The 112499-nt window shown below is 64.3% G+C and overlaps 11 protein-coding genes and 1 non-coding gene across 17 annotated transcripts; 5 read left to right on the forward strand and 7 right to left on the reverse strand.

The window, feature by feature from the left end:
- Positions 1-1112: 1112 nt before the first annotated feature.
- On the forward strand, positions 1113-3607 carry MRPL52 (mitochondrial ribosomal protein L52). The gene is made up of 5 exons (XM_054045034.1): positions 1113-1211; positions 1334-1409; positions 1847-1914; positions 2058-2122; positions 3433-3607. The coding sequence occupies exons 1-5, from the start codon at positions 1148-1150 to the stop codon at positions 3580-3582; spliced, it is 423 nt and encodes a 140-aa protein (XP_053901009.1). The 5' UTR covers positions 1113-1147; the 3' UTR covers positions 3583-3607.
- Positions 3608-6534: 2927 nt separating this feature from the next.
- Positions 6535-19113, reverse strand: MMP14 (matrix metallopeptidase 14). Its single transcript, XM_054045033.1, has 10 exons — positions 18941-19113; positions 15749-15897; positions 13372-13494; positions 12585-12892; positions 11613-11774; positions 11053-11213; positions 10549-10687; positions 10298-10448; positions 9846-9961; positions 6535-9287 (listed from the first exon to the last, which is right to left on the reverse strand). The coding sequence occupies exons 1-10, from the start codon at positions 19040-19042 to the stop codon at positions 8959-8961; spliced, it is 1740 nt and encodes a 579-aa protein (XP_053901008.1). The 5' UTR covers positions 19043-19113; the 3' UTR covers positions 6535-8958.
- A 7555-nt stretch (positions 19114-26668) lies between these two features.
- LRP10 (LDL receptor related protein 10) lies at positions 26669-41942 on the forward strand. 2 transcript variants are annotated; one of them, XM_054045631.1, is made up of 7 exons: positions 26669-27069; positions 28791-28820; positions 32870-33008; positions 33517-33701; positions 37566-38406; positions 38678-38807; positions 39056-41942. In XM_054045631.1, exons 1-7 carry the CDS (start codon positions 27021-27023, stop codon positions 39551-39553), a joined length of 1872 nt encoding a protein of 623 aa, XP_053901606.1. In that variant the 5' UTR covers positions 26669-27020; the 3' UTR covers positions 39554-41942. The 2 variants fall into 2 exon arrangements, with proteins under 2 accessions (XP_053901606.1, XP_053901607.1); XM_054045632.1 differs by having other exon boundaries at positions 37569-38406.
- Positions 41943-45064: 3122 nt separating this feature from the next.
- REM2 (RRAD and GEM like GTPase 2) lies at positions 45065-49815 on the forward strand. Its single transcript, XM_054045747.1, has 5 exons — positions 45065-45147; positions 46107-46372; positions 46582-46655; positions 47167-47374; positions 47965-49815. Exons 2-5 carry the CDS (start codon positions 46126-46128, stop codon positions 48225-48227), a joined length of 792 nt encoding a protein of 263 aa, XP_053901722.1. The 5' UTR covers positions 45065-45147; positions 46107-46125; the 3' UTR covers positions 48228-49815.
- A 1569-nt stretch (positions 49816-51384) lies between these two features.
- On the reverse strand, positions 51385-56649 carry RBM23 (RNA binding motif protein 23). Its single transcript, XM_054045384.1, is given in 15 exon segments — positions 51385-51473; positions 51846-51944; positions 52176-52368; positions 52808-52873; positions 53000-53086; positions 53088-53138; positions 53616-53768; positions 54191-54308; positions 54507-54560; positions 54869-55024; positions 55318-55362; positions 56039-56088; positions 56163-56210; positions 56368-56448; positions 56542-56649. Coding segments are annotated over 15 exon segments (1326 nt in total). The 5' UTR covers positions 56578-56649.
- A 1533-nt stretch (positions 56650-58182) lies between these two features.
- PRMT5 (protein arginine methyltransferase 5) lies at positions 58183-65646 on the reverse strand. 2 transcript variants are annotated; one of them, XM_054045490.1, is made up of 17 exons: positions 65514-65644; positions 64905-65023; positions 64554-64639; positions 64229-64363; positions 64044-64156; positions 63791-63840; positions 63536-63699; positions 62974-63135; positions 61799-61876; positions 61494-61552; positions 61159-61281; positions 59837-60012; positions 59591-59700; positions 59330-59423; positions 59017-59133; positions 58743-58807; positions 58183-58503 (listed from the first exon to the last, which is right to left on the reverse strand). In XM_054045490.1, exons 1-17 carry the CDS (start codon positions 65639-65641, stop codon positions 58351-58353), a joined length of 1932 nt encoding a protein of 643 aa, XP_053901465.1. In that variant the 5' UTR covers positions 65642-65644; the 3' UTR covers positions 58183-58350. The 2 variants fall into 2 exon arrangements, with proteins under 2 accessions (XP_053901465.1, XP_053901464.1); XM_054045489.1 differs by having other exon boundaries at positions 64044-64363; positions 65514-65646.
- Positions 65647-66234: 588 nt separating this feature from the next.
- On the forward strand, positions 66235-66307 carry TRNAR-ACG (transfer RNA arginine (anticodon ACG)). The gene has a single exon. It is a non-coding gene; the product is annotated as a tRNA-Arg (tRNA).
- A 1695-nt stretch (positions 66308-68002) lies between these two features.
- On the reverse strand, positions 68003-77493 carry HAUS4 (HAUS augmin like complex subunit 4). Its single transcript, XM_054045252.1, is given in 13 exon segments — positions 68003-68242; positions 68311-68379; positions 68629-68759; positions 68830-68918; positions 70673-70729; positions 71035-71131; positions 71220-71360; positions 72286-72386; positions 72389-72416; positions 72491-72514; positions 72516-72634; positions 72702-72740; positions 77382-77493. Coding segments are annotated over 13 exon segments (1191 nt in total). The 3' UTR covers positions 68003-68058.
- C12H14orf93 (chromosome 12 C14orf93 homolog) lies at positions 76847-83517 on the reverse strand. The gene is made up of 7 exons (XM_054046348.1): positions 83479-83517; positions 80203-80819; positions 79528-79785; positions 79383-79444; positions 79006-79109; positions 78244-78356; positions 76847-77927 (listed from the first exon to the last, which is right to left on the reverse strand). The coding sequence occupies exons 2-7, from the start codon at positions 80689-80691 to the stop codon at positions 77520-77522; spliced, it is 1434 nt and encodes a 477-aa protein (XP_053902323.1). The 5' UTR covers positions 80692-80819; positions 83479-83517; the 3' UTR covers positions 76847-77519.
- Positions 83518-86287: 2770 nt separating this feature from the next.
- PSMB5 (proteasome 20S subunit beta 5) lies at positions 86288-88717 on the reverse strand. The gene is made up of 3 exons (XM_054045536.1): positions 88489-88717; positions 87414-87720; positions 86288-86800 (listed from the first exon to the last, which is right to left on the reverse strand). Exons 1-3 carry the CDS (start codon positions 88690-88692, stop codon positions 86499-86501), a joined length of 813 nt encoding a protein of 270 aa, XP_053901511.1. The 5' UTR covers positions 88693-88717; the 3' UTR covers positions 86288-86498.
- Positions 88718-92878: 4161 nt separating this feature from the next.
- LOC128846279 (proteasome subunit beta type-11-like) lies at positions 92879-93685 on the forward strand. The gene has a single exon (XM_054045253.1). It carries the CDS (start codon positions 92879-92881, stop codon positions 93683-93685), a length of 807 nt encoding a protein of 268 aa, XP_053901228.1.
- Positions 93686-95501: 1816 nt separating this feature from the next.
- Positions 95502-107998, reverse strand: CDH24 (cadherin 24). 4 transcript variants are annotated; one of them, XM_054044870.1, is made up of 12 exons: positions 107978-107998; positions 105391-105669; positions 104493-104787; positions 104106-104225; positions 103081-103248; positions 102294-102475; positions 99873-100126; positions 98921-99057; positions 97792-97913; positions 97575-97689; positions 97079-97333; positions 95502-96828 (listed from the first exon to the last, which is right to left on the reverse strand). In XM_054044870.1, the coding sequence occupies exons 2-12, from the start codon at positions 105592-105594 to the stop codon at positions 96404-96406; spliced, it is 2277 nt and encodes a 758-aa protein (XP_053900845.1). In that variant the 5' UTR covers positions 105595-105669; positions 107978-107998; the 3' UTR covers positions 95502-96403. The 4 variants fall into 4 exon arrangements, 3 of the variants coding, with proteins under 3 accessions (XP_053900845.1, XP_053900846.1, XP_053900847.1); XM_054044871.1 differs by lacking the exon at positions 103081-103248; XM_054044872.1 differs by lacking the exon at positions 97079-97333.
- Between the last annotated feature and the right edge of the window lie 4501 nt (positions 107999-112499).

Genomic DNA, 112499 nt, shown 5'->3' on the forward strand with positions numbered 1-112499 from the left:
AGCTTTGGGGCCACCTGGCACAGGGGGCTGTGTCCCTGACCAGCTTAGCTAATAACCATTGCTGGACCCGGCCTCCAGGAACGTGGCTCTTTCTGTGTCAAACCCCCTTCTACTTCTGGCCTCAGCCCATCCTCTGGCAGTGAGTTCCACAGGTTAACAGGAAACCTGCCTGCTGGAAACCTGCTGCATGAGCCTTCGGGTTCAGGTGCCCCAGTCACTGTCTCCGCCCCCGGCAGGAGTTTACAGCCCTGCCGTGGCCCCGCACACTGGATCCACACGCCAGGACCCAGGCGTCCGGGTTCTGAGCCCAGGCTGAGACTGGCCAGAACTCACTTCATCTGGGGGGGAGGGGAGGGAGAGTCCGCCAATTGACTCTTCTGGGCTCCCGTGGAGACACTTTCAAGATGGCGTCAACAGCAGGGTCGGGAACGAGCCAATATGGCCGCGCCCAGTGGGCGCCTTCCCCAGAGCCGGTTCCAAGATGGCGATGCCCTTTAATTTCCTTTAGCAAGATGGCGACGGTCATAAATGCCTTTCTTCAGTGCCTGCTGGGATCATTTCCGGTCCCAACATGGCTACCCCTACAATTTCCTTCACCAATAAAATGACTGCGCCTATCACTGCCCTTAAAAAAATGTCTAAATCAAGATGGCTGAGCCCATTAAAACAAACTAGTTATCAAATTCCATCAAAGATGCTGGCGCCCTTAAATTCCTTCCCAAATATAGCGACATCATTTAGTTACGTAACCAAGATGGCGCCGCCCGTATTTTCCTCACCAATATGGCGGCTCACGGCCTTTGTCTATTCAAGATGGCGGCCGCCATGAATTCCATGCTCAATGTGGCTGATACACAACATTTGACCGGAAGATGGCGCCCTCCTGCGAGTTCGTGCCAAGATGGTCCGCAGACCTCCCTTTCCGTACAACGTGGCAGCTTCCTTAGCACGTGTATCCAATATGGCGGCGCCTATATTTCTTCAAATCAACATGGCGGCTCCCACTCCAAAATACGGGTCACGTCAGCAATATGGCAGGGGCTACGATTCCTATTCTAAACATGGCGCCCCCCACTGGGCGCTCCCATTTCCAACATGGCGGCGCCTGTATCCTCCCTGCCGTAAAAACTTTGTAAATTGCTCCCACATGGTCCCAACGCTACTTCCTGTCCCATTTCCCAAAATGGCAGCGCCCCTGGGCCTGAGGCTGGGTAGGGGAATGGGGGAGATCTAGCATTGGGGTCGGGGTCAGATCAAGGGAGTGGGGGGAGTTCCCAGGTTGGCAATTGGGGGGCGCCCCCCAAATCTCACTGATCCCCTCTTTCCCCCCCAGCGCCTCGCTTGGCCGCAGCCCCCCGGCACATTCACTGCGGAGCCGCCCGCCCGGCCGTGGGGCAATGGAGAGTCCAGTGAGTGGGGCTGTGGGCGGGGGTGAGGGGCACCGGCAGGGCTGGGGGGGGCAGGGGGCTGTGGGCGGGGGTGAGGGGCACCGGCAGGGCTGGGGGGGGCAGGGGGCTGTGGGTCGGGAGTGAGGGGCACCGGCAGGGCTGGGCTGGCAGGGGGCTGTGGGTCGGGATTGAGGGGCACCGGCAGGGCTGGGCTGGCAGGGGGCTGTGGGTCGGGATTGAGGGGCACCGGCAGGGCTGGGCTGGCAGGGGGCTGTGGGTCGGGATTGAGGGGCACCGGCAGGACTGGGGGGCAGGGTTGGGCTGGCAGGGGGCTGTGGGTCGGGATTGAGGGGCACCGGCAGGACTGGCGGGGCAGGGGGCTGCAGGTTGGGAGTGAGGAGCACCAGAAAGAGGAGGGGGCTCTGGGCTCGTTGTGACCCCCTTTCCCTTCACCCCAGGCAGGGACTTGCCCCCAGCTCGGCCGGCTACGGGCCCCTCCGGGACCTGCCTGACTGGTCCTTTGTAGGTGAGAATCTTCCTCTGTCAGTATCATGCGTGCTCGGACGCCTGGGCTCTCTCCTGCAGGTGGGAGGGGCGGGGGCTGGGAGCCCGGACTCCTGGGTTCCATGATGGGGCAATGGGGTTCACTGACTTCTCGGGTCTCCCCAGACGGGCGCCCCGCCCCCCCGTGGAAGGGCCAGACGCGTCGGCGACAGGAAGATGAGGCCTTTGCGGTGAGTGGGGGACTGGGGGGTTCCAGGGGCTGGGAGCCAGGACTCCTGGGTTCTCCCCAGCTCTGGGAGTGGGGGCTGGTGATTACCAGAGGGGTGCTGGGATCCCCCGCGTTGCTCTCGGGCTGGGGGGGGTTCCAGGGCTGGGAGCCAGGACTCAGACTCATAGACTTTAAGGTCAGAAGGGACCATTATGATCATCTGGTCCGACCCCCTGCATGCTGCAGGCCACAAAACCGTCCCTACCCTTTCCTTGACTCTGCTGATGAAGTCCCCAAATCCTGTGTCTTAGAGACTTCAATTGGCAGAGACCCTCCTGCTAGTGATCCCTGCCCCATGCTGCGGAGGAAGGTGAAAAACCTCCAGGGCCTCAGCCAATCTACCCTGGAGGAAAATTCCTTCCCGACCCCAAATATGGCGATCAGTAAGACCCCGAGCATATAGGCAAGAGTCTCCAGCCTGACCCTTGTTAGCCATTATACTGTTTACCTACCATTGCTTGGTGTTCCTCAGCTAATATGTTTTACCATTAAACCATTCCCTCCATAAACTTGTCTAACTTAATCTTAAAACCAGCCAGGTCCATCGCCCCCACCGTTTCCCTCGGAAGGCCGTTCCAATATTTCACCCCTCTGACGGTCAGAAACCTTCGTCTAATTTCAAGCCTAAACTTCCCCACTGCCAGTTTATATCCATTCATTCTCGTGTCCACATTAGTACTAAGCTGGAATAATTCCTCTCCCTCCCTGGAATTTATCCCTCTGATATATTTAAAGAGAGCAATTATATCCCCCCTCAACCTTCGTTTTGTCAGACTAAACAACCCGAGCTCCTCCAGTCTCCTTTCATACGACAGGTTTTCCATTCCTCTGATCATCCTAGTCGCCCTTCTCTGCACCCGTTCCAATTTAAGTTCATCTTTTTTAAACATGGGAGACCAGAACTGCACACAGTACTCCAAATGAGGTCTCACCAGCGCCTTATACAACGGAAGCAGCACCTCCTTATCCCTACTAGATATACCTCGCCCAATGCATCCCAAGACCGCATTGGCTTTTTTCACAGCTCTGGGAGTGGGGACTGGTGATTGGCACAGGGGCGCTGGGATCCCCGTGTTGCTCTCGGGCTGGGGGGGTTCCAGGGCCTTGGAGCCAGGACTCCTGGGTTCTCCCCAGCTCTGGGAGTGGAGGCTGGTGATTACCAGAGGGGCGCTGGGATCCCCCGCGTTGCCTTCGGGCCGGGGGGGTTCCAGGGCTGGGAGCCAGGACTCCTGGGTTCTCTGGGCCCCCCGCTCACTCCGTCTCTCTCCCCAGCGCCGCGTGGCCATGCTGGCCCAGGAGATGGAGCGAGGCCTGCAGCGCTGGCAGGTCCAGCAGCGCCAGCAGCAGGAGGCCAAGGACAGCAAGAGACAGACCCAGCTGCAGCCCAAGGGGGCCACCCTGCGTCGGCGCAGCCCACAATAAATTCTTGCGCCCCCAGCAACCACAACTGGCCAGGACGCCTGGTTTCTCTGCTGGCTCGGGGGGGGGGGGGGGGGGGGGGAGTGCAGGCTAGTGGTTAGAGCAGGGCAGCGGTGGCTGGGACCCTGGGTGGAAAGCCTGAGCTCATCAGGTAACAGCCTCGTCCTTACCCACCCCCGAGCCCACACGGCAGGATGTGAGTTCACAATCCGGAGGAAGCAAGAGAGACTTAAGAATCACATTCCTTCCTTCCGCCCCGCCCTGCCAGTGCCCCTCACTTCCGACCCACAGCCCCTGCCAGCCCTGCGCCCCACCCCGACCTGCCGGTGCCCCTCACTCCTGACCCGCAGCCCCTGCCAGCTCAGCCCTGCCCCCCGAGCCCTGCCGGTGCCCTTCACTCCTGACCCGCAGCCCCTGCCAGCCCAGCCCAGCCCTACCCCCCCCAGTCCTGCTGATGCCCCTCACTCCCGACCCCCCTGCCCCCCCCAGCCCTGCCGGTGCCCCTCACTCCTGAACTGCAGCCCCTGCCAGCCCAGCCCTGCCCCAGCCCCTCACTTCTGCCCGCAGCCCCTGCTAGTCCAGCCCTGCCGGTGCCCCTCACTTCCGACCCACAGCCCCTGCCAGCCCTGCGCCCCACCCCGACCTGCCGGTGTCCCTCACTCCTGACCCGCAGCCCCTGCCAGCTCAGCCCTGCCCCCCGAGCCCTGCCGGTGCCCTTCACTCCTGACCCGCAGCCCCTGCCAGCCCAGCCCAGCCCTGCCCCCCCCAGTCCTGCTGATGCCCCTCACTCCCGACCCCCCTGCCCCCCCCTGCCCCCCCCAGCCCTGCCGGTGCCCCTCACTCCTGAACTGCAGCCCCTGCCAGCCCAGCCCTGCCCCAGCCCCTCACTTCTGCCCGCAGCCCCTGCTAGTCCAGCCCTGCCGGTGCCTCTCACTCCCAACCCGCAGCCCCCTGCCAGCCCACCCCACCCCCCGCGCTGCCGGTGCCCCTCACTCCTGACGCGCAGCCCCCTGCCAGCCCAGCCCCCCCTGCCCCCCCAGCACTGCCGGTGCCCCTCACTCCTGACATGCAGCCCCCTGCTATTATTTCTTCTGAGTTGTTTCTGACAGAGGAACTTGGCGGTGGAAGTCGGGGCGCTGGCCTCCCCCCTCCCCCCCATTTCTCTGTTTCTCACAAGTGTTTCATCACAGGCGAGTTAGGAGGCTGTGACTGGGGCCAGCCGCAGTTTTGTGGCTGGGGGAGGGGTGGATTTCCCCCCCACCACCCTTTGGTCTCGAAGACTCCTGCTGTTTTGCAATCCAGGCACTTCTCTCCCCCCCTCTGCCCCCCCCAACAGCTGTAATTGGTTCCAGATGTGGAGCCACGACAGCGGCTGACTTCATCGCGTGGGCGCCGCGCCCGGCTCACGGGACTGAGGGAAGGCAGCCAGGGCTGGGGGGAGGGGAGACTTGAGTGCCTCCTGCTTGGACCCCTCCATTCCCAGCCATGGAGTCCCCACTGCTCCACCACCACCACCCCATCTCCCCGTTTGCGGTGTCCTCCGCCAGCGGGATGAGACGGGCCGGGATCTTCTCACTTTTCGTATCTGGCAGGAGATTGAAATAAGGGAAATCGCGGTTAGACCCACGTCATGGTGTCTGGGCCACAAGCCGTGGGTTTGGTGACTCAGCCCTCCACGGCTCTGCTGGTGCCCCTCACTCCTGACCCTCTGCTAGCCCAGCCCTGGGCTCCCCCAAGCCCTGTTGGTGCCTCTCACTCCCGACCCGCAGCCCCCTGTTAGCCCAGCCCTGAGCTCCCCCCAGCTGTACCGGTGCCCCTCACTCCCGACCCGCAGCCCCCCGTTAGCCGAGCCCTGAGCTCCCCCCATCCCTACCGGTGCCCCTCACTCACGACCCGCAGCCCCCTGTTAGCCCAGCCCTGAGCTCCCCCCACCCCTACCGGTGCCCCTCTATCTTCACCCTTTAGAAAACGCACTCAATTCATTTGCAAAAAAAAAAAAAAGAAAAATTTTTATTCATTTTGATTTTTCTTAAAAAAAACAAAGCATTCCTCAAAAATTGTCCCCGGTCCCCATTTTTGGCTAATTTTCTTCTCCAAACATGTCTATCAACAACATGAAGGAAAAAAACCCTTCCAATGAAACAAACAACTTGAAAACACGAGACCCTTGAAATGTTTCCAGCAGCCCCAGAGCCGGGTTTGTGTTACGCGGAGAGAGATCCTGGAAGGACGCACTGAGAATCCCCCAGTGTATCCAATTCTTCCTGAAGCTGGGGTTTGTTTGTTTCTAACAGTGAAAGAGGAGGAAAAACTGCAATGTCGTAATTCAGTGCCCAGGAAAATGCTGATGTAAGTCAAGGAAGATCATAACATAAAACCACAACTTTGTGTAGACATCCGGCTGTGTATGACACTTCCACAGGGTTTTCATTGCCAGTTGGGACAAAGTAATTATGAAATCTCTGGACAATCGAACCATCAAATCCCTCGTACTTTGTTTCTGCCCTTGACCTGGCTAGATCACACCAAAACCAGATGAATTTCTGGATAATTTGACTTACAATTTATTCAGATTAATTTTCCTCAAATCAAGAATAAAACTGGGCCTTTTCCTACCACGTTTGCAGTCCACATCCCCTGGGGAAATGACTTCTTTGTTATTAGGATTTTGCAATTAATAAGAAACGTCTCAAAGAAAATGCAGCACTCACTAAAGAGGAGCAGGAAGGCAGGAATCGTCCTTGCAAAATGGGTGTCTCTCTCGAGGAGCGAGGTCAGGATCTGAACCTCCCTGTTAATTTAGCAATTCAAACACGGCTTGTTTCTTAAATGCGCCCAGTGCTGCGTTTCATTGAAACACCCGTCTGGAAATAAGAGCCAGGAAAGGGCCCGCCGCTGGCGAGATAGGACGGATAGTGATTCTTCAAGCTAATAACTTCCCGGGCTGTTTTTAACAGTCAAAGCAGCGTTTTGGATGCAGCGAGTGGGGGTTAATTAGTTACTAATAATTCCAATTCCCTGCTGAAGATAGTTAAAATGTACTCAAGTAGCAGAGGGGTCGCTGTGTTGGTCTGGATCTGCTCTCAGGCTGGGGGGGTGGGCTATAGACTAACAGATGTATTGGAGCATAAGCTTTCGTGGGTGAAATGTCTGTTAGTCTATAAGGTGCCCCAGGACACTGTCGCTTTTTTAAATGTACTGTGGATTTTAATAACGGCTGTTAATGATTAGTAGCCAAATAATTGCTAATAAAAGCCTCTGCAAACTAGCTGCCGCTTTTATTCAATTTCCCTAGAGGCTAGAGGTTTAAAAATAGGGAAAATTGCTAATATACCACCCTGGAAAGTTCAAACAACCCCAATTCCTGGGATTTCAGTCAAGTTGCCCCAGGATCTTACTGTTATCTAAGCGTAAGCGCCACGCCGGCCAGACCAACAGAAGTTACCCACACGATTTATACAATTTCCCTGGAAATCGGTGGTGGATATTAAGAGCAAAATGATGATAAATCCGCAGAAAGAGGGATTTATTACAAACAGTAATATCTGCAGACGAAATCTGGGGGAGTTTTCATGGCATGTACATTCCCCGAGCGCTACCTGCTAAAACCCTTGGCCCCTTGACTCGAGCAAAATAATATTAATTAATTAACAATAATAATACATTGAAAAATACCGAGAGAGACAAAAAACAACCCTCCCCCCAAAAGCACTTTAATCCGCCAGTTTCAAAACACCTGGGTGAAAATCCCTCCAAAGCGGGTGTGGAGCGAAGCTGGCCCCTCGTCCCGGCCCGCGGGAATTGAGGGGCATCCCCCCCGTGCCCTGACACCACCCCTCCCCCGCTAACACACTGATATTAGTTAATTGCCTTTTGTTCTATAGAATAATTAAGGTTTTTTTATTACAAAAATTATACATTAAAACAAAAAAAAATCCCCCAATGAGACCTCCCCCACCAAAACTGGAGAGGAGGGGACCCCTAAACCTGACCCTTGCTCCACTGAACCAGCCCATTCACCCCCAAACTGGGCCCACAGTGCACCCCCTAACCAGCCCCCCCATCTGCCCCCTTCATCCCAAGCTGGATCCAGCCATGCTCCCTGCCCCCCTGACCATGCTCCCCCCACAGGGACCTGCTTTCCCCTAACCCTCTTTCCTAGGCAGATTCTGGGGGGGGGGCTGCTATTACTACCTGGGTGACCCCTACAGGGCTGTGGTCCCCTATCACTCAGGATGTGGGGGGGGGGGGGGCAAGATTCCCTGCCGTCCTGTTTGGGGGCTCTGCAGGAAAGTAAGGCCATGCCCCCGTCCGTTGGCTCTGCCCCCAAATGCATCATCCCACCCCATGAGCACCCTGCCTGTTTTCCCATCATCCCCTGCTCCTGCTGCTCTAGCCTTAGCCCTCTCCCTCATCTGCATAGCCCTGCCCATTAGAAAGCCCTTGTTTTGACCTCAGTATGACCTAGCTCTGCCCATTGGACTGCGTGGCAACTGTCATCTGCATAGCCCCACCCACTGGAATGCAGAGCCCCCTTATTTGTATAGCCCCGCCCACTGGAATGCAAAGCCCCCTCATCTATATAGCCCAGCCCACTGGAATGCAAAGCCCCTTATCTGCATAGACCCGGCCATTTAGTACTGAAGCCCTGCCCCCTTCAGCCAAATGCCATCCCCCTTTTAATAGCTCCACCCCCATGGTTCTTATGTCCCCTCCCCCTCTCTTTGGCTCCACCCCTGGGTTCCCAAGGCCCTGGCTAAAGTACCTGAGGGCCAACCAGGGGCCTCCGTTCCACAGATGGCCCTGCCCCCCCTTTGTACACAGACCAATGGGAGATTCAGCCCAGCCCAACCCAGCAAACGGGAAATAGAGCCAAGCTGATTGGCTAGCTCATGTGCCCAAGGCTGGGGGGAGGAGCCAGCATGACCTTTGGGGAGGCAGTCACCCTGCTGTCTCCCATTGGCTTCCCCTCTGGTGAGGGGAAAGTTGAGAGGTTGTAGAGGACGCTGATGGGCCTGAACTTTGATCTTTCCCCAGGAGGTCAAAGGACACATGGTTACACAAGGGGAGAGGGTCAGGGGTCACCCCGCAGGCTACTGAGCGCGCTCAGCACGCTTTGGGGGGCAGGAAGGAATGTCAGAAAGGGGGAGGGGCCAAGGGGAAGCCCCCACCCTTCACATATTGTCCAGCAGGGAAGGGGTGGAGCTTAAGGGGAGGAGCCAGAGAGAAGCCCCGCCTCTCACACCTTGTCCAGCAGGGAGCGCTGGCTGTGCAGCAGGGGGGCGGAGCCGGGGAGGAGCCAGGGGAATCCCTCCGCCCACACCTTGTCCAGCAGGGGGCGAAGCCGGGGAGGCGGGCGGGGCCGGGGAGCCCCACCCCTCACACCTTGTCCAGCAGGGAGCGCTGGCAGTGCAGCAGCCGCTTGGGGGTCCCGCGGCGTTTGAAGACCAGGATGGCGGCGCCCAGCGCCAGGGCGCAGAGCAGCAGCATGACAGGGAGCACCACAGCGGCCATGTCCACCGCCCCGCCCCCCGCTTCGTCCACCTCAATGACGATGACCTCGGTCTCCTCCCGCTCTTCGTCCTCGCGCCGGCCGCCCCTGCAGCCCATCCAGTCCCGCAGCGCCGACTTGGGGTAGCCCGGTTCCACCCGCAGCTGCTGGTTGTTGAACTTCCAGTAGCGGCCGCCCTTGTAGAAATAGGTGAAGGCTGCGTGGCCGGGGGGGGGCAGGGCGAAGAGACACGCGGATGGGAGGAGACAGACGGACACGGGGATAGACAGACGGGAGGAGACGGATGGACGGACACAGGGATAAGAGGACAGAGAGAGAGATGGAGAGAGACGGACAGACGGAGAAGAGAGGGCCGGACGGGCACAGGGCCAGACAGGGAGGAGACGGATGAACGGACAGATACACAGCCAGATAGGGTAAAAGAGAGACAGACACAGAGTCAGGCAAGGAGGAGATGGACCGATGGACACAGGACCAGACGGAGGAGGAGATGGACGAGGAGTAGCGGGAAGAGAGGAACAAAGCAGAAGCTAATTAGCCGCGTCCCTCAAAATCCCTCCCCCACCGCTGGCCAAGCCCTATTGACCCCCCTGCTGATGTCAGACCCAGCAGAGCCTGGGTGGGGACCCCACGGCCCACCACTCGCCTCCCCTCATCACCCCAGGTTCCCCCCGACACCTCCCCATTGATGTCCCAGCTAGGTGGGGCTCGGCTAAAGCGCTGCCCCCCTCTGTCCCCCATGTCCTCGCCGTACCTTCATCGCTGCCCATGAAGGCCCCACGGGGTGACTCGGGAATCCCCTCCCAGACGGCGACGTTCTTGGGGTACTCGGAATCCACCGAGCGGCTCTCCTCATTGAAACGGTAATATCTGTACGGGAGGGGACAATGAATGGGGGCTAAGAATGGGGGGATCCCAGCGGGGGTCTCTCTGGGGGGCGCTGACAGCACAGGGGGATGCCGAGGTGGGGGTTCCAGTGGGGGGATCTCTGGGGGGGTGCTGACAGCATAGGGACCCCAGGATGAGGAGTGGGGGGTCCCAAAGGGGGGCTATCTGGGGGTCGCTGACAACACAGGGGGACCCGGGTTGGGGAGTGGGGGTCCCAGAGGGTGATGCTCTGGGGGGCACTGACCACTCAGGGGGACCCCAGGGTGGGGAGTGGGGGGTCCCTATGAGGGGGTCGCACAGGGGACATCTCGCACTGACTTGTTGCCCCGGAAGAAGTAGGTTTTCCCGCTAGGCATCCAGAAGAGGGCGGCGTCGATGCGATCAGTGGGGAGCCCCCGGCCCAGCTCCCGGAGAGGTTTGGGGTACCCAGGCTGCAGGATGGCTTCATCGAACACCCAGTGCTTGTCACCTGCGGAGCATGAGAGCAGGGTCAGCCCCAGGGGGGAATGGCCCCATCCCCCCACCCCCCAACCAGCCTCCCCCCAGGAAAAGGCCCCGCATCCCGGTACCTTTGAAGAAGACAAATTTCCCATCTTTCCTCTCATAGGCCGTGCTGATTGACGCCGGGAGACCGACCCAGAACTGGCCAATGGGGAGTGGGTACCCATCCATGACCCGGTTATTCCGGACCCGCCAGAACCAGCGCTCCTGGGACCAGAGAAATTCACACAGTTCTGCCGGTGCCCCTTCCTCCCAACCCACAGCCCCCTGCCAGCCCAGCCCTGCCGCCCCCCCAGCTCTGCCAGTGCCCCTCAATCCCAACCCACAGACCCCTGCTAGCCCAGCCCTGGGATCCCCCCAAGCCATGCCAGTGCCCCTCACTCCCAACCCGCAGCCCCCTGCCCTGCCCCCCCAGCTCTGCCGGTGCACCTCACTCCCAACCCGCAGCCCCCTGCCAGCCCAGCTCTGCTGGTGCCCCTCTCTCCTGACCCACAGACCCCTGCTAGCCCAGCCCATGGCTCCCCAAGCCCTACTGGTGCCCCTCACTCCTGACCCGCAGCCCCTACACATACCTTGAAGACGAACATCTCCCCACGCAAGACAGCGATGGTGTCAAAGTTGCCGTCACAGATGTTGGGGCCGTAAGGGGGGTTGTTGGGCTCGTCAGGCACATGGGGCCTGGCTGTGGTGCGGGGCACCGGGGGGGCCTTGGTGGGGATCCCCGACTTGCTCCCTGGGCAAAGGGACACAAAGGGTTAATAGAGAGTGGAGGAGTCAGGGACTATGGGAGGGTCTGTGTGGGGGTCAGGTGTTGTGCCCCATACGCCCAGTGCTGGGGGCTGTGGGTGACCTGTTATTCAGCGTGAGGTTCAGGGGGTGAAGTTATGGGCTGCTGGCTGGGATTGGGATGGAGGTAGAATCAGCATGAAGGGCGAGGGGGTGTCACACCCAAGGGAGTTAAAGGTTAGGGTCAGGGGTGAGGATGGGGTCACACCCCAAAAGAAGAGCAGGGTCCCCCGCACTGTGAAGCCACGGGTGCCCTGTTGGTGGGTTAGGAGCTGGGTGGTCCCGCGCTCCTGCATGCTGCGCCAATGGGAAGGGTTTGCAGTGTGGGGGCAGGGGGTGGTCGCACCATAGAGCTGCTGGATGCCGCGCAGGTCATCGTCCGGCAGCACAAAGTTCTCGGTGTCCATCCACTGGTAGAAGGGCGCCATGATGGCCGAGGGGTCGTTCGAATGCTCCAGCCCCAGCGCGTGGCCCAGCTCGTGCACGGCCACCAGGAAGATGTCGTTTCCTGTGGGAGCGGGAGCATCAGTGTGTGGCATGGCCTGATGAGGATGTCACCACGGCCATCCGGGAACGGGGTCTTCACCATATCCACTAGGGAACGGGGACGTCACCACATTTGCCCCAGAACGGGGTGTCACCGTATCCACCCAGGAATGGGGACACCACCATGTCTGCCCGGTACCAGACATCACCATGGCCGACTGGGAATGGGGACACCACAGGAACAGGGACACCTCTGTGTCAGGGACGCCACCACGTCTGCACAGGTGAGATTATTCCCCCCCGCTTGGAAATGGGACATGGGAGGGACTGGCCCAATCCAGCCCCAGAGCAGGGGACTGTCTGGCTCAGGAGGGTGGGGAATGGGACACGGGGCCTTTCTCCTCTAGGAGGCGCCGACTCTCATCCAGCCCCGGGGGGACTGGCTGGCTCAGGAGGGTGGGGAATGGGACACGGGGCCTGTCCCTTCCAGGGGACGCCGGCTCCCATGCGGCCCCAGAGGAAGGATTCGGGGGGTTCCCACGGATGTGGAAAGGGGAAGTCACACCATAGTCAGCCCATAGTCAATGAGTTGGGGGAGGGGACTTTCCCAGCATCTCCTTCCCTGCCCTGCCCCCCTCCCTAGCCTCCCTGCATCCCCGAAGAGAAAGTCCTGGGCCCTCCCCACCATTGATTCCCCCTCCCCCTTCTTGCCATGCTCCCAGCCCCCCACGACCTCTCCCCCGATACCCCATCTGCCCCCCTGCCTACCCCGAGCCCCCTATGCCCTCTCCCTTACCCCCGAGCCCTCCACCCGCTCCCAACCCCCACTCACCATTGAGGTCATCGTTGCGGACGGTCCAGGGCTCGGCCAAGTCGAAGTGGGTGTCGCCGCCAATGTGGGGGCCGGGAAAGTAGGCGTGGGCTAGGAAGCCCCCCTCCCCGTCGAAGGGGGTGCTGTCGCCGTGGAAGCCCTCGGCGAAGAAGATCATGATGTCGGCCTGCGGCGCCCGGCCCTGGCGCACGTGGGCGTAGGGCACCTCACGGAAGCGCAGCGGCGTGGCCGCCCCCCACACCCCAAAGGCCCGGCGGATGGCCTCGAATGTGGCCACCTCACCCACCTTGGGCGTATAGTTCTGGATGCTGGTGGTGGGAGGGGGGATACAGCCTGGGTCAGACCTGCATGGCTCCCCCCCCATTGCTGCCCCCTGGTCACTGCATGGCCCCCCACATCCCGTCACTGTCCCATGCCCCTCACTGCCCCATGGCCCCCATCACTGTTCCACAGTGTCCCCCCGTCATGGTCTCATGGCCACCAACCTCCTGTCACTGCCCCCCAGCCACCACACTGCCCCCTCATCCCTGTCACGGCCCCCAGACCCATGGCTACCCCACTGCCCCACCACAGCCCACGGCTCCCTCACAGACCCATGGGCTCCCCATCACTACCCCACAGACTCTCCCCCACTTGGCCCCTTTGTCCCCAGCCCACCTGCCGCAGCCCTCCAGAGCCCACCCAGTTCCCCATGGCCCACTCAGCCCCATGGCCCCCCAACTCTCTGCACCTTCACATCCACCGCCAGCCCCTTACAGCCCCTCACACACTCTTCCTGGCCTCTCACCAGAACGTAATCTCGTTGTGCTGCCATTTCAGGCCCTGGATTGCATAGCGCCGGCGCCGCACATTGGCCTTGATCTCGGCCCCGAACTTATCTGGGACGCCACAGCGGGGCCGCTGCATGGCCCTGAGGGAGGGGAGTGGAAGGGTGAGCCTGGAGGGGCAATTTCGTTAGAACTTGTCCCCTGGGGGCAGAGTCTCCCAGCACTTGGGGCAGTTTTTTGTGTGCATGAGGGTTGAGATCCCGTCTCCTCAGTGTCATGTGGCCTGAAGTTCCATAGGCTCATCACACCCAAGGGACCATTGCACAGACCCTGACCGAGATCAGGGCCCTCTTGGTGCTGGGTGCTCCACAGAGCCCAGGTCACTAGTAGAGCTGGGAATAGAACCCAGGCATCCTGCCCCTTCCCCCGTAATATCACAGCTTTGTAGCCCTGTCGTTACCTCCAGAACGGAGCAAAGATCCGACTCCTGGGCCATTTCAACCCTTCCCAAATCCCGCTACAGTTCCTGGCTTCATACCTGCCCTGGGGCTCGGATTGGGGCACCAGTTTGGAAAAATCCCATGATTCTCAGTGGTGGGAATTTCCAAAGGGGCCGTTCCCATTGGCGCCCAACCCCCACTGACCCTTAATGGAGATAGAACCCAACGTCCATTGGTGCCCAAGCCCCACTGGCCCCTAATGGTGCTAGAACCCAACGTCCATTGGGGCCCAACCCCCATTGATACTTAATGGGGCTAGAATCCAATGTCCATTGGCTCCCAACCCCCATTGACCCTTAATGGTGCTAGCAGGGCCAGCTCCAGGCACCAGCTTCTCAAGCAGGTGCTTGGGGCGGCAGTTCCGGACAGGGGCGGCAGGTCCAGGTATTCGGCGGCAATTCAATGGACGGTCCCTCACTCCACCTGGGAGTGAAGAACTTCCGGCCGAATTGCCGCTGCAGATCTCGATCGCGGCTTTTTTTAGATCGCAATCGTGGCTTTTTTTGTTTGTTTGTTTTGGCTGCTTGGGGTGGCCAAAACCCTGGAGCCAGCCCTGGGTGCTAGACCACAACCTCCATTGGCACCCAACCCCCATTCACACCTAATGGTGCTAGACTGCAACGTCCATTGGCACCCAACGTCCATTGGCACCCAACCCCCATTGACACCTAATGGTGCTAGACCGCAACGTCCATTGGCACCCAACCCCCATTAACCCTTAATGGGGATAAAACCCAACGTCCATTGGCACCCAACCCCCATTGACACCTAATGGTGCTAGACCGCAACGTCCATTGGCACCCAACCCCCATTAACCCTTAATGGGGATAAAACCCAACGTCCATTGGCACCCAACCCCCATTGACACCTAATGGTGCTAGACCGCAACGTCCATTGGTGCCCAACCCCCATTGACACCTAATGGTGCTAGAACCCAATAGCCATTGGCGCCCAACCCCATTGACCCTTAATGGGGATAGAACCCAACATCCATTGGTGCCCAACCCTGATTGGCCCCTAATGGTGCTAGAACCCAACGTCCATTGGTGCCCAACCCTGATTGGCCCCTAATGGTGCTAGAACCCAACGTCCATTGGCACCTAACCCCCATTGACGGCTAATGGGGCTAGAACCCAACACCCATTGGTGCCCAACCCCCATTGAACCTTAATGGGGATAGAACCCAATGCCCATTGGCACCTAATGGGGTTAGAATGCAATGTCCATTGGTGCCCAACCCCCATTGACCATTAATGGGGCTAGAATCCAATGTCCATTGGTGCCCAACCCCCATTGACTCTTAATGGGGATAGAACCCAACGCCCATTGGCACACAACTCCCATTGACCCTTAATGGGGATAGAACCCAACGTCCATTGGCACCCAACCCCCATTGACACCTAATGGTGCTAGATCGCAAAGTCCATTGGCGCCCAACCCCCATTAACCCTTAATGGGAATAAAACCCAACGTCCATTGGCACCCAACGTCCATTGATCATTAATGGGGATAGAACCCAATGTCCATTGGTGCCCAACCCCCATTGACACCTAATGGTGCTAGAACCCAATGACCATTGGCGCCCAACCCCCATTGACCCTTAATGGGGATAAAACCCAATGTCCATTGGTGCCCAACCCTGATTGGCCCCTAATGGTGCTAGAACCCAATGTCCATTGGCACCTAACCCCCAATGACCCTTACTGGGGATAGAACCCAACGTCCATTGGTGCCCAACCCTGATTGGCCCCTAATGGTGCTAGAACCCAATGTCCATTGGCACCCAACCCCCATTGACCCCTAATGGGGATAGAACCCGTCTCATAGCACTAGAACTCAAAGCTCGGTAGGCTCAATGGGGGTGGTTCTCCTGGGGCTTGGTCGTGGGATGACTCACCTCATGGTGTCGGCGTCAGCGGTCCCAGTGATCTGCAGACCGTAGAAGCTCTGCATGGCGCTGATGGCAGCCGAGAGTGACTGGGGTGAGCGCTGGGTATGGGTCCGCAAGTCGCCGGGGGGGAGGTACCCATACTGCTGCAGCCAGGCCTGGGGAGGGAGAGAGTCAAGGTGGGCCCACAGACCCCCACAACACCGACCAGCCATCCCCCTCCCCCTTAGCAGTCCCCCATGCCCAGCTCACACACACCTGCCCTCCATCCCCCATAAATACCCACCTCTGCCCTCCTTACCCCGCATGCCCCCAACTCCCACAATGACCCCATCTGCCCAACACCAACCACCACACATACCCCTCACCGATCACTCCCTCACCCCCACCCCACCCCTATAGTGACCCCTAAACCCCATCCCCCACACATGTCCCACAACACCCACCCCCATCCCAGACATTGTCTCCCTATAGCCCACCCCACCACAGCCTGAATCCATGCAAAAGCTCACCCACCCATCCCTGGCATCATGTACTCTGTGACCCAAGGCTGGGTTAGCAGGGGGCTGCGGGTCTGGAGTGAGGGGCCCAGGGCTGGGCTAGCAGGGGCTGCAGGTCAGGAGTGAGGGGCACCGGCAGTGCTGGCGGGGGGAGGGTGGTCTTGTTGAATAAGGGCTGTTAGAGGCAGGAAGTGGGGGGACCCTTAACCCAGTGTGCTCTGGATTGTGCCTACTGAATCTATTCCTCACCCATGCTCCCGGTGGCCGGCACCCCCTCATTCCGGTTCACCTCCCAGAGCCCTCCAGTTGATTTATCCTCTGGCTTCATTTCTTCCCTCCCCCGCCCCAGCTCTAAATACAGCCCATACACCTCCCCTGCTTCCGCTCTCCCACCCCCAGGGGCTAAATTTTCTCTTCCAAGCGAGACACAAACAAGTGTCTCCCACTCGCTGGCAGGCAGATCCCACCTGCTCGACACGCGGTTATCCCTAGCCCGGTTCGTTCATTCTTCCCAGCCCAAACCCCCAGCGCTCGAGTTCCAGGTTCCGAGTCACCCAGTTCCCCTGTCGGGATTTTTACCCTGCCCTTGTCTCAGTTCAACTCTTTTCCATTGGGGGGCCTGGGGCTGCGAGCTGTCCCTGCACTCGTTTATTCCGGGCCTGCTTCGTTTGTTCTTCCGACCGAAAGGTGGAAGGGAAAAGGCTGACTGGTCCCCTTCGCTCCTGACCGGTCCACGGTATTTGTTGCTTCTTCCTGCCTTTCCCTGCACTGCTCCGTTGGGCAGCTGGCTCCTCCACTCTCCTGCAGGCGTGTGGTGGGCACCGGTGTCCAGCGCCTAAGTGCTACCCTTGGCCCCTATCCTGAGCTATCCCAGCTCCTCGCTCACTTCTGCAGGCTCTCTCCCAAGCCTGGGGCAGGAAAGGCGGCGCGCTGGCCCGGTCCCCCCTTCCCCACATTCCCTCTCCCTTCGCCACACAAGCAGGCCTTTGTGGCTGGGGGATTTGGTGGTGAGTTCCCCCCCCCCCTCACGGGGAATCCCAGCCAGCTCCCCCCCACCCCCTGGAGCATGGAAGAGAAGGAAGGAGACGGACTTGGCTCGGACGAGCGAGAGGGCAGAACGAGCAGAGAGTTCGGTGGAAGCCAAGAAAACGCTGGCCACAGAAACAGGGTGGGAGGCCAGGGCTTTGGTGAGGTCCTTCAAGGAATGATTGTGTAATTGGACAGCCTTCGGATTGGGAACGAGAGAGAGTGTGTGAGTGCGTGTGTGTGGGGGGGGATGTATAGATAGAGTGGATGGGGATAGATAGATTAGATTGAGTGGATGGGGCTGGAGAAAGAAAGAAAGAAAGAAAGAAAGAAAGAAAGAAAGAAAGAAAGAAAGAAAGAAAGAAAGAAAGAAAGAAAGAAAGAACCTGGCAGCCAAAGGAAGAACATGCCAGTTTCTTGGGTGACGTCCAGGTATTTCGGAGCGGCTCCAGATGTGACTCACGCGGCAGCCCAGCGAATGGAGGAATGAAAACACGGAGGGAGTGGAGTGAGAGAACGGGGAAGTGGGGGACCCAGGTAGGGGAAGGGAGCTGTGAGAGAGGAGGACCAGGGAAACACCATCAGTGAAATGAGAGAATGAGAAAGTGGCTCAATAAATAAGTACAAGGGGAAGAAGAGAAGGAATGGGTAGAAGGAGAAAATCCCCAAAGAAAGGAGTGGAAGTAAGGGAATGAGAAAGTCTGGTGAAGAGATGAGTGGGCGGGAAGTGGTTTGTGGAGTTACATTTCAGGGCTGGCCCCGTAGGGAGAAGAAAGGATGGCGGAAAAGCCCAGATCAAGGAGTTCAGGAAGGAGAAAAGGAGAAAACCCCCAGATGGAGAAGTAGGAAGGAAGGAAGGGGAAAGAGAGGTGTGAAAGAAGATTGGTTGGGGGTCACCCCGTAGAGAAGCGTTGTCCCTGTGAGGGAGAGGGGAGGAAGGCTAGGAAAAGAGTTTAATACTGTAAACAAATGGAAGCGGGCGGGTGGGAGACAAAGGAAAGGAGGGAATGGGATAATCTGGCAAGTGGAGGAATGGAAATAAAAAACCAGGCTTGGAGACGAACTGCGGGGTTTGCTCCAGGCGCGGGCCGTGAGGAAGGGACGAAGGAGCCACCGGGAAGAGGGAGGGAGGAAAGCCGTGGAGTGTCTGGCTGAGGAAGGGGTCAGGGCGAAAGGAAGGAGCGCGAAAGCCGCCCAAGGGAGGGATAGACGACGTGCGGCGAAGGGCAGAGGGGCGAGGAAATGGAGCCCAGCGAAGGAATGTGAAAGTTTTTGGCAGGCGAAGTTTGGCGTGGGGGAGGAGGCGAAGCGGGCTGGGAGCGAGGGAAGGGGGAAGCGGGCAAAGGAGGAGTGCGAAGGGAGCGTCCTGCGGAAAACACCAGCCCGGGGCTGAAAGGAGAGGCAGGGAGAGGCGGCTGGTCCCGCGCTGGAGGGGAGGCATAGGCACCTGGGCAGAGGGAGCTGGGGGACTTGGGCCCCCCAGGAAAGAGGGGCCGGGGCGGGGGGAACAGGGGTGTGAAAAGCGGGACTCTTGGCTTTTGGAGCGGGGGGCAGTGGGGTATATAAGACGAAGCCCCAGGTAGCGGGGTCCCCGGGACCGAGCTGTGGGCTCGCCCCGGGAGGCAGCGGGGTGACTGCGGCGAGGACAGACCCAACGGCCGGGAGCGGGACTCACCTCGGGGCTGAAGTTGGGGTCCCCGGCGGCGCCCCGGAGCAGGGCGATCAGCACCAGGGTGGCGGAGAGCAGGGAGGGCGCCAGGCTCGGCGAGGGGCTCATCTTCTTTCCTTCCCTCCCTCCGCGGCGACTGGCCCCTTCCCTCGCCTCGCCTCCCCGCCGGACTGAGGACGTGGGCAGCGCCTGGCCCCACTTAGAGCCGGGGACGGGGGCGGGGGCTGGGCCGGGCCAGGCCGAGGGGAAGCGGGGAGCGAACCGACGGCCCGTGGAGCCACCTAGAGGAGAGACGAGGGGAAGGGACAGGGGGAGAGATCTAGAGAGCTCGACCCAGGGGTGTCTGGGGGTGGATCTCGGGGTGTCTGGGGGGATAGATCAGGGGGTGTCTGGGGGTGGATCCCGGGGTGTCTCGGGGGATATATCAGGGGTGTCTTTGGGGATAGATCAGGGAGTATCTGGGGGGTGGATCTCGGGGTGTCTGGGGGTGGATCCGGGATGTCTCGGCGGATAGATCAGAGGGTGTCTCGGGGGTGGATCCGGGGTGTCGATGGATGGATCTGGGGGTGGATCCCGGGGTGTCTGGGGGTGGATCCCGGGGTGTCTCGGGGGATATATCAGGGGTGTCTTTGGGGATAGATCAGGGAGTATCTGGGGGGTGGATCTCGGGGTGTCTGGGGGTGGATCCGGGATGTCTCGGCGGATAGATCAGAGGGTGTCTCGGGGGTGGATCCGGGGTGTCGATGGATGGATCTGGGGGTGGATCCCGGGGTGTCTGGGGGTGGATCCCGGGGTGTCTGGGGGGATAGATCAGGAGTGTCTGGGGGTGGATCCGGGGTGTCGGTGGATGGATCTGGGGGTGGATCCCGGGGTGTCTGGGGGTGGATCCCGGGGTGTCTGGGGGGATAGATCAGGAGTGTCTGGGGGTGGATCCGGGGTGTCGGTGGATGGATCTGGGGGTGGATCCCGGGGTGTCTGGGGGTGGATCCCGGGGTGTCTGGGGGGATAGATCAAGAGTGTCTGGGGGTGGATCCGGGGTGTCGGTGGATGGATCTGGGGGTGGATCCCGGGGTGTCTGGGGGTGGATCCGGGATGTCTCGGCGGATAGATCAGAGGGTGTCTCGGGGGTGGATCCGGGGTGTCGGTGGATGGATCTGGGGGTGGATCCCGGGGTGTCTGGGGGTGGATCCCGGGTGTCTGGGGGTGGATCCGGGATGTCTCGGCGGATAGATCAGAGGGTGTCTCGGGGGTGGATCCGGGGTGTCGGTGGATGGATCTGGGGGTGGATCCCGGGGTGTCTGGGGGTGGATCCCGGGGTGTCTGGGGGTGGATCTCGGGGTGTCTGGGGGGATAGATCAGGGGTGTCTGGGGGTGGATCCGGGGTGTCGGTGGATGGATCTGGGGGTGGATCCCGGGGTGTCTGGGGGTGGATCCGGGATGTCTCGGCGGATAGATCAGAGGGTGTCTCGGGGGTGGATCCGGGGTGTCTGGGGGTGGATCTCGGGGTGTCTTTGGGGATAGATCAGGGAGTATCTGGGGGGTGGATCTCGGGGTGTCTGGGGGTGGATCCGGGATGTCTCGGCGGATAGATCAGAGGGTGTCTCGGGGGTGGATCCGGGGTGTCTGGGGGTGGATCTGGGGGTGGATCCCGGGGTGTCTGGGGGTGGATCCCGGGTGTCTGGGGGGAGAGCTCACGGAGGAGCCAGGCAGACAAAGGTGGTGGCTGAAGAGAGGCAGACTGAGGGGGCTGGTGCAGGCGGGGGGTGGGGTGGGGGCTATGGGGCAGGATGTGGGTCTCTCTCATCAGCACATTTCCCACCACTGGTTTGTTCCTCTGGGTCTTTGATCCTTTGGCTGCTGAATCAGCCACCTCTCATTTCGCTAAGGGAGGCCTCGACCGCAGCTGGGGTCAGACAGGAACCCAGGAGTCCTGGCTCCCAGCCCCCCTCACCTCCAAACCACTAGACCCAGCTGCACTACCACAGCCAGCGACAGAACCCAGGAGTCCTGGCTCCCAGCCCCCGCTCTAACCACTAGCCCTCACTACCCTCCCAGTCCTGTCTGGCTCCCAACGCCTCCCTCCCCCCCCCCAATCAAGTCAGGGACCTTGGCTGTTTTATTTAGCAGCATGAAAGGACAGACGGGGCGGGGGGGTTGAATAAGAGCCAGTGGGGGTGGGGAATGGCGATCGCGTGGAGGGAGGGGGGGCAACCCACCCTCGTGCCCCCATCTCCCCCTTCTGCCACTAGGTGGCGCCAGAGGCTATAGGATGGAAATGGAGGGAAGTTGGTTCTTAAAGGGCCCGTACCGCAATTCTGGGACCCCCCCCCCCAAAAAAAACAGGGATCTTAAAGGGCCATTACCACAATTCTAGGACCCTCCAATAAAAACCCCAGGGCTCTTAAAGGGCTGGGTACCATAAGTCTGGGACCCCCCCTAAAAAAACAGGGCTCTTAAAGGGTCGCTACCACAGTTCTGGGACCCCCCCAAAACCAGGATCTTAAAGGGCCATTACCACAATTCTAGGACCCCCCAATAAAAAACCCAGGACTCTTAAAGGGCCGGTACCACAGTTCTGGGACCCCGAATACCAGGGCTCTTAAAGGGCTGGTGTGACAAACTGGGACTGTTCTTGCTGGGGTGTGGGAATGCTGACAGGGGAGTGTGACTAGGATGGTCTGCATCGGAGGATGGGAGTCGGCCCGAGGGAACATACCTGAGCTTGTAACATGAGAACCCAGGAGGGGGTTGGAGGTCAGGTGACTCCGGGGCCCGGGAAACTGAACAAAGGCTGGGGGAGGGGTCGCTGAAAGCAGAGTGCTGGAAGCAGGCTGGAGAGATGGCTGAGAGGCAGAGATGGCTCTGACCCCCCAAGGGGGGTGGGCTGGCATGCCCTGGGACCCCAAGCTGGACCTAACTGAGGGGGGCCCTGTTGTCTGTGCCTGCAAGACCTGTCTTGGACTGTATTCCTGTCATCCAAATAAACCTTCTGCTTTACTGGCTGGCTGAGAGTCATGGTGAATCGCAGGAAGCCGGGGGTGCAGGGCCCTGAGTCCCCCAATACTCCGTGACAACTGGTGGCAGAGGTGGGATCTACTGCACCCCGTGGACGGCGCTTCCTGCAGTAAGTGACTGGGGAGCAGTAAAACGAAGGGGGATTGACGGGGACCAGGCCGGCTGAAGAGTGGGAGAGAGACGATTACCCCTGGGAGTGTGTGACCAGCGAGAAGGACTTTTGCAGTAACAGGGTCCTCCGGGGGGATCGCAGCGAGTGGTCCCAGGGGCGGAGGAGTCTGCAGCTCGACCCTGGCAGAGAGGCGGTGACCTCGAGAAGGGCTGGCACACTAGGAGTCCCCCTGGGAACTGTGGGGAGCTGTGAGCACACAGGCCGGTGAGTGGCCAGCAGGAAGATGTATGCCAAGCGGCTTAAGAGTGACCTGGTGGAGCTGTGCAAGCAGAGGCGGCTGCGCATTGGGAGGCTCACCAAAGAACAGCTCATTGCCCAGCTGGAGGCGGAAGATCGCGCGAATGAACTGATCCCTGTGTCTCAGGGAAGCAGCCTGGCAAATGCAGCGCAGGCACCAGTGTCTGTCCCAGCTGGGAGTGGTCAGCCGGCTGCTGAGGGCTTCCCGAGACCCCTCCTTCCTATGCCTAGGGGAAGGGTGGGGAGGAGCCCAGCAAATACCGAAGGCGCCGTGACCCCCCCCGGCCAGCAGGGGATCCCCCCGGCGAAGCCCGCCGGCCAGCAGAGGATCCTCCCGGCGACGTTCGGCATCCGTGGAGCGGAATTGGCTGGAATGGGAGAAAGAGCTAAAACTGAGAGAGCTGGAGGATCGTGAACAACAGAGACAGCATGAACGGGAGGAGAAAGAGAGACAGAGACAGCATGAACGGGAGGAGAATGAGAGACAGAGACAGCATGAAGAGAGACAGAGACAGGAGAATGAGAGACAGCGTCAGCATGACCTGGAACTGGCGAGATTGAAGGGCAGCGAACCCCCGGCTGCGGTGAGTGAGGGGGGACCCGGGACTGCACGGAGCTTTGATAAGTGCATCATGGCCCCATACAAGGAGGGGGAGGACATGGATGACTTCCTGGAGGCCTTTGAGACGGCCTGCGAGCTGCACCGGATTGATCCCGCGGACAGACTCCGGGTCCTTACCCCCTTACTGGACCCCAAAGCCGTGGCATTGTACCGCCAACTGGGAGAGGCAGAGAAAGGGGACTACGAACTATTCAAAAAGGCCCTGCTACGTGAGTTTGGGCTGACTCCTGAGATGTACCGGGAAAGGTTCCGGAGTCAAGATAAAACCCCTGAGATCTCATATCTGCAACTAGCCGTCAGCATGGAAAGATACGCCAGCAAGTGGGCTGGTGGGGCCCACACGAAGGAGGACCTGATTAAACTGCTGGTACTGGAGCAACTGTATGAGCGGTGCCCCTCCGACCTGAGGCTGTGGTTGGTGGACAGAAAGCCAGAGAACCCGCGACACGCCGGGCAGCTGGCTGATGAGTTTGTAAAGAGCCAGTCAGGGGGTGGCAGGGAGGAGCCCCAAAGGAACAGGCCCGCCGCGATGCAGAGAGAGAGTCACCCTGGGACCTCCCAAAGGGGGAATATGGGGAATCCCCTCCCACGGGGAATGCCCAGCGTCAGGGACAACCGACCGGCTCGAGGGGACCCACAGGACATGAGCTGCTATTACTGCGGACGAAGAGGCCACGTTCGGGCCCAGTGCCCCAAGCTCAAGGACAGACTGAGCAGACCGAACCCGCATAGGGTTAACTTGGTAGAGGCCCAGACGGACGAGGGGCAGGCTTCTCACGCCAGAGGGGCTGGCAGCTTATCAACTGCTCAAGAGAGAGAAGGGCCCCAGGCCAGCTCCTCTAGGGGGCTGGATGCCCCAGACTCAGGGTTTTTGGTTTATACGGTGGGCGCGGGGCTGTCCCTCCGGAGAGAGTACCTTGTTCCCCTGGAGGTGGATGGGAGGAAGGTCAATGGATACTGGGATACGGGCGCAGAGGTGACGCTGGCCCGGCCCGAGGTGGTGGCCCCAGATCAGGTGGTGCCCAACTCCTACCTGACCCTGACGGGGGTGGGCGGAACACCAGTCAAAGTGCCCGTGGCAAGGGTACACCTGAAGTGGGGGGCCAAGGAGGGCCCCAAGGATGTGGGGGTACACCCGTATTTGCCCACTGAGGTATTGATGGGGGGGGACCTGGAGAACTGGCCAAGCAACCCCCAAAAGGCACTGGTTGTGACCCGCAGTCAGAGCCGGCGAGGGGCCCTGCGCCCTGGCCTTGGGGGGGGTGCCTTGCCTGAGGCACAGGACCCTAACCTGGTGGGGAGGGAACGCCCAGGGACACGGCTCAGGGAGGCTGCAGCTTCAGACCCAGCGGGCGAGAAAGAGCAGGTGGCCATCCCTGTCCCAGCTGCTGAGTTCCAGGCCGAGTTGCAGAGAGATCCCTCCTTGCGGAAGATAAGGGACCTGGCCGACCTCAATGCGGTACAGACCATGGGACGAGGTGGCCGGAAAAGGTTCCTGTGGGAGAAAGGGTTCCTGTACCGAGAATGGGCTCCCCCAGGGAAAATGGAGTCAGGGGGGATCAGGAGGCAGCTGGTGGTACCCCAGAAGTATCGCCGCCAGCTGCTGTACCGGGCCCATGACATTCCCCTCTCAGGGCACCAGGGAACCTGGCGTACCCAGCAGAGGCTGCTACGGAGCTTTTACTGGCCTGGGGTCTTTGTTACTGTCCGACAGTACTGCGGATCCTGTGACCCCTGTCAGAGGGGGAGGAAGGCCTGGGACAAGGGGAAAACAGCTTTAGGACCCTTGCCCAGCAATAAGGATCCTTTCCAGAGGGTGGCCAAGGTTAAAAGGGCGGCTCTAAACCAAGAGAGCCCAAAGCACAGACCTCCAGACTGGAGCGCTGGGAGAAGACCACAGCCCAGTTGGAGCCCCAGAGGTATGGGGGTGGGAAAAGGGCACAGGCCGCATAAACCTTCCCACATGCGAACTGCGAGTGCCATCAAGCACCCCGACCTAAGGGGGGGCGTGAAACTGGAGGGGCCTGGTGTAATTCCCACCAAGGAACTGGAGGGATGCGGGGGCATCCATGGGAACGGGGGTAGGTTCGAACTTCCCCAGGTCACTGGCTAAAGTGACCCCGCTCAGTTCGGTCTCGAAGGGGGGAGAGATGTGACGAACTGGGACTGTTCTTGCTGGGGTGTGGGAATGCTGACAGGGGAGTGTGACTAGGATGGTCTGCATCGGAGGATGGGAGTCTGCCCCAGGGAACATACCTGAGCTTGTAACATGAGAACCCAGGAGGGGATTGGAGGTCAGGTGACTCCAGGGCCCGGGAAACTGAACAAAGGCTGTGGGAGGGGTCGCTGAAAGCAGAGTGCTGGAAGCAGGCTGGAGAGATGGCTGGGAGGCAGGGATGGCTCTGACCCCCCAAAGGGGGGTGGGCTGGCATGCCCTGGGACCCCAAGCTGGACCTAACTGAGGGGGGCCCTGTTGTCTGTGCCTGCAAGACCTGTCTTGGACTGTATTCCTGTCATCCAAATAAACCTTCTGCTTTACTGGCTGGCTGAGAGTCATGGTGAATCGCAGGAAGCCGGGGGTGCAGGGCCCTGAGTCCCCCAATACTCCGTGACAGCTGGTACCACAATTCTGGGACCTCCCCAAAACCAGGGATCTTAAAGGGCCATTACCACAATTCTAGGACCCCCCCCCGAAAAAAACCAGGGCTCTTAAAGGGACGGTACCACAGTTCTGGGACCCCCCAAAACCAAGGATCTTAAAGGGCCATTACCACAATTCTAGGACCCCTCCAATAAAAAACCCAGGGCTCTTAAAGGGCCAGTACTACAGTTCTGGGACCCCCAATACCAGGGCTCTTAAAGGGCCGGTACCACAATTCTGGGACCCCCCCCCAAATATCAGGGCTCTTAAAGGGCCATTACCACAATTCTAGGACCCCCCCCCCCGAAAAAAAAACAGGGCTCTTAAAGGGACGGTACCACAGTTCTGGGACCCCCCCCCAAATATCAGGGCTCTTAAAGGGCCGGTACCACAATTCTGGGACCCCCCCCCCAAATATCAGGGCTCTTAAAGGGCCGGTACCACAATTCTGGGACACCCCCCCCAATGCCAGGGTTCTGAAAGGGCCGGTACCGCAATTCCTGCCCCCTTTCCCACACACACACAGTCCCCACGCAATGTTAGTTATAACATTTCCAGCCACTGTTCAGGTGGCCACTAGGGGGCGCAGAGCAAGGAGCTGGGAGTCCGTGTAAACAGGAAATTGAGCAAACTGGCAGCACCGCAATTCCGAGACCCCCGCCCAATAAGGCTCCTAAAGGCGCAGGAGCGCCCCGCCAAAGAGGGGGTCCCGGGCACAGAGACCTTCGCCCAGGGGCACCTCCCGCCTGAACCCCAAGGGGGGGAGGGGCGAGTTAAAGGGCCCGGAGCCAGGGGCGTCATTGGCTCTAGGGGAAGGGGGGCAACTCCCCCCCCCCGACCTATAGGCTCCACACACACACCCGGCAGCGATATACTCTCCTAGCGACCGATAGAGATGTGCCCCCCTCCCTGCCCCGGAATGAGGGCCTCTGGGCGAGGGCACGGAAGGGTTAAAGGGAGGTGCCCGAAGGGGGGGGGGGGGAGAGAGAGAGAACAGGGGGTCACGTGACCCGGAAAGTTGCAAGCCCGGAAGCGAAGGAAGGAAACAAAGTTACCAGCGAAGGAGACGCGCGAGGGGCGGGGGGGGGGGGAGGTTCTAGGCTCGGGAGCGAAACAGACCGGGGGGGTTCTAGGCTCGGGAGCGAAACAGACCGGGGTGGGCGGAAGGAGGGAAGGAACCAGCCCGGCTGTGGGAGGGGGTGAAGGACCCCCCCCCCCACGAATCCCTGCCCCCCCCCCCAGGGCGGAAGTCGGGGGATCGGGGCCCTCCAGAGCCGGGCGGGGGGAACTCGGGGGGGGCGCGATATGTGCGGGTGCTAGGGGGGGAGGGGAATCAGCCCAACAACCCTCCCCCACCTCCGGGGGCAAAACAAGATAACCGGGACGTCCCACCCTGAAAATGTCCCCCCTCGGGGCCGCCTGTATCCTGCTGCTTGGACTCGTCTGGGGTAAGAGATGCCGGTGCCCGTCACTCAACCCTGCCAGCCCGGCCGTGTCCCCCCCCCCACAGCCCGGCCGGTGCCCCTCACTCCCGATCCTCAACCCTGCCAGCCCGGCCCTGTCCCCCCCCAGCCCGGCCGGTGCCCCTCACTCCCGATCCTCAACCCTGCCAGCCCGGCCCTGTCCCCCCCAGCCCGGCCGGTGCCCCTCACTCCCGATCCTCAACCCTGCCAGCCCGGCCCTGTCCCCCCCAGCCCGGCCGGTGCCCCTCACTCCCGATCCTCAACCCTGCCAGCCCGGCCCTGTCCCGCCCCCAGCCCGGCCGGTGCCCCTCACTCCCGATCCTCAACCCTGCCAGCCCGGCCCTGTCCCCCCCCCAGCCCGGCCGGTGCCCCTCACTCCCGATCCTCAACCCTGCCAGCCCGGCCCTGTCCCCCCCAGCCCGGCCGGTGCCCCTCACTCCCGATCCTCAACCCTGCCAGCCCGGCCCTGTCTCCCCCCCCAGCCCGGCCGGTGCCCCTCACTCCCGATCCTCAACCCTGCCAGCCCGGCCCTGTCCCGCCCCCAGCCCGGCCGGTGCCCCTCACTCCCGATCCTCAACCCTGCCAGCCCGGCCCTGTCCCCCCCCCAGCCCGGCCGGTGCCCCTCACTCCCGATCCTCAACCCTGCCAGCCCGGCCCTGTCCCCCCCAGCCCGGCCGGTGCCCCTCACTCCCGATCCTCAACCCTGCCAGCCCGGCCCTGTCCCCCCCAGCCCGGCTGGTGCCCCTCACTCCCGACCCGCAGCCCCTGCCAGCCCGGCCCTGTCCCCCCCCCAGCCCGGCCGGTGCCCCTCACTCCCGATCCTCAACCCTGCCAGCCCGGCCCTGTCCCCCCCAGCTCTGCCGGTGCCCCTCACTCCCGATCCTCAACCCCGCCTACCCGGCCCTGTCTCCCCCCCCAGCCCGGCCGGTGCCCCTCACTCCCGATCCTCAACCCTGCCAGCCCGGCCCTGTCCCCCCCCAGCCCGGCCGGTGCCCCTCACTCCCGATCCTTAACCCTGCCAGCCCGGCCCTGTCCCCCCCAGCTCTGCCGGTGCCCCTCACTCCCGATCCTCAACCCTGCCAGCCCGGCCCTGTCCCCCGCCAGCCCGGCCGGTGCCCCTCACTCCCGATCCTCAACCCCGCCTGCCCGGCCCTGTCTCCCCCCCCCAGCCCGGCCGGTGCCCCTCACTCCCGATCCTTAACCCTGCCAGCCCGGCCCTGTCCCCCCCAGCTCTGCCGGTGCCCCTCACTCCCGATCCTCAACCCTGCCAGCCCGGCCCTGTCCCCCCCCAGCCCGGCCGGTGCCCCTCACTCCCGACCCGCAGCCCCCCCCCCCCCGGCCCTGTCCCCCCCCCAGCCCGGCCGGTGCCCCTCACTCCTGATCCTCAACCCTGCCAGCCCGGCCCTGTCCCGCCGCCAGCCCGGCCGGTGCCCCTCACTCCTGATCCTCAACCCTGCCAGCCCGGCCCTGTCCCCCCCCAGCCCGGCCGGTGCCCCTCACTCACGATCCTTAACCCTGCCAGCCCGGCCCTGTCTCCCCCCCCAGCCCGGCCGGTGCCCCTCACTCCCGATCCCCAACCCTGCCAGCCCGGCCCAGTCCCGCCCCCAGCCCGGCCGGTGCCCCTCACTCCCGATCCTCAACCCTGCCAGCCCGGCCCTGTCCCCCCCCCACTTTTTCTTCTTATCCCAGTTTATTTTCCCCCCTAGAAGCTGCTTCCTACACGGAGAGAGACTTGGGTGAGTGGGGGGGGGCGAGTGTGAGAGGAGGGTTCTCTGGGGTGGAGAGAGTGGGACTGGGCTGCGGGGCCTGGGTGGGGGAGGGGGGAAGGACAGCGATTTGGGGGCTTGTGCGGGGAGGGGGAAGGGCTGGGATTGGGGTGCAAGGGGCTGGAGGAGAGGGGGAAGAGCAGGGATTGCACTGCAGGGGCTGGTGGAGAGGGGGAAGGGCTGGGATTTGGGGTGCAAGGGGCTGGAGGAGAGGGGGAAGGGCAGGGATTGGGATGCAGGGGCTGGTGGAGAGGGGGAAGGGCAGGGATTGGGATGCAGGGGCTGGTGGAGAGGGGGAAGGGCAGGGATTGGGATGCAGGGGCTGGTGGAGAGGGGGAAGGGCAGGGATTGGGATGCAGGGGCTGGTGGAGAGGGGGAAGGGCAGGGATTGCACTGCAGGGGCTGGTGGAGAGGGGGAAGGGCAGGGATTGGGATGCAGGGGCTGGTGGAGAGGGGGAAGGGCTGGGATTTGGGGTGCATGGGGCTGGTGGGAGAGGGGGAAAGTCAGGGATTGCACTGCAGGGGCTGGTGGAGAGGGGGAAGGGCAGGGATTGGGATGCAGGGGCTGGTGGAGAGGGGGAAGGGCAGGGATTGGGATGCAGGGGCTGGTGGGAGAGGGGGAAGGGCAGGGATTGCACTGCAGGGGCTGGTGGAGAGGGGGAAGGGCTGGGATTGGGATGCAGGGGCTGGTGGAGAGGGGGAAGGGCAGGGATTGGGATGCAGGGGCTGGTGGGAGAGGGGGAAGGGCAGGGATTGGGATGCAGGGGCTGGTGGAGAGGGGGAAGGGTGGGGATTGGGATGCAGGGGCTGGTGGAGAGGGGGAAGGGCAGGGATTGGGATGCAGGGGCTGGTGGGAGAGGGGGAAGGGCAGGGATTGCACTGCAGGGGCTGGTGGAGAGGGGGAAGGGCTGGGATTTGGGGTGCATGGGGCTGGTGGGAGAGGGGGAAAGTCAGGGATTGCACTGCAGGGGCTGGTGGAGAGGGGGAAGGGCAGGGATTGGGATGCAGGGGCTGGTGGAGAGGGGGAAGGGCAGGGATTGGGATGCAGGGGCTGGTGGGAGAGGGGGAAGGGCAGGGATTGCACTGCAGGGGCTGGTGGAGAGGGGGAAGGGCTGGGATTGGGATGCAGGGGCTGGTGGGAGAGGGGGAAGGGCAGGGATTGGGATGCAGGGGCTGGTGGAGAGGGGGAAGGGCAGGGATTGGGATGCAGGGGCTGGTGGGAGAGGGGGAAGGGCAGGGATTGGGATGCAGGGGCTGGTGGAGAGGGGGAAGGGTGGGGATTGGGATGCAGGGGCTGGTGGAGAGGGGGAAGGGCAGGGATTGGGATGCAGGGGCTGGTGGGAGAGGGGGAAGGGCAGGGATTGCACTGCAGGGGCTGGTGGAGAGGGGGAAGGGCAGGTATTGGGATGCAGGGGCTGGTGGAGAGGGGGAAGGGCTGGGATTTGGGGTGCATGGGGCTGGTGGGAGAGGGGGAAAGTCAGGGATTGCACTGCAGGGGCTGGTGGAGAGGGGGAAGGGCAGGGATTGGGATGCAGGGGCTGGTGGAGAGGGGGAAGGGCAGGGATTGGGATGCAGGGGCTGGTGGGAGAGGGGGAAGGGCAGGGATTGCACTGCAGGGGCTGGTAGAGAGGGGGAAGGGCTGGGATTGGGATGCAGGGGCTGGTGGGAGAGGGGGAAGGGCAGGGATTGGGATGCAGGGGCTGGTGGAGAGGGGGAAGGGCAGGGATTGGGATGCAGGGGCTGGTGGGAGAGGGGGAAGGGCAGGGATTGGGATGCAGGGGCTGGTGGAGAGGGGGAAGGGTGGGGATTGGGATGCAGGGGCTGGTGGAGAGGGGGAAGGGCAGGGATTGGGATGCAGGGGCTGGTGGGAGAGGGGGAAGGGCAGGGATTGCACTGCAGGGGCTGGTGGAGAGGGGGAAGGGCAGGTATTGGGATGCAGGGGCTGGTGGAGAGGGGGAAGGGCTGGGATTGGGATGCAGGGGCTGGTGGAGAGGGGGAAGGGCAGGGATTGGGATGCAGGTTCTGGTGGGAGAGGGGGAAGGGCAGGGATTGCACTGCAGGGGCTGGTGGAGAGGGGGAAGGGCAGGGATTGCACTGCAGGGGCTGGTGGAGAGGGGGAAGGGCAGGGATTGCACTGCAGGGGCTGGTGGAGAGGGGGAAGGGCTGGGATTGGGATGCAGGGGCTGGTGGGAGAGGGGGAAGGGCAGGGATTGGGATGCAGGGGCTGGTGGAGAGGGGGAAGGGCAGGGATTGGGATGCAGGGGCTGGTGGAGAGGGGGAAGGGCAGGTATTGGGATGCAGGGGCTGGTGGAGAGGGGGAAGGGCTGGGATTGGGATGCAGGGGCTGGTGGAGAGGGGGAAGGGCAGGGATTGGGATGCAGGTTCTGGTGGGAGAGGGGGAAGGGCAGGGATTGCACTGCAGGGGCTGGTGGAGAGGGGGAAGGGCAGGGATTGCACTGCAGGGGCTGGTGGAGAGGGGGAAGGGCAGGGATTGCACTGCAGGGGCTGGTGGAGAGGGGGAAGGGCTGGGATTGGGATGCAGGGGCTGGTGGGAGAGGGGGAAGGGCAGGGATTGGGATGCAGGGGCTGGTGGAGAGGGGGAAGGGCAGGGATTGGGATGCAGGGGCTGGTGGGAGAGGGGGAAGGGCAGGGATTGGGATGCAGGGGCTGGTGGAGAGGGGGAAGGGTGGGGATTGGGATGCAGGGGCTGGTGGAGAGGGGGAAGGGCAGGTATTGGGATGCAGGGGCTGGTGGAGAGGGGGAAGGGCGGGGATTGGGATGCAGGGGCTGGTGGAGAGGGGGAAGGGCAGGGATTGGGATGCAGGGGCTGGTGGAGAGGGGGAAGGGCAGGGATTGGGATGCAGGGGCTGGTGGAGAGGGGGAAGGGCAGGTATTGGGATGCAGGGGCTGGTGGAGAGGGGGAAGGGTGGGGATTGGGATGCAGGGGCTGGTGGAGAGGGGGAAGGGCAGGTATTGGGATGCAGGGGCTGGTGGAGAGGGGGAAGGGCAGGGATTGGGATGCAGGGGCTGGTGGAGAGGGGGAAGGGCTGGGATTTGGGGTGCATGGGGCTGGTGGGAGAGGGGGAAGGTCAGGGATTGCACTGCAGGGGCTGGTGGGAGAGGGGGAAGGGCAGGGATTGGGATGCAGGGGCTGGTGGAGAGGGGGAAGGGCAGGGATTGCACTGCAGGGGCTGGTGGGACAGGGGGAAGGGCAGGGATTGGGATGCAGGGGCTGGTGGAGAGGGGGAAGGGCTGGGATTGCGATGCAGGGGCTGGTGGAGAGGGGGAAGGGCTGGGATTTGGGGTGCATGGGGCTGGTGGGAGAGGGGGAAGGGCAGGGATTGGGGTGCAGGGGGCTGTTGGAGAGGGGGAAGGGCAGGAATTGGGGTGCAGGGGGCTGGTGGGAGAAGGGGAAGGTCAGGGATTGCACTGCAGGGGCTGGTGGGAGAGGGGGAAGGGCTGGGATTGGGATGCAGGGGCTGGTGGAGAGGGGGAAGGGCAGGTATTGGGATGCAGGGGCTGGTGGGAGAGGGGGAAGGGCTGGGATTGGGATGCAGGGGCTGGTGGAGAGGGGGAAGGGCAGGGATTTGGGGTGCATGGGGCTGGTGGGAGAGGGGGAAGGGCAGGGATTGCACTGCAGGGGCTGGTGGGAGAGGGGGAAGGGCAGGGATTGGGATGCAGGGGCTGGTGGAGAGGGGGAAGGGCAGGGATTGCACTGCAGGGGCTGGTGGAGAGGGGGAAGGGCAGGGATTGGGATGCAGGGGCTGGTGGAGAGGGGGAAGGGCTGGGATTTGGGGTGCATGGGGCTGGTGGGAGAGGGGGAAGGTCAGGGATTGCACTGCAGGGGCTGGTGGGAGAGGGGGAAGGGCAGGTATTGGGGTGCAGGGGGCTGGTGGGAGAAGGGTGGGGATTTGGGCTCGCTGGGTGGGGTAGCACTGTGATTGGGGGGCTGGATGTAGGGGAGGGGGACACGGACGGGGTCCATCGCTGACCTCTGCATCCCCCCCACTCCTCCCCAGCCACCTGCCGTGCACCCCTGGAGGTGCGGGGGGAGAGCCAGGGGGTGATCCGCAGCTTCCCCCCCCGGCATGGCCGCATCCTGCCTGGCAAGTGCACCTGGGTCATCCTGGGGGGCCCGGAGGATGTGGTGACCATCAGGTGAGAGACCCCATGTAGCCCTCTGCCCCCCACCTCCTGCCCCCTCCCTCCCTCAGCCCTCACCTCAGCCCTCCCCCGACCACCCCCCTCTGCCAACGCCTACTGCCCCCTCCCCCAGTCCCTCAGCCCTCCCTCGACCAGCCCCCTCTGCCCCCCGCCTCCTGCCCCCACCCCCCACCCCTTCAGTCCTCCCCTGACCACCCCCTCTTCCCCCATCTCCTGCCTCCTCCCCCATTCCCTCAGTGCTCTCCTCACTCGCCGAGCCACTGCATTCTGCCCCATCCTGTCCACATCCTGCCCCGCCCCAGAGAAGAGCAAAAACAGTAATTAACCCAATTAACCTCCCTCCCCTCCCCGGCCTTGGGTCTGGAAGGGAGCTGGCAGCCCCTGCAGGGAAAGGCCCCAGTCCCCACCCCCCTGAGCCAGCCAGTCCCCGCCGTGGGGCCAGATGGGAGCCAAACCCTAGAGGGGAGAGGCCCCGTGCCCATCCCCCGTCTCCTCTCTGCAGGTTCGAGCGGTTCCAGTTGGCGTGTGGGGAGGCGAAACTCTACATTTGGGCTCACTCCTACCCCCACCAGGCCCTCTGCGGCTCCCGGCTCCCCGCCCCCCTGGAGTACAGGGGCACCAATGTCACCCTGAGCTACGGGCGCAGCTGGACGGTGGCAGAAGGATTCCAGCTCCGCTACGAGAGAGGTGGGGGCCTGGCTGGAAAACGGGGTGGGGGTTGCACCTGAGAGGGGGTGGATAACTGATCAGTCTGTCTCTCCACCCTAATGTGCCCCTTCCAGTCATCCATACGCGACCCGACCCAACCATCCATCCATCCCCACCCGACGTGACCCAATCATCCATCCATCCCCACACAATTGGACCCAACCATCCATCCATTCCCACACAACCCGACCCAACCATCCATCCATCCCCACCCGACGTGACCCAACCATCCATCCATCCCCACACAATTGGACCCAACCATCCATCCTCACCCAACCCAATCATCCATCCATTCCCACATGACCTGACCCAGCCCTCCATCTCCACCCAACCCAACCATCCATCCATCCATCCCCACATAACCAACCCAACCATTCATTCCCACCCGACGTGACCCATCCATCCATCCCCGTACAATCCCACCATCTATTCCCACACGACACGACCCAACCATCCATCACAACCCGACTTGACTCAACCATCCATCCCCACCTGCCCGACCCAACCATCCATCCTCATTGGACGCAATCCAACCATCCATCCATCCCCACCCGCCTGACCGAACTCACCCGACCCAACCATCCATCCTCACACAACCCAACCATCCATCCATCCCCACACAACAGAACACAACACAACCAACCATCCATCCATCCCCACCCAACCCAACCCAACCCAACCCAACCATTCATTCATTCCCACCCACCCCAGCCCAACCATCCATCCCCACCTGCCCAACCCAACCATCCATCCATCCCTACACGACTTGACCATCCATCCATCCGTCCCCACACAACCTGACCATCCATCCATCCCCACTGGCCCCGACCCAACCATCCGTCCATCCCCACACGACCAAACCATCCATCCATCCCCACACGACCCGACCCAACCATCCATCCGCACCCAACTATCCATCCGTCCATCCAGCTACATGCAACGCAACCATCTGTCCATCCTCACGCAATCCAACCATCCATCCATCCCCACCCAACATGACCCAACCATCCATCCCCACCTGCCTGACCCAACCATCCATCCCCACCCGACGCGACCCAAGCATCCATCCATCCCCACCTGCCCGACCCAAGCATCCATCCATCCCCACCTGCCCGACCCAAGCATCCATCCATCCCCACCTGACATGACCCAACCATCCATCCCCACCCAACCCAACCATCCATCCATCCTCACACAACCTGACCCAACCCTCCATCTCCAGCCAATCCAATCCAACCCAACCCAACCATCCATCCCCACCTGACATGACCCAACGATCCATCCCCACCCAACCCAACCATCCATCCCCACCCAACCATCCATCCATCCCCACATGACCTGACCCTACCCTCCATCTCCACCAAACCCAACCATCCATCCATCCCCACACGACCTGACCCAACCCTCCATCTCCACCCAACCCAACCCAACCATCCATCCCCACCTGACACGGCCCAACCATCCATCCATCCCCAAACAACCAAACCCAACCATCCATCCATCCCCACACGACCTGACAATCTATCCATCCCCAGCTGCCCGACCCAACCATCCATCCATCCCCACACAAGCCAACCATCCATCCCCACCCAACACGACCCAACCATCCATTCTCATATGACCTGACACAACCATCCATCCCCACACTATCTAACCATCCATCCCCACCTGACACGGCCCAACCATCCATCCATTCCCACACAACCCAACCATCCATCCATCCCCACCCACCCGACCGAACCATTCATCCCCATCCGAGGTGACCCAACCATCCATCCATCCCCACACAACCCAACCATCCATCCATTCCCACACGACACGACCCAACCATCCATCACAACCCGACGTGACTCAACCATCCATCCCCACCTGCCCGACCCAACCATCCATCCGCACCCAATGCAACCCAACCATCCATCCCCACTGGCCGCAATCCAACCAACCATCCATCCCCACCCGCCCGACCCAACCATCCATCCCCACACTACCCAACCATCCATCCCCACCTGACACGGTCCAACCATCCATCCATCCCCACCCGCCCGACCGAACCATTCATCCCCACCCAACATGACCCAACCATCCATCCATCCCCACACAACCAACCCAACCATCCATCCATCCCCACCCGCCCGACCGAACCATTCATCCCCACCCGACGTGACCCATCCATCCATCCCCATACAATCGCACCATCTATTCTCACACGACACGACCCAACCATCCATCACAACCCAACATGACTCAACCATCCATCCCCACCTGCCTGACCCAACCATCCATCCTCATTGGACGCAATCCAACCATCCATCCATCCCCACCTGCCCAACCCAACCATCTATCCATTCCCACACAACCTAACCCAACCATCCATCCATCCCCACACAACCTAACCCAACCATCCATCCATCCCCACATGACCTGACAATCCATCCATCCCCACACGACCTGACCATCCATTCATCCCCACTGGCTCCGACCCAACCATCCATCTGCACCCAACGCGACCCAACCATCCATCCCCATTGGACGCAATCCAACCATCCATCCATTCCCACCCGCCCAACCCAACCATGCATCCATTCCCACACAACCCAACCCAACCAACCATCCATCCATCCCCACACGACCTGACAATCCATCCATCCCCACTGGCGCCGACCCAACCAGCCATCCATCCCCACCTGCCCAACCCAACCATCCATCCATCTCCACACAAGCCAACCATCCATTCATCCCCACCCAACATGACCCAACCATCCATCCCCTTCCAACGCGACCCATCCATCCATCCCCACCCAACACGACCCAACCATCCATCCCCACCTGCCCGACCCAACCATCCTTCCTCACCCGATGCGATCCAACCATCCATCCATCCCCACCCGACCCGACCAAACCATTCATCCCCACACAACCCGATCCAACCACCCATCAATCCCCTCACAACCCAACCACCCAACCATCCCCACACAACCCAACCATCCATCCATCCCCACACAACCCAACCATCCCCACACAACCATCCATCATCATCATCCGCCCGACCCAACCATCCATCCGCACCCGACCCAACCAAATAATCAATCCTCACATAACCCAACCAAATCATCAATATTCACACAACCATCCATCCCCACACAACCCAACCATCCATCCATCCCCACACAACCATCCACCCCACACAGCCCAACCCAACCCAGCCCGATCCAACCATCCATCCCCACCCGACCCGATCCAACCATCCATCCCCACACAACCCAACCATCCATCCATCCCCACACAACCCACCCATCCGTCCATCCATCCCCATATGACCCAACCATCCTGTGATGTTATTGACATTAACTATGACCATATAGATCATTGTTGCAACCAAGGTCCTATGGTTGCACCAAAACTTGTACAAAGGAGATCTATGGAAAGGTGATGATTTGCTGGTTTTGATTGTGCTGTCTACATGTGTGTATCAGTTTTGCATTTGAAGTCATGAATATTGTCTCTGTACTTGTATCTCAATGTGTTTTGATTCTAAGTAGTCTCAGTGAAGCATTTCGTCAAGTTTCTTGAGAAAGGACTATTCTCAGTAAGTGCCCAATCAAGAAACACTTAACTGACAATGGACTTTGGGAGATGCCAATCCACATCTGAGCTTTCCTGGGAACATTCAAACTAACATGTAAACAATGGCGTCAGCCTGCAAAAATCTGAATCATTCATGGACATGTGACTTGCCCAGGTGGCTACAAACTCCATCTTGTTGCTGTGATTTTGCACAGAAGAACAAAGAGAGAGAATATGAAAGGCCTGTCCCTGTCTCACTCTCTCTCTCTCTCATCCCAGCAGGTCCCCTCCTCTCTGCCTCACCTCCATCTTGTAACCTGACCCTGGATGATTTCTATGGGGTCTTCTCTCCGCCTGCCTGGCCTGGAGGCCCTGCTGGAGCCCTCATCCGGTGCCGCTGGGCTCTGGACCCCCATGACAGTCGCCCCCTCACTGTGCTCTTCACCACGCTGGACCTGGCTCCGAACGACTCCCTAGAGGTGTACGAGGGCCACCCAGACCTGTTGGCTGAGCCGCGGCTGCTGCGGCGCGTAGATGCGGCCAGCAACGGGCAGCCAGTGGTGGTGGAGTCGCCCTCCAGCCGGGCGTGGGTGGCCTGGCAGGGCCTGGGGGGCCGTGGCTTCAACGCCACCTATCACGTGCGTGGGTTCTGCGTGCCCTGGCAGCGGCCTTGCGGCCGGGGGGACGAGGCCCGGTGCTACGGGGAGGCGGAGCGCTGCGATGGCATCTGGCACTGCCCAGACGGGGCGGACGAGGAGCACTGCCCAGGCTGCCCAGAAGGGAGCTACCCCTGCCGGGGTGGCGCCGGCGGCCCCTGCTACGCACCCGCTGACCGGTGCAACTACCAGACACTGTGCCCGGACGGGGCGGACGAGCGGGCCTGCTGGCACTGCCAGCCCGGCAACTTCCGGTGCGGGGACGGGCGCTGCGTCTACGAGGCCTGGCGCTGCGACGGGCAGCCTGACTGTGCCGACGCCTCCGACGAGGTCTCCTGCCCTTACACCCTGCCCCGCAAGGTGGTGGCAGCCGCGGCCATCGGCAGCCTGGTCTGCGGCCTCCTGCTGGTCATCGCGCTGGGCTGCACCTGCCGGCTCTACGCCGTGCGCAGCCGGGAGTACAGGTGGGGGCGGGGCTCTGGGGGGGGGCAGGGCTATGAGATGGGAGGGGCTCTGGGTTGGGGGTACGGCTCTGGACAACAGACAAGGCTGTAGGGGCAGGGCGCGGCGCTATGGGATGGGGTGGATTGGGGTGGAGCTATCAGGTGGATGGGGCGGGGCTATGGGGAGAGGCGGGATCAGGGGCAGATGAACCCGGAGTTGGGGGTTGTGGGGAAGGGGGGCAGGGGGGGAAGCCCAGCTGTCGCCATCTCATGGTCTCCCCCACCCCCACAGCCTCTTCGCCCCCCTGTCCCGCAGCGATGCCCAGCTGGTCCGGCAGGAGGCGCCCCCGTCCTATGGGCAGCTCATCGCACAGGGGCTGGTCCCACCCCTCGAGGACTTCCCCACCGAAAGCCCCGGGCAGGTGAGACGCATCCACCCTGCCCCCCATTCAGCCCCCCCACTGCAGCCACCACAACCCTATCTCCACAAAGAGAGACCCCACTCCAGCCCCACACCCTGAGCCCCCGTGACCCAGCTCCCACTGAGCGACCCACCACTCCTAGGCTTCCACACCCCCTCCCCACAGCCCCCCCACACAGAGCCTGGATCCGCAAGCATGGGGGGGCTCCCTCCCTCTGGTGCTGACCCCCCACCCCTCTCTCGTTGCAGACGTCGCTGCTGGGGAATCTACGCTCTCTGCTCCATCTGCTCCAGCACGAGCCGGTCGGGGGGCGCCGGGCGCGCCGCCCCCCCCGCCCCCTGCGCCGCCTGCTGCGCCGCCTACGCCGCTGGGGGTTGCTGCCCCGCTCCACCCCAGCCGCCCGCCCCCCTGCCGCCCCCCCTGCCCAGCCCCTGCCAGACGCTGCCAGCCAGGAGGAAGGGGGGGCAGCTGGTGGGCCCGATGAGGCCCCGCCCCTGCCGCAGAAAGTCCCACCCTCTGGGCCAGAGCCCCCCACAGCCCCGCCCCCCACAGGCCCCCAGCGGCTGCCCAGGGGGATGATGGGGGCCCTCCGCGGGTGCCTCTTCCCCTCCCCCGAGGGCTGTGGGGAGCCCCCGAGCCTCCCACCCTCCCCCGAGGGGGAGGACGACGTTCTGCTACTGCCCCTCGCTGAGTCCCGGCCCTCCCCCCCTGCTGAGGCCCTGGATGACGACCCCCTCCTCACCTGAGCACCCCCCGCCAGGCCCCATTGCCTTTAAGAACCCAGCAGCCAATGGGGAGAGTGGTTAAGCCACCCCTGCCCCCAGCAGGGGTCAACTGGGGTGGCAATATCTGTGAGGGTCTCAAAAACTCGCCCGCAAAGGATGGTGCCATTGCACATTGCCCTTAAGGACTTAACGCTAACTGAGCAGAGAGAAAAAATTTGCCTGCCAGTTAAAAAAGCTCTTCAAGGGAAGTGCTTTGTCAGACATTGCCTTTAAGAACCTGGTGGCTAATCGGAGAGCAGGGCAGCGCGGCTGGTTGAACCAATCACTCCCACCCCCCCAGAGGCCAGTTCTGGCTGCATCTGACCAGAAGGAAAAATATTTGTGTGGCAGTCAAAAAAGGCTCTTAAAAGGGATGTGTCCTTTAGAAATGTTTGTATGGCTGTTCTAAATAACATCTTAAAGGTGCTGGAGCCCTATTAGAGGAGGAAAGAAATGGCAGTTAAAAAGACTCTTAAAGGCGACGGCTCAGCTGGCAATAATTTTCCTCTTCTATGAGTTGAAATTTTCTATCATCAATTATTTTTTCATATCTGGGTTAGAAAAATGAACCTTCGCACATTTCTTTTTGCAGTACCTGTTAAATGAATCTTTACGGTAAGCAAACTTTTTTGTGTGGAGGTTAAAAAAAAGGTCTTTTAAAGGCAATGGGCAAAAACAGCAACATTTTACTCCCTGTTGGCTAAAATGTGGTTCTGATTGAAACAAAAAAAAAAGAAATCGACAGAAAATGAATATGTGAGTTTATGTGGCTGGGATTCTCCGTGCAAAATATTTGCATGGCTGTCAAAAAAGAAAACTCTTAAAGGTAATGATCATTTAACCTCCTCTAGAGATTGTTTTAAATGATTGGTTTTTTTAAATATGACTTAGAAGAGACAATGTGCGTCTGTATTCCACTGACAAATCGAACAGTGATTCTGAATGTCAAAAGATATATGTGGCAGTTAAATATATATATATATATATATATATATATTCTTAAAGGCAATGACTAAATCTGAAAGATTGTCGGCCATTTTTGATAGATTTTTTTAATATATGTGTCATTTTTGTAAAGAAGGTGAGAAATAAGATTAAAAGAAATGTGTGTGTCTATGGATGGGGGAAATGAACATGTGAGTCTTGGCACCAAATATTTGTATTGTAAACTGATTTTTAAAGGCAATGGCAAAAGCGTTTAACCAGATACTGTGAGAGGTTTTTTTTGTTTCTTTTTTTTTTTTTTTTTTTTTTTTTTGTGGTTATATTTTTAAATGCAAAATCGGAAGCTGAGTTTTCACAAGTTCCACAGCTAGGAAAGTTGGACTTGATTCTCAACCCAGACTCTTTGTGTTGCTGTTTTTTTTTTTTTTTTTTTTAAATAAGCTTCTTAATGGCAAAGTTTGGATCAGAAAAAAAGACACCAACTTTTCGCAGTGAAGTTTTATTTGGTTTGCTTGTTCGCTTGTTTGTTTTGTACAATTATATTTGAAAGAGAGGAACTAGGGAGAAAATCAAGTTGCAAATCTATGCCCCAGAAAATTGAGGTGGGGGATGTCAGTGGAAAGCATTTGCCTGGCCATTGACAAATAAAAACAAGTGGGTTTATCTGTACCCAAAATAAATCAACATCAGCCATGACTCACTATACAGCTTACTTGCGAAATACAACGGTGAGACTGAAAATGTAACCAGCCTTGTAGAGAACTTTTTAAAAGAGAAAATAGACGATAACTTGGTGCATCAGCGTATGCAACAGAAGAGACGCAGTGCAAAAATTTGTGTGGCAGACAAAAAAAAAAAACTCTTAAGGGTAATAGCCAGGTGGGGAAAATTTAACCAAGTTTTTCTGAAGAACTTGTTTTATTTCAAAATGAGAAATAGCTGGAAAATAAGATTAAAAATCTACATAGCTGCAAAATTAGAATCCCAGCTGTAAAACATTTACGAGGCATCAAAAAATCAAATATTCAAGGCAATGGCCAAAATGGAAAATTGTTACCAGCTCGTTCGTCCATGATTTTGTAAAAAGAGAGAGACAACAAATTTGAGCATCAGCCTATGTAAAAAATAAGATGAGAATTCACACTGCATAATATTTGTGTGGCAGTCAAAAAATACAAGGTTCTTAAAGACAATGGCCAGGTGGAAAATTGGAGCCATCTCTTGTGTAGCAATTTCTCTCAGTATGACGGAACCGGCAGGTTTTCCAGGCTGGTGGTTTGATTGCAGGTCGAGGTTTGTGATTATTTTGGTATATTTGCCGTGGGGGCTCGAGGCCAATCAGATTTCTTGTTAGAATGTTGCCTATTATTGTCTGTTCAAATTATTGCTAAGAATTCAAGAAAAAATACATTTAAGAAGAAAACATTGTGATGCTTTTTCCTCCCCCTCTGAGCAGAGTAACAGGCCTTTAGTGAGCAAGAACCCGCCAGGTGGAGTGAGAGCGTAAGAGCCTTCTACTGCTGCTAACTAGGAGAGTAGAGAAACAGCGGCCACTTCAACTGTGGGGGCTCTGCGTTCAGCTCCTACTCCTACATGCACCTATCTATCCCATTACAGCATCCAGCTATCTATCTATCCCCATCCACCCTATCTATCCCTGTACACCCCATCTATCTATCTATCTATCTATCTATCTATCTATCTATCTATCCCCATCCACCCCCTCTATCTATCTATCTATCCATCTATCCCTGTACACCCCCTCTATCTATCTATCTATCTATCTATCCCCATCCACCGGTCTATCTATCTATCTATCTATCTATCTATCTATCTATCTATCCCCATCCACCCCCTCTATCTATCTATCTATCTATCTATCCCCATCCACCCCCTCTATCTATCTATCTATCTATCTATCTATCCCCATCCACCCCCTCTATCTATCTATCTATCTATCTATCTATCTATCTATCTATCTATCTATCCCCATCCACCCCCTCTATCTATCTATCTATCACCATCCACCCCCTCTATCGATCCCTGTACACCCCTCTATCTATCTATCTATCCCCGTCCACCCCCCTCTCTATCTATCCCCATACACCCCCTCTATCTATCTATCTATCTATCTATCTATCCCCATCCACCTCCTCTATCTATCTATCCATCTATCCCTGTACACCCCCTCTATCTATCTATCCCCATCCACCCCCTCTATCTATCTATCTATCTATCCCTGTACACCCATCTATCTATCTATCTATCTATCTATCTATCCATCTATCCCCATCCACCCCCTCTATCTATCTATCCCCATCCACCCCCTCTATCTATCTATCTATCTATCTATCTATGCATGCACACCAAAGATAGACAGATAGATAGATAGAAGGGGTGTATGGGGATAGATAGATAGAGGGAGAGTTCCTGGGGATGGATAGATAGACAGAGGGGTGGATGGGGATAGATAGATAGATAGATAGATAGAGGGGGTGTACGGGGATAGATAGAGGGGGTGTACGGGGATAGATAGAGGGGATGGATGGGGATTGATAGATAGAGGGGGTGGATGGAGAGATAGATAGAGGGGGTGTACAGGGATAGATAGATGTGGTGGATGGGGATAGATAGATAGATAGAGGGGGTGGATGGGGATAGATAGATAGATAGAGGGGGTGGATGGGGATAGATAGATAGAGGGGGTGGATGGGGATAGATAGATAGATAGAGGGGGTGGATGGGGATAGATAGATAGATAGAGGGGGTGTCTGGGGATAGATAGATAGATAGATGGGGTGGATGGGGATAGATAGAGAGGGGGGTGTACAGGGATCGATAGAGGGGGTGGATGGGGATCGATAGATAGAGGGGGTGGATGGGGAGCGATAGATGTGGTGGATGGGAATAGATAGATAGAGGGGGTGGATGGGGATAGATAGATAGATAGATAGATAGAGGGGGTGTATGGGGATAGATAGATAGATAGAGGGGGTGGATGGGGATAGATAGATAGATAGAGGGGGTGGATGGGGATAGATAGATAGAGGGGGTGTATGGGGATAGATAGAGAGGGGGGTGGACGGGGATAGATAGATAGATAGAGGGGGTGGATGGGGATAGATAGATAGATAGATAGATGGGTGTACAGGGATCGATAGAGGGGGTGGATGGGGATGGATGGATAGATAGAGGGGGTGTATGGGGATAGATAGAGAGGGGGGTGGACGGGGATAGATAGATAGATAGAGGGGGTGGATGGGGATAGATAGATAGATAGAGGGGTGTACAGGGATCGATAGAGGGGGTGGATGGGGATAGATAGATAGATAGAGGGGGTGGATGGGGATAGATAGATAGATAGAGGGGGTGGATGGGGATAGATAGATAGATAGAGGGGGTGTATGGGGATAGATAGAGAGGGGGGTGGACGGGGATAGATAGATAGATAGAGGGGGTGGATGGGGATAGATAGATAGATAGAGGGGGTGGATGGGGATAGATAGAGAGGGGGGTGGACGGGGATAGATAGATAGATAGAGGGGGTGGATGGGGATAGATAGATAGATAGAGGGGGTGTATGGGGATAGATAGAGAGGGGGGTGGACGGGGATAGATAGATAGATAGAGGGGGTGGATGGGGATAGATAGATAGATAGATAGAGGGGTGTACAGGGATCGATAGAGGGGGTGGATGGGGATGGATGGATAGATAGACGGGTGTACAGGGATAGATAGAGGGGTGTATGAGGATAGGTGGGGGGATGGGTAGAGACGGGGGAGTGGGGGAGGCTGGATTCTCTCTCTGTAATTAGCGGCTCACTCTCATTAGCTGCTAAGTTGGAAATTATTCAATTAGTCACGGGCGGGAAAATGCCAGGGAGGATCAATTATCGGGGTGGAGGGGGGGGCGAGTCTCCCAGCGAGGCTGGTGCCTGAGTGTCCCCCCGGCTGGATTGGGGGGGCTGCAGGCTGGTGCGTCAGCCAGCGACCCCCCCAGCCCCATCTATCCCCCCATACACCCTCCCAGCCAGTCCCCATGCTGCCGCCTGCCCCTCCCCCGGCAACCAGCGACTCCCCCAGACCCATTGGTCCCCCCACCCCCATACACCCCCATAGCCAGTCCCCATGCCCCCCTGGCAGCCAGCGACCCCCCCAGCCCCATCTAGCCCCCCATACACCCTCCCAGCCAGTCCCCCTGCCGCCGCCTGCCCCTCCCCCGGCAACCAGCGACTCCCCCAGACCCATTGGTCCTCCCACCCCCATAGCCAGTCCCCATTCCCCCCCGGTAGCCAGGGACTCCCCGCCCCATCGGTCCCCCCACCCCCATAGCCAGTCCCCATGTTCCCCCACCCCGCATCAGCCGGCCATCGCTCCCCCTCCCAGCTCCCGGCGGCCCCGAAGAGCGCCAGGGCTTTTGCTGGGGGGCATGGGCGGGGGGGGTCTCCTGCCCCCCTCACGCGTGACCTCACAGGGGCGGGGCGTCCCCCCGGCGGGCGGCGGGAGGGGGGGGTTGGGGGTTTAAAGGGAGCCGCTTTCCGGCCGGCTCCGGAGAGACGCGAGCGCCGGGGACTGAGGCAGCGGCAGGAACCAGCCCCGGGACCCCCGGACCGGCCCTGACCGGGCAGCAGGTGGGGGGCGGGGGTGAGGGAAGGAGATCGGGGGGATGGAGCGAGAGATGGGGTGTGTGGGGGGGAACCGATGGGGCTTGGCGTGCTGGGGGCAGGGGGTGGGTGCTGGGGCGATGGGAGGGGTGCTGTGGAGTGGGGGGATTCGGGTGCTGGGGGGGAGGGGTTGGGTGCTGGGGGAGGGGGCTGGGGGACGGGGGGTGCTGTGGAGGGGGGATTGGGGTGCTGGGGAGGGAAGGTGCTGGGGGGAGAGGTTGGGTGCTGGGGGAGGGAGTTGGGGGACGGGGGGTGCTGTGGAGTGGGGGATTTGGGGTTCCGGTGGGAGGAGGTTGGGGGAAGGGGTTGCTGGGGAGGGGGGATTGGGGTGCTGGGGAGGGAAGGTGCTTGGGGGAGAGGTTGGGTGCTGGGGGAGGGAGTTGGGGGACGGGGGGTGCTGTGGAGGGGGGATTGGGGTGCTGGGGAGGGAAGGTGCTGGGGGGAGAGGTTGGGTGCTGGGGGAGGGAGTTGGGGGACGGGGGGTGCTGTGGAGTGGGGGATTTGGGGTTCCGGTGGGAGGAGGGGGTGCTGGGGAGGGGGGATTGGGGTGCTGGGGAGGGAAGGTGCTGGGGGGGAGGTTGGGTGCTGGGGGAGGGAGTTGGGGGACGGGGGGTGCTGTGGAGTGGGGGGATTGGGGTGCTGGGGAGGGAAGGTGCTGGGGGGAGAGGTTGGGTGCTGGGGGACGGGGGGTGCTCTGGAGTTGGCGGATTGGGGTGCTGGGGAGGGAAGGTGCTGGGGGGAGAGGTTGGGTGCTGGGGGAGGGAGTTGGGGGACGGGGGGTGCTGTGAAGTGGGGGAATTGGGGTGCTGGGAGTTCTGGGGGAAGGGGTTGGGTGCTGGGGGAGGGGAGGAGCTGGGGGAGGGGGGTTATTATACTTATTTCACCTCCCCTCTCGCCTGTGTCCCCCGCTCCCTCTGCCCCCCCAGCTCTGCCCCCAGCCCCCCCATGGCGCTGCCCCCCCTGGGGGGGCTCCGGGGGCCCCGCCGGGGCAGCCTGCCCCTGCCCCCCAAGCACCAGCTGCGGCGGGAGGCAGCGGTGGAGGAGCCGGACTCACCCCCCGAGTCGCCGGGGGGGTCGCCGGGGGGGCCCTACCGGGTGGTGCTGGCAGGCGAGAGCGGCGTGGGGAAGACGGCGCTGGCCGGCATCTTCGGGGGGCTGCCGGACGGAGCCCCCCGCGAGGACGAGCACCCCGGTGAGTGCCTGGGGGGGGGGCTGGGGGGTGGAAGCGGGTGCAGGAGGGGGGGGGGCAGAGGCGGGAACTGGGGTCCCCCTGGTTCTGTTGGGTCCCCTGCCCCAGGGACGCTGTCCTGTCTCAGGGTAGTGGGGGCCCCTGGCTGTAAGGGGGGTGCCTACGGCTCTGAGGAACTGGCACCCCCCGCCCAATTGTGGTTCCCCCTCCAGCGGACACGTACGAGCGCCGCCTGTCGGTGGACGAGGAGCTCACCACCTTGATCCTCTACGACATCTGGGACCAGGTGAGACCGGGAGGGGGGCGGGGGTGCATGCAAATGTATGCAAATGAGTTAATTTCCTGCAGCATGGTCTAGCTTTGGAGGCCAGCGGGCTGATGCATGCAAATTGAGCCTCAGAGCCAGTGGCTGCTTTGTTAATTATATGCAAAGATATGCAGAGCTGTGTACGTGATGCATGGAGTTGGAGTGGGGGGCTCTGCATGTACATTTATGCAAATGATGCAGAGAAGAGTGGTGCGTGAAAGGATGCAAATACATGTAAATATATGTAAATTAATGCAAGTGTGCACAGGTTGGACCTATGCAGGCCAATACATGCGGCTTATTGGAGGGAATTGATAACATGCAAATTTATGCAGATGTATGCAAATTAACGCATATGCTGGAGGGTGCATGACATGAACTAGCCAATAATGTGCTCGCTGAGGGAAGGCGGGGCCTCACTTAATGCATGCAGATCTATGCGGATCTCCGGGGTGCTGACGGGGGGTTCTGGGGGCACCTCTCCCCCCAGGGCGAGGCGGGCGGCTGGCTGCAGGAGTCATGTCTGCAGACGGGCGACGCCTTCCTGCTCATCTTCTCGGTGACCGACCGGCGCAGCTTCAGCCGTGTCCCCCAGACCCTGCTGCGCCTGCGGGAGGGAAGCCCCCACCCCGACCCCCCCGTCATCCTGGTGGGCAACAAGAGTGACCTGGCGCGCTCCCGAGAGGTCTCGCTGGAGGGTGAGTGACCCCGGAGGACCCCTCAACTGCCCTGACCCCCCCATCACTCAGGGGCCCCCCTAAACCGCCCAGAGACCTGCCCTGACCCCCACATGCTGCAGGGGGCCCCTTAAAGCACCCTGAGCCCATCCCCCAGGGGGGCCCCTAAACCACCCTGAGACTTGCCCTGACACCCCCATCCCCCGGGGGGCCTGCTAAACTGCCCTAAGCCCATCCCCCAGCAGGCCCCCAAACACCTGTCTGATCCTCCATAGCCCCTAAACTGCCCTGATCCCCCCCAGCCCCTCCAAACTGCCATCACACCTGTCCCCACCCTGACTACCTCCTGAGCCCCCAACCTGCCCCCTGCTACCTGATCTCCCTCAAACCTCCTATGCTCCCCCCAAACACCCTGAACCCCTGCCCCTCACTGCCCCAATCCCTAGGGACCCCCCAATCTACCCCCAGTCCATAGAACCCCCCTTAACCTGCCCCCAACCTCCCTGCCCCCCCAATTCCCCCTCACCCCCTCTGAGCCCCCTCAGCCCCAGGGCAGGGAGAGGGGCAGCTGGGCACAGGTCACTAATGTGGCCTCTTGGCCCCGCCCCCAGAGGGCCGCAGTCTGGCCGTGATGCTGAGCTGCAAACACATCGAGACGTCGGCCGCGCTGCACCACAACACGCGGGAGCTGTTCGAGGGGGCCGTGCGCCAGATCCGCCTGCGCCGGCACCGGCCGGCCGGGAATGGGGGCCCGGGCGGGCGCCGAGAGAGCCTCACCAAGAAAGCCAAGCGCTTCCTCTCCAGCCTGGTCCCACGCAACGGCCGGTTCTTCAAGCAACGCTCCAAGTCCTGCAACGACCTCTCCGTGCTGTGAGCCAGCCCTTTAAGAGGCAGCCTCCCCCACCCGCCAGCGGCCGGACCTTTAAAAGCCACTCCTGGGCAGAGACTCCCACAATCCCTCTGGCTTCGCACCTCCCTGGCCTCCGCTTTGCCAGCTGGGTGAGACTTAATTTTTGTCCTCCGTAGCTGCACACACCACCTTTAAGACGACCTTAAAGGCGCTGTGTTTAGTTGGACAATCAGGGACGTAGTGCACTGGAGGTTTTTTTTGTCTGCCGTAGCCACGCACTTTTCTCCTGTAAGAATGTGTTGAAGGAGCTGTGGCAATGGGACACGCCGGGAAGCCTTTGCGCTGGATTTTGTTTGCCGTAGCTGTGTGCGTCGCCTTTAAGAGGGACTTAACGGCGCCACATCATTGGAGAGGCCTGGCCGCCTTTGGGCTGGGTTTCTTATTTGTGTCTCTCACCTTTAAGAGGGTCTTAAATCTCAGCAAGAGTTTTTAAGGTACCACCTCCAAGCGGAATTTGTTGTTTGCCCTCCATGTTTGCACACTTCACCTTTAAGGGGGTATTAAAGGCCTCCTCCAAGCCAAAGCCTGTTTTATTTGTCCGCCACACTTCTGCCCCTCACCTTTAAGAGGAGCTTAAAGGTGCCAGGTTGGAACTCTTTGAACAGACGGCTGATGGATGGCTTTAAACTGGATTTAATATTTGACCTCTGCAATTGTGTGCTGCACCTTTAAGAAGATTTTAAAGGCATGGACTTTAATCGAGCCTTATTATTTGTCCACATTCCTTGAATCCACCGACCTGAGAATGTTATACTGAGACACCGGCTGGCTGTGTCTTGGACTCAGTATTTACCCTCCACACCTGTGCACCTCACCTTTAAGAGACTCAAAGTCACCAGCTGGGGAACGAGTTAATCAGCTACTTCAGCGCCTTGTCCTGGAAGCTTTATTTCTTTATTTATTGTCCTCCAGATTTGTGCACTTCTCCTTGCACGAGCTCTTAAAGGTACTGACTTTCTAGTCCTTCACATTTGTGCCCCTCACCTTTACGACGCTCCGTGGGAGCCTGCGGGCGAGGTCAGACGTGAAAAACTTCCTACTGGCCTGCCATACGTGGGCACCTCGCCTTTAAGAGCATGTTAAAGGCATGACTCAGGTCACATTTTCTTTGGCTAGCTTTTTTCGTGGAAGAATAGATATTTGCCCTCCCGCTCTGTGATAGGCATCTTTAAAAAGCTCTTAAAGACACAGAGCTTTCATTCAAACATGCGGCGTGAACTACTTTGTAAACCTCCCATTTAAGAGACTCGTAAAGGCATCAACTTGGGGCACCCTCCCCCACAAGACATTGTGATTTGTCCATGTGCACCTCCCCTTTAAGAACAGCTAAAAAGGCACCAACGGGACAACCTGCCCTAGCAGCCCACCCCTTTAAGAGAGAGACTCTTAAAGGGATAGGTGGATTCTCCCCTCTGGGTCTCTGCTTTAATTTCCTGGGGACCCCCCCACCTCAGCTGGGCACCCCCCTTGCCCCCTGCTGAGCCTCTGGGGAATGGGGGCCATTTTGGGGGTGTGGCCTCCTGCTCTCAATTAAAGCCCTTTTCTACCACAAGCTGGGAGCTGCATCGTTATTGGGGGGAAGGGAAGGGTGGAGGATCCCACAGAGCCCTGGTTATGCTCCTTGCAGTAGCTCTGGGGGTGAACAGGCTGAATGGGGGGGACCCTCCCCCCCAGAACCCCCTGTGCCCCGGATTTCATGGGCTCCTGCCCAATTCCAGGGATGTCCCAAATACCTCCCCCAACGCTTTCCCCAACAGCCCTCCCCCACCCCAATTCTCAGCCCCAGACTCTTCCCCTACCCCAGCCCCCTCACGCCCCTGCTCCTAGCACCATCCCAGCTCCTCCCCCACCATCACATGGGGAGATGGGGGCCACAAAGCTCAGCCCCCCCCACTAGGACGGGGGAGAGAGACAATGACAAAGAGAAAGAACTGCATCCCGTTGCCATGGAAACTGAATCCCATTGCCATGGAAACTGCATGGTGGTGCAGCGGAGGTTGCCGTGGAGATGGGTAATGTTACCACAGCAACAGAGCCCTGGCTTGGGGGGTGTCTATGGCCTCTCCCAGCCGGGGGTGCTGGGGGGAGCTGGTATTTATAGCGTGCCCCCCCGGGCACTGGCCTGTGGGGGCAGCAGGTGACTCAGGGGGACGTGGGCACGGCCCAGAAACAGCCAGAGCTAAATCTGGATCCGCCTGCGCCCCGGCCTGTGGGGGGGGCGGCAGGTCAGGAGAGACATCAGCCTCCCTCCCCCCGCGCTCTACCGGTGCCCCTCACTCCTGACCCACAGCCCCCTTCCTGCCCAGCCTCCCCCCCCGCTCTACCAGTGCCCCTCACTCCTGACCCACAGCCCCCTTCCTGCCCAGCCTCCCCCCCCGCTCTACCAGTGCCCCTCACTCCCGACCTGGAGCCCCCTCCTCGCCCAGTCCTGCTGGTGCCCCTCACTCCCAACCCGCAGCCCCTGCCAGCCCAGCCCTGCCCCTCCCGACCCGCAGTCTCGCCCAACCCCCATCACAAACTCCTGATGCATTTTTTTCATGATAATTTTTTTTTATTTGTTTCCATAAAGAAAATAACAGAAAAAAAAAAAAAAAAAATTGGGGGGGGGGGAGGGGCTGGGCAGGGCCAGGTGCCCCCATAGAGCCCCTCTCCCCAAGATGGGCCTCTGTGAGGTCAGGGCAAGGTCCTGTAGTGGGGGAGGGGGGGGGTTGTTGCTCGTGCCCCCCCAGCCCCATTTCTGCCCCTGGAGCTCTGACTCAGTGGGGGGCCCTGGCAGCCCAGCCCCCACGTCCATGGGGAGGGGGGGTTGCTACCTGCAGACCAAGGAGAGGGAGTGTTAGAGGGAAAAGGACCAAGCCCCGCCCCTCGGTCCTGAGCCCCGCCTCTTCCAGCCCCGCCCCACTCTGAGCCCCCTCCTGCAATGCCAACCGGCCAGCCCCTCAGGCCCCACCCCACCCCAGCCAGCCCCACCCCACTCTGAGCCCCAACCCCAGTGCCAACCGGCCAGACCGCCCCACCGCAGGCCCCGGCCCCACCCCAGGCCCCGCCCCCGCCCCCCCAGACCCGCCCCACTCTGAGCCCCCCCCACCCCAGGCCCCACCCCTGCCCAGCCAGCCCTGACTCACATGCCCGGGGAGGAGAAGAGCCCCGAGAGCTGGAGGCACTGGGACGCCAGCGTCTGCGAAGCTAGGTTCAGCGCCGGGCTCAGGGCTGGGGGGGGGGCAGAGTCGGTCAGAGGGGCCCGCATGGAGCCCCGGCCCCAGACCCCCCCCCCCGGCGGCCTGCAGGAGACTCCATGTGACTGGTGCCGAGCTGAGGGGGCTCTGGGAGAGTGCAGGGGACACGCACAACCAACAGTGACCCCCCGGAACCCCCCAGCGCTCGGCGCCAAGCAGCCGAATCCTGGGGGGCTGGGCCAGGCCGGGAGCCCCTCGGTGGCAGGTGGGGAGTGACGGGCCAGCCAGGAGCTGAGGCTGCTGAGGGTGCCCGGTCCGTTTGCGGCCAGTGGGGGATGTCCTCCCGCCTGTGGGGACACGGGGGGACGTCCCACCCCCTCCCAGAGCCCCCCCAGCTCCCCATTACCTGTCAGGGCGGCGGGGTTCAGGGCGCTCAGCGGGATAGCGCCGTTCAGTTGCAAAGCAGCCTGAGCCGCAGCAGCCGCCGGCAGCTGGATCCCAGAGCCTGGGGGACAAAGGGGGGGTCGTCAGGGGGGTACGGATGTGCACCCCAAGACCCTGCACACCCCTCTGCCCGCCAGGGCACACGGGGCCACTCCCCGTCTTTGTCCAGGAGCCCCCCACCAGGACCAGAAATCCACCCCCTGCCCAGGCACCCTCCCCCCCACCAGCCACAGCCCCCCCCACCAGCCACAGCCCCCCCAGGGTAGGAAACTCCCCCAGCTGCAGCCCCCACCTTCGGCCAGCTTTGCCAGCAGCTGCAGCCCCCCGCCGGTGCCAGGCTCGGGCTCCTCGGGGCCCTCGGGGAAGGAGATGTCCGTGGTGCCGTCCAACCGCTCGGTGACGTGCCCCAGACGCATGGGGCGCCCGGCTAGCTCGAACCCATTCAGCTGCTCCAGCGCCCGGCGGGCACACTCTGCCTCCGCGAACTGGGGGGGGCAAGGCCAAGGGGGGGGTGAAGGCAGCCTGTCTGCGGGCTACAGCGGGGTGTGGGGGGGAGGCAGGGGCTGGCCTGGCCTGGCTGGGGGGTAGGGGGGAGGGAGGGCTCGGGGGTGTGCGTGTGTGGCAGCGCTGGCCCAGCAAGGGGAGGGAGGACTGAGGGGGGGGGGACGACGACAGGGCCGGCCCAGCGGGGGGGGGGGAGGCGCCAGGGCCGGCCCAGCGGGGGGGGGGGGGGGGGCTGGGGGGAGGGGTCGCTAGGGCCGGCCTAGGAGGGGGAGGGAGGGCTGGGGGGGGCAGGGCCGGCCCAGCAGGTGTGCTGGGGAGGAGCCATCAAAATGGAAAAATGGAAGTCGGGTGCTTCAGGGGAGCCAGGGCTGGGCTGGGTGCTGGCGCCGGGGGCGGCCAGGGGGGCGGGGTCCCACTCACCGTCAGGAATCCGTAGCCCTTGGACTGGCCGGTGTCCGGGTCCCTCATCAGCACGATGCTGTCAATCTGCACGAGGGTGGGGCAAAGAGCTCAGAGGCGGACTGGGGTGAGACAGGGCCCCGCCCCCAGCCCTGGGCCCCTCCCCGCCATGGGGATCCACGCCCCCACACCTGGGCTCCTCCCTGCCCCCACCTTGCCGAAGGGCTCGAAGATCCCGCGCAGCATCTCCTTGGTGATGTTGCAGTGCAGGGAGCCCACGTAGAGCCGCATGGGCCCCCCCGCTGCCCTTCTGCAGGGCGCTGGCCATGGCCGCCAGCCGGTTCTTCTCCGCCTGCGGGCGAGGGGCGGGTGAGCCGGGGTCCGACGCCTCGCCCCCCAAACCATCCCCCTGCCCTGCGGCTGGCCCCTTCCCCAGACACCCCCTGGCTGGCCCCTTCCCCAGACACCCCCTGGCTGGCCCCTCCCTCCTTCCCGGCCAGTTCCCGCCCCCAGACACCCCCCAGCCGGCCCCCTCCCCCGCGCAGCTCCCAACCCAAATGCCGCCGGCCAGCCCCCTCCCACTCCCAACGCTGCCCACCGGCCCCGGCCCCTGCCGTTCCCTGCCCCCCAGCCAGCCCCCTGTTCCCCAGCCATCCTCCCATCGTCCACCCCCGCTCCACAGCCAGCCCCTGATTGCCCTCCCACCCCCCAGGACACCTCCTAGTCCCCTGACACCCATGCCCCCCAGCCAGCCCGATCGTCCCCCTGCCCCACAGGAACCCCTCTGGACACTGCCAGCCAGCCCCCGGTCACCCCATGGCCAGCGCACCTGGGAGGCCTGGACGATGATAGGCACGCCCAGCAGGCGCTGCCCCGTCAGCCCGATGGCCAGCGGCACCGACTGGATCTCACAGAACTCCACGTAGGCAATGCCCTTGGAGCGCCGCGAGTTCCGGTCCGAGATGATCCGCACGTCCCGCACCTGGGGGGGAGACGGCCGTGGGGTAGGGCCCAGCACAGGGCGGGGTTAGAGATGGCAGGGGGCGGGGCCCCGGATTCCAGATGGCAGAAAGAGTGGGGCCAGGCACAGGGGGGGATGTGCCATGGGGAGTGGGAGGGGCGGGGCCCAGCATGGGAGCCGGGTTAGAGATGGCACTATGCACAGCGGGCGGGGCTTCAGAAACGAGCAGGGGGGCAGAGGCAGGTTACTCTGGCAAGACAGACCTCAGGTCGCTAATTTTGGTTGGACGTATTCCCGGAGGTTTCATCACTGACAACGCTAATTAACGATTACTATTTAATTCCTCAAGACTCAAGGCCAATCCTGGAGAATTGGCAACCCTCGATCTCCAGGGGCACGGGCAGGGGCGGGACTCAGGCAGTGGGCGGGGCCTGGGGCGGTACCTTGCCGACGGCGGAGAAGAAGTCCTCGAGGTCGCGGGGGCGGATGCGGGCGGCCAGCTGCATGCAGAACACGGTGCGAGCGTCCCGCTCTTCGGGGCTTAGGCTGCCCAGCGCCTCCCTGCGGGACGAGGTGTCAGGGGGGGCTGGGCCGGGGCCCCCAACTCTTCCCCCCGCTGCACTCACCCAGACCCCCCCACCCAGATCCATCAGCTCCGCCCCCCGCCCCAGACTATCAGACCCCAGGACAGACCCCCACCAACACCACTCCCCCAGCCCCCATCTCCGCTCCCCAGCTCCCGGCACGGGCGTCACTCACCGCACAGGGCTTTTCTCCCGGTACAGGGGGCTCTTACTGTGTCCAAACCGGCGCCTGGGGGGCAGACACCAGGTCAGAGCCTGGGGCAGGGGCCGGGTTCCCCGGAGGGCTGCAATGGGAAGGGGAGGGAAGGGGCTGGGGTCCCTTGGAGTACGGGAGAGCAGGGGTTGTTGGGAGGGCGGGGCCTGTCCGGGGATAGGCCTGGCCAGGGCATTCCTTACCTGGGGGCGGAGCCTCATTCTCCCAAAGCAGGGGATTGGCTAGGAGCAGGGTGCCACTCACCCAGGGGGCAGGGCCTGGCCGGGGCGGGGTCTCACTCACCCAGGGGGCGGGGCCTGCCCAGGGGCAAAGGTCTCACTCACCCAGGGGGCGGAGGACTGCGGTACCGCGCTCTCTCCTCGCGCCGGCGCTCCCGGCTCCGGGAACGGCTCCCCCGCCGGCGCTCCCGGCTCCGGCTCCTGTGGCGGCTCCGGCGCTCCCGGCTCCGGCTGCTGCGCCGCCGCCGCTCCTGATCCCGGCTAGAGAGAAAGAGAGAGCACGAGCGCATCAGAGACCCTGCTGGCCAATCAGATCCCGTCCCCCACCAATCACACCCTCTCTCGGCCTCCCCCAGCCAATCATAGCCACCCTCACCCAATCACACCCCACTCCCCCACCCTGTGCCGTTCCAGCCAATCACAACATCCCTGGGCAATCCCTAGCTGATCACAGCTCCCCTCACACACCCTGCGCCCCCCCCGCCAATCACAGCTCCCCTCACATACTCCCACAGCCTCCCCGTACCCCCAGGCACCAAGCCCCTCGCCCCTACCTGTGTCTGTGCTCCCGGCTCCGACTCCTCTTTTTCCTGCTGCTACTGGAGGGAGGAGGTGGAAAGACACCGTTACCATGGGGCAGCCCCCCACCCCACCCCGCAGGGGAGACAGCGTTACCATGGGGCAGCCCCCCACCCCCCGCAGGGGAGACAGCATTACCGGGGGGCAGCCCCCCTCCCCCGCACTGGCAGGGGAGACACCATTACCGGGGGGCAGCCCCCTGCCCCCCTCCACTGGCAGGGGAGACACTGTTACCGGGGGCAGCCCCCCGACCCCCACTCCCGGGGGAGCCACTGTTACCGGGGGGCAGTTCCCCACCCCCCACTGCAGGGGGGAAGACACCATTAGCAGGGGGCAGCCGCCCGCCCCTCCCACTGTCAGGGGAAGACACCGTTACCGTGGGGCAGCCGCCCGTCCCTCCCACTGCCGGGAGAAGACACCGTTACCGTGGGGCAGCCGCCCGTCCCTCCCACTGCTAGGAGAAGACACCGTTACCGTGGGGCAGCCGCCCGTCCCTCCCACTGCTAGGAGAAGACACCGTTACCGTGGGGCAGCCGCCCGCCCCTCCCACTGCCAGGGGGAGACACCATTAGCAGGGGGCAGCCACCCGCCCCTCCCACTGTCGGGGGAGACACAGTTACCGTGGGACAGCCGCCCGCCCCTCCCACTGCCGGAGAAAGACACCGTTACTGTGGGGCAGCCGCCCGCCCCTCTCACCTGCCACTAGCACTCTCCTTCTTCACCTCCTTGCTCTGCTCCTCTGGGGGCTGCGGGGGGGAGCATGGAGAGGTGAGTACGGCACATACCCTCCCCCTTCCCTCCCAGGACCCCTATACGTTACCTGGGCCGCGGGGGCTTCAGCCGGCGCCTTCGAGGGTCCTGCCTGGGCCTGGAGGGAACAAAGCCACGCCTCAGCGGGGGAGAGGGCAAGCCCCTATCGGCCCCCCTGCTCCCCACCTGCCACCAACGGCCCCCCTCCAGCCTCCGCCACTCCAGGGATGCTGGGGAAACTGAGCCCCCCCCCCGCAAGAGCCCTTATCCCTCACCTCCTCCTTCTTGTAGGGCGCCTCCAGCATGGCTTCGATGACAATGTCGAAGTCATCGGGCGTCATGGCGTCAGCCGGGCTCTGCAAGAGAGGGGGAGGGGGGGGTGTTAGCCTCAGGCTGGCCCCTTGGGGCCCCACCCAGGGCGCCACAGCCAAGGGAAGTGGGGTACTCACGGGCTCCTGCAGCGGATTCGAGACCCCCGGCTCCATGGAGCGTGCCGGGGGGGCCTCACCCCCAAAGGGCAGGACAGGCTCCGGGCTCGAGTGGCTCTCAGACGCGTCCTGTGGAAAAACGGGGTGCAGTGAGCCAGGGAGCCGCGTGGGGGGCCATGACCGGCCTGCAAGCTTCTAGCTGCGCCCCAATTGTTCTAGCCTGCACGCTCCAGACCTGTCCCCCCCAATGTCAGGCCGAGGCCCCAGATGTTCCTGACCCACGTCCCAGACGTTGCTGCCGCACTGCTAGTCTGGAACACTTTACAAGGTGCCCCCAAGCCCCATGTATTGAGCCTGGCTCCAGAAAAGCCCCTGTCGCAGAGCAGGCTGTCAGTCCCAGGCCGGGGGCTCCTTCCTGGCACCCACTGTGCTCTAGCCAAACATTCCCAAGGCTAGGGACCACCTTGGGAGACGTGGCCAGGCCTGTTCTAGAGCACCTCGCCTCCAGCATCCCCCGCCCCCATGCTACCCTGGGCCAGGGTCCCAGGCCTGCCAGGAACAAGTCTGCTCTAGATCCCCAGGGAGCCAGGTCTACTCTAGACCCTTCCCAATCCCAGACCAGTTGTAGAAACCCAGGACCCGGGATGCTGACGTGCGCCGGGCGCCTCCTGCATCTGGCCAAGGGTCTAGCAAGGCCCCAAGTGCCAGTCCCCTTTGAGGGACCTCAGCTCTAGAATTCCTCCGTTCTAGAACCCCTCGTCTAGGCCCCGCCTCCACATTCTAGGCCTCGATGCCACCCCACCCCCAATGTTCTATGCCTGCGGCAAGCCCCGCCCCCAGCGTTCTAAGCCCCCTTGCAAGCCCCGCCCCAGCGTTCTAAGCCTCCCACGAACCCCTCCCCCACCACTCACCAGCGTTCTAGAACCCCGCGCTCGCGCTCACCCACCCCACGGGCCACTGACGTCATCTCCCTCCTCTCCCCCGTGAGGTGCCCCCCGATGCCGTGACGTCACCCTGCCCAGCTCTCACCCTCCCCCGAGGCGGCGCCGGCTCCTCGGGCTCCGGGTCTCCGCGGCCAGACGCGGCGCTAAGATGGCGGAGGCCGCGGCTGCCTCCAGAACCTTCCCCTCCCCCCGAAACTCCGTGCGCAGGCGCGGGCGGGGCGGCAGCACGACGCTCATTGGGTGAGGGCGGCGCCGCTGATTGGACGCGGTCGGCCTAGAGGACGCGGCTTGGCACAGCGCCGTGGCTGATTGGACAATTTCCCAGAAGGATGGCTCTGATTGGCGGAGAGTGTGTAGGGGCGGGATATTTTTCCTCACCTTCAGCGATGATTGGCCCAGATCGAGAAGAGGGCGGGCCTTTGCTCGCAGCAGCTTCGGCGTTTGGCTCGAAGCGGGAGGGGCGCGCCACTGTCCCCACGGCCGAAGGGTGATTGGCTGGCGAAGGCGGGACTTTGCCCACAGCGACAAGCCTGATTGGTTAAATATGAAGAAGAGGCTGAGTCCTGGCTCACAACAGCAACGGTGATTGGCCCAGAACAAAGAGGGGCTGGACAGCAGGCCCAGCAACCTATCAGCGCTCGCACGGCTGCGCTCAGGGAGCCTGTTGCCATGACAACGAGAGAGCGCCCCCACCCCGCCAGACACACGCACACACGGGCCGGGACAGAAAGCTTTATTGAAACGCACAGACCGGGGACAAAGGGGAGCGGGAGCGGGAGCGCCGCGTGGGGCGGGGTCTCGGCCCAGGCTACCCCGCTGACGTTGCGCACGCCCAGAGGCCGAGAGGGAAGATCGGGGGGCGGGGTCTCCGTGACGTGGCGATCGCTCACAGGCCGATGGTGGAGGAGCGGCCGCTCGGGTTGTGCAGGGCAGAGCAGCCGGGCGCCGTCACCGCCCACTCGTACCACACCTTGCGCGGGCCCGCGCAGCGCCAGAAGGCCACGCGCACGCGCTCGCCCGCGCGCACCGCCAGCGGCTGCTGTGGGAAGAGAGGGAGCGTCAGCGCCGCGGGCACCCGCCTTCCTGGACCCGCCCCCCGCGTCAAGCCCCGCCCCTCCGGGACCCGCCCCCTCTCCAAGCCCCGCCCCTCCGGGACCCGCCCCCGCCCCCTCTCCAAGCCCCGCCCCTCCGGGACCCGCTCCCGCCCCTCCGGGACCCGCCCCCGCCCCGCCCCTCCGGGACCCGCCCCCAGGCTCCCCCCACGGGGCGGGCGCTCACCTTGATGGGGAAGAAGATGGGGAACCAGGAGAACATGCCGGGGGAGTGCGTCTCGGGCCGGATACCTGGGGGGAAGGGGGGGGTGAGATGGGGGGGAACCCCCGGCCCGAGTGACCCCCCCCAGCAGGTGAACCCCCTCGCCCCCTCCCTCTCCTTCCCCCCCCCGAACCTCTGCCATCTCCCTCCCTCCCTCCCGGCCAGGAGAACCTCCACCCCCTTTCTGTCCCACGCACCCTGCCCCACCCCCCTCCCAGGGCCCCGGCCCCGCCCTCACTGAGCGTGACGTCGCCGTAGAGCGTGGTCTCGAAGTAGCCGGCGAAGCCGTGCAGCACCGTGTTCACCTCCACCGCGAACTCCAGCTGCCGGTACTGGCTCTTGTCCCGGTCTGGGTCTGCCCAACAGGGGGAGGTTAGGGGACAATTTGCTCACAGGGGTGTGGTCTGCTCAGGCCCCACCCACTTCCAACCCAGAGGGGTGTGGTCCACTCATGCCCCACCCCCTTCCTGTCCCACAGGGATGTGGTTAGCTCAAGCCCCACCGCCACCCAGAGGGGTGTGGTCAGCTCAGGCCCCGCCCCAGCCCCCTACCTGGGTGCGGGTGGTGGAAGGTGAAGCAGGGCTGGGGCGGCGCCAGCTGGTGGAAGTTGTGGAGCCGCACGACGTAGGGCATCTCGAACTGCGCCTGGGGAGGGGGGAGAGAGACCTGGTCAGAGCGCGACCCCCAACCCCTGCTGCACAGCACGCGGGCAACCCCTGACCGGCACACAGAGCTGGGGGGGGGTTCAGACAGGCTGGCCCTGTGCTGGGGGAATGGGGGACTGGAGGGGGCTATGGGTGCAGGGAGCTCACCTCAGGGTGCCGGTCCTTCTCGCGACAGGCCCGCACCTCGTTGTACAGCTTGGAGGAGGAGATGGGCGCCAGAAAGGACGTGTAGGTGCTGGGGATGCTCACGCCGCCCGCTGGAGGATGGGGGAGGGGTGGGTCAGACATCATGGCAACAAGCACCCCCCACAAAAACTGCCTCTCCCCCACAGCTCCCTCCGAGCTCCTCCCCCTGCCCGACCCACAGCTCCCCCTACCCCAGAGCCCACTCACCCCGCAGGCAGTGCTGCGCCCCGTCCAGGCACTCGGGGGACAGCTCGTTGTCGGCAAAGGAGCCCAGCAGCTCCGACACCAGGAGATCGGCCTGCTCAGGTGCCGACCACTCCCGCATGTCGGACGAGACCACGGTCACCTGTGAGCCCCACTCCTCGTACTGCCAGCTCTCCAGTCTGTGGGAAGTGTGGGATTAACTTGGGGAACTGTCTGCCCCTGGAACCCCGCCTCCCTGTTTTCACAGTGCCAGGTCTCCATTCTGGGGGGGGGGGGGGGGGTGCAGGGTTAACCCAGGGAACTGCCCGCCACTGGATCCCCCTTTGTACTGCCCGCGCTCCAGTCTGCGGGGAGTGAAGGGTTGTACATAAATCGCTGCATTGAGCACCTTCGCATAACGGTGAATCATTTCATACGACTTTGTATTAGGTCTATCCACCTGTGACCCGTTTTCATGCTACTTTGTGTCAAGTCCTTTGATATGGGAACTTTGTATCAAATCCTTATATAGAAACTTTGTATTGAGCCTTGGTATAATGTTATCGCCTCTAAGGTAGAAGTGTCTTTTTGCCAGGAGTAGAATAACATCTCCCCGTTTTAACCAATTGCCCTGTTGAATGAACGAGGTGTGAATGGGGCAGGCGTGGAAGGCAGCACCTCCAGACAGCTGCAACCCTTGGAGAGGGGATGGAAGCTAGACCCAAGAACAATACAAGTTGTCCAGTGGGCTCACTGAAGAAGAGCAGACCTATTGATGGCCTTGGGGGTTAGAAGCGAGCATCTGCTTTTGGGAACACCCTCTTTGCAACGTTGGGACAACACCCAGAGGGAAGCAGCACAAAGGACCAACAGACACAGACTTTGCATCTGGTACAGATTGGCATGAGAGGGAAGCTGCTATAAATGTGAGGTGTCTTGCAGAGGGCCCCGGGTCTCGTCTCGTCAACATGAGAGCATCGATCCGGATCGGCTCCCACCCCCCCGCCCCATCTAACTCACCTGGCCAGTACAGTTAAGGGGAGCAACTAGTAGGTAACAAGATGGAGTGTGCGTGTGATATAGATCATATGCACATGATACAGTGTTGACTGATACATGTATTACCAATAAATGTGGCGCTTTGCCTCATTCCTCCTGAAAAGATCCTGTGCAGTACTTAACAATAGGGTTAACCCACGGAACTGCCCACCACTGTATCCCCCCCACATGCCTACCGCCAGTTCTCAGGGGAGGAGGGATGGATACACACACAGACAATGGGCCAAGGTCTCGGGGGGGGTGGGGTGGGGGGGGTTATAGGGAAGGGCCGGCGCAGGGGCACTCACGTCACCACAGCATTGGGGTTCTTCTCCACGGCATAGATCTTCACTCGCCGGCCGGCCTGACGGGATGCCCGCAGTGTGGCATTGACCAGGGGGCCCCGGCCAGCCCCCAGCACCATCACCACCCTGGGAGGCAGAGAGAAAGGTCAGAGGGCAGCACACAGGGGGTGTCATGGAGGATGCCCCCCCCATCTGGGGGGGGGGAGGGTCAGAGCCATCTTCAGGGGGCATCATCGGGACAGGTTGTCAGGGGTGCCATGTCCCATGGGGCAGCACCAGGTGGGAGGGGTATAACTGAGGGGCAGGGAGTTGCCATGGAGAGGCTGGGCATCACTCACTGCACATTTGTCTCCTTCTCCTCTTCGGGCACCCGATCCAGCAGGCACCTGTAGATCGCCTGGGGGGCGGGGGGAGAGGTAGAGGTCACTGGGGAGCCCTGCAGCCCCCCTCAGACTCTGTCCCCACACCACACTCCTCCCCCCCAGCCACACCCCCAAATACACCCCACCCCCCTTTCCCCACCATCCCTGAACCCTCACCTATCAGGCCTTCCTCCCATTACCCCTCACCACAGGCCCCACCCCTTCCCACGGCCCTGCCCACCAAAGCCCCTTCCCCCAGTCACAGCCCGGCTCCCCCTCACCTGCTGGTACTGGGAGTATTTGATGGGGTCCTTCTCAAAGACCTCGTAGGTCTGGGACTCCAGGTTGTCCATCAGGGGCTGGGGGAGTGGGGGGAGAGCAGCGTGAGGAGGGCGGGGAGGAGGAAGACACCCCCACACTGCACTTCAGAGCAGGTGACATTCACTCTGAACCCTAATGACAGATGCCAAGCCAAGTATTCACTCTGGGCCTTAATAATGAACCTTGACATGTGACGTTCACTTTGAACTCTGATGACGGATGCATCAACATTGCATAGTTATGGGGCGTTCCCTCGGAATCCCAACAACGGCCACCCAATAACCCACAGGCGTAACAATGATGGTAGGCGATACTGCATGAATGAAGCTGAGTCATCGGCCGTAAGGCCCGATGACTATGCTCTAGCAGAATTCATCCTGAACCCTCATGACATTGTGGTGCGATGCTGCTCCCAAATCCTGACACGTTCCAATGTTAACTCTGAACCCTAACGGTGACACACGAGAACCTCGGTCCTGTGCCCTAGTTATGCCGCTTTGATACTCCTGAGTCCTGACCCCAGCAGGAGGCAGCATTCATCCTGAACCCTACCGATGACGGCCTAGAATACTGGAGCCTAGGATGGCGGCTATGATGCTAGCCCAACTGGCACTGACCCTGGACCAAGCCAGGTTAACCCTGAACCCTAACAATGGGGGGGGGGGGGGGAGAATGGGATGCTGGTCCAAGCTGTAACAATGCCAGTCGGCAATGTTAGCCCTGATCTTGGAAGAAGCCGATTTGTGAGCCATGGGTCTTAGCCCCAGTCCTATGACGGCATTCATCCTGAGCCATGCCGATAACCGAGCGGCAGCCCCCGAACCATGCCGTGCTGTTTGCCCTGAACCTCGCCGATAACCGAACGGCAGCCCCCGAACCATGCCGTGATGTTCGCCCTGAGCCATGCCGATAACCGAGCGGCAGCCCCCGCACCATGCCGTGCTGTTCGCCCTGAGCCACGCTGATAACCCAGCGGCAGCCCCCGAACCATGCCGTGCTGTTCGCCCGGAGCCACGCCGATAACCCAGCGGCAGCCCCCGAATGATGCCGTGCGGTTCGCCCGGAGCCACGCCGATAACCCAGCGGCAGCCCCCGAATGATGCCGTGCGGTTCGCCCGGAGCCGCGGTCGCTCACCTGCAGGGGGGACTGCAGATAGTCCTCGTAGCCCTTGGCGAAGAGCTCATAGGCGGAGGGGGGCGGCCGGTTCTGGCTCAGATACTCCAGGTACTGCAGGTAGGAGCAGAACTCCTTCTCGGGGTGGTGGTGAGCGCCCCACACGATGAACTGCACCTCCAGCTGGGGGGCAGGGAAGGCATTAGACAGGGACAACCCCCCGCCCACAGCCTGACCCCCAGCACGGGGAAACGAGCCCCTGGGATACCATGCCCCCAGAGCGTAGAACCCCCACACTGAGGGGGGATGGAGAACAGGGGTCATACCCCTCCTCCACCCCAGTGCTGGGAGCTTCCCCCCAGCAGTGCCCCCAGCTAGGAGGGGGCCTGGAAAGCTCGGTGGGTGTGATAGGAGACAGGTGCATCTTGGGAAGGAGGGAGCGGGGCTCAGTGACAGAGCCAGGGTCATGGAGGGTGGGGTTCTGGGTGGCCGGAGCTTGGCCAGGGGATCTCAGTGGGTGGGGCTCAATGGGCATGGCCAGAAGAGCTGGGTGGACCAAGCCTGGGCAGGAGCAGGGCTCTACCTTGAGCAAACGGAAGACCAGGCGCTGGTGCATCTTGGAGAGGACGGGAAACCCCTTCTTATTGGTCAGGAAGATGCTAGTAGGCAGGATGGCTGCTTTGATTGGCTCCCCCAGCCAGCGGTCGATGACATGATTGGAGGGCAGGTCTGGCCCCACCTCCAGAGCTGGGGCAGAAAACAGGGGTCAAGAAACCTGCCAGCCCCCTGACCCAGTGCTGCGAGCTTTCCTGCAGCAGTGTCCCCACCCCTAACTCACCCACTGCGATGCGCTTGTTGTAGTCACAGAGGGTCCGGAAATTGTGCCACCTGCAGAAAAAGGGGGGGGGGGCAGTGAATAGGGGGACAAGATCCTGCCCTCCCCCAGCATCCCTCAGTTCCCCTCTGAGCATTGCTCCCCTCCCGCCAGACCCCTAACCTCAGCCCAACAGGACCCCTCCCCGCATCCCGTGTGCTTGCCTCAGCTGGGAGCCCTGCGCACTTCCCCCTTGCAGTGCCCCCCGGCCCCTCACCATATCCACGTCTTCTCATCCCCCGAGCCGTCCTCGGGCACCGGCACCGGCTCGTTCCCAATCAGGTCGTCCCGCAGATCCTCGGGGGCCAGTAGAGGGACCCGCATCCAAAACTGGGGGGGAAAACAAGGGGTTAGTGGCAGACGCACCCCCTGCCTGCCCACTCCGCCCAGCCCTGCACTCACCATGGTGCTGTGGTGCCCGGTGTGGATGTGGGTGCTCAGCACCCGCGCCAGGTTGGGGTTCTCGCCCTGCGTCAGTGGCAGCAGGAATGCGGGGAGCCCCAGGTACGCCCCAAAGTTCAGCTCCTGCAGCATTGCCTGGGGAGAGAGGAGATGGTGTACCCGCCACTCACTGGCCAAGAGTAACCCTCCCCCCCGCCCCCCCAAACTCACCACCAGATGTTATCCTCCCCCCACCATGACACCTCCTCCCCACCTCTCCACCAACCTCCCTGGGGCTGTTACCCCCCCTCCCCCGAATGGGGCTGCCCCCGCTCCACAGGCTCACCGCCTCCGAGTTCCTGCGGACCGCCTCCACCTTGGCGTCAGGGCGGATCCAGGGGGAGAGCTTCCCCACGATCAGCGTGTTCCAGTCTGAGGGGGTGAGAGCAGGTGAGATCCACAGCACAAGGGTCACAGAGAGCACAGGGACCCAGCAGGGTGGGCGGGACGGACATGGCACCAGGCAGCCCAGGGGGAGGGCGCTCTCCCTGGCCTGGGGGGCCCAGATGCTGCTTGGCAGCCCAGCTGGGGGCACAGACAAGGCAGGGGGGCTCCAAGGCCAGGACTGCAGGGGGATCCCAGCAGGGGGCGCTGTCTTGGGGGCAGAGGAAGGCACAGCCGGCGCTGGGGGGCTCACCTCTCCCCGAGAGCAGCAGGTCAGAGCGGGTGTGGGGGCCGGGGCGGCCACGGGCCGGCTGGTGGGTGAACTCCCGGCGGTAACGTGGGTGGAAGACCGGCATGCACAGGAAATCGAACCTGCGGAGAGACGGGGGTTGGGGTGGAGGGCAAGGGCCTGGGAGCTTCGTCCAGTGGCGGGGGGTCCCCCTGGGTGCGATCCCGCCAAGCCCCACGCTGACCCGGGATGGGGGAGGGGTCGCAGTGGCGGGGGGGTCCCAGGCCGCGGGGGGGGGGGGGGACAGGGGGAGTTCCAGACTTCAGGGGGGGGAGGCCGGCCCCGGGGGGGGGGGGGGGGGCGGGCCTGGGGGAGGAGAGGAGGCCGGCCCCGGGGGGGGGGGCGGGCCTGGGGGAGGAGAGGAGGCCGGCCCCGGGGGGTCCCAGGCCGCGGGGGGGGGGGGGGGGGACAGGGGGAGTTCCAGACTTCAGGGGGGGGAGGCCGGCCCCGGGGGGGGGCGGGGGGGTCCCAGGCCGCAGGGGAGGGCGGGGAGCCCGGGCAATTCCCCGCCACATGAGCGGGGCTCCGAGGGGGCGGGGCGATGGTCACGTGGGGCGGGTCACGTGGTCTCACCCCTGCCGGGCCACGGCCCCCAGCGTTTCCGCCACCTCCGGGACGCAGCTCAGGTCCCGGCCGCTGGACACGCGGGGCCCCCCCGCCCCGCACGGGCCCGGAGCCGCCGCCACCGCTGCCGCCGCCATCACTGCAAGACGCGCCCCCGACCTGGCCGGCCAATCACAGCGCCGCGCCGGACCGCGCCGGCCAACCGCAGCGCGCTTCCAGTCCAGACGGCCAATCGGAGAGTGAAGGGGCGGGCCCAAGACGGCGAGAACCAATCGCGGTCGTGGCACCAGGAAGGTCCCATTTCCCGTCATGCGGTTCGCGGGGCAAGGACTACATTTCCCTGCATGCCCAGCGCCAGGCACGAGCAGCCTCCCTGCCAGGACCACATTACCCACCATGCATTGCGCTCCTGGGGTGGAAGGATTCATTGCCCACCAGGCATTGGGCCCCTTGCATGTGTGGGCAGCCTATGCTACATTCCCAGCACGCCTTGGGGCCTGCACTCCATTTCCCACCATGCTCGGCGCCTCTTCGGAGGACAGGATAGCGCCCGCCCATTGCTTGTGGACTACAATTCCCACCATGCCTCACTCCCCATGGAGGCACAGAGATCTCCCAGCATGCACCGTGTGTGTGTGGGTGTCCCTTCCCCGCCCCAAGCAGTGGACTACGTCTCCCAGCAGCCCTGGCTCGGCGCTATAGGAGCGGCTGCTGGGTGTTACCCCAGTCAGGGCCAGTGGCGCAATGGATAACGCGTCTGACTACGGATCAGAAGATTCTAGGTTCGACTCCTGGCTGGCTCGGTTCTGTTTTGTCTCCGTGCATCGGGCTCCCTCGTTAGCAGCCGCTGGCCCCGCCCAGCTCGTTCGCGGTCTGGCTTTTCATTTACAATCAAGACAGAGGGGCGGCGAGCCCGGACTCCTGGGTTCTGTGCCCACCTCAGAGAAGGAAAAGGGGGTTGGGACGGGGAGCCCGGACTCCTGGGTTCTGTGCCCAGCCCTCGGGCAGAATAGGGCCATAAGAAGGGCTGTAACGGGCCAACAGACCAGGACAATTATCCCATGATCCACCCTGAGCTTTGGGGCCACCCTGCGAAAGGGGCTGCGTCCCTGACCAGCTTGGCCAACAGCGGTCGCTGGACCCGGCCTCCAGGAACGTGGCTCTTTCTGTGTCAAACCCCCTTCTACTTCTGGCCTCAGCCCATCCCCTGGCAGTGAGTTCCACAGGTTAATGGAAATCCTGCCTGCTGGAAACCTGCTCCATGAGCCCCCCGGGTCGGGTGCCCCAGTCACTGTCTCCGCCCCAGCCAGGAGTTTACAGCCCTGCCGTGGCCCCGCGGTCGCCCCTTCTCCCCGCTGAGCGGGCCCAGGCTTTGTCACCTCTCCCACAGCCTGGGTCTGGCCTTTCTCCCAGGGCCTAGAGCTCTTGGAGCCGGGGGGCGGCTCTGCGTGTGGCAGGCCGGGGTGGGCACTGGGCGCCAGGGATCGGACAGGGGCAGGGTGAGATTTCCTGTCTCAGTCTCTCTCCTAACGCGCTGGGAGCTTTCCCGAGGGCGGCCGCACGGTGAGCGGCTGTTTGGCGGGAGCGAGCCGCGGCTCCGAGATCTCTCATGTGGGCCCAACGCTGCGTGGGCAGAGCCGGGATTGGGGTTCCCAGGGCGCGTCCCTTCACACTTCTCCACACTGAATGTCCTTGCCCGCTGTGGTGCCAGCCCAGCTCACAGACCCCCGCGAGCCCTCGCTGTTGCCTCTGGACTGAACTTAGCCTGGGGAATTCTGTGCCTGCCAGCCCTGGGGACCTGCTATTTACCCCTCTCCACCCTGAACCCCGCTTTGGGCCTGGCTTCGCCCCAGCCACTGACCCAGGAGAGTCCTGCCCCTGCCCCCGCTCACTGGGCTAGGAGCCCTTGGGGAGGGAGCCTCGCCCAGGCTCACTGCCCCTCCACACACACGGATCCACGGGGCAGAATTCCCCTCCCGCAGCCCCTGGGGCCCAGCTCGGCGGCCGATCCCGCAGCGCTTTGCTGGAGTTCAACCCAGGCCTGGTCCTGCCAGGATGCCCCTCTGCACAAACAGGCACCACAGGGGAGAGTGAGCTAGAGCAATGGGGGCTGGGGGCAGGACTCTGCGGTTCTGGGCTGGCTCGGGGAGGGGGGCGCGGGGGCACATGGGGCTGGGGCAGGACTCCTGGGTTCTGGGCTGGCCCGCGGAGTGGCACGGGGGCACAGGGGGCTGGCTCGGGGAGTGGCGCGGGGGCACAGGGGGCTGGGGCAGGACTCCTGGATTTTGGGTTGGCTCGGGGAGGGGGCTGGGGCAGGACTCCTGGGTTCTGGGCTGGCCCGCAGAGTGGCGTGGGGGCACAGGGGGCTGGGGCGGGGAGTGGCGTGGGGGCACAGGGGGCTGGGGCGGGACTCTTGGGTTCTGGGCTGGCCCGGGGAGTGGCGCGGGGGCACAGGGGGCTGGGGCCGGGCCGCAGGAAGGACGCCAGGTGCACCGAGCCAGGGGATCCATCGCCATGTTTATTTGCGCCCAGGAAGCGGGGCCCGAGCCCCCCGTCAGTGGCAGCCCTTGTTGAATTCCTGCAGGGCCCAGCGCTTGTTCTCGATACCCCCACACAGCTGGGCGTACTCCTGCACCAGCTCCTCGAACTCGGGCCCCAGGCTCTCGTAGGTGGCCAGGATCTTCTGAGCTGTGGCCAGCTCCTGCTCCTGCTGCTGCACGGCTCCCTGCAGGCTGGCCCTGGGGAGAGGGGAGGGGTGAGTGCCAGCCGGGGCCCCCGCCACTGCCCCACCGGAACCCCCCCGTACCTGATGGCCCGATGCGCCTCCACTTTCTCCGGCGAGTAGGTGTCCAACAGCACGCTCAGCTCCTCCAGTCTGCGGGAGACAGCGCATGGCGAGAGCCCTGAGCCAGGGCAGCAGGGACCTGCTCCCGCACCCCACAACTTCCCCCCTCCCCCAAGGACCACCGACCCCCAACTTCTTCTTCGGGGCCACTGGGGCTGGCAAGTCACCGTGGAGCCGCGGCCCCTGAACCGGCCCCAGCTCCCACGGCAGCACCTCCCACCTGCCGATGGGCTCCGGCCCCAGCCCCTCCCGTGCGCCAGGGGTGCGCTGTGTGCTCACCGGATCTTGAGGAACATGGCGCTGCACTTCACCTCCAGGTAGTGGGTGTTGAGCCGGTCCAGCTGGGCCTGTGTCCCGAGCCGGTGTTCCTGGGCCAGGCGCCGCAGCACACCCAGGCACCGCAGGAGAACCTGGGGAGAGAGCGGGTGAGAGGGGGCGGGCCCCGGCCGAGGACCCTCGCCCCCCCCGCCTGACCCATACCTGCGGGTACGCGGCTTTCTGCCTCTCCAAGAGCCCCATCAGCTCCCGGCACCGGTTCTGGGCCACCTGCAGGCGCCGCTGCTCCGCTGCTAGTCCCTCCGCCAGGGTCCAGAGCATGGCGCCAGCGCGCCGTCTCCCCCGCGCTTGTCTGGGGGAACAGGGGTCAGAGCGGACACCCCCTCCCCCCCTGACCCTCACCCCCCCTGCTCCGCTGCCAGTCCCTCCGCCAGGGTCCAGAGCATGGCGCAGCGCGCCGTCTCCCCCGCGCTGTCTGGGGGAACAGGGGTCAGAGCAGACACCCCCTCCCCCCCCCTGACCCTCACCCCCTGCTCCGCTGCCAGTCCCTCCGCCAGGGTCCAGAGCATGGCGCAGCGCGCCGTCCTCCCCCGCGCTGTCTGGGGGAACAGGGGTCAGAGCGGACACCCCCTCCCCCCCCCTACCCCCCACCCCCCTGCCAGTCCCTCCGCCAGGGTCCAGAGCGTTGGCGCCGCGCGCCGTCTCCCCCGCGCTGTCTGGGGGAACAGGGGTCAGAGCAGACACCCCCTCCCCCCCTGACCCTCACCCCCCTGCTCCGCTGCCAGTCCCTCCGCCAGGGTCCAGAGCGTGGCGCAGCGCGCCGTCTCCCCCGCGCTGTCCTGGGGGAACAGGGGTCAGAGCAGACACCCCCTCCCCCCCTTCCCCCCACCTTACCTGCCAGTCCCTCCGCCAGGGTCCAGAGCGTGGCGCAGCGCGCCGTCTCCCCCGCGCTGTCTGGGGAACAGGGGTCAGAGCGGACACCCCTGCCCCCCACTGCCCTGCTCCGCTGCCAGTCCCTCCGCCAGGGTCCAGAGCGTGGCGCCGCGCGCCCGTCTCCCCCGCGCTGTCTGGGGGAACAGGGGTCAGAGCGGACACCGCCTCCCCCCCGGCCCCCACCCCCCGCTCCGCTGCCAGTCCCTCCGCCAGGGTCCAGAGCGTGGCGCCGCGCGCCGTCTCCCCCGCGCTGTCTGGGGGAACAGGGGTCAGAGAGAGGACACCGCCTCCCCCCCTGACCCTCACCCCCTTGCTCCGCTGCTAGTCCCTCCGCCAGGGTCCAGAGCATGGCGCAGCGCGCCGTCTCCCCCGCGCTGTCTGGGGAACAGGGGTCAGAGCGGACACCCCCTCCCCCCCTGACCCTCACCCCCCTGCTCCGCTGCCAGTCCCTCCGCCAGGTCCAGAGCATGGCGCAGTGCGCCGTCTCCCCCGCGCTGTCTGGGGGAACAGGGGTCAGAGCGGACACCCCCTCCCCCCCCTACCCCCCACCAGTCCCTCTGCCAGGGTCCAGAGCGTGGCGCCGCGCGCCGTCTCCCCCGCGCTGTCTGGGGGAACAGGGGTCAGAGCAGACACCCCCCTCCCCCCCTGACCCTCACCCCCTGCTCCGCTGCCAGTCCCTCCGCCAGGGTCCAGAGCATGGCGCAGTGCGCCGTCTCCCCCGCGCTGTCTGGGGGAACAGGGGTCAGAGCGGACACCCCCCTCCCCCCCTACCCCCCACCAGTCCCTCTGCCAGGGTCCAGAGCGTGGCGCCGCGCGCCGTCTCCCCCCGCGCTGTCTGGGGGAACAGGGGTCAGAGCGGACACCCCCTCCCCCCCCTACCCCCCACCAGTCCCTCCGCCAGGGTCCAGAGCGTGGCGCCGCGCGCCGTCTCCCCCGCGCTGTCTGGGGGAACAGGGGTCAGAGCAGACACCCCCTCCCCCCCCTTCCCCCACCTTCCTGCCAGTCCCTCCGCCAGGGTCCAGAGCGTGGCGCAGCGCGCCGTCTCCCCCGCGCTGTCTGGGGGAACAGGGGTCAGAGCGGACACCCCCTGCCCCCCACTGCCCTGCTCCGCTGCCAAGTCCCTCCGCCAGGGTCCAGAGCGTGGCGCCGCGCGCCGTCTCCCCCGCGCTGTCTGGGGGAACAGGGGTCAGAGCGGACACCCCCCTCCCCCCCGGCCCCCACCCCCCCGCTCCGCTGCCAGTCCCTCCGCCAGGGTCCAGAGCGTGGCGCCGCGCGCCGTCTCCCCCGCGCTGTCTGGGGGAACAGGGGTCAGAGCAGACACCCCCCTCCCCCCCCGACCCTCACCCCCCTGCTCCGCTGCCAGTCCCTCCGCCAGGGTCCAGAGCGTGGCGCCGCGCGCCGTCTCCCCCGCGCTGTCTGGGGGAACAGGGGTCAGAGCGGACACCCCCCCCCCCCTGCTCTCCAGCCCCCACTCACCGCTCTCGGGCCGGTGGTAGCTCAGCAGGCCCAGCCCCTTGCGCCGCAGCCGCTCCTCAATCTCCTGGGCGAGGTGCTGTTGCAGCAGCACCAGGTCCTGCACGGGGGGAGGGGCGAACAGAGAGAGGGCTCAGCGCCCGGACACCGGGGTCCCTCCCCCTCCCTGTCCATGAGGGCTGGGTTACCTGGCTCGGGGGCAGCAGCTCCAGCAGGTCAGGGGCCCCCAGGCCCAGCAGGGGGGGCCGGTCGCCACGCAGGGAAGGGCCCGAATCCAGGATGCGGCTCAGCTCCCCCAGCAGCAGCCGCCGCTCCAGCGTCTCCAGGAACTGGGGGGAGGAAACAGGGTCAGGGAATGTGGGGCCCACCGCTGCCCTGTCCCCCAAACGCTGCCCACCCCCAGCTAACCCCCCCCGTGACCCCCAGCTCTTCCCCACGCCCCTAGTCCCCAGGGACATCCCTACCCCCTTTGCCTTTTCTCCCCCCGAGCCCCCAAACCCCTCCCCTCTCGCCAACCCCTCCCCATCACCTGACCCCCCCAACCCTTCCCCCTCCCTCCAACCCTCCCCCCTGAGCCCCCAAACCCTTCCCCCTCTCCCCAATCCCTTCCCCCGAGCCCCCAAACCCCTCCCACTCTCCCAATCCCTCCCTCCTTCCCCTGAGCCCCCAAACCCCTTCCCCCTCCCTCCAACCCTTCTCCGAGCCCCTCAAACCCCTCCCACTCTCCCCAATCCCTCCCTCCCCTGAGCCCCCAAACCCCTCCCCCTCTTGCCAATCCCTCCCCATCACCTGACCCCCCCAAACCCTTCCCCCTCCCTCCAATCTCTCCCCCTGAGCCCCCCCAACCCCTTCCCCCGAGCCCCAATCCCTCCCTCCCCTGAGCCCCCAAACCCTTCCCCCTCCTTCCAACCCCTCCCTCCCTTGAGCCCCCCAAAACCCTTCCCCCTCTCCCCAATCCCTTCCCCCGAGCCCCAAACCCTTCCCCCCTGAGCCCCCCAAAACCTTCCCCTGAGCCCCAATCCCTCCCCCATCCAGAGCCCCCAAGCCCCTCCCTAATCCCTCCCCCCATCCCCTGAGCCCCCCAAATCCTTCCCCCTCCCTTCACCATCCCCTGAGCCCCCAAACTCCTTCCCCCATCCCTCCCCCATCCCAAGCCCCTGCCTCATGTCCCCCCTTCCCTGAGCCCAAATCCCAGCCCAGCCCCCAAGCCCTCCCCTGTTGTCTCTGTGCCCCCCTATTCTCCCCCCGCCTCACCTTCCTGTCCTGCAGGGCAGGGCTGGTGTCCCCCCTGCAGGCCCTCTGCTCCATCAGTGCCTCCTGCAGGAGCCGGTGCAGAGCCTCCCAGCGCAGCCAGCCGCCCGATGCAGCTGCAGCTCCTGCCCCACCTGCAGGGGGTAAGAAGGGGGTGAGCGGGGTGCAGCGGGGCAGCCACCCTCCCTCGGGGCGTCCCCACATGTACCTGCTCCAGCTGGCGGGCCAGGGGGGGTGCTGAGCCCGCTGGGGTCCAGGTAGGGGGTCAGGATGAGCAGCAGGTTGGCCAAGCCAGGGTGGGCGGTCGCGTCCTCCTCCGTCAGCTGGCACGGGGGCAGGCGGGCACCGCCAGCTGTGGGAAGACACAGTGAGGGGGAGCGAGGGGCACCCCCGCCCAGCCTGGTCCCTCCCCCACTTACCTGGTCTCAGCAGCTCCGCACCCATGTCCCCCGGCGCCCCTGCTCGGTGCAGCCATCACCCGCTACAAGAGACGCGCGGGGCTCAGCAGGGCCTCAGGCTGGCCCCTGTCCCGGATGCCCCCGGACCCACCAGTCAGACGGGGGGGGGGGGGGGGGGGGGAGTGCCCAGTCTACGCCAACCTGGATCCCTGCTTAACCAGGCAGCGCCTGCGGGGGCCCCACATCCAGGGGTGGGGGCAGCCCGTGCCCAGCTCCCACTGCCGAGGGCTAGGACCCCCAAAGGCCTTCCATGGACACCCCCCTTCCGAGAGCACCCAGGCACGCCCGTCCGGGGCAGCACCCCAGCCCCACACCCCCGCCCCCCTGGCCAGCGTCCCTCCCCCAGCCCCTCCCGGGCTCCTCCTCCCGGGCATCGCCCCTCCCCCAGCCCCTTCCGGGCTCCTCCGCCCGGGCATCTCCCCTCCCCCAGCCCCTCCGGGCTCCTCCTCCCGGGCATCGCCCCTCCCCCAGCCCTTCCGGGCTCCTCCGCCCGGGCCATCGCCCCTCCCCCAGCCCCTCCCGGGCTCCTCCTCCCCGGGCACATCGCCCCTCCCCCAGCCCCTCCCGGGCCTCCTCCTTCCGGGCATCGCCCCTCCCCCAGCCCCTTCCGGGCTCCTCCTCCCGGGCCATCGCCCCTCCCCCAGCCCCTCCCGGGCTCCTCCTCCCGGGCATCGCCCCTCCCCCAGCCCCTTCCGGGCTCCTCCGCCCGGGCATCTCCCCTCCCCCAGCCCCTCCCGGGCTCCTCCTCCCGGGCATCGCCCCTCCCCCAGCCCCTTCCGGCTCCTCCGCCCGGGCATCGCCCCTCCCCCAGCCCCTTCCGGGCTCCTCCTCCCGGGCCATCGCCCCTCCCCCAGCCCCTTCCGGGCTCCTCCTCCCGGGCATCGCCCCTCCCCCAGCCCCTTCCGGGCTCCTCCTCCCGGGCATCGCCCCTCCCCCAGCCCCTTCCGGGCTCCTCCTCCCCGGGCATCGCCCCTCCCCCAGCCCCTTCCGGGCTCCTCCTCCCGGGCATCGCCCCTCCCCCAGCCCCTTCCGGGCTCCTCCTCCCGGCCATCGCCCCTCCCCCAGCCCCTTCCGGGCTCCTCCTCCCGGCCATCGCCCCTCCCCCAGCCCCTTCCCGGCTCCTCCTCCCGGCCATCGCCCCTCCCCCAGCCCCTTCCGGGCTCCTCCTCCGGCCATCGCCCCTCCCCCAGCCCCTTCCCGGCTGGCTCCCCGCCCTCACCCTACTGGCGGGGTCGGAGCACGGTGCGAACGGGCCGGGCGGTGGGCGAGCTCACCCTTCAAGAGGAGGCGCGGTTACGTCTCGGTGCAGCCCTCGGTTCCCCCGCCTTTTCTCCCGTCCTCGCTGTGCCCTGGGACGCAAGGGGGCGGGTTCCACGGTGTGAGCGCGCGGCCAGCTCCGGTAGGGCGGGGCTGGGAGCCGGGAGCCAATGGGAGCGGCGGGGGCGGGGCTGTGAGAGGGCGGGGGAGCGCCGAGGAGTACGGGGGTGAGGGGGGACTGGGAGGATGGAGCAGGGCAGGGAGGGGCTGAGGGGAGGGGCTGGGAGGATGGAGCAGGGCAGGGAGGGGCTGAGGGGGAGGGGAGGGGCTGGGAGGATGGAGCAGGGCAGGGAGGGGCTGAGGGGGAGGGGAGGGGCTGGGAGGATGGAGCAGGCCAGGGAGGGGCTGAGGGGGAGGGGAGGGGCTGGGAGGATGGAGCAGGGCAGGGAGGGGCTGAGGGGGAGGGGAGGGGCTGGGAGGATGGAGCAGGGCAGGGAGGGGCTGAGGGGAGGGGGAGGGGCTGGGAGGATGGAGCAGGCCAGGGAGGGGCTGAGGGGGAGGGGAGGGGCTGGGAGGATGGAGCAGGCCAGGGAGGGGCTGAGGGGGAGGGGAGGGCTGGGAGGATGGAGCAGGGCAGGGAGGGGCTGAGGGGGAGGGAGGGGCTGGGAGGATGGAGCAGGCCAGGGAGGGGCTGAGGGGGAGGGGAGGGCTGGGAGGGATGGAGCAGGGCAGGGAGGGGCTGAGGGGGAGGGGAGGGGCTGGGAGGATGGAGCAGGGCAGGGAGGGGCTGAGGGGAGGGGAGGGGCTGGGAGGATGGAGCAGGCCAGGGAGGGGCTGAGGGGGAGGGGAGGGGCTGGGAGGATGGAGCAGGCCAGGGAGGGGCTGAGGGGGAGGGGAGGGGCTGGAGGATGGAGCAGGCCAGGGAGGGGCTGAGGGGAGGGGAGGGGCTGGGAGGATGGAGCAGGCCAGGGAGGGGGCTGAGGGGGAGGGGAGGGGCTGGGAGGATGGAGCAGGCCAGGGAGGGGCTGAGGGGAGGGGAGGGGCTGGGAGGATGGAGCAGGCCAGGGAGGGGCTGAGGGGGAGGGGAGGGGCTGGAGGATGGAGCAGGGCAGGGAGGGGCTGAGGGGAGGGAGGGGCTGGGAGGATGGAGCAGGGCAGGGACGGGCTGAGGGGAGGGGCTGGAGGATGGATGGGCAGGGCAGGGAGGGGCTGAGGGAGGGGAGGGGCTGGAGGATGGAGCAGGCCAGGGAGGGCTGAGAGGGGAGGGGAGGGGCTGGGAGGATGGAGCAGGGCAGGGAGGGGCTATGGGGAGGGGAGGGGCTGGGAGGATGGGAGCAGGGCAGGGAGGGGCTGAGGGGGAGGGGAGGGGCTGGGAGGGGCTGAGGGGGAGGGGAGGGGCTGGGAGGATGGAGCAGGCCAGGGAGGGGCTGAGGGGGAGGGGAGGGGCTGGGAGGATGGAGCAGGCCAGGGAGGGGCTGAGGGGGAGGGGAGGGGCTGGGAGGATGGAGCAGGCCAGGGAGGGGCTGAGGGGGAGGGGAGGGGCTGGGAGGATGGAGCAGGCCAGGGAGGGGCTGAGGGGGAGGGGAGGGGCTGGGAGGATGGAGCAGGGCAGGGAGGGGGCTGAGGGGGAGGGGAGGGGCTGGGAGGATGGAGCAGGGCAGGGAGGGGCTGAGGGGGAGGGGAGGGGCTGGGAGGATGGAGCAGGGCAGGGAGGGGCTGAGGGGGAGGGGAGGGGCTGGGAGGATGGAGCAGGGCAGGGAGGGGCTGAGGGGGAGGGGAGGGGCTGGGAGGATGGAGCAGGGCAGGGAGGGGCTGAGGGGGAGGGGAGGGGCTGGGAGGATGGAGCAGGCCAGGGAGGGGCTGAGGGGGAGGGGAGGGGCTGGGAGGATGGAGCAGGCCAGGGAGGGGCTGAGGGGGAGGGGAGGGGCTGGGAGGATGGAGCAGGCCAGGGAGGGGCTGAGGGGGAGGGGAGGGGCTGGGAGGATGGAGCAGGGCAGGGAGGGGCTGAGGGGGAGGGGAGGGGCTGGGAGGATGGAGCAGGCCAGGGAGGGGCTGAGGGGGAGGGGAGGGGCTGGGAGGATGGAGCAGGCCAGGGAGGGGCTGAGGGGGAGGGGAGGGGCTGGGAGGATGGAGCAGGCCAGGGAGGGGCTGAGGGGGAGGGGAGGGGCTGGGAGGATGGAGCAGGGCAGGGAGGGGCTGAGGGGGAGGGGAGGGGCTGGGAGGATGGAGCAGGGCAGGGAGGGGCTGAGGGGAGGGGAGGGGCTGGGAGGATGGAGCAGGGCAGGGAGGGGCTAGCCCAGGCCTCCTCTGCCCACACCGCATGGTACTTGTTGCCCCCTTCCTCCCTCTGGAGTTGTTCACTCTGATCCCTACTGATGGCCCTGCCAGGGCTGCCACATTACCCTCACTCTGCCCTTCCCCCAGCCAGCCAATGGGCCCTGCCCCTCCCTGAGCGGGGGGATATCCCAGGCAATGGCAGGGGGCAGCGGGAGGCCTGTTTGGTACCAGTAATATATTAAAATATATGATTTGCATATGCTAATTTTACCCAGGAAGGGTATTCTGGGAGCGGGGAAGGGGGACAGAATGGGCAACCACACTGTCTGCCAGGTGAATGGCCCAGCCTGGAGGTGCCCAAGCCAGGCCTGACCTCAGACCCCCCCCAAATACCACCTCAGCCTCGCCCCCCTGAACCCCCAACCCTGTTGGGAGAGAACCCAGGCATCCTCGGTCCCATCCCCATCACCCTCCCTCCCTTCCCCTCCCCCCTCCCAGCGGCAGAGAACCCAGGCGTCCTGGCACAAAGAAGCAGTAGAAACCGCAGCAAAAGGAGATACTGAGGCAGGGTGTGAGAGTGAAAAGGCCTCGTATTTCAGGGGACTCCCCCCTTGTCACTGTCCCCCTCAACCTCCTGCCCACCCAGTCCCTGGGGAGACACCGGCATTTCCGGCCCCCCCAGTCTTTCATCCTCCTCCACCATGAGATCAGGCCCAGTGGAGCTGGGGACGTCCTGTTCCCTTTCCCCATAGTGGCCATCTTGTGTGCAGGGCGGCCATCTTGGATGTGGGCAGCCATCTTGGCTCCCCCTTTTTGTCCCCCAAGTTCTCATCCGTCTCCACCCTGAAGTTAGTGAAGGAGCTGGGTGGGGGAGAGGCATTCCACAGCCCTGCCCCCGCCCAATCTGCAGTGGCCATCTTGGCTCACTTATCCTTCCCCAGGGGTTCCTGGCAGCACTGGGTGGGGGGGAGGGGGAACGTCGCAGCTCCCGACCCCTTACAGCCCACTGGCGGTATCTTGCTGGGAGGCAACCATGCTGAATGTACGGCAGCCATCTTGGATGCGTGGCAGCCATCTTTGATCATTCGTCTCTCTCCATCTTGTTGCCCCATTTCCTGTCCCCATTCCCCCAGAATCCTCCATCAGCCATCTTGCGTCCCTGAACATTCTCCATCTTGAGCCCAGGTTGGGAGGGTCGCTGGCCCCCTGTGGTGGCCATCTTGGGTGTGGGACGGCTGTCCTGGCTCACTCATCCTTCTCCACCTTGATCTCGAGGAAGGGGTGGAGGTCAGGGCAGAAGGCCTTGTGGGGCGGGGGGAAAGGGGCGGACCTGGAGTCCCCCTCCTCTTCACGCTCCTGGAAGCGGGGGTCGTAGAGGTGGGGGGGCAGGAGCTGAGCCTCAGCGGAGGGCAGGCGCTCGGAGGGCGGCCCGTAGACCCGGTTGGCCTTGGCGCCGTGCTTGGCATTGATGTCGAGGCGGTAGCAGAGCTGGGTGAGGGGGGTGGCACGGAAGCGGGGGGACCGGGCCACCCACACCCCCGGTTCGCTCGGGCTGTCCTCCTCGTCTGACATGAGCTCCTCCGTCACGCCCCGCCACAGCCGCTGCTCCTCAGGGCCCAGCAGCCGTACCACGCCCGCCCGGTTGGCAAAGAGCTGGGGGGCAAGACGGGGGGTCAGCCCGACCGTGCTGCGAGAGGCTCTGGCCCTGCCCCCTGCCACGGCCAGGCACAGCCGCGCCCCACCATGCACCTGTCCCATCACACCCCCCACATGGCCCCACTCCCTGCTGTTTACAGCCCCCTGCCCTGCACCTACAAAATCCCGATCCACATGCTGTGCCTCCCGCATGGCCCCGCCCCCTGCTGTGCACAACCCCAAACCCTCCTGACATGCACCTCTCATGGCCCCTGCACCCCCCTTGGCCCCACCCTCTGCCCCTTCCGGTACCCCACCATGCCAGGCCCCTCACCCGGTAGCGCCGGCTCCGCAGTTTCTTCTCCTCCTTTTCCTTCAGCCCCTTGAAGGGGTTCAGGGAATTGCGATACTCGCGCCGCTTGGTCAGGAAGTATGCCACGCAGGCACCTGGGCACGACAGGGCTCGGTCAGCAGCACGCCAAGGGCACCGAGGGGGCAGGGGTTGGGCAGGAAGCGCCAAGGGGCACAGAGGGGTCAGAGGTCAGGCAAGAAGAACGCCAAGGGGCACACAGAAGGGGCAGAGGTCAGAGGTTGGGCAGGAAGCATGCCCGGGGCACAGAGAGGGGTCAGAGGTCCGGCAGGAAGCACGCTGAGAGGCACAGAGGGGTCAGAGGTCAGGCAGGAAGAACGCCAAGGGGCACACAGAGAGGGCAGAGGTTGGGCAGGAAGCGTGCCAAGGGACACAAAGAAGGATCAGGGGTCAGAGGTCAAGCAGGAAACGCGCCGAGGAGCACAGAGAGGGGTAAGAGATTAGGCAGGAAGCGCGACGAGGAGCACAGAGCGGGGGCAGAGGTCAGGCAGGAAGAACGCTGAGCGGCACACAGAGAGGTCAGAGGTCAGGCAGGAAGAACGCCAAGGGGCACACAGAGAGGGCAGAGGTTGGGCAGGAAGCATGCGAAGGGACACAAAGAAGGATCAGGGGTCAGAGGTCAGGCAGGAAGCGTGCCAAGGAGCACAGAGAAGGGGCAGTGGGCAGAGATCGGGCAGGAAGCGCGCCACGGGGCATGGGGGGGACAGGGTGTAAACACGCGCTCACCCTTCAGTTCCTTGTCCGTGTAGTTGTGCTGACTCGTCACCAGTTCATGCCTCAGTTTCTCCAACAGGAATTTCACCACCCCAATGTTCCAGGAAGACTTGATGCTGCCAAGGGGGCAGAAGGGAGGGTGAGAGTCATGCCAAAGCCCTGCATCCCACTGCCAGACAGGTCTAGAGGTTAGAGAGTGGGGCTGGGAGCCAGCACTCCTGGGTTCTATCCCAGCTCTGGGAGTGGAGGGGGTTGAATGATTAGAGAGGAGGGGGAGGGTAATGGAAGGACTCCTGGGTTCTCTCCCTGGCTCTAGGAGGGCGGGTGGGTCTAGTGGTTAGAGGGGAGGGGGAGGGCATGGCAAGACTCCTTTGCAGGGAGGGACTCACCTCTCAGAGCCGTTGAATCTCCTCTGGTTGGTGATGTGGTTGTGGACATTATGGACGAGTTTCTGTGGGGCAGACAGTAAGTCATTGGGGTGAGGGGTCCCCAGGCCGCCCCCCCCACACACCATCCCGGGCAGCCCCCACTCACCGACAGCACCAGGTCTCTCTTGCGCCGGGTGTTCTTGGGCCCGTTGCCCCGGCTGCGGCAGGGGGTGCTGATGAACCCCAGTGAGAACCGGGGCTCCCCCAGGCCACCATCCTCTAGGGCAGTGCAGGGGGGCGGCTCCTCGGAGCCCGAGGGCGAGGGCTCCCCCACGGGCTGGGGGGAAGGGGAGGGGGTGGTGGGGAAAGCCGGGACCACCACTCGCTGATGGGGGACCTCCAGGGGGGGCAGCTCCTCCAGCACCTTGGGGAGCGGGGGAGAAATGCATCAGCCCTGACGGTGCACCTCACTCCCAACCCGCAGCCCCCTGGGATCACCCCACACCACTGCAGTGCCCCTCACTCCCGACCTGCAGCCCCCTGCAACCTGCCCAGCCCCTCACTCCTGACCCATAGCCCTGTGGTGCCCCTCACTCTTGACCTGCAACACCCTGGGATCCGCCCCCAGCCCTGCTGGTGCCCCTCACTCCCGACCCACAGCACTCTGCAACCCCCCCCCAGCTCTGGCATTGCCCTTCAAGCCCCGGGCGCCAAGTGGAGGTTGGCGTGACTCCCATAATGCATCACTGCCGAGCAGTCTTAGACAGAAGCCAGCTGTTCCCGGCCAGAGGGGGCTAAGCGAGCACCATGGCAGGGCGCGGAGGGTCTGTGGCTCACACACCCCACCCAGTCCCGAGTCTCCAGGCTGCACGGGTGAGAAACCCAGACGTCCAGACGGCCCTGCCGCTGCCCCTAGCTGCCTCAGCTCCTCGATCACCACTTGGACGCTGCTCCCCAAGCCTTCAGCCTCCTCCTCCTCCTCCTCGGCCGCCAGCGGGGGGGGGCTGGCCTTGACAGATGGGTGCGCCTCCCTCCGCAGTCCCCCCACCTCCTCCTCCAGCCGCCGCAGGGCCTGGTTGTTGGCCTTGGCCAGGGCCAGGGCGGCTTCGGCCAGCCCCACGGCCTTGTCCAGGCGCTGGTAGATGACATGCAGCAGCTGCTCGGAGCTCTGCACCGCCAACCCATGGCCCGAGACGCTGATGGGGGCGCAGGGGGGCGGGGGGGCGCTACCCACCCCCTCCGCCCCCGGCTCCCGCTTGCAGGCACAGCAGCAGCCTGTGGCCTCCTGGGCGCCGGGGGGTGAGAATAGGATGGTGGCGCTGAAGGACATGGTGGTCCCAAGGGAGTGTGGGAGCTTCCCCCTCAGCACTCCCGGCACGGGCAGCCAGGGCGCAGGCACACCCACGAGTGGCTCCCAGAGCCCATGGCGCTCCTGAGTGGGGGTGAGCGCTGCAGGGGCTGAGGGGAGGGAAAGTCAAGGAAAATACGACCTCTGGGGGGGGTGAATGGGGGGGTGGATTGTCATGACAGGGGTGGGTGGCTGTGAGGGGGGTTGGTGGTTGCAAGTGGGGGGTTGGTGTGACAGGGGGCGGCTCTGAGGTGGGAGGGGCAATTGTGAGAGCGGGGTTGGCATGACCCAGGGAGATGGCTGCGAGGGTGGGGTTGGCATGACGGAGGGATAGCTATGGGGGGGGGTAGTGGGGGTTGATGTGACATGGGGCTGGGGGAGTTGGCAAGACACAGGGCGTGGGGGGTTGGCGTGACGTGAGGCTGGAGGGTTGGCAAGACACAGGGTGGGGAGGTTGGTGTGATGTGGCGCCAGGGGGGTTGACGTGACACGGGGCTGAGGGGGGGTTGGCATGACACGGGGCTGGGGTGGGGGGATTGGCGTGACACAGGGCTGGGGTGGGGGGATTGGCATGATGCCAGGGTGGGTGGGTTGGCGAGACACAGGCTGGTGGGGTTGCTGTGACGTGGGGCCCGGGGGGTTGACGTGACACAGGGCTGGGGTGGGGAGGTTGGTGTGATGCGGGGCCAGGGATTGGCATGATGCCAGGGTGGGTGGGTTGTCGAGACTCAGGGTGGTGGGGTTGCTGTGACGTGGGGCCCGGGGGGTTGACGTGACATGGGGCTGAGGGGGGGTTGGCGTGACACTGGGGTGGGGAGGTTGGTGTGACGCGGGGCTGAGGGGGGGTTGACGTGACACGGGGCTGAGGGGGGGTTGGCGTGACACAGGGCCGGGGGTTGGCATGATGCCAGGGTGGCTGGGTTGGCGTGATGCAGGCCGAGGGGGTTGGAACAGGGGCTTGTGTGACACAGGGCTGGGAGTCCCCCGGGATCCTCATTTCCATAAATGCTAACGATACCCCATCCCGTCCAGGCCGTTGGTTGTTTACTTGGGGCCCAACGGTTTAGAATCCCGGCCTGCTCAACGTTCCACTCCGTGTGCAGCGCGCGACCGAGAGAGGTCGGGGTGGCGACGGGAGGAGGGAGCGAGCGCTACGGCCGTGTACAAAGCGCCGCGCCCCCTCGCCCCTAACACTCTCATTGGCTAGCGTGGTAAAAGCCTAAAGGAGCCGATTGGCTGAGAGCTGGCTGTCGCTGGGCCAGGGCAGAAGGGAGAGGGGGTCAGGGAGCAGAGAGGGGAGAAGGGGTCCCTCAGGGGGGACTTTGATGTTGGGCCCTTTTCATGGCCACCCCGTAATCATCTTGGATTTCAAGGCTGCCCCTTCCCCCCAAACAGATGATCTCCAGACCTGGGTCACCACCTCCTGTCAGGTCACACCAACCTCTGTCATGGCCACCCCAGCCTGGGTCACGCCAACCCCCCCAACATCTTCTGTTAGGTCATGCCAACCTCTGTCATGGCCACCCCAGCCTAGGTCATGCCAACCCCCCCACCTCTTGTCAGGTCACGCCAACCTCTGTCATGGCCACCCCAGCCTGTGTCATGCCAACCCCCCACACACACCTCCTGTCAGGTCATGCCAACCTCTGTCATGGCCACCCTAGTCTGGATCATGCCAACCACCCCCGCATCTCCTGTCAGGTCACGCCAACCTCTGTCATGGCCGCCCCACACACAGCCCTCCTCCCCACATGTGTGGCCCTCCTCCATCGCGGCCTCTCTGTCCATCCCTCCCTACACATGGCCAGTGGTGCTGGAACATTTTTAATAGTGGGGGTGCTGAAAGCCAGCCCCCTTACCACTGTGCACCCCGACCCCCAAGCTGAGGCTGGGAGCAGGGCTGCACCACCTCCCGCACCCCTAGTTCCCATGCCTATGCACATGGCCCTTCTCAATCGCACCCTCCCCTCGTCGTCCTTCTCCACCCCTCCCCTCCCCTCCCCGTCCCCCGCTCCCCACGCCGGCCTTCTCCTCCTTTCCCCTTCCATCCATCCCTCCCCATGCTGGCCTTCTCCACCCCTTCCCTCCCCTCCCCATCCACCCCTCCCCACGCCGGCCTTCTCCACCCCTCCCCGTCCCCCACTCCCCACACCGGCCTTCTCGGCCTTCTCCTCTCCCCTCTCCGTCCATCCCTCCCCACGCCAGCCTTCTCCTCCCCTCCCCACGCCAGCCTTCTCCTCCCCTCCCCATACATCCGTCTTGGGCCTTCTCCCCCCCTCCCCTCCCCGTCCCCCGGTCCCCACACCGGCCTTCTCCTCCCCTTCCTTCCCCGCCCCATCCATCCCTCCCCACACCGGCCTTCTCCACCCCTCCCCTGTGAGTGTGTACATCTCTCCTCCTTTCTGTCCTCCCATCCCCAAGAGCTGTGCAACCGAATCCCGCACCCCAAGATATGTATCTACCCCCTCCAGCCCCCTCCCTGTACAGCCCCCCACATCTATTCCCCTCCCCATCTAGCCCCCCTGCATCTATCTAGTCCCCACTCCCTCCCAACCAGCCACCCCTCCCCCATCCAGCCCCCACACCTCTCTTCCCCTCCCCTCCCCAGCCGCGTCCCATGTACCTATCCCCCCCCATCCAGCTGCCCGCTCTGTATTGCACAGGTCCCTGCCCCAGCCCGCCTGTCTGCACGTGTGCCCAGGCTGGGCAGTGCAGGGGGGCTGGATGGGGGGCCAGGCCTGGCCCCTCAGCGCCCCGGCTAAAGGATACAGGAAGGTCGCGGGCGGCTCTTTGTATTCGTGTGTGTGCACGAGGGGGGGACGTGGGCCACATGCCCCCCCCACCCGCTCTGATTGGCCAGGGCGCTGCACACGCCCGCCCAGCTCCCCCCCAGCTGCACACGCCCGCCCACAGCCCACAGCACGCACTGCTCCCCCAGCTGCTCCCACCCCCTCACCCCCCCCCCCCCGCTCCCATCCCTCCCACCTCACCAGCTGCACACGCCCGCCCACAGCACGCACTGCTCCCCTGGCTGCTCCCACACCCTCACCCCTCCCCCGCTCCCACCCCTCCCACCTCACCAGCTGCACACGCCCGCCCAGCTCCTCCCCCCCACCCCCGCCAGCTGCACACACCCGCCCACAGCACGCACTGCTCCCCCCCCCCCGCTCCCACCTCACCAGCTGCACACGCCTGCCCACAGCACACACTGCTCCGAGCTGCTGCCACCCCCTCACCCCCCCGCTCCCACCTCACCAGCTGCACACACACCCCAGCTCCCCCCCCAGCTGCACACGCCTGTCCACAGCCCGCACTGCTCCCACCCCTCCCACCTAACCAGCTGCACACGCACCCCAGCTCCCCCCCCAGCTGCACATGCCTACCCACAGCCCGCACTGCTCCCACCCCCCCAACCCATGGCTGGCACTGCTCCCCCGGCTGCTCCCACCCCCTCAAACTCACCCCCCACACAGCTCCCACCTCTCTCATCTCACCCGCTGCACACGTCTGCCCAGGCCCCCACCCCCAGCTGCACACCCCCACCCACAGCACACACGCCCCCAGCTGCACACTCGTTCCCCGGTGGGGCCCTGCCAGGGGCACCCCAACTGCTGCCACCAGCTCCTTCCTCCTCACCCCCCCCTCAGCTGCACATGCCCACCCCCAGCTGCCCACACCATGCATTGCTCCCCCATCTGCCCCCACATCCTCCGCCGGCTGCCCCCATCCCTCCCCCACACCCTTCCCCTGCTACACATGGCAGCCCACACCCTGCACACCCCCAGCTGCAGATGCACCCGCCTTCCCCCACACGGCATTCCTCGGTGGGGCCCTGCCAGGGGCACCCTGACCTGCTCCCAACCCCAACTGCTCTCCATCCAGGTCCTACCCCCTCCCACCTCCCCGCACTCCTCAGTGGGGCCCTGCCAGGAGCACTCCGACCTGCTCCCCCCGCCCAGTCCCCCCCAGTTCCTACCCCCCCATCCCTCTCAGTCACCATTCTCCCCTCCCCGGTTTGCTCCGTGTCCCCCTCTCTGGAGTGCTGGGGGGGATAAGACCATTGTCTCTCTTACTTCCCCCCCCACATCCCCCAATTCCCGCTCCTCACTGGGAATGGAGAGGAAGGGGCAGTGGGGTCGAGCAGAGATGGGGGGCAGCCAAGGTTAACCCTGGTTCGCCTCCCACAGAGTGACCCAGCCAAGAGCAGTGGGGGTGAGATGGGGGCTTGTGGGGCATAGGCCTCTTGGCAGGGAGCCCAGGACTCCTGGGTTCTCTCCCTGGCTCCAGAAGGGAGTGGGGTTTTGTGGTTACAGCAGGGGGTGGGGCTGGAAGCTAGGACTCCTGCGTTCTCTCCCTGGCTCTGGGAAGGGAGTGGGGTCTAGTGGTTACAGGGGAGTGGGTGGGAACCGGACTCCTGGGTTCTAGCCCCGTCTCCCTGCTGCCCCCTGGTGGGCTGCTGACACAGCCACCTCAGCACCGCAGGCGAAGGCAGGGTACAGGGGCGGTTACAAAGCCTGCTGAACACGATCCAGGCAGATGGCGCCAACCCCAGGCCAGCTCTGGGGTGGGCTGTGCCCGGGCCCCCCGCTGCACATGGCGGCTCAGAGCAAAACTGCCGGTTGCAACTGACGTCCTCATGGTGCAGTTTCACCTTCCAGCCCTGCGTCTTGTCTGTGCTGGCTGGGACAATCGCTCCCAGCTGTACCCATACACCTGTACTCACACCCCCAGCACTGGCTGGGACACTCACTCCCAGCTGTACCCACGCAGCTGTCCTCACACTCCCAGCGCTGGCTGGGACACTCACTCACGGCTGTACCCATTCGGCTGTATTCACACCCGCAGGGGTGGCTGGGACAGTGGCTCCTGGCTGCATTCACACCTGTAGCTCTGGTCATGCCCAGCTCACCCCCTGCTGCAGATCACGCCGGGCCGAACCCGTCCTCAGTTCCCACTCCCCCAGTTGTGGGGTCAAGCACTACTGGCTGGCCCCTGGCAGGCCAATGAGAAAACGCGCCCGGCTGGCGGCCAATGACCCGGTGAGGTCCCTCTGGGGACCTGCCATGCAGCCAGCTTCTACCCTCGGGAACAGCCGCACTGGCAGAGACTCCTGGCTCGCCACCAGCTGGCACTGAGCCTTGGCACGAGGAATTTACAAACTGGGGCCCGCTGGGCAGTGCTGCGATACTCCCTGGAGGCCAGCGCTGTGCAGGGGTCAGGCGGGGTTGCGCCGCACCCTGTCCCTGGGGATTTACAGCTGGCAGGGGCAACCCTTCAGGCAGTAAAGCAGGTAACAGCCAGGCACCTGTGCTGTGTGCATGGGGGCGCTGCAGGGTGCCTTGGCACTGCAGATCCTAACTGCCCCCATCAGTGATGCCCCCTGTGCCTCCCCCAGCATTCCTGGGAGGGCAGAGAACTCAGGGTCAGAGCACACTGCGCCCGGCCCCCAGCCTGCCCCACCCCCAGATTCCCCAAGCCAGGCTCACCCCCGATCCGGAGCGGGCTGATGCCCAGGGACTGGGTGGCACTGGCGGCCCAGCCTATGACTGCCCCCCCCCCAATGACGACACTCTCCAGCTGTGGGGCAGAAACAAGCTTTATAGGGAACCAGCAGGGTCCTCGCGCCATGGGCCCCCCCAGCCACCCCATGGCCCTACCACCCCATTATAGGCCATGCCCCCGCCACGTGCAGTTAGCCCAGCCACACCCCTTCCTTTGTAACCTCCAGGGAACCCCCGTGGCCAATCCAGGCCCTCCCTGCCCTGCCCCCCCGGGGACCCACCCTGCGCTCAGGCGGCCCCATCCCCCTCCGGGTCCCCGCGGTACTGGGCATGGAGCTGGGCCACGTCGTCGGTGGAGACGCGGACCCAGCCGTCCCGCCGGACGTGGTACAGGTTGACCTCGCCCCCGGAGTAGGCATCGCGGTAGGTGGCCTGGTAGATGGCACGCCGGGCTAGGTCGTAGGCCTCCTCGGCCGGCATGTCGGGTGCGTAGCCGCGGTCCAGCACCCCATAGGCGTACACCGAGCCCGAGCCCACGGAGAAAACCGTGCCCGAGAGGCGGTTCCCCTCACTGTCCACGTAGTACAGGCCTGAGGAGAGAGGGGAATCACTGCAGGGCTGCCCCCGGAGATGGGGTCCCCCCCTCCCAGGGACAGGGGGCATTGCACATGTAACCCCCTCCCCCCGAAAGTGCAGCCCAAGGGGAGGGAATGTGGCAATGAGGGTCCCATGGAAGGGGTAGATAAGAGGATCACCCCAAGTCCCAAGGGGGAAGGTTGGGGCCGGTGAATGGGGGGGGCAAGGAGTTGGGGAGGGAGGGGGCTGGGGAGACCCAGGGAGGGGGCTGGGTGCTCTGGGGCCTGGGGGGGGGGGGGGCGGCTGGGGAGACCCAGGGAGGGGGCTGGGTGCTCTGGGGCCCAGGGGGGGTGTGGCTGGGGAGACCCAGGGAGGGGGCTGGGTGCTCTGGGGCCCCGGGGGGGTGTGGCTGGGGAGACCCAGGGAGGGGGCTGGGTGCTCTGGGCCTCCGGGGGGGGCAGCTGGGGAGACCCAGGGAGGGGGCTGGATGCGATGGGGCCCCGGGGAGACTGGGGAGACACAGGGAAGGGGGCTGGGTGCTCTGGGATGGCTGGGGAGACCCAGGGAGGGGGCTAGGTGCTCTGGGGCGGCTGGGGAGACCCAGGGAGGGGGCTGGGGCGCCCTCACCTGGGCCCCGCTTGTCCCAGCCGCAGATCATGGTGCCCATGTGCAGCCCCAGCCCCTTGTACTGATACACCATGTTGGCCAGCAGCTTGGAGGCGGCGGCCACGGAGATGCGCTCCTTGTTGCGCAGCTGGTAGATGCGGCACTGCCGGGCTAGCAGCCGCTCCCAGAAGCTGCAGTCGGCGGCGCCGCCCGCCATGGTGCCCAGCAGGTAGGGGTTGATCTCGATCACCTTCTTCACCGTCTGCGAGGCCACGTAGGAGCCGGCCGTGGCCCGCGAGTCCACCGCCACCACCACGCCCTCCTGGAACTAGGGGACAGGGGGTCACAGGGCACCAAGCTAGGGTACACCTTCCCCAGAACACGGTACCCCCCACCGCCACTCCCTCCTGGAACTAGGGGATAGGGGGGTCACAGGGCGCCAAGCTAGGGTACACCCTCCCCAGAGCACGGTACCCCCCACCGCCACTCCCTCCTGGAACTGGGGGGGGTCACAGGGCGCCAAGCTGGGGTACACCCACTGAGCACACTGCCCCCCACTGCCACGCCCTCCTGGAACTAGGGGAGGGGGGGTTACAGGGCACCAAGCTGGGGTACAGCCCCACTGGAGCACAGCACTCCCCCCCGAAGATGGCAGGCCCACTCCTGCACCCTCACTCCGCCCCCACACAGACCAGAGACAGCACCCCAGATCACTGCCCCATCCCCTCCTGGGGGGCAGGGCTGACCCTGACCCCACTGTGCCCCCCAATACAGAGTCCACTGCAGGGGAGGCAGGGCTGCACCATGTCACAGGGGGCGCCCCCTAATCCCCCCCCCACACACACACAGTAGAGTCTATCCCCAGCCCCTTCCTCCTCCTATGGGGGGGGGGGGTGTCTCCAGATCTAGCCCCGCCCCTGGGGGGAGGTCTCTCTGCCTAGCCACGCCCCCTGATGTGGTCGCACCCAAGGGGGGCTCCCTCCCTAGCCCCACCCGCTGGCCCCACCCCTGGGGGTGGGGGTCTCCCTCCCTAGTACCACCCCCTGACTTGGCTCCGCCCCTATGGGGGTCTCCCTCCCTCTCCGGCCCCGCCCACCTTGAAGGCCAGCGTGGTGGTCCCGTGCAGCAGCTCGATCCCGGCATCCCCCGCGGCCGGGAGCCCCCAGGCGGGCGGGGCCAAGCCAGGCGGGCCCGGGGCCGGGCGGGGTCCGGGGGCTTGGAGCTCGCAGCGCCCCGCCAGCCCGAAGAAGCCGGGCCGGTTGACGGGCAGCTCCGGCGGCAGCAGGCTGGCCAGCGCCATCTTGAGTGAGGGCAGGATGGGGGCGTGGCCTCGCCCTGTCCTATATATAAGGCCGACCGCCATCTTGGGTGAGGGCACAGCGTGACTCGGAGGCACCGTGACCGCCATATTGGACGGAAGTGTTCTGTGACTTCACCTCCTATCAGATATATGGAGCATAGGCGCCATCTTCGGTGAGGGCACAGCGTGACTCGGCTGCTCCGTGGTCGATAGCCTCGGCGGCCATGTTCGGTGAGGGCAGCGCAGGCGCCGTGAAGGCGAGCTGGCTTCACTATCTATGTCCCCCATGGGGTTCGGCGGCGTAAAGCTGTGCGTGGCGGCCATCTTGGAAAAGGCAAGGCGGCTTCACTACCTGATAAAAGCGGCGGTCCGCCATCTTTTCCGAGGGCAGTGGAGATCATGTGACCGACCCCCCTCGGCGGCCATCTTGATTATGGGCATCCTCGCTTCGCTCCCATCTAACACATGGGGAGCGGCGGCCATCTTTACTAGGGGCATGACTGGCCCTGGAAAGGGATGGAGCTGGAGCCCTGCGCACCGCCCCTCCTCTAGCACGTGCAGGTCCTCCCGGGGCAGGTCACCCCTGCGGTCAGCGTGCAAGGGCCGGGCAACCGACGGGCTGCCACCCTTCTACCCGCATCCAAGCTTGCCCCGCCCCTCCCCCGAGGCCCCGCCCCCCCGTCACTCCCTCTCCCCACCCTCACTCGCTTCTCATTTCACGGGGCGGGGGGTGAGGGCTCCAGGCTGGGACCGAGGGGGTGGGAGGGCAGAAGGGGCTCTGGGGTGGGGCTGGGGATGAGGTTTGGGGTGCAGGAGGGGGATCAGGGCTGGGATGGAGGAGTTAGGAGGGCTAGGGCAGGGGGTTGGGGCGCAGAGGGTGAGGGTTCTGGCTGGGGGTGCGGGCTCCAGGGTGGGGCTGGGGATGAGGGGTTTGGGGTGCAGGAGGGGGCTCCGGGTTCAGAGGGCAGGAGGAGTCTCTGGGCTGGGGAAGGGGAGGTGAGGGCTCCAGGCTGGGACCGAGGGGGTGGGAGGGCAGGGGGCTGGGGCTCTGGGGTTGGGCTGGGGATGAGGGGTTTGGGTGTAGGAGGGGGCTCTGGGTTCAGAGGGCAGGAGGGGCTCTGGGATGGGGAAGGGGGTTGGGGCAGGAGAGGTGAGGGCTCCAGGCTGGGACCGAGGGGGTCTCTGGGCCAGGGACTGCGACGCCAACCAGACTCTTAGCTAGGGTTACCATACGTCCGGATTTTCCCGGACATGTCCGGCTTTTGGGGGCTCAAATCCCTGTCCGGGGGGAAATCCCCAAAAGCCGGGCATGTCCGGGAAAATCGGGAGGGAGGGAGGGCTCGGTGGTGCTCGGCCGGGGCCTCTTTGGCTGGGGTTGGCGGTGCGGGGCCGGGTCGGGGTCGCGGGGCCGGGGGCATGGTGCCGGGCCAGGAGCGCAGTGCCGGGCCGAGGTCCAGGAGCCGGGCGCGCGGTGCCAGGCCGGGAACCAGGGGCGCGGTGCCGGGCCGGGGGCCAGGAGCCGGGGTCGCAGTGCCAGGCCGGGTGCCGGGGGCACGGTGCCGGGCCGGGGGCCAGGGTCGCAGTGCCGGGCGCGGTGCCGGGCGGGGAGCCAGGTGCCGGGCCGGGGTCCGGGCCGGGAGCCGGTCGCGGGGCCAGGAGCCGGTCGCGGGGTCGCCGGGCCGGGAGCCGGGGGCGCGGGACCGGGCTGGGAGCCGGGCCGGGGTCCAGAGTCGTGGGGCCAGGCCAGGAGCCGGGATCGCGGTGCCAAGCCGGAGTCCGGGCCGGGGTCCAGAGTCGCAGGGCTGGGCCGGGCCGGGAGCCGGGGGCCAGTGCCCCGGGGCCCGAGCCAAGCCGGGCGGGAGACGCCGGGGCCAGAGCCTCTTGGCCTGGGCCGGCCGCCGAAGGGAGCCGCTCGGCCAGGAGGGCCGGACCGAGCCGAGCCGCACCCCGCCCCAGCCTACCTGCTGCCTCCCTGTTTCAGGCTTCCCACGAACATTTGATTCGCGGGAAGCAGGGGAGGGGGAGGAGCAGGGGGCGGAGCGTTCAGGGGAGGGGGCAGAGTTGGGGCGGGGCTGAGGGCGGGGGAAGGGGCGGGGTTGGGGCAGGGCTGGGTCCCCATGGAGTGTCCTCCTTTTTAAAAACTAAAAGATGGTAACTCTACTCTTAGCAGCCCAATCAGCAGGTGTTCCTGTCGAAAACCGGACACCCTAGTGCAAACCCTCCTGCACACTCACTTGAGCACAGCCTCAGCGCGGGCAGTTGGCAGCCCCTGGGGGCCAGTGTGAGACCCCTTCGTGTGCAAAGCCCCTTTGTGAGTGTGCAACACCCCTTCGACTGTGCGACCCCTCTTTGCCCGTGCACAACTCCCTGTGACGAAGTGGGGGATTTTCTTGTTTTTTCCGTGTTTTTCCAATGGTTTGCATGCAGAGAGGGTGGGACTCAGTTTCCCTGGGCGTTACTGGTTTAACGAGGGGAGGGGAAAGGGAGTTTGTTGTTACAAGGGACCAGTGAGGGAACTTGGGACCCCAGCCAATGGCCTGGAGAATGGAGACCCTAGAGACCTGACCAGCCGGGTCCAGCCAGAGGGGCCAGAGGACAGAAGAGGGGAGAGGAGGTCCAGGAGACCCTGTTTCCCTGGAGAGAAGACAAGGGACAGAGGCCGGGCTTAGGGCCGGGGGTATCAGATGCCCAACTGAGAAGCAGGGGGCTCTGGGCTGGAGAGGGGGAGCAGGCAGAGCCCACCTGGATGCAAGGAGACTGGGATGTGCTGGGCTGGGGAGGCCAGGCCTGAGGCCGGAGAGTTTCCTGTGCTGGGTTCAACACTCAATAAACACTCCTGTGTGACACTGGCTGAGAGTCGCTCCGGTCTAGAGAACATGGCAGGGGTGGGGGGGGGGGCATCGTCCCCTTCGGGGGTGGAGGCCCCGGGGGTCCAGTGCGAGTGGACTCCCTGGGGGTCCATGGCGAGAAACAGGGGTGCTAAGGCTCATAGAGGTGCGGCTCCAGGAGGTGGAGGGGCCTGACCCCGGGAGAGAGTGGACCCCCGAGAAGGGCTGTCACACTGAAAGGGGCACCTCCCGCAGACCGCACGGGGCCAAGAGTGGGCACGATCTGTGAGTCCGTGACACTCCCCCTTTGCCGTGTTGTGCGTGGATGCAAGCCCTATGAGTGCGCAAACCCCTCTGTGTGCATGCAAATCCCTTGCTGGGCGTGCAAATTCCTTTGCAATGTGCAGATCCCCTTGGGAGCCTGCAAATTCCCCGTGAATGTGCAAACAACTGGCTCTGTGTGCAACTCCCCTTCCTCCCAGAGCATGCAACTCCCTCAACCCTTCGTGGAGAGGTTGGGGGGCAACAGCCCTGTGCTGGGGGCAACCCCAGCTGCCCCTGATGTGCAGGGCGTGTAAGGGCGGCTCCTTGCCTGTCGGCATGTGTGTGTACAACCCCGATGCGAGAGTGCAAAACGCCTGGGGCCCCCGTGCAGAGTCAGCCTCCCTCACAGGCTCCCCTGTGTGCAAGTTGCCCCCCGTGCATGTGCACAATCCGCTCTGAATGTGCAAACTCCTCTGCCACACCACACGTACAGTTCCTCCCCACCCCGTTTGTACAGAGCCCCTTGCGCCTGGCTGTATACCTTCGGGTGTGCCAAGTACCCTGGGCACGTGGAAAGCAGATGGCAGGTGTGCCAATGCACCCCAACCTGCCAAACGCCTTGGGTGTGCAAAGCCCCGCTGGGACTGTGCAAAAGTCCTTGTGCGAGTGCAAAGCCCCTTGTGCATGTGCAACACCCCTCCCCCCGGGTGTGTGCGTGACGCCCCTGCCAGCCAGCTGCTGCCTCTTACCTCCGGAGCATGGTGCCCGCGAGGCCCTGGCTCAGCGTGTGGGAGGAGACGCTCCCATTTCGCCCTGGCAGGTGTGGGGCGAGGGGTCCTGGCAGACGTCGGGTGCTGTTACCTGACACATCCCCTGCGTGTCTCTCCCCACCCCCCGCTCCAGGCAGGGGACGCGGCGTGGGGGGTGGGGGGACGCCAGACTGAGCAATGGAGGGTGACGGGAGCTGACAAGGCAGCGTCTGGAGGGGGTTCAGAGACCCACGGGGGGGTCCCTCACCCCAGCGCTGCTGCCCCTCCCCTGCCCTCTATATCTCCTGGTCCCCTCCCTCCCCGCCCCACTCTCCTGGGTGCCCCATGGCTCTGCAAGACTTGCTGCACCGCCGGCCCCGCTCCCCGCCGCCTCCGTGGCCCCTGCCACCCCCCTGCCTGGCGCCTGCTGAGACCCCCTGCCCCCTGCCCCACGGCACCACCACGCTGGCCTTCCGGCTGGCCCAGGGCGTGGTGGCAGCGGCTGACACCCGCTCGTCCTGCGGCACCTACGTGGCCTGCCCAGCCTCCCGCAAGGTGCTGCCCGTCCACGCCCGGCTGCTGGCCACCACCTCGGGGACCTCGGCTGACTGTGCCACATGGCTGCGGGCCCTGCGCTGCCAGCTGGCCCTGCGGCGCCAGGAGGACGGGCGGGAGCCTGGCGTGGCCGAGGCGGCGGCGCTGCTGGCAGGTGGGCTGCGGGCACAGCGGGGGCGCGGGCTGTGTGTGGCCGTGGCGCTCTGTGGCTGGGACCGAACTGGCCCCGGCCTCTGGTACGTCTACAGCGACGGCACCCGCCTGCCCCTGGACGTGGTGGCCGTGGGCTCCGGCTCGCCCTACGCCTACGGGCTGCTGGACGGGGCCTACCGCCCCGACATGCCGCCTGCCGCCGCCTACGCCCTGGCCCGCCGCGCTGTGGCCCATGCCACCCGCCGTGACGCCTACTCTGGGGGCTGCGTTGATGTCTTCCACGTGCGCCCGAGCGGCTGGGTCTGGGTGTCCCACAGCGACGTGGGGGAGCTGGGGGGCCTGGCCCGGGCCTTGGGGCCCACCAAGGAGGAGGAGGAGGAGGGAGCAGAACAGACCAGTGTGGACCAGTATAAACCAGCAGGAACCAGCCTGGAGCGTCATTAGCCAGTCTATACCAGTATAAACCAGCATGGACCAGTATAAACGGACGGAGCATTATTAATCTGCATGGACCAGGATCCACCAGCATAAAGCAGTTTAAACCAGTATAAACCAGCAGGGCACCATGACTACAGCAACTCTGCACCGGACCAGGACAACCCAGCTTGGACTCACGCACACCAGCGTGCGCCTGAAGGAACCGGCACAGACCTGCCTGAACCGCCATGGACCAGTAACAACCAGCTGGGAGGGACCCCCGGCGCAGGCTGCTGGAACTGGTATAAACCGGGATGTGCCAGTAGATGACCAATAAATGCGGCTGTGGCTGGGCATTGCGGTGTCCGGGGGCTGAGACGTATGGGGGGGGGGTTACATGTTTATCTCCCCAGCTGGCACCATCCCCCCGGCCCACGGCGCCCCCTCCAAGGCGAGGCTGGGACTGGAGTAACTGGGAGCCCCCTGCCCCACGCGCCCGGCTGCTGGGGGTTGTTATTCCAGCCACGCCCTGCGGCACGTCACTCCCATGATCTGAACTGGGGTCCGGGGGCGGCAGGGTCTGCCCCCCCCCGGACCCCGACTCCTCCTTCCACTCGTCTGCTTCGCTCCCCGTCTGTCTGCCCTGCTCTGGGCCCTGCCACACTGCCAGCCGCCCGCCCACCTGCCCACCCCGTCTTTGTCCCTCCGTCCCTCTCCCACTCCCTCCGTCCTGACCCCCTTCCTCTGTCCCTGCCCCACTCCCTCTGTCCTGCCCCCTTTCCTCCATTTGTCCCTGCCCCACTCCCTCTGTCCCTCTGTCCCTGCCCCCCCTTCCTCCATCCTGCCCCCCTTCCTCTGTCCCTGCCCCACTTGCTCCGTCTCACCACCCTGCTCACTCTCTCCCTCCTGCTCTCACGTTGACCCCCCATCTCTCCCTCCCCCCTTTCCTCGGCTGCTTGACTCTGTCCCGCCAGCCCCTGATGATCCCCCCCACCATCTGAGGGGACCCTGGTGTTCCCGGGGCCCTATTAGCGGGTCCTTCATGCTCCATTGCTACTGTTGGGGGGGGGATCCTGCTGGCCCTGCCCCTTCTCATTTACATAGAAATTAAATCGGAGACAAAGACACTTGGGCAGAACAGTCATTACAGCATCACCCCCCCTTCCCCTGGGCCCTGCATGAACCGAGGAGTCCTGGCTCCCCTCCCCCGTGTTCTAACCACTAGACCCCACTCCCCTCCCAGAGCCAGCCGGGAACTCAGGAGTCCGGGCTCCCAGCCCCCCTGCTCTAACCACCAGACCCCACTCCCCTCCCAGAGCCAGCCGGGAACTCAGGAGTCCGGGCTCCCAGCTCCCCTGCTCTAACCACCAGACCCCACTTCCCTCCCAGAGCCAGCCGGGAACCCAGGAGTCCGGGCTCCCAGCCCCCCTGCTCTAACCACCAGACCCCACTCCCCTCCCAGAGCCAGCCGGGAACCCAGGAGTCCTGGCACCCAGCCCCCCTGCTCTAACCACCAGACCCCACTCCCCTCCCAGAGCCAGCTGGGAACCCAGGAGTCCTGGCCCCCAGCCCCCCCCACTTTAACCACCAGACCCCACTCCCCTCCCAGAGCCAGCCGGGAACCCAGGAGTCCTGGCCCCCAGCCCCCCCCCCCCCGCTTTAACCACCAGACCTCACTCCCCTCCCAGAGCCAGGAGGATCCCAAGCGTCCAGGCCCCACAATGAGGCAGAGGTTTGTATTTTACAAAATAAAGTGTTTATTACGAAATTATAACATGGGCGCTCCCCCCTCCCCTCGAACACAATAGTATGTTCCCCCACCCCCACACAATGGCACCTCCCCACCCACCCCCAATATCCCGTGACATTAAAAGTCCCAATGCAGAATCCACGGGGGGGGAAGGGGGCAGGGGGATCTAGTGGATCTGGGGGAGCAGCAGGGTCTGGTGGATCCTAGATGTGTGGGGGTCCAAGCCCCCACAATCCCCTGGGATTTCCTGGGGCTCCCCTGGCTGGGGGGTGGCAGGATGCCACGTTGGGGGTGGGGCTCAGCCTGACGGGGGGCTGGATACAGCATTAATCAGGGGCGGGGGGTCACAGTCAGTCACAGTGGGTGAGCAGCCATGGGGGGGCAGGGAAAGGAGGGAACGGGTGGGAGGGGGGCTGATCACCCAATGAGGGGAACACACCCAGTGAGTGGGGGGAGGACAGGCGGGCGGGGAGAGGAGAGACGGATGGACACAGGACAAAGGCCGAGCGGAGGGTAGGTGGGGGGGGCGAAGCACTGAGGGGGAGGCAGGGCTGCAGGGGCCATGGGACTGAGAAGGGGTGTGGCTAGAAGTGGGAGTGGCCTGCTTGGGGGCGTGGCTAGGAGAGTGTGTGGGCCTGCAGGTGCGGCCATGGCGTGGTCTGGTGCTGGGCATGGTCTCACTGGCATGACCTAGAGGGAGGGGTGTGGCCTCAAAGGTGTGGTTGGGAAGTGGGTGTGGACCCACGGCATGGGTGGGAGGTGGGCGTGGCCTTGTGGACGTGGCTGCAGGTGGGTGTGGCCTAACTGGCATGACCTGGGGTGGGAGGCCTCTCAGGTGCGGCTGGGAAGTGGGCGTGGTCAGGTGGGACGCCCATGGCATGGCTGGAAGGTGGGCGTGACCTTGCTGGCATGACCGAGAGGGAGGGGACGTGGCCTCTCAGGAATGGCTGTGAAGTGGGCGTGGTCCCATGGCATGGCTGGAGGTGGGCGTGGCCTCAGGCGGGTCCCTCTTGGCCCCCGTAGAGCTCGGCCAAGGTGCGAAAGAGGGGCCCCCACTCACCAGGGTCGCCCCCCTCCCCCTCGCTGTCCCCCCAGGAGGAGCCCAGGGGGCTGAGGCTGCCACAGGGCGTCCCCCCACCCTCGTAGCCATAGACCTGCAGCGAGTCGTAGGGGGGGGCCCGGGGGTCGGCGTCGGCCCGGCCCAGGCGGGCGGCGAGGCAGGTGGCCAGGCGGGGGGGGCCAGAGGGGAGTCCGGGAGGGGGCGGACGCTGCAGAGCGGCCATGTCGAAGGCCTGGGTGTCGGCCTCGCCCCCGCCCTCGTCGTCGTAGCTGATGATGTTCTCACGCACCTCGCCCTCCTCCGCCGGTGTCATCCGCGCCCCCCCCTTGGGGCGCCCCCGGGCCAGGAGCCCTGCCAGCGCTGGGGGGAGAGGGGGGGTCAGTGCCAGGCCCCCAGAGCCCCTCCCATCGCCCACCTGACCCCAGAGCCCTCCCCCGGCTTCCCTCCCCCGTCCCACCCCCCGCTTGGGGCATCCCTGGGCTAGGAGCCCTGCCAGCGCTGGGGGGAGAGGGGGGAGTCAGTGCCAAGCCCCCAGAGCCCCTCCTGCCCCTCCCCCTCCCCTCCCCTTTCCTGCACCCCCTGTGCCCCCCAGGCCCCACCCCCCCCTCACCGAGCAGGCTGGCGCCGCAGCCCAGGATGGCCAGCAGGGCGGCGGTGCTGAGTCCCGGGGCGGCGCCGGTGGCAAGGGGGGGCTGGCAGGAGCGCAGGGCGCCGTCGGGCCGGCACTGGCAGACGCTTAGTGTCAGGGTGGGGGTGCCGGTCAGTGGGGGGTGTCCCCCATCCACCAGCTCCAGGGGCACCAGTAGGGGGGGTCCACCCGGGGGGGACAGCCGCGGGGTCCGGAGCAGGAGAGCGGCCGAGCCGTCTGCGGGGGAGAGACTCAGAGAGTAAGGGAGGAAGTTGGGGGAGGGGTGGAGAACTGGGGGGCCAGGGAAGGGGTGGTGAGCACAGGGGAGGGGGACACCGTGGGGGACCGGGGAAGGGGTGTGGGGCAGCTGGCAGAGGTGAGGAGCGCAGGAATGAGGTGGGGCTGGTGGAGGGGTGGGGAAGGGAGGGAGCACAGGGGGAGGGGGACAGCATGGGGGGACCAGGGGGACCACTCTCACCCTCGTTGTCCCGCACAGTGAGGTCAGAGGGTCCCAGCCCCGGCGGGGAGTGAATCGTCACCCGGCTCCCGGCCCCCGCCTCGTCCCGGTCCAGGGCCCAGATGGTCTGGATCAGCTGTGGGGGGAGGAGAGCGTGAACCCAGGTGTGCTGGCTCCCAGCCCCCACCGCACCCCTCTCAGCCCGGGCAGGGAGGGCCCCAGGCGTCCGGGTGCTCACCTGGCCGGGCACGGTGCCGTGGCAGATGAAGGGCTCGGTCCCCGGCGCCAGCTCAGGCACGTTGTCGTTCACGTCCAGGGCATGGACAACCACTGGGACGGGCGCAGCCTGCGCCGGGCTGTCTGGAGCAAGAGACGGGGAGGGGCACGCGGCCAGCGCGGCCACACGCGGAAACACGCCAGCCATGCACAACCACATGCCAGCCACATGTGAAAACACGCCAGCCATGTGCAACCACATGCGGAAACACACCAGCCATGCGCAACCACATGCGGAAACATGCCAGCCATGCACAACCACACACCAGCCACATGCAGAAACACCAGCCATGCACAACCACATGCAGAAACACACCAGCCACACGTGGAAACACGCCCGCCATGCACAACCACACACCAGCCACACACGGAAACATGCCAGCCATGCACAACCACACGCCAGCCACACACAAGCATATACCAGCAACACGTCAGCCACATGCAGAAACACACCACCCACATGTGGAAATATGCCAGCCATTCCAGAAACACGTCAGCCATGTGCAGAAACACGCCGAGTAGCACACAATGACACACAGCAACACCAGCACACATGCAGCCAACACAGAACATGCAAAGCACGTGTCAGTCCACACATGGCCAATAGGTAATGATGCACAGGCGGTGCACCAGCCCCACAGCACCAGCAATATGCCGCCAACACGCAAAGCCCACGTGCATCCGGGGCCAGCCGCCACCCAGCCAATAGGCAGCCATAACAGCCAACACACGCAAACCAGACCCACACACAACCACACGCAGCCCAGACCCATACACAGCCACACATGATGCACATGCATCCCCCACACCACCACAGGCAAAACACCAGGGGAGAGCAGGCGCCCACAGATGACAGGGAGCCCACACGCCACCGACACGCAAAGAACATGCCAATGACAAGCAAACACCACATCACCAACACGCAGACACAGGGAGGGGGAGAAAAGGCCGGTGAATACATACTAAGGCAAACCAGAGCTGTCAGGGCCCCCTGCACGGGCAGCTGTCCCGCACTGGGCCCCCCCAGACCTCCCCTGCCCCTCCCCCAGTCAGCTCCCCTGGGCAGCCACCCCCAGCTGGGCCCCCCTTACCTAGTTCGGTGGCCACCACGGTCAGGTTGTGCCAGGCCAGCGTCTCCCTGTCGAGGGGCAGGGCCGTGCGGAGGGTCCCGTCCTGGGGGCTGATGCTGAAATACCGCCCGGGGTCCGAGTGGGGCAGGATGGAGTATCTGGGGGAGCAGCAAGAGATGAGGGGGTGAGGGGGTCTCATGTGTCCCCTTCTGGGAGCTCCCCCCACAGCCAGCGCCCCCATCGCTCCCCAGGATCCGCCGCTGGGAGCTCCCCCCCCGGCCAGCGCCCCCATCGCTCCCCAGCACCCCCCGCTGGGAGCTCCCCCCCCGGCCAGCGCCCCCATCGCTCCCCAGGACCCCCCGCTGGGAGCTCCCCCCCCGGCCAGCGCCCCCATCGCTCCCCAGCACCCCCCGCTGGGAGCTCCCCCCCGGCCAGCGCCCCCATCGCTCCCCAGCACCCCCCGCTGGGAGCTCCCCCCCCGGCCAGCGCCCCCATCGCTCCCCAGCACCCCCCGCTGGGAGCTCCCCCCCCGGCCAGCGCCCCCATCGCTCCCCAGCACCCCCCGCTGGGAGCTCCCCCCCCGGCCAGCGCCCCCATCGCTCCCCAGGACCCCCCGCTGGGAGCTCCCCCCCCGGCCAGCGCCCCCATCGCTCCCCAGCACCCCCCGCTGGGAGCTCCCCCCCGGCCAGCGCCCCCATCGCTCCCCAGGACCCCCCGCTGGGAGCTCCCCCCCCGGCCAGCGCCCCCATCGCTCCCCAACACCCCCCGCTGGGAGCTCCCCCCACGGCCAGCGCCCCCATCGCTCCCCAGCACCCCCCGCTGGGAGCTGCCCCCACGGCCAGCGCCCCCATCGCTCCCCAGGACCCGCTGCTGGGAGCTCCCCCCACGGCCAGCACCCCCATCGCTCCCCAGCACCCCCTGCTGGGTGCTCCCCCCATGCCCCACTGTGTCCCCTGCTGGGCGTGGCCGGTACCGGATTGTGCTGCTGGGTGTGTCCAGGTCAGAGGCTGTGATCTTCCCCACCACGGTGCCGGGGGGGCTGTTCTCGGGGACACCCAGCTGGTAGCTGGGCCGGGCGAAGGCCGGGGGCTCGGCCGCATCCTCCACGGCCACGTGCACGGTGGCCACGTCCTTGAAGGGCCCCTGACGGATGTACAGCGGGTCGACCCGCGTGTTGGCTGCCTCCACCCGCAGGGCGTACGCCTGGCGCCGCTCGAAGTCCAGCGGCTGGGGGAAAACGGGGGGTGAGCAGCCAGTCTCGGGGGGGTGATCGGGGGGTGAGCAGCCGGTCTCGGGGGGGTGATCGGGGGGTGAGCAGCCAGTCTCGGAGGGGTGATCGGGGGGTGAGCAGACGGTCTCAGGGGGGATGGGATGGGGGGGTTAGCAGCCGGTCTCGGGGGGGATGGGACGGGGGGGGTTAGCAGCCGGTCTCAGGGGGGGTGACGGGGGAGTTAGCAGCTAGTCTCAGGAGGGGTGATCGGGGGGTTAGCAGCCGGTCTCAGGGGGGATGGGATGGGGGGGTTAGCAGCCGGTCTCGGGGGGGATGGGACGGGGGGGGTTAGCAGCCGGTCTCAGGGGGGGTGACGGGGGAGTTAGCAGCTAGTCTCAGGAGGGGTGATCGGGGGGTTAGCAGCCGGTCTCAGGGGGGATGGGATGGGGGGGTTAGCAGCCGGTCTCGGGGGGGATGGGACGGGGGGGGTTAGCAGCCGGTCTCAGGGGGGGTGACGGGGGAGTTAGCAGCCAGTCTCGGAGGGGTGATCGGGGGGTTAGCAGACGGTCTCAGGGGGGATGGGATGGGGGGGTTAGCAGCCGGTCTCGGGGGGGATGGGACGGGGGGGGTTAGCAGCCGGTCTCAGGGGGGGTGACGGGGGAGTTAGCAGCTAGTCTCAGGAGGGGTGATCGGGGGGTTAGCAGCCGGTCTCAGGGGGGATGGGACGGGGGGGTTAGTAGACGGTCTCAGGGGGGATGGGACGGGGGGGTTAGCAGCCGGTCTCGGGGGCGATGGGACGGGGGGGGTTAGCAGCCGGTCTCAGGGGGGGTGACGGGGGAGTTAGCAGCTAGTCTCAGGAGGGGTGATCGGGGGGTTAGCAGCCAGTCTCAGGGGGGATGGGACGGGGGGTTAGCAGCCGGTCTCGGGGGCGATGGGACGGGGGGTTAGCAGCCGGTCTCGGGGGCGATGGGACGGGGGGGGTTAGCAGCCAGTCTCGGTGTGGGGGGGTGATCAGGGGGTTAGCAGCCGGTCTCGGGGGGGGGGGTGACGGGGGGGTTAGCAGCTAGTCTCAGGGGGGACAGGACGGGGGGGTTAGCAGCCGGTCTCAGGGGGGGATGGGACGGGGGGGGTTAGCCGCCGGTCTCAGGGGGGGTCACGGGGGTGTTAGCAGCCAGTCTTGGTGGGGGGGGTGATCGGGGGGTTAGCAGCCGGTCTCGGGGGGGGTGGGACGGGAGGGGTTAGCAGCCGGTCTCGGGGGCGATGGGACGGGAGGGGTTAGCAGCTAGTCTCAGGAGGGGTGACGGGGGGGGTTAGCAGCCGGTCTGAGGGGGGACAGGACGGGGGGGTTAGCAGCCGGTCTCAGGGGGGATGGGACAGGGGGGTTAGCAGTCAGCCCCAAGGGGAGGACTCCAGCCTGGGAAAGGGGCCATTGGGCAGCTGAATGGCAAAGGAACCCAGGCATCCGGGAATGGGGGAGGGAAACGGGGCACCAAGACAGGTAGACAGGGAGGGCACGGTGGGACCCCGGCGTCTGAGCAGGATGGGGTTGGGTAGCTCGGCAGGACCTTGGGGACGGGGGGTAGCTGGATGGGCCCCCTGGATCTGGATGAGATGGGGGAGCTGGGGCAGGACCCTGGCTTCTGGGCAGTGGGGGTGGGGACCCCAGGGTCTGGGGGAGGGGAGGGGACTTGTGGGGACCCTGGCGTCTGGGCAGTGGGGGTGGGGACCCCAGGGTCTGGGGGAGGGGAGGGGACTTGTGGGGACCCTGGCGTCTGGGCAGTGAGGGTGGGGACCCCAGGGTCTGGGGGAGGGGAGGGGACTTGTGGGGACCCTGGCGTCTGGGCAGGTGGGGGTGGGGACCCCAGGGTCTGGGGGAGGGGAGGGGACTTGTGGGGACCCTGGCGTCTGGGCAGTGGGGGTGGGGACCCCAGGCTCTGGGGGAGGGGAGGGGACTTGTGGGGACCCTGGCGTCTGGGCAGTGGGGGTGGGGACCCCAGGGTCTGGGGGAGGGGAGGGGACTTGTGGGGACCCTGGCGTCTGGGCAGTGGGGGTGGGGACCCCAGGGTCTGGGGGAGGGGAGGGGACTTGTGGGGACCCTGGCGTCTGAGCAGGTGGGTGTGGCTCGTGGGAACCCAGGCGTCCAGGTGGGTGACTCACTGGGACTCAGGCGTCCGGGCAGCGTACCTGGCTGATGGTGAGGATGCCGTCCCGGCCCAGCGGGTCAGTGCTGATGGCGAAGGGCCCATCCCCGTCCAGCAGCCGGTAGCTCAGCCGTGCGTTGTCCCCCTCGTCCGGGTCGTGGGCCCGGAGCCGCCCCACGGGAGAGCCAGGTGGCAGCGTCTCCAGCACCGAGAATTGGTAAGAGTCTGCCAGGGAGCCAGGGGTCAGCCAGAGAGAGACGCCCCCGAGCCAGCCCCTGCCCCAGCGCCTTCTGCCTTGCGACCCACAGCCTCCCCATTGCAAGCCCCCCCCACAGCCAGTGCCCCGTGCACCCCATAGCACACCCTACTGGGAGCCCACACACAGCCAGTGCCCCCCCAGTAAACAGAAGGGAGGTGAAAGGTGGAGGGGGAAGCTGCGAGGGAGTGGGGAGGGAAGGGGAAGTGATGGGCGGTTGTGGGTGTGATGGGGAGGAGTTAAAGGTGAAGGGAGGGGCACAGGCACAGGGGTTGTGGTTTTGGGGGTGGGGCAGGTTGGGGAAATGGGGTTGGGGTAGAGAGGGTTGGGGGCACAGTCGCTTGGGGATACAGGGTGGGCAGGGTGGGTGGTGAGATCTGGGGGTGATACGTGAGGCTGGGTCCAGGGGCTGAGGAAGAAAAGGGGGCACAGGTCTGGGTTGGGGGGCAGGGGGTTGAGTACATGAGCAAGGCAGGAGGGGGAGTCTAGGGGTGTGGAGGAGGGACAGGTGTGTTGGTACAGGGGCCGCAGATGGGCTACAGTGGACCGGGGGGGGAGACAGGGGGTCTCTTACTCTGGGGGAATTTGGGCGGATTGTCATTGACGTCGCTCAGGGTGACAGTGACAGTGACACTCCCCGACAGCCCCCCGGCGTGGCCCCCCATGTCCTTGGCCTGGATCACCACCAGCAGCTCCGCCTGCGCCTCCCGGTCCATGTTGGGGATCGCAGTGCGCACCACGCCTGCCATGGGAGAGAGGGAGCAGTTAGAGACCAAGGGGGCAATGGATGGACGAATGGATGGATGGGTGGGTGGATGGGTGGGGTGTTGGACGGACGGACAGATAGATGGACGGGCGGATGAGTGGATGGATGGACGGCTGTCTGGGGCATTGGACGGATGGGTGGAGGGATGGACGGACGGACGGTGGATGGATAGATGGACGAATGGATGGACGAATGAATGGATGGATGGATGGATGGGTGGGGTGTTGGACGGACGGACAGATAGATGGACGGGCGGACGAGTGGATGGATGTTCGGCTGGCTGGCTGGCTGGCTGGGTGGGGCATTGCACGGACGGACAGACGGGTGGATGGACAGATGGGCGGACGATGGATGGATGGACGGCTGGGTGGGGTGTTGGACGGGCGGACGAGTGGATGGATGGGTGGAGGGACGGATGGACGGGTAGATGGATGGACGGCTGGCTGGCTGGCTGGCTGGGGCGTTGGACGGCTGGACGGATAGATGGATGGGCGGATGAGTGGATGGATGGGTGGGGGTGTTGGACGGACGGACGGGTGGATGAGGTGATAGAGGCCGCTGCTGAGGGAGGACACTCACAGACACACACAGGGAGGCCACAGAAGCCATGATCAGGGGCAGGTGGGTTCGAGAGGGGCAGAGGAGACCCAACTCCAGGTATGGCACAGACACACAGGGGATGGGAGATGAACACAGGGGGGCCCCACATCACCCTCCACATCAAACACCCCCCACTTCCTCCCCCCCAACACCAACCCCATATGGCCCATCTGCATCCCAACCCCCCAGCAGGCTTCACCCCCTCCACCTCCCCCGGCCGCCTCTGCCCGTACCGCTCTGGGGGTCAACGGAGAAGAAGGGCAGCCCCTCCAGCACCATGTACACCAGTTTGGCACTGTTCCCGTAGCTCGGGTCGTCAGCGTCATGGGCCGTCACTTGGATCACGGATGTGCCTGGGGGGAGAGCACAGTGAGGGGGGTGGGCTGTGGGTCGGGAGTGAGGGGCACCGGCAAAGCTGGGGCAGGGCTGGGCTAGCAGGGGCTGCAGGTCGGGAGTGAGGGGCACTGGCAGAGCTGCGGGGGCAGGGCTGGACTAGCAGGGGCTGCGGGTCAGGAGTGAGGGGCACCGTCTGGGCGGGGAGGGGGGCAGGACTGGGCTAGCAGGGGCTGCGGGTCGGGAGTGAGGGGCACCAGTAGGCTGGCCCAGGCGGGCGCACTCACCCACGTTGCTCATCTCGGGCACAGTGGCATGGTAGGGGCCATCTGGGAAGACGGGTGGGTTGTCGTTGATGTCCTGCACTTTGATGATGAACTCGGAGGGCGGTTCCAGGGGCCGGTTCGAGGCCCGGTCCACGGCCTGGGCCAGCAGCGTGTATTGGGCCTTCTCCTCCCGGTCCAGCGTCTTGGTCACGTGCACGTTCCCCGTCCGCTCGTCGATCACAAACACCGTCCCGGCCCCCTCGCCCGTCAGCACGTACTTGACCCGCCCCTCACCCCGGTCCACATCCGAGTGCAGCTGGGGGGAGAGGGGCGTGTAGGACCCAGGCATCCGGGCTTGCGGCCCTCTGAAGGACCCGCTCCCTTCCCAGATCCAGGCACAGGAGCGGTGGCAGGGTTTTTGCCACCCTAGGCGGCATCTCCTCCTCAGAGCATTCGGCGGAGGGGGGTCCTTCCACTCCGCGTCTTCAGGGCGCTTTGGCAGCAGGTCCCGGAGTGAGTGAAGGGCCTGCCGCCGAATTTCCACTGAAGACCCGGAGCAGGAGGACCCCCCGCCACTGATTTTTTCCACTGAGGGCAGCAAAATGCCGCCCCCCAAATCCTGCCGCCCTCGGCGATTGCCTAGGGTCGCCTAGTGTAAGCACCGGCCCTGTCCAGGCAGAGACCCCAGGAGTCCTGGCTCCCAGCCGCCCATGCTCTAACCACTAGACCCCACTCCCCTCCCAGGGCCGGGGATAAAACCCAGGAGTCCTGGCTCCCAGCTCCACACCCGCTTTAATCACAAGACCCCGGCTCGCATCCCTTCCAGAATACCCAAGTGTCCAGGCCCTCCCCCGACCCATGGGACCCAGGTATCTGGGCCCTTCCCCCACCCACAGGACCCAGGTGTCCGGGTGCTCACCCTGCCGATGAGGACAGGCTCAGGGCCGGCATACTCCTCGATGACGAAGAATTGGTTCCAGACCCAGCTGCGTCGGGATCTCAGCAGGGGGCGTTCCCAGCCCTGGGGTGGGGCCCCCCGGGAGCCTGGCCAGGGGGGACCCAGGCGTCCGGCACAGCCGCAACCCCCCAGCCAGGCCAGCAGGAGCCCCAGGACACTGGGCATGTTGCCCGCTGACGCCGCCTCCTGGGTGGGGCGCTGCCCATGGGCCCCCGTCCAGCTACCCCATTGGGGGGGCACCTGGGGGGAGACAGGGATCAGCTATGGAGAGTGACACCCTGGAGCCCCTCCCCCTCCCAGCCCGCCGGGTTGTCAGGACATTCACCCTGAGCAGGCGGTGGGGTGGGGGAGAAAAAGGGAGCGGAGACTTGGGAGAACCACAGAGAAACCAGCGTCCGGTGTGATGAGCTTCCAGGTCTCAGCAGAGAATCGAACAGAGCAGGGGGAGTGAGGGGCACCGGCAGAGCTGGGGGGGCAGGTGGCTGCGGGTCGGGAGTGGGGGGCACCGGCAGGGCTGGGGGGGAGAGCCGGGGGGGCAGGGGGCTGCGGGTCGGGAGTGGGGGGCACCGGCAGGGCTGGGGGGGAGAGCCGGGGGGGGGGGGCAGGGGGCTGCGGGTCGGGAGTGGGGGGCACCGGCAGGGCTGTGGGGGAGAGCCGGGGGGGCAGGGGGCTGTGGGTCGGGAGTGGGGGGCACCGGCAGGGCTGGGGGGAGAGCTGGGGGGGGCAGGGGCCTGTGGGTCGGGAGTGGGGGGCACCGGCAGGGCTGGGGGGAGCAGGGGGCTGTGGGTCGGGAGGGGGGGCACCGGCAGGGCTGGGGGGAGCAGGGGGGCAGGGGGCTGTGGGTCAGGAGTGGGGGGCACCGGCAGGGCTGGGGGGGAGAGCCGGGGGCCAGGGGGCTGTGGGTCGGGAGTGGGGGGCACCGGCAGGGCTGGGGGGAGCAGGGGGCTGTGGGTCGGGAGTGGGGGGCACCGGCAGGGCTGGGGGGGAGAGCCGGGGGCCAGGGGGCTGTGGGTCGGGAGTGGGGGGCACCGGCAGGGCTGGGGGGAGCAGGGGGCTGTGGGTCGGGAGTGGGGGGCACCGGCAGGGCTGGGGGGGAGAGCCGGGGGCCAGGGGGCTGTGGGTCGGGAGTGGGGGGCACCGGCAGGGCTGGGGGGAGCAGGGGGCTGTGGGTCGGGAGTGGGGGGCACCGGCAGGGCTGGGGGGGAGAGCCGGGGGCCAGGGGGCTGTGGGTCGGGAGTGGGGGGCACCGGCAGGGCTGGGGGGAGCAGGGGGCTGTGGGTCGGGTGTGGGGGGCACCGGCAGGGCTGGGGGGGAGAGCCGGGGGGCAGGGGGCTGTGGGTCGGGAGTGGGGGGCACCGGCAGGGCTGGGGGGAGCAGGGGGCTGTGGGTCGGGAGTGGGGGGCACCGGCAGGGCTGGGGGGGGAGAGCCGGGGGCCAGGTGGCTGTGGGTCGGGAGTGGGGGGCACCGGCAGGGCTGGGGGGAGCAGGGGGCTGTGGGTCGGGAGTGGGGGGCACCGGCAGGGCTGGGGGGGAGAGCCGGGGGCCAGGTGGCTGTGGGTCGGGTGTGGGGGGCACCGGCAGGGCTGGGGGGAGCAGGGGGCTGTGGGTCGGGTGTGGGGGGCACCGGCAGGGCTGGGGGGGAGAGCCGGGGGGCAGGGGGCTGTGGGTCGGGAGTGGGGGGCACCGGCAGGGCTGGGGGGAGCAGGGGGCTGTGGGTCGGGTGTGGGGGGCACCGGCAGGGCTGGGGGGGGAGAGCCGGGGGGCAGGGGGCTGTGGGTCGGGAGTGGGGGGCACCGGCAGGGCTGGGGGGAGCAGGGGGCTGTGGGTCGGGTGTGGGGGGCACCGGCAGGGCTGGGGGGGAGAGCCGGGGGGCAGGGGGCTGTGGGTCGGGAGTGGGGGGCACCGGCAGGGCTGGGGGGAGCAGGGGGCTGTGGGTCGGGTGTGGGGGGCACCGGCAGGGCTGGGGGGGAGAGCCGGGGGGCAGGGGGCTGTGGGTCGGGAGTGGGGGGCACCGCGGTTCTGGCGGCGGATTTACAACCGGGCTGCGTGACCGAAATGGGTAACGAGGGTCGGAGCCGCTGAAGGAGCTGGAGACAGACGGAGAAGATCCCCCCCCCCCCCCGGTGCCCCCCCCTGCCCCCTCCCCCGATTGTCACAGTCAATATTTAATCTCTCCGGACGCGCCTGGCGGACAAAAAAAGGAGGGGGTGACATGCTCCCCCCCGGCTCCCCCCCCGATCCCAGACACCCCCTGGGCCGGGGGGGGCGGAAAAGACAAGGGAGGAGAAACACAAACAGCTCCCAGCCCGCCCCCCCCAACAGACCGATTTCCCCCCCCAAACCCTGAACCCCCCAGTCCGGATCTCCCCCACTGAGCCCCCCCAGCACTCCTAGACCCCCCCCGCCCCTGAGCTCCCCACTTTCCCCCAGCCCAGATCCCCCCACTGAGCCCCCGAGCTCCCCCGCCCCCCCCGGCGCTGAAGAGACACCAGGGGAATGTGGAAGTGGGAGATTCGGGGGGGATTCGGGGCCCCCCCGAGGGACTTACCTGGGCCTGGGGGAGGCTGGGTCGGTGGCGGGGGGGGGGCGAGAGCAGGAGCCGGGGGGGGGGGGGGACGGGAGAGGAGCCGGAACCGCTGTCTGGACACTGAGCGAGGGATGCGGAGACGGAGCCGAGTCCTCTTCCCCCCCCCCCCCCCCCCGCACGCCTCCTTCGCTCCGTCCCTGCCCCCCCCCGCGTCTCCAGCTTGGGGGAGAGATAAGAGCCCCCCCAAACCCCCCTCCGCGTCTCCCTCCCCGCCGCCCAGCCCCCACAGACCCCCCCGCCCCCCACTCCCGACCCGCAGCCCCTGCTAGCCCAGCCCCACCCCAAAAGATGTGATTGTTTTTGAATGAACTGTTGACTCTAACGGGGGAGGGGGGAGATTTATGGGGAGCAGGGACGGGGGGACCCAGCGGGGGCCATTAAACTCTCTCGGCAGCCCCCCCCCAAGCTCCTATTATCCCCAGCTGGGGGCTCCCTCCCCCATGGGTCACAACAGCGAAAGTTTATGGATGTGAATTAGAGACAATCGCCAGGGGTCTCCAGCCCTGGAATATAAATAACCCAGAGCTGGGGGCGGGGGGGCTGCAGGTCAGGAGTGAGGGGCACTGGGAGGGCGGGGGGCAGGACTGGGCTGGCAGGGGCTGCAGGTTGGGAATGAGGGGCACCGGCAGGGCTGGGGGGGGCAGAAGGTCAGGAGTGAGGGGCACTGGCCAGGCGGGGGGCAAGGCTGGGCTGGCAGGGGCTGCGAGTCAGGAGTGAGGGGTACCGGCAGGACGGGGCTGGCAGGGGCTGCGAGACGGGAGCGAGGGGCACCGGCAGGATGGGGCTGGCAGGGGCTGCGAGTCGGGAGCGAGGGGCACCAGCAGGGCACGGGAACAGGGCTGGGCTAGCAGGGGCTGCGGGTCAGGAGTGAGGGGCACCATTGACTAGTGTTTCATTAATGGCCCTAGAGCCCCCAGGCGACCAGCTAGTGGTTGGGGGGTTGGTACTTTTTGCCCAAGCAAATGTGGGAGGAATGGGGGGACGGGTGTTGTTCCCCTAGTCTCTGGGCCCCTCCCGCCCTGGGACAGTTGAGGGCAGAGCGGGGTGTATGTGAATATCAGATTTGGAGGGGTCGCCAGTTAGCCTTAGAGACTAGGGTTAAAGGTCATGTGGCTAGGGGGAAAAAGAAAAAGCACCAAATAGCTTCCCCCCACTTTAGGAAATCTCTGCTCCAGCCCTCCTGTACCCCCCAGTGGTGACAGGGGGGTTGGTGCCTCCCCAATATATGGGGCAGGAAGCTCCCCACCTTGTCTCCCCCTCACTAGGGCAGGGGGACCCCCCTCCAGCCTGTAGCAATTCTTAGTGAGTCCCTCACCCTGGTATCTGGCACCTCAGGCCCCAGTCCCACGGTGAGGCTGTGCCCCCATCCAACGCCCACAGCCCAGGGCCCATTAGCAACCTCCCAACCCCACATTTTTCACACTAAAATTGTTTTTGGTATTGAATAGCCCAAAACCCCCCAACTTCACTCCATAGAACAAACTTTCCTTCAGCATCAAGAGAGAAAATGTTTGATCTTTTCCTCGCCCTTGACCCAGCCAAAATCTCAGCTCTCCTCCCATTTCCCCTCATTTGTACCAGTTTTATTTATTCTCTTTTACTTTGAAAACCTGCACGTATGGTTAAAAGAAACAAGACCAGCTCGGTGCCTCCACTTTTTATTTTCCAAGCAAACAGAAAACTGATAAAAGCAAAGGAAAGAAAACGTGACAATGTTTTTCCATCCCAATTTCAAAGATTTTTAGCCTAGGGAAAGCTGGATAAATCGTCCCGTTCTCTCATGGCCAGAGAAATCCCCCCACCCCTGAAAAGTGTTAAATTACAGCGATGACGACACACACCCCCTTTAATATTTCTGATGCCACCTCCTAGGAACAAACAGGACAAAAATACTAAGAAAGGTCACAATTTTGTCCCATTCTCCAAAATCTTAATTCTTGGCACCCTCAAAAAATTAATAAAGGTTAAAAATAAAACCAGCTGCTACTTTTTCTTCCTTTTAAACTATGTTCAATGTTCCCCCCAACTTGCAAAGAAGGAATGAAAAACGGGGCCAAAGTCCTTTGAAAATGTGGGCGGGGATGAGGGGGGGGGGGGGAGAAGAGAGACGGGGACGTCCTCATGGAAAAGAGCAACCAGAAAAGTCCCACCTTTGGTTTGTTTTGAACCCTGGAGAGGTGGGGCTGGGTCAATGCTAATCTCACTTGGTCGATGTTCAAGCCGAGGAGAAAGTTACCGACGTGCAGATGTGTTGCTCGTGTTGGGTCCATGTTAGGCGTGTGCCACAGCACCGTGGCTGGAGATTTTCCTTTAGTGGTACCCTAGGGGCCAGCCCTGGTGCCCCCTGGAGCCCCACACTTGCCCTGGACCCTCCAGTTCCTTCTTGTTAGCGACTGAGACAGCGAGGATGGAGGGCGGGTCATGGAGTGGACGTGAGCAACATCTCGAAGAACAAGTTATGGAGGTTAGTCACCGTCTCTTCTTCTCCGACTGCTGGCTCCCATCCATCCCAAGCAGTGGCCCTGGCAGAGGGCTCGGAGTTCATGGACCCCTCTCCCAACGCTGGCATCGCCTGGGCCTGCTGGGTGAGGGCGTAGCGGGCTGCAAAGGGATGGACCGACACTCACGTTGCGGCTCTCCTGGATTGGTAGCGGCCCGAGGAAAGCAGCAGATGAAGTCCTTGCAGAGCGAGCTGTGACAATGACCAGAGGGGAACGGGCAGGTATCCAGTCCGAGATCCACTAGGAGATCCTTTGTTCTGTCCGCCACCAAAGAGCTGCGGCGATGGGCAGAAGGGTTTAGTCCGGTTGGTGCAGAAGGCCAGGACCCACCGAATGTCTAAAGGTACGGAGGCAACGTTCCTCGGCTGAATCGCAAGGAAGACAGGCAGAAAAAATGTCCCGGCTGTTAGGGAGCTGGGACACCATCTTCGGCAGAAAGGGTGGGTGGGGATGCAGCCAGACCTTGTCCTTGAAGAACAATCAGAAGTGGGGGGCTCTGGTTTTGGGAGGCCACCTTCCATGAGAGCAGCAGCCGGGAACAAGATGCCAACAGCTCAAAGAGGGGACCTCCCCCCCAGGAACCTCAACAGCACCAGACTCAGGTCCCTTGGGGGAACTGGGTCATGGACCTGAGGGCAGAGCCTTTCCAGACCTTTCAGGAACCTGGCCATTGTTGCATACGAGAAGTCTGATTTCCCGTGGAGTGGAGGATGGAAGGCCAAGATGGCCACCAGGTGGACTTTGATGGACGACAGGGCCAGAACTCGGTGCTTCAGGTGGAGCAAGACTGGGTGCAGAGCAGACTGAGATGGGGACAGACCCCAATCCGAGGCCCAACACATGAAACTCTTCCACTTGGCCACACACGTCGCCCTGGGAGAGGGTTTTCTGCTACCCGTAAGACTTGCTGGATCTGCTCCGAGCAGGCCCAGTCCTCGGGGTTCAGCCATGCAGCAGCTGAGCCATCAGATGCAGGGATGTGAGGTTCAGATAAAGCAACCGACTGCCGTTCTGCAAGAGAAAGTCCAGGCGTAGCGGGAGCTCGAACAAGGCCGCCAACGACAGGTCCAGAAGCATGCTGAGCCACGGGGGCTCTCAGGATAACCCTCGCCCTGTCTCTCAGTCTTTAAGAGGCCCCTGTGGACCAAGGGTGTTCGTAGGAAGGTCTACAGCAGTCCCCCCACCCACAAGAACAGGAAGACATCAGAGGCTGAGCCCATGTGTTGAGCAAACCCGCTGGCATTTCCTGTTCCGTCTGGAGGGGAACAGGTCCATCCGGGGAAGCCCCCGCCTCCGGAAGACAGCGCTGATGACCTCTGGGTGGAGGGACCACTTGTAGGGAGAGAAGGGCCTGCTGAGGAGATCCGCCCCCACGCGTCCCGGGAACTCAAGGTGAATGGCATGTTCCATGCAGAAGTCCCACAACTGAAGAGCAGAGCAGTGAGCTCCGCCTTGCTTGTTGGAACAGGGTCTCTGGCCCAATGGAGTCAAGCATGGCTCCTACAAACGCTACCCTCTGAACCGGTATCGGAGTTGATTGGTTTGTTTATAAGCAGAGCCAGCTCCCGACAGGTGCCCATACCATGCTGTGTCGGACCGGAGCCCGTGAATGGCCTTGGACTGCCGTTGTTGAGGTACGGAGATCTGTAAACCCGACGGCTCGGAAGCTGCCACCACCGCTGTGCGCTTTGTGAAAACGCTTGGGGCTGACAAGAGACCACAGGGGAGTGCAGTGAATTGGTAAGGGCGCTGCTCCAGCACGAACCAGAGGAATTGCCCGTGCCCACGGAAGATGGAGATGTGGAAATAAACATGCTTTAAATCAGTGGCTCTCAACCCTTCCAGACCACTGACCCCCTTTCAGGAGTCTGATTTGTCTTGCAAACCCCAAGTTTCACCTCACTTAAATCACTTACAAAATCAGACAAAAATACAAGTGTCACAGCACACTAGTACTGAAAAACTGCTTCCTTTAACAACAT

Source organism: Malaclemys terrapin, chromosome 12 (assembly GCF_027887155.1).
Source record: "Malaclemys terrapin pileata isolate rMalTer1 chromosome 12, rMalTer1.hap1, whole genome shotgun sequence".
NCBI lineage: Eukaryota > Metazoa > Chordata > Testudines > Emydidae > Malaclemys > Malaclemys terrapin.

Excerpts from the sequence above, each read along its gene's own strand:
- CDH24 (XM_054044870.1), bottom strand. The coding sequence starts at position 105,594 with ATGCCCAGTGTCCTGGGGCTCCTGCTGGCCTGGCTGGGGGGTTGCGGC. Across the intron at positions 104,788-105,390 it reads AGCCTGTCCTCATCGGCAGG|CTGCACTCGGATGTGGACCG; the intron begins GTGAGCACCCGG and ends CTCTCCCCCCAG. Across the intron at positions 99,058-99,872 it reads ACACCCAGCAGCACAATCCG|ATACTCCATCCTGCCCCACT; the intron begins GTACCGGCCACG and ends CTGCTCCCCCAG.
- LOC128846279 (XM_054045253.1), top strand. The coding sequence starts at position 92,879 with ATGGCTCTGCAAGACTTGCTGCACCGCCGGCCCCGCTCCCCGCCGCCT.
- LRP10 (XM_054045631.1), top strand. The coding sequence starts at position 27,021 with ATGTCCCCCCTCGGGGCCGCCTGTATCCTGCTGCTTGGACTCGTCTGG. Across the intron at positions 33,702-37,565 it reads CCAGCTCCGCTACGAGAGAG|CAGGTCCCCTCCTCTCTGCC; the intron begins GTGGGGGCCTGG and ends CTCTCATCCCAG. Across the intron at positions 38,407-38,677 it reads GTGCGCAGCCGGGAGTACAG|CCTCTTCGCCCCCCTGTCCC; the intron begins GTGGGGGCGGGG and ends CCACCCCCACAG.
- PSMB5 (XM_054045536.1), bottom strand. The coding sequence starts at position 88,692 with ATGGCGCTGGCCAGCCTGCTGCCGCCGGAGCTGCCCGTCAACCGGCCC. Across the intron at positions 87,721-88,488 it reads CCACCACGCTGGCCTTCAAG|TTCCAGGAGGGCGTGGTGGT; the intron begins GTGGGCGGGGCC and ends CCTGTCCCCTAG. Across the intron at positions 86,801-87,413 it reads CTGGGACAAGCGGGGCCCAG|GCCTGTACTACGTGGACAGT; the intron begins GTGAGGGCGCCC and ends CTCTCTCCTCAG.
- MRPL52 (XM_054045034.1), top strand. The coding sequence starts at position 1,148 with ATGGTCCCAACGCTACTTCCTGTCCCATTTCCCAAAATGGCAGCGCCC. Across the intron at positions 1,212-1,333 it reads GCCCCTGGGCCTGAGGCTGG|CGCCTCGCTTGGCCGCAGCC; the intron begins GTAGGGGAATGG and ends TTTCCCCCCCAG. Across the intron at positions 1,915-2,057 it reads GCCTGACTGGTCCTTTGTAG|ACGGGCGCCCCGCCCCCCCG; the intron begins GTGAGAATCTTC and ends GGGTCTCCCCAG.
- MMP14 (XM_054045033.1), bottom strand. The coding sequence starts at position 19,042 with ATGAGCCCCTCGCCGAGCCTGGCGCCCTCCCTGCTCTCCGCCACCCTG. Across the intron at positions 15,898-18,940 it reads ACCCCAACTTCAGCCCCGAG|GCCTGGCTGCAGCAGTATGG; the intron begins GTGAGTCCCGCT and ends CTCCCTCCCCAG. Across the intron at positions 10,449-10,548 it reads GAAATTTGTCTTCTTCAAAG|GTGACAAGCACTGGGTGTTC; the intron begins GTACCGGGATGC and ends CATGCTCCGCAG.
- REM2 (XM_054045747.1), top strand. The coding sequence starts at position 46,126 with ATGGCGCTGCCCCCCCTGGGGGGGCTCCGGGGGCCCCGCCGGGGCAGC. Across the intron at positions 46,373-46,581 it reads CCGCGAGGACGAGCACCCCG|CGGACACGTACGAGCGCCGC; the intron begins GTGAGTGCCTGG and ends TTCCCCCTCCAG. Across the intron at positions 47,375-47,964 it reads CCGAGAGGTCTCGCTGGAGG|AGGGCCGCAGTCTGGCCGTG; the intron begins GTGAGTGACCCC and ends CCCCGCCCCCAG.
- C12H14orf93 (XM_054046348.1), bottom strand. The coding sequence starts at position 80,691 with ATGTCCTTCAGCGCCACCATCCTATTCTCACCCCCCGGCGCCCAGGAG. Across the intron at positions 79,110-79,382 it reads AGATTCAACGGCTCTGAGAG|CATCAAGTCTTCCTGGAACA; the intron begins GTGAGTCCCTCC and ends CCCCCTTGGCAG. Across the intron at positions 77,928-78,243 it reads TGCGGAGCCGGCGCTACCGG|CTCTTTGCCAACCGGGCGGG; the intron begins GTGAGGGGCCTG and ends CTTGCCCCCCAG.
- PRMT5 (XM_054045489.1), bottom strand. The coding sequence starts at position 65,641 with ATGGCGGCGGCAGCGGTGGCGGCGGCTCCGGGCCCGTGCGGGGCGGGG. Across the intron at positions 61,877-62,973 it reads ATCTGCAGTCCCCCCTGCAG|CCCCTGATGGACAACCTGGA; the intron begins GTGAGCGACCGC and ends CCACTCCCCCAG. Across the intron at positions 59,134-59,329 it reads CTTCCACCACCCGCACCCAG|ACCCAGACCGGGACAAGAGC; the intron begins GTAGGGGGCTGG and ends CCTGTTGGGCAG.